The sequence below is a fragment of the Falco biarmicus genome, chromosome 4 (assembly GCF_023638135.1).
Source record: "Falco biarmicus isolate bFalBia1 chromosome 4, bFalBia1.pri, whole genome shotgun sequence".
NCBI classification, from domain to species: domain Eukaryota; kingdom Metazoa; phylum Chordata; class Aves; order Falconiformes; family Falconidae; genus Falco; species Falco biarmicus.
This window is the reverse complement of record NC_079291.1, coordinates 105,500,548-105,603,432: the sequence shown is the minus strand read 5'-3', so window position 1 is coordinate 105,603,432 and position 102,885 is coordinate 105,500,548. Positions and strand designations below refer to the sequence as shown.

Here is a 102,885-nt window from a genome sequence, read left to right as displayed (position 1 = left end):
GAAAGTTGGCCAGAGCCACCTCCAAGCTCTTACAATAATAAACCCCGCTCAGGCAAGCATTTGTCACTGGGGCCAGAGCGGCAAAGGCCCAGATATCCCAAACATCTGTGGGAGGGAGCATGAGAGGCAGAGGGCAGCCGGGGCGGTCCTGGAGGGGCTGGGCAGTGGCTGTCCTCTCCAGTGTCCTAGGATGGTGAGGGTAGAGCATGGCATGGCCGCATCAACCCTTCCAGAGGGCTCGATTCAGCCTGGAGGGACGAATCCTGCTCCATCCTCTGCAGCGGTTCCTGAGCTGGGAGCTGCTCAGGGTTACATATGAAGCTGGTATCTGAGAGCTGTGGCGTGTGGGCAGCTTGTGGGGACTGAGGGAGATGGAGGCTGTTCTTGTGGTGTTGCCAGGCTGAGCTGGGCTGGAAGCATGAGGCTGCAGCACTGCTGCCTCCACGCATCGAGCTGTGCCGTTCTCAGCAGCGAGGAGTGGAACCCCATGGCTGCTGCTCCCACCTGCCTCCTTTCCTGGCCCCTGTCTGCAGGGGAGACCTGCAGCTGGAGCTCTCCCGGGCGCTGGGGCACCCCCCAGCATCACTTCTCCCAGCGGGGTGGGAAAAGCAGTGTGCTGGGATGGGTCAGGGGAGGCCTAGCCCCTCACCCCGCAGCCCTCTGCGTCCCCTCCAGCCCTTGCATATCCCTGCCCTGCACTGCAGGTCCTCTCTTCTCACACCCTGCATCCCCCCACCCTGCACATCCCCAGCCCCTGCATCCCTCTGCCTGCATCCCCCCGCCCTGCATCCCCCAGACCCTATATCTCCCCCACCCTACATTGCCTGTACCCTGCGCCGCCTAGACCCTGCATCCCGCTGCCCTGCCCAGCCTCTGAGCCCTGTGCCCCCGTTCCCAGCCCCCAGCCGCAGCTTCCCCGGCACTGCCCCCCGCAAAGCCCTGCGGGGTGGGCAGGGGGCCCGGCAGCCGCCTGCAGCCCTGCCTCGGTCCGCCCGCTCCTGTCCTGGAGGGTGCCGGCTGCGGGCACTCTGCGGACCTGGAGGGGCCACCCCTGCCGCCCGGCCGGGCTGGGGGGCACTGGCAGCGCCGGGGGTCGCTGCTGTTCGTCGGACCTCGGGGCGCGGCCAGGGGCAGCTAGTGCCGCCCGGAGGCTGCGGGACGAGGAGCGGGACAGCAGAGGGTTAAGCAGCGCCTGGCAGGCGGGAAGGGGACGGAGAGGAGGGGGGAGAGATGGAGGAGTTTGTTTAATAGCTGGAGACAAGCTATGCAGCTGTGCAGGTCGAACAGGCCCTGCACGCCCCGACCCCTGCTGCCCCGTTCCCCGGCCTTGCCCGGGCACAGCCCCCGGGCTGCCCCGGCGTGGGCAGGCTGGCACTGGGCTGGCACTGGGCTGGCACTGGGGAGCGGCAGGAGGGTTATAAAAAGCAGGAATGCTTCCCTCAGCAGCAGGACAGCAAAGGCAATGCCTGCCAGCCCGGGGAAGGCAGCGCTGCCCGCCCAGCTGGCAGCAGGGAGCTGGCACGGAGGGGTCCCAGTGCCCAAGCCCCCAGCCCGGGGTGATGGGGCTGCTTTGGCACCAGGGATGCTTGGCACCAGGGCAAGCCCCGAAGGGCTGAGCAAGTCATCGGGTCCCTGCAGGCTACCTGGGGTGGGTGGCAGTGAGCTGGTCCCCAGGATGAGACAGAGGGGCCACCAAACCTAGTGCAGACTTTGCCCCCACCACTTGGATGGCAGCATTGCCCAGCTCCCTCCTGGCACCATCCTTCACCCCAGGGACACCCACCCACTGCCTCCTCCACCCCGGGGACACCCACTCTGGTGCCCACCAGCATCCACTTCCCATGGTGGGTGAGACAGGGACCCCTGGCCCCAAGGAGGAGGTGTGAGACAGCAGGCAGGCAGGGGACAGATGGCTGGAGTGGGAAGCTGGCATGGGCTGTGCTGAGGCATCCGGGCGCAGCCTGGGGTCTCTGGCACCGCCGTGCAGCAGGGCCATGGAGAAGGGGGGCCAGGGAGGGAAGCGGGGCAGCGGGGACAGGAATGGGGATGGGGATAGGAATTGGGACAGGAAAAGGGATAGGAATGGGGACACAGATAGGGATGAGAACAGGAATAGGGACAGGAATGGGGAAAAGGATAAGGATAAAAATAGGGGTGAGGATGCAGATAGCTATAGAGACGGGGATGGAAACAGGAACAGGGATGGGGTCAGGGACAGGGGTGGCACCTGAGACAGGAACAGGGATGAAGACAGGGATAGGGTGCTGGGTGGTGGCAAGTGCCCACCCCATGCCTGCAGGCAGGGGCTGAGACAGGCAGGGCACCTGCCCTCAGCAGTGGCATGAATGTGGCCACGTCGGTGCTTCCCATCCCTGGTGCTGGGGGCAGAGCTTGAGGCACAGGGAAGGATCCGAGGGTCAATGCATGAACAGGGGATGCAGTGACCCACCCCTCAGAGAGGCTTAGAAGCATAAAGAGGCTGAGGGCCAATTAACCTCACTGGTTAATTAGGACAGGAAGCCACAGGCTTAAACTGCAGCAGGGGAGAGGGAAGTTATGGGAAGGCTGATTTATAACGATGGGAACTTGGGAGACTCCAGCCGTTAATGGCTCAGTTCTGGGTTAATGATACACTGGGTGGGACCAGGACCCTTTCTGTGCCAGCGAGACAGGGTTCATGGGGACAGAGAGGGGACAGTAGGCACCCAGGTGCATAGCCCTGGCTCCTTTGCAAGTCTCCAGGACGCCCACACCCATTCTGGGGGACAGGTGGCCTGGGGCAGGGCTGGGCACCCCCTCTTCTGACCAGTGTTACCCCACCGCAGCTCAAGGGAGAACCTGCAGGGCCCCCCAGCACCAGGCAGGTAGTGGGGGAGTGGGGTGTGACTGAGACCAGCCTACGGCTGCGGCTGTCCCAGTTTAATGCACTGCCAAATGTGTGTCATCACCCACAGAACAGCAACCGGGGGCCAGGAGGCTGGGCTGGAGCCCAGTGGCCCTGGGATGCCGTGAGCCAGGGGAGGCCAGGTGACCTGCCATCACTGCAGCCCAGCGTGCCAAAGCGCCGGCGCAGGGGAGAGGGTGCCCCAAAGCATCGCCCAGCTCGCCAGCTGCAAGAAGAGAAAGTGAGACGAGAAATTCAGGACAGCCTTTGTGTTTGGACCAGACCACAAGCGACTGGGGCTCTGAAGCGAAAATAAAACCTCTCCTTAGAAATTCTTTTATCCCAGGAAGCTCCGGCGTATCGTGTTTCGGGCCATTTATTTGTGCTGCTGACTGAGGCCATTGCGGCTGCCCTCTCCCGCACACAGAGTGGCTGGTGATGAGAAGCCGGTGACAAACTCCTCGTTTTTCAGAGACAGCCAGAGGAGAGGCGTGAGGGCAAAGGATGGAGCCTGCTTATTTCCGAGGAGCCATCCCTGGAAAGGAGGCGGTGGCAGTGGGGCAGTCACAGCAGGGCTGGGAGCAGACACCCCTTCTGCCTCCTCCTTGAGCCCCAGTGGGTGCCAGGGTGACAAGGTGGCCCTGCCTGGCTGGAGACCCTGCCCTGCTGTGTCCCCTCCCTGTGGTGTGACTGAGGGAATCAAGGGCCACAGGGACAGAGCAGGGGGCTGTGCTCAGGGGAGGAATTGCCCCAGCAGCACCTGCTTGCAGGTATCTACTGCTCTCCATCCCGTGGCCCCTGTGCCAGGATGGCCCTGGCTCCCCCCAGCCTGGCTCCAAGGCACCGGCACCACCCTGGGGAGGGGGAATGGCCCAGGCCCACCCACCCACCCACCCACCCGATGGGTGTAAGATCAGGGCATCTTCCCTTCCAGCACTCCCTTCCGTGCTTTCTCAGCACCCTTAAGACCTCATTACTCCACATGGGAACAGGGTAGCAGAGGGAAAGGTGGCAAACCTGTGGATGGGACCGCTGAGGCCAAGGGGGAAGGTCTTGCCAAGGTGGGGGGCACGGGGCCAAGCTCGGCGGTGCTTGCAGGGGCCGTACCCATAGCAGGGGGAGGCAGCTTCTGCCTTTGCGGGCGGCACCGCAGACACCCCCAGCCCGGCGGGAGCAGAGCGGGGCACCTAGGGCACATGCCCGGCATCTGAAGGGCTCCGAGGCACCCAGCTCGGGGCAGGAGGGAGCAGGGCAGGACGCCGGGGCTCAGCTGCACGGCACCTGCCCGCCGTGCCTCGGGGGAAGCTGCTGCGGCGTGTGGGGAGCCGGGGCCGGGCGGGGAGGGGGCCGGCACATCCCGGAGCGGAGGGATGCCGGCGCCAGTGCTGGGCAGGGAGCGCCCGGGGGCTGGCAGGTCCCCGGGGCAGGGGGACTCCAGGGGACTGGAGAGGGGCAGGCATCACCTGTCTCCCCGCGGCTGAGGACCGGGGACCACCGGGGCGGGGGCGACAGCAGCAACGAGGTGGGGCCGGGGGAAGGTGCCCCTCTTCCTGCCCGAGGGGCTGCCGTGTGTGGGAGGCGGTTTCTCGCCGGAGCCGGAGCCCTCACAAAGCCGCCGGCTCGCCCGGGCTCGGCTCCCCGCTGCCTCCCGCTGCCTCCCGCTGCCTCCCGCCGCCCGCCTCGGCAGACAAAGGAGGGACGGCACTTATGTAGGCGCTTCCTTCCCGGGGCCGGCGGGAGTGGTGGGCGCCGGAGGCCAACCTTGCTGCCCGCGGCCTCACACGGCGCGGGGCTCCGCCGGCACGGAGCAACAAAAGGCCGGAGTCGGAGGTGAGCGGCGGGGGCGGCGGGGCTCGAACCCGCTGTCCCAGGAGGGGGGGAGGCGGGGCTGGGGGGCGGGGCTATGCAAACGACGCCCCCCGCGGCGCCCCGCGACAAGCGCAGGGGCTGCGGCGCCCACTCGGGGCCGGGCCGCCACCGCCCGCCGCCCCGGCCCCGCCCCGCGCCCCGCCCCGCCCCGCCGCCGCTCCACGGGCCGGGGCCGCGGCGGCAGTCGCGGCCGCGAGATGGCGGGGGGCCGCGGGTGCCCGGCGCGGCGCTGAGCCCCGCCGCCCTCCACACCCCCCCCGCCAGCCGCCGCCGCCGCCGGGACCCCCGCAGAGGTAAGGGCGGGGAGCGGGCGGCGGAGCGGGGGCGCCCCGAGAAAACTTTCCGCCGCTCGGAACTCGCGTGTGCGTGCCTGTGTCCCCCCCGCCGCAACTTGCCGGTGAAGCGGGCAGGTGGGGCGTGGGGGCGGCTTGGTGCCTGCGCACCGGGGTCGGGACCTCTGCCCCGAGCCGGCGGCGACGCCGGGCGCTTTGCAGCCCTCCCCACCGCCCCGCCTCGCAGGGGGGCCGGTACCGGGGGTGGGGTGGGGTGTCTTTGCTGGTCCCCCCACACCCGGGAGCCCGGCGCGCCCCGGTGCCGCCCGGGGCGGGGGCACGGTCCCCGGGGAGCACGGTGCGGGCAGGGGACGGGGGCTGGCAAAGAGCTCCCGGGGCAGGGGGGGCTGCGGCAGGGCTGGGCGGCGGGTGGGTGGCTGAGGAGGGGGTGCTGGGGAGGGGGGCACTCGCCAGACGCCCTCCCCCAGCCCTGTGGAGCCGGCAGCCGCCGCCAGCCCGGGGGGACCGGGAGCCCCAGCGGGGCACGGGGCGCGGGGGGGCAGAGCGCCCGGGGGCGCAGGGGACAGGGGGCTCTCCCCCGGGACTGGCCAGGCGTGCCGGAGGGCTGGCGGCGCAAAGTTGCGCAAAGTTATTTCCCGGGTGCGAGGGGCCGCGCTGGCCGGTTAACGTTATTATTTTATTTTCTTTCTTTCTTTCTTTTTTGGGTTTTTTTTTATTCCGCCCCCTTCCCACCGGTGCCACCGTGCACTCGGGCACCATGGCCGAGAGCTGGGGCGGACTCCCCTCCCGCTGCCCATCCTGCCGGTCTCTCTTTTCCCTCCCGAAGCGTTTCCTGCTCCCGGGGGTCGCTCCCGAGGCCCCAGGACCAGGCGTGCGGGCAGCCTTACCTCCGAGCCCCCCCGGCCCCCCTCGGCCCCGGGGACTCGGTCCCCCAGAGGAGTCCCTGTTCTAGCCGGGAAAACCTTTCCCCAGTCGCTTGGGCTCGGTGGCGCTGGGCTGACCGGCCTGGGAGGGGGGATAATGCCGAGCGGGATTTTGATCTTCCTGCGGCAGCACCAGCAATGGCCAAACTTTAATTGCCAACATCCCCCCCACCCCCAGCCAGCCCGGGTGCTGGGGGGAGGAGGAACGTGGCCGCTCTCCCCTGGAGTTCCCAGTTTCCCTGGAGCGCAGATGACCCTGGAAATAAAGATTTCCCGTCCAAGGTGCACTCCGATGGGCCGTTTCCCCCTTTTTGCTTCCTTGGAATTTGCCTTTCCCAGCCGGGCCTGGGTGCCCCCCGCTCGCCGCCGGCCCTTTCCCCCCTCCTCGCCCTGCGCTCGCTGCGCTCCCCTCCTCTCCCTTTTCCTTTGTTTGCCATCTCGCTCCCTGTCTCTGACGCGTACGCCGCTCCATCCAAATGCAATAGTGGGATTTGCCAGAATTATTTCCTAAAGCTGCCGGGGAGAGGGGGGGAGGCTTGGATGGAGGGGGGTTATTTAACTGCAACCAACTGGAGTTTTGGCTGGCGAAGGAACTGGGGGCTCGGGCTGTCCCGGCCCGGCGCTGATGGGAAGGGCAGAGCCTGGGAACGGGTGGGAGAAGCAGGGGGGCCAGCCTGGAAGGGGACCGAATGCCAGTACAATGGAGCAGAGCTGGGTGTGCTCAGGGGGAGAAGAGCAAATCGAAATATTTACTGACTCCAAAGGCAAGAGTGAGGAAAAAAAAAAATACTGAGCCCCCGGGGAGCGGCAGTGCCGCCGTGCTCCAGGTCTTGCCCTGCCGCCCGAGGAAGCGGCGCTGGAGGGGCTGCGGTTGGAGGGGCTGCGGTGGTGCCCGCCTGGCGGTGTCGGTGCTGCTGTCCTTGTCCCGCTCGGGGCCAGGGCTGGCACCCTGGCTTCTGTGCACCCCGGGAGGGGCTGGCCGGACCACCTGGGTGGCCTTGTGGGCAGAGCCCCGGGATGCGGGACTGCCCCCCTGGCAGCTCAGCATCTCTCTGCTGGGGTGCCCTGAAGGGGTCCTGGCCATCCACCCGCCGCCTTCCTGTGTGCCTGTCCCCTGCGGGGCTATGCAGTGGCAGCTGGCACGTCCCCATGGGGGTGGCACGATGGGAACCCCCCGGTGCAGCATGCAGGCAGGCAGTGCCCATCCTTGCGGTGCAGACACCTTTGACTGGGTGCTGCCTGGATGCCTGAGCCCACCCAGGTACCACGGCACAGCGCATCCCACCCTGGGTGTGCAGCTCCCTGGGGACGTGAGTAGCTTCCCGCCGCAGCCCTCCTCCCAAATCCTGCCTTAAGCCTCCTGGAGCCCCCTGGGAGGGTGCTGCCTTGGGAGAGGGACCTGGGCCCGAGGAGATGATCCCTCTCCCCGAGGGGCAGTGGGGCACACTGGGGGCACTGCATGCCATGCTGTGCCATGCCGTGCTGTGCCGGGGTGCGTGTGTGGCTTGCTGGAGGCAGCTTGGCGGACTCCACTCAGTGCTGGAGCCCCAGGGAGTCCAGCTGCCTGGCACACAGGCAGGGTTTTTTTTTTCTTCTTCTTTTTCCTCCTCTTTTATTTATGAAAAAAAAAATCCCCCCCCCCTTTTTTTTTTTTTTTTTGTACGTTCTTGGAATAATGAAGTCCAGATTTCCTTCATGTTGGAAAGATTTGATCCCAGCTCTGCTCACTGTGGCTTTGCTGGGGGCTGGGAGGAGAGGTGGGGCGAAGAGGGGTGGGAATGGGACCCCTCTAGGTGCTGGGGGAGAGCCATCTCAGCGCAGTGGGGATGCTGCAGGCTAGGGGGGTGAGGAGGGATGCTCCTCACCTGGGCAAGGTTCGCTGGCTTAGGTGGGGGAGCGTGCTGCAGTGGTGCTCACTGCCGTGCTCGCCTCACTCTGCATGCTTAGCTTGGCACCCTAGAAGGTGAGACTGGGCACCCCCGCCAATTCCTGCCCCCCACACCCCAGCCTGCAGAGCAGGGTTCACCTGAGCCCCCCCAGGGCTTGCTCCCAGCCCTCCCCACAGGGTGCTGTGTGCCGGCGAGTGATGAAGAGTGGCATGATGATGGGGAGGTGTGGGACTTGTACCCCACATCCCAGGGTGGGTGCAGCAAACTGATGTCCCTCCCTGCTATGCCCTCTTTGGCAGGCTCAGCTCCCCAAGTCCCGGACTCCCCTCGACATCGGTGCCCAGGTGCATGCCCACCATGCCCGTGGTCAGCGTCCTCCTCTGGGCCACCCTGCTGACTCTGGGCTGGCGGGCTGCCCATGCCAAGGACCACGGCTTTGCTACCCCGAGGGTCCAGCTCTCCTTCAAAGGTAAGAGCCTGGCAGCAGGAGTCGCGGGGTGGGGGTGGGGAGCAGGGTGGGACCCCAAGAAGGTGGAGGACATCAGGGGCACCGTGGTCCAGGCTTCCTCCTCCCTTCTCACCTGGTAGCAGGGGTATCAGTAGGCTGCACCCCCAGAAATCTCCATGGGGATCGGTGTGGCTGAGCTCCCAGTTTGCCCCCTCCCCCCCGCTCCCATTCTTGGGGGGGTTGTGGGGCTGGTAGCCTGCCCAGTCCCCCTAGTACGCTTCCCCTTGTGGGTGTGTGACTCCCTCCATCTGGCGAAGCTGGGTGCTGAGGTGCGAGAAGCCCCCCCCCAGCAGCGCCCCGAGTCCAAACAGCAGCTTGGCGCTGCCCTGGCCCCCCCAGCTGGCATTAATGCCTGGGAGCTGGCTGGGAGCCGGCTAGAGGCAGGAGGGGAGGATGCCGGGGTGGGGGAAAGGGGCTTAACCCTTTGGTACCGGGGCTGCCCGACCCACCCAGCCCACTCTAGGAGCCAGGGGAACAATCCCGGGTCAGCTTTGGGGTGCATGTTGGTGGAGGGGTTGGTCCTGAGCTCCTGCCTCGAGGATGCTGAGAGGGAGCTGGATGGGGCGATGAGGCAGTGCTCAGGGTTACAAACCTGGAGGAGCTTCCGCCAGCACAGGGTGTTTGGTACTGCCCTCGCCCCAGGCCCTGCTGGGACCAGCTGCCCTCTTGGATTCGTCCCAGCCCAGGGATGTGTGTCAGGAGGGTGACAGGCACACAGAGCCTTGTGTCTGCCTTTTCTTGGGGTCCTGGGGAACGTGAGCCATCCTGGGAGAGCCGGGGCCATGCTGCCTGCGCCCTGCCATGCTTTCCCACCGTGCCTTTGCCCTCCGGTCATGTACCGAACCGGTGAGCCCGGGATGCAGTGGCAGAGCCGATGGTGAGCACAGCAGTTCTGGTCCGGTCCAGCAGAGCCCCCTGGCAGGAGGGGCTCAGGGGGCTCGCGGCAAACAAGGCTCAGGCAGGGCGAGCCTCTGGCTTTAAAGGCTGGTCTCGGCAGGAAAAATGGCTGGTATGAAGCGGCTGGGGACAAGTCCAGGCTGGAAAGGTGTGTGCAGTTCCTCTCTGCGTGGCAGGCACCACTTTTCTCTCCAAAAGGCGGTTTCGGAGAGGTTTTGGGGGCTGCTGGGGCACTTTGGCCGCTGCTGTTTCCCACCTAGGGATGCATCCCTTATCCTGGCTCAGAGCATCTCTTCCTTGTGGCTGCAGTGGGAGGAGGCTGTGGTGAAGCCCTGGCTTGACCCGGTGCCCCCCACCCCGGCAAGGTGTGTGTTAATGCTTGTTGCCATCCCGCAGTGCCGGCATGCCCGGGAGCAGGATTAATTCCGGATAAGTGTGGTTAGGCCTGCTGTGCAGCGGGGTGGGGGCTGGTTTGGGTTTGGTTTTTGGGCCCTGGCTGGGTGGAGTGGAGTTCCCTGGCCATGACCGGGGGACCTGGTGGTGTCACCCAAGTGCCTGTGCCAGGATCTCTGGTCCTTCTCCCTCCTGCCTGGGGTGGCCTGGCATGGCTCCCCCTGCACAGAGAGGGCATTTGTGGTGTGAGAAGGGCCAGTTTGCACTGGCACATGGAGAAGAAATGCTGGTGATGTGCTGGATCCAAGCATCAGGATTGGGAAGGGATGCTGCTCACCTCCTCCCCGCCTACGCTCTTGCAGCAGTGGCAGCAGAGGAGAATTAGCCTGGGGTCTTCCTCGAGGGCCAGCCAGGAGCCGCACACCAGGCTGCCGGTAAGCAGCTTCCCTGAGTCAATAATCTGCCCGCAGCCTCCTCAAAGCCGTGGGGCTGCGAGATGTGGTGTGGTAGTGGCAATTGCTGGCTGGTCCGGCCCCTTTCTTGCTTGGGGAGCCTGGATCAGTACCCAGATCCCCTGCCCCAAATCCCTTGAGGCAGCTGCAGGCAGTGGGGCTGGGCGTGATGGGGGCTGGGCTGTGGGGCACTGGTGTGATGAGCTGGGCTGGGCTGTGCTGGCAGGGACATGGTTGTGGTACTTCAGGGGACCTGGTGCCTGTTGGTGTGGGCAGGGCTGGAGGGATGCTGCTGGGCTTGGGGTGCAGGTCCCCACCACCAGCGTCCCTCTGGCTGAAGCATCCCCATGCCAAGGTACTGCCCGGTAGGACCCAGGTGGCTGTGGCATCGCATTGGCACCTAGTGGGGTGCTGGGGAAAGATTTGTGCTGGAGGGAGCCACTGTATCCCTGTGTCCATCCGTCCCCCCCCAGTGCCTCGCCTCAGCCACGCTGCCTGGAGCCCCGCCAGCCCCGGGAGCGTCTCTGGGTTTGTTTGCCTTTGCTTGTTATCGCGCGCCGGAGGTTTGTCGCAGCTCCCCGGGGCCTGCGTCATCCTCTACGGAGCCCCGTCGTCTCTGAGTGCTTTAAAAAAAGAAAAAAAATTAAAAAATAATGAAGCAATAAGAATAGGGCAGGAGCCGAGCTCCTTCACCCCAGCGCAGGGTGATGGGCTGGGCAGGGTCATCCCGCAGTCGTCCCCCTCACCCTGCGACCCCCATGGTTGCTGTCCGTCTGTCCTCCCTCTCAAGGCTTTCCTGTCCATGTGTCGTGCAGGAGGAAGGTGACCGGCACGGAAAGAACAGCACTGGGAGCGGCTCCGGCACAGCTCCCTTTTGCCAGCAGCTCTTCCCAGATCTCAGCCCGGTGCTGGCCAGAAATAGGGTGGATATTTTTAATCATCTTCTTGCTAACAATTCCCCCCCCATCTCCTGTACACATCCTGTGGCCCCCTCTCCTCTGGGCCTTCCTCCGTGCCGGGGGCTCGGGCACCGCAGAGGTCTGTGCTTTCACCACAAGGATGCAGGAGGTGATGATGATGGTGATGGTGATTCATCCCTCTGTGTCCTGCTCCCTGTCCGGCATGGGAAAAGCATGCGGGAAGGAAGGGTGGGCTCTCACCCCGCATCGCCGCGGGAAGCCCTCGAGGTCAGGGCTCTCCATGGGGCTTCAAAGGGGGAGCCGCTGCTCCCCGTGCCCCCCCCCCCCCCCCCCCCCCCCCGCACCAACGTGGCAATGGGAACAGCCGTGCTGGCACCTCTTGGAAAAGCCGTGGCAGAGGTCCAGCCAGGGACAGCCCTGGCCAGGAGGGGCCGGGTGAGAGGCAGGGCAGTTCCTGCAGGGGGAAAAAATCACTTTAAAAAGAATAAATCAAGTGGTGGAGGCTCCTCTCGCCTCTGCTGCCAGCCCCCTGCGTGACCTTGCTTCTGGATGCCTTGTGCCTCAGTTTCCCCTCCCATCCTGCTGGCATCTCGGCTGGGGGACATCGGCACGCTTGATCCAGGCCGGGAGGTGGCAGATGGCTGGAGAGGAGCCCGGCAAGGGGGCTGTGTCCCCGGGGCCACCCAGGCGCCCTCCTAAGCTGCCGCAGCTGTGGGCACTGCCTGGCGACAGCAGGCTGGGATAAACATGGGGAGGACACGGGGGGGTGCACAGGCAGGGCCAAGGGCTCGGGGACAGCCAGCCGTGGGGATGTGCTGGGAGGGCTGGTGCTGTTGGTCCTCACCCCAGCACAGAGTGGGGGTGTGCTGGACCTCTGTGCTGCTCCTTGGACCCCTCAAAGGTAGGGGAGATGCCACGGTCCCCTCTCCTGTGCCCTGGGGGACAGGGACATGAGGGTGAGCTCTGTGACTCCCTAAAAGGATTTCTTTGGCTGGGGAGGTTGTGGGGCTGTGGCAGGGCCCCCCCACCCACCAGGACCGGCTGCTGCTGGGGCTGAGCCCCCTGGACTCCGGCTGCAAAGCTCCATAAGCTCCTTTAAACCTTCCTCCCAAAAAACCACCCTGTGCGATTTTAGCCCCCCCCCCAGCATATATCTAGTAAGCTCATTATCCCTCAAATTAACAACACTCCTGGAGCAGTGCAGCCAGCATGGCCCTTCCTGGCATCTGTGTCCCCCATCCCTGGCTCCAGTGCTGCCGGCCCCTGCCCGGAGCACCCCAGCCACTGCCTTCCCTGTTGTCTTTTTGGCACAGAGCGAATGGCCTGGAAAAGCAACTGCATTCCCACCAAGGCAACCTTGTGCTGCTTTCAGGGGCTGTGGAAGAAAATGTTAAAAAATGTATAAAAAAACGCCCCAAAGGGCGGCGGGTGGGGACCCTCAGCTCAGCTCTTTGCTTTTGGGGGCACTGAAGTGTTTTTTTCTGAAGCCAGGCTCCTTCCCGAGGGGTTTTTCCTGCTGCCGGAGTATCCCCTGGCCCAGCTCCCCAGTGGGGACCGGGGTCACCGCTGCCATGTGATGCTCGGTGGGGACAGGGCCCCCCCCTACCAGAGATGCTCGTTGGGGCACGTCCACCCGCGAGCACTTCGGGCAAGCTCGCTGGGGGATGAATCAGCGGTTTCGGCTGAAAAAATGTGGGTTTTCTTTTTTTTTTTTTTTTTTTTTTTTTTTTTGGCCTGTGCCCAATCGTCCAGGCTGCGATGGTGGGGGGGGGGGGGGAGGGGGGAAAGCACCCGGCTCACCCTGCTTTCATCCCAAGGGATTTGAGCCGGGTGGCTGTGGCACCTGTCCCCTGCTGCAGGGGCCAGTGGAGCGGGTGCCGGCACGGGGCGATGCTCCCGGGGGGCGCTGGATATGGTCGGGGGTGGAAGGCAGCAAGCGGGAGCTGGAGCCATTTCATCTCCCAAGCCCCAGCAAGGCGGCTTTGGTTTCCTCCCACCTGTGAATCGGTTAAATGGGAAAAAAGCTTGGCTGGGGGCCACGGAAACTCTCTTATTACATGTAATTAGCTTAATTACATCATAAATAACCCATCAAGGGGTAGCGGAGTGATGCTCAAACAAATAAGCAATTCTGCTTTCATCGGGTGACCCACCCAGCTCTTTGATCAGACCCAGTAACAACAAATGCTTTAAACACGGGAGGGGACACATCCAGCCCCCCATCCCTTTCCCAGCATTGCTCCCCATCCTTCCTCTTTGCCAGGTACCCAAAAAGCTGCATCCCTGATTTCAAGCAGGGGAAAAATTAGGGGGAAGCATCCTGAAAATTTGGGGCACACTTATAAATTTATGGGATAAACCGCTTTGGGATGGAGCCAGGATTTATCCCTGCTGGGCCAGGCTCCCTTGGGATCAGTGCTGGCTTCTCCATCGGCATGCGGTGTGAATTCATTCACCCCCATGCAAAGAAAGGGCTCCCAAAAGGCACTGCCTCTGCCAGCCAGGGGGAGAGCGGTTATTGAATATAAACACGCTGTGTAATTTACATGCTAATTATGTTGAATGCACTACAAGCCCATAATTAGAAACTAATTAGGTGAGAGCGCCTGTAATTGGTTTCAGGGGGGTGCAGCAATAGTGCACCTGGGGAGGTGACCAGTTCTGGTCCTATAGTGGCATTAACTCTCCATGCCGGTGCTCCGGTGGTGTTTGAGGGGGTTGGGGGTATTTGGGGCGCTGGGATGAGATGCCCTCTGGATGCTCGGTTTATCAGGGGCCCCTAAAATCTCACCCTTGCTTTGGAGATCAGTGCTGGCCTCTGTGCCAGTGGGCAGGGACCACTCATCCCTGCCCGATGGGGGACGGTGGTGGTAGCCAGCGAGGGTGGAGGTGTGGGCAGCTGCTGGAGCTGTAAATTCAGCCCGAATTTGGCATGACCGGGGGGGGCGGGGGGGGATTTGGCTTTGCAGAGCATGTAATTGGGCGGTGCTGCTTGCCATCACTGCGGGCAGAGCCAAGCAGGCAGAGCTGAGCATCACCCCTTGTTGCTGGCCAAGGGTCTGACGGTTCCTGGCCGCCAGCATCGCTCGAAGGCGCAGGGTAATTAAATCTCAATGCCTGAGGCCACCAAACGATACTAGGGAGGTGAGTCCGATGGAGGCTTGGTGGGGGCTCTGCAGGATGCTGCGAGGGGACCGTCCCCATCCCCGGGGAGGCCACCCTGGCTGTGATGCTGGGCGGCTCCTGGCTCCGGTGCTGGGCAATTAAAATGGGATTAGGCTCCTGGCCAGCCAGGGGAGCTCTGCCGGTGCTGGGGTTGGCAGCAGGGATGCGGGAGGGAATATGCTCATCAGGGCACATCGGCTAACCAGCCAGCTTCCCTAGCCCCAAGGGGGGCCCCTGCCCCGCTCTGTCCCCAGGGCCCCCCCGTGGCTGCCGGGGGCAGGTTTGGGGGCACAGTGGTGGTGGGGGATTAGGCAGGGAGGGCGGGAAGGCGGCGGTTCAGGAGGTCAGAAGTTGGGGTGGGGGCTCACCCATCCGTCCATCCCCTTTGGAGAGGGCGTCACGGGGCAGTGGGTCCGTCACCACCCTGCTTTGGGGATGCCCCCTCTGATCGCTGGGCCGTGGGGGGCTGAATGGTGCCCCCAGCGGGGGGCCAGGGCCCTTTGTGCTGCTGGCTCTGTCCCCTGACAAGTCCTGGGGCCGGCCATCCTGATGGATGTGGGATATTTGGGACTGTCACGGGACCCTGCACTGCTGGTGTCCTGGTGCTGCCCGGCTCAGCCCCAGGGTCCCAGCTGGGAGGTGAGGATGGGAGCATGCCCCTGGGGAGGTTGGACGTGGTGTCCCCAGGCCAGGCAGCGATGGCAGATGCGGGGCTGTCCCAGCATGGGGGTCTGCCTGGTTTAACCTCCATCCCCAGCTCTGCCTGCACCAGGGCTGTCCCTGCCCCAAGCAGGATGACTTGGGCGTATGGCTCTGGCAGCTGGTCCCTAGTGCTGGGGACGAGCCCTCTTGCTCTGCCTGCGTCACCCCACTGCTGAAGCCACCCTGCCCTTTCCTGGCTCCTGAGCTCCAGAGCCTCCCCGACACTAGCATACCTCTGGAGGAAGCCCCAAGAAAGTCACCCTGTGTCCCCAGGGCACTGTGTGGGGCACACACATGCACACAGACACGTGCTGTGTGAGGTACACGTGCATGCACACACACTGTGTGGGGCACACATGCACATATGTAATGGTATGGGGCACTCACCTGTACTCGCACACACACATGTACACATGCACGCACACAGTGAGGCACACACATGCACAGATGCGCTGTGTGGGGCACGCACAGTGTGGGGGGCACACACGCACAGTGTACGTGCACACACACACATGCTGCGTGGGATGCACACACATGCTGTGTGGGGCACACACGCATGCACACGTGTTGCATGCTGTACATGCATACGCACACACGCACTGCGTGGGTGAGTGGGGCAGCTGTGGGCCGTGGCACAGGCAGAGACTGGACCCAGTGCACTGTGGCACAGGCAGAGGCACTGTGGGACAGGCAGGGAGCACCATGGGACAGGCAGGGAATGCCACAAGTGGCAGGCAAGCCAGCACTGGCAACAGGGAACATCTGGAGCCCAGATGGGACAGGCAGGAGGAGTGTGCTCACCAGGTGGGTGAGCAGCCCCCCTGTCCCCCTGTCCTTTGCACCGTGGCACCCCACCCTGCCCACCAGCCCCTCCACGTGCCCACCATGCTCACCCCCTCTATCCAGCCCTGGCTGGCAGGCAGACCCCTGGGCCAGGGGGATGTTGATGTCACGTCCTGTGACAGCATTTCCCACAGCCCCAGCAGATTTGTGCCCCGTGGTGCCCGGCATGTAGCGGCCTCCCCACTGCAGCTGAGCAGTGCTGAGTGGGCTGCAGGTGCCGTGCGGCAGGGCTGGGGGCTGGGGGGCAGCGCTGCTGGCCATGGGACAGGGCGGGTTCTCCCAGTGACACCGGTGGGCACAGATCTGGCTGCTCCTGTGCACCGCTGTGCCCCCTTGGCATGGGCTCCCATGGAGACCTCCCTTTCCCCTGGCTGGCAGGAGTGTAGGTGCCCACCCTGCCCCAGAGGTGCCCACCCCCCCTGCCAGTCCGCCAGCCCAGCCCCAGAATGCCAAGCAGGGTGTCCCCAGGGCTGTGCAAGGGGGTCCCTGCCACCGCCAGGGTGCAGGGCACAGCCCCCCAGCCCTCTCAGTCCCCAAAGAGGGCAGCCCCCCATGTCTTCAGGGTGCCCAGGATGGGAAGGAGCCCTGGGGATGCCTGTGGGACATTGCCAGCCCCCCATGGGGCTGGAAGGTGAGAGGTCAGGGAGATCTGCAGGCGCTTGGCATCCTGGCTGGGAGCGGCAGCTGGCCGCTGGAGCCCTGCCCAGCCCTGCCTGGAAGCCGGCATGCTCCTTCCCGCCACCGAGCTGCAGGAACCTGCTCCACTCCCACCCGGGAAGGGGGGTCCCCGGTGCACAGGGCACACCCCGGTGTGGAGGGACAAAATGCAGGGTGGGGGGTGCTCATGGGGCCAGCATCCCGTGGCAGTCCCATGAGACCCCCATGTCTAATGGCTGAAGGGGGGAATCCAAAGGGGGTGGCATCTCCAGAGGGGGTGGCATCTGGGGCAGATTGTGTCCCATGGAGGTGGCATCTAGAGTGGCACCTCCAAAGGGGATGGCATATGGGGAAGATGATATCCCATGGGAGTGGCATCTTATGGCTGGGAGTGACATCGGATGGCTGTTGGTGGCATCCAAAGGGGTGGCACCTCCAAAGGGAGTGACATCCAGGGCAGGTGTCATCCCATGGAGGTGGCATCAGATGGCTGGGCTTGACATCGGAAGGGAGTGACACCTCCAGAGGGGGTGGCATCCAGAGTAGGTAGTGTCCCATGGGGGTAGGGTTCTGTCTTGCTCGTGTCCTGGCCCCTGCTGCGTGGTCCTTGGCACTGGCCCACATCATCTGCAGCACTTCTGCCTTCCATCTGGCTGCCTCATTGCACTTGTGAATATTCATGACCCTCATTATCCTCTTTCACTCATTGCTCCCACACTCAGGCTAAAAATAACTTCCCAAGGGGGGATGGGGTGCGTGGGGCCGGGGAGAGGTTTGTCCCCTCCCCGGGAGGGAGCTCCTTGGGGTCCCAGCTTCCCCATCGAGGAGCCAGTGGACTGGCTGAGACGTGGGGTCACAGGGCAGGAGAGGGATGATGCCGGAGATTTTGGGAGCTGCGGGCTCTTGGCTAGTGTGCCAGGGAGCCCCTGCTTCCCGCCCCATCTCAGTGGGGAGCTCCACTCCCTCCTGTGGGGTGCTGGGTCTCCTGAGCCCAGGTCCTGCTGTCCCCCTCCCCTGGCCACTCTTGGTTGTCCCAACCAGCCATGTGCATCTCTGTCATTGTCCCATGTCCTATGTAGAGGTGGCAGTATCATGGCTCTCATGGAGGGAAAGGTGGGCATCTCCTCTGGCAGGATGTCCTCCAGCTGGGACCAGCCTTGAACTCAGGGGCAGAGGTGGCACCAGGGCAGGTGGGGGTCCCTGGGGTGCTGACACCTGCCCCTTTGCCCCCACAGAGCTGAAGGCAACTGGCACAGCGCACTTCTTCAACTTCCTCCTCAACTCCAGCGACTACCGCATCTTGCTGAAAGACGAGGACCACGACCGCATGTACGTGGGCAGCAAGGACTACGTCCTCTCGCTGGACCTCCATGACATCAACCGCGAGCCCCTCATTGTAAGCTGCCATCGCAGGGTAGGGGGGGCACAGGTGGGAGGGGGGCAACTGGGCACACGAGGGGGCATTTTGGATGCTGGGGCAGGAGCTCGATGGGCGTTGCTGGCACTGGTGGGGAAGAGGTGGGGCTGGATGTGAGCCCTGGTCTCCCCTGGGCTTGTGTCTCTGCAGATCCACTGGCCCGCATCCCAGCAGAGGATCGAAGAGTGCATCCTGTCAGGCAAGAACAGCAACGTGAGTGGACACCATGAACCCCCTTCTGGCCAGCACTCAGGGGGATTTGTGTCCTCATGTCATACCCTGAAAAAGCCATCCCCCAGGTCCCCTCTAGTGCAGCAGCATCTGCAGCCATGCCGGGATGGGGTGGCATCCCATGGTGTCACAGTGTTCTCTCACCCCTTCTGTCCCAGCCCTGCAGGTCCTGGAGAGCTTCATGGGCAAGTAGGAGGCCAAGCTCCTCATGTTTCCTCCTGCCAGCCAGGGCTGGGCCTTCTAGCTTGCCAGCTCGTGGCTCATGCTAGCCCCTGACTCATGCTGTCCCATGCCCCATGCCATCCCGTGGCCCATGCCAACCCATGACCCACACCATCCCATGACCCACACCAACCCATGGTGCCAGCCCATGGCCCCACCCCAACCTATGGCCCCCTGCTGGGGTTGGCACCCCCCCTCCTCTGCTTCCCAGGGGGAGTGTGGCAACTTCATCCGCCTGATCCAGCCCTGGAACCGGACCCACCTCTACGTGTGTGGCACCGGCGCCTACAACCCCATCTGCGCCTTCATCAACCGTGGGCGCAAAGCCCAGGTAAGGGGTGGGTGGGATGGGTGGGGGCTGAGCCAGTGCCTGGACCAGTGGTGCTGGTGCAGCCACCACAGGACTGCAGCGGGGTGCAGGAGGGCAGCACGGCATGGCTTGCCTCTGCTGGTTGGTGTCAGGGGGTTTGGGGAGCAGAGGGTTGGGGGCCACAGCAGGCAGTGGGGTGACCGTGGCTAACAGTGCTGTGCTGCTGAGTGGGGCCAAGCCATCTCCACAGACAGAGGACTTCTCTTCATGCTGGAACTGGGCCACCCTGGCTGGACCTTGATGCTGGCTTCCATGTGATGTGCCCTCGCACCCTGCTGGTCGCAGCCACTGCTGGATCTCCACCGGAGCAAGAGATGTGTCACCCCCAGCTTCCCACCCACCACCAGGCTGCGGAGCCCCTTGCCGTGGATGCAGAGGATGCCTGGCACTGTGCCAGTGCTGGTGTTGCACAGGGAAAACTGTGGCAGGGGCTGTGCCAGTGCATGTGGCTGTGTCGGGGACATCCCTGTATGAATGCCACACAGCCCCAAGGACCATGGTATGCACTGAGAGGGTGGTCAAAGCCGTGTGCCACCAGGCTGGATGTGTGGCAGACAGAGGAGCAGTTTCAGAATAGTCCTGGGAGGAAGCCAGTCTCTGCAAGTAGCAACGTGGGTGTCCTGGGGGGCCCCAAGCCCTGTGAGGTGTCGATCCCCTCTGCGCTGGGGTGGCAGGTCCTGGGCTGTGTCCTCTTCTGTGGTCAGAGGGAGCTGGGTGCTGCCAGCCTGAGCTGAGGGAGGAACGCGGCGCTGGACATGGAGGATGTGTGTCTGCCCCGATGCCCCCAAGCCTGGCACAGGCACCAAGAAGGGTGGACGCTGCTTGGGCCAGTCCAGATTAGGACTGGATTGGGACCAGGCTGGGCAGCAGCAGCATTTGAGGAGGAGCAGGGGTGCTGGTGCAATTGAGGACAGCATCGTGTGTCCCCTCCAGCAGACCAGCAGCGCTGTGGCGGGGACAGGGCATTCCAGTGACCCTGTAGTGCCAGTAGCTTCCCCCATGCCGTGACTGGGCGCCGGGGGCTGGGGCATTGCTTCTCTGCTCAGGGTGCTGCCACCTGGGTGGCAGGTGCCATCTTTGTGTGCCCAGGTGTGAGCCTAACCTGGCTGGCTGCGGGCAGCTGCCTCTCCGCTCTCTCCTTCCCTGTGCCAGGGCACCCCAGTTCTGTGGGAGAGAGTAGGATCTGTCCTGGAGAAGCTCCTGCTGGAGGACGGCCCAGCCTGGAGCATCCGGAGACCCCCACCAGCACCACCCAGGGGGACCACAGCTCTGCTGCTCCATGGGCACCCATCACCCCAGCTCTTGGGGTCCCCCCACCCGCCCCTGCCCTGGGGGGTCCTTCCCCCCACGGGCGCTAACTCTCTGCCCTGCTCCTTTTCCCCAGGGGTTTCCGTCGAGCCAGCCGGGAGGCCGGGAAAGCAGATCCACCGACAGCCCCCTCAGCCCGAGACCAGCACAAAGCAAGGTGGGAACCGGTCTGGGAGCCCGCCGCAGCCGTGCCCAACTCTCCCCGGGGCGCGCCAGAGCCGCGGGCTCCTTCTCCCTCCCACCGGCATGCTTCCGACCCCTGGGCCAGGCGCCCTGTGCCGTGGGCATCCCCGGTTCCGTGGGCATCCCCGCCGTCTCCTTCCCTCTCAGCACAGCATCTTTCGGCCACCGGCCTGGCGTCTGCTCTCCTTCTCTCACTAACTCCTTCCTCCCAGGCCATGTACGGGTCCCCTGTGGGGGACACTGTCAGGGACGGTGGCTCTCCCCCCTGCCACCAGCTTTGCCCAGCTCCAGGCTTGCTGTGTCCCTTGGAAGTGGGGCCACTTGTCGGTAGAGCCACAGGGCTTGAGGTGGTTCAGGGGAGGATGCCAAGGCCATGTGCAGGAGGTGTTTTGGTAGGGTCTACAAAAACGTGACTAAGCAGCTGCTTTGCCCTGCCCCGGGGAGGGCTTGTGTCATGCCAGCGGGCAAGCAGGCTCAGGGAGGCGATGGCAGCCCCAGCTTCTGGGAACACCCAGCGTCCTGCCCACCCTGACAGTGTCACCCCCCAAGCCTCTCCCCTCCAGACTAACATGGGTCAGTGCATGGGCTGGGGAGCAGGTGGGGCGTGGGCATCCTGTGGCAGCCTGGGTCTCCCTCCTGCCTGGCCCTCTGCCCCTGCTGGCCCCTCCGCTCCAAGGATGGGTGGTAGGGGGGGCAGAGGGTGATGCTCAGCTGCGAGCATCTCACTGGCTGCGGGCAGCTCCTGCTGCTGACTTCCCCAGTGCCAGCTGGGCAAGCCCTGTTGCCATTTCAGCCCCCTCGAGCTCCCCTGGTTCCTCCCTCCCTGCCAGATCTGGCCCCAGCATCCACAGGGAGAAGCTCCCTGGTGCAGCTCCCTGTGCCCTGGGCGGGGGCTCCCTGGGGGCTGCCAGCACCTGCTTTCCCGCAACTCCGATGCATTTCAAGGCGCGTTAGCCCAGCAGTGGTGCCGGCACCGTGATGGCTCATGGGTTGCCTGACTGGGAGGGTGAGATGATGCGGCTGGGGCCAGGGCTGCACTGGAGAGCCAGGTTTTCCCTGTGATGGTTTGCTCAGCTCGGGAGCAGGGCTGTCACCAGGCAGAGGCGTTTGTGATGGTGATGGTGGCTCTGGCAGCGCAGTGCAGCAATGGGGACGGTGGAAGTGTGGCTGTGCCCATCTCTGGGGCTGAGGTGCCCCAGGAGGAGCTGGCATGAGCAAAACCTCTGGTGGGAGATGTGCTCGGTGAGCATCCCAGCTCCCCACCATATCCTGCCCTTCCTGGAGCTGGGGGCTCTGCCAGGACGCTGTTCACCTTTTGATGGAGGATGGCTGCCACCATGTCCATCACCCCTGCGTCAAAGCCAGGGCATGGGGCCAGTGGGCAGTTCCGCCACTCTGATTTGGTTGCTTGAGGTACCCCCCTGCACCCGGGCTCCTCACAAGTGCTGCCATGCTGCTGCTTCATCCCTGCTCTGATGGTCCCTATGTCAGGTGGTGCAGGGTGCCCTGGCTGGGCCAGCCTGGCCCTGCCTGCCCCCAGCTGGCACTGGCAGAGGTTTTTGTGTCTGTCTCTGGAGGCAGTGTGGGTCTTGCCTGGCTGGGGATGTGTGACAGTGCCAGGGATGGCCACAGGGGAGGCAGAGGTGGAGAGACAGCTAACAGTGTGGGGGCAAATCCCCCAGTGTGGGTGCAGCATCTCCCCATGATGCCACCTTGGCAGTGCCTGCTGGAAGATGGGTCCTGGCAAGAGGACTGCGGTGGGTCTGGCAGCCAAGCTGTGCTGAGCTGTGCCACTGGCCAAACTCTGCCTGCCAAAGCTGCTGGAGCTGAGTGACCTGGAGCCAGCCAAATGGCAACGTGCGACGCGGCCAGCTGGAGCAAAGAGGTGGCCAAAGGGAGATGTTTGCCCAGAAGTGGACCTGGGGGATGGATGCCCTGTTTCAACCCAGCAGTTCAACCAAGTCTCCAAGTGGTGGAGGGCATGGAGAAGCACCCAGCACCGTTGGAGGAGTAGCTCACGGGGACCTCAGCTTCTCAGAAGACCTGCAGACCCCTGGTGTGGTCCACCCGCATCCATCCTTGCTGCTGGCCTTCATCCTGGAGGAGCCTGCTTCTCCTGGTGGGCTTTGGAAGATGCCACAGGGATGGAGGGGTGAAAGTCTAATCAGCTCCTCCATTTGCTTCCTTCTCCAGGATTATATCTTCTACCTGGAGCCAGACAAGCTGGAGTCAGGGAAGGGGAAGTGTTCCTATGACCCCAAAGTAGACACCGTCTCTGCGTTAATAAGTGAGTTCTGTAGCTCCCTGGGGCCAGTGCTGCCTGTGTTGGGCAGAGGAAGCATGTAGGCGGGATGGGATAGCTGCTCCCACAGTCTTCCTGCATTGCCCAAATATCCCCTGGGAGTCAGGTTCCTGCCCCTGCCACCCCTGCTTGCTCCAGCGGTGGATGGCTGGGCACCCGGGATGCCCAGTCCTTGGGCAGTTGGCCCAGCAGAGGTGGAGGTCCTGGTTACAGACCAGTGGCAACCTTCTGAGCTCTCTGAGATGGCCACAGGCAGTGGCTCTTGGTGCCTTGTGGCTACTGGCTGGAGCTGGGGCTGGATGGAGCCCAGAGCAGTGGGAGAAGGTGGGTGGATGGGACTAGGTGGGGGTCCCTGGCTGATTCCTGCCCTCTGCAGATGAAGAGCTCTACGCTGGTGTCTACATCGACTTCATGGGCACAGATGCCGCCATCTTCCGCACCATGGGCAAGCAGACAGCCATGAGGACAGACCAATACAATTCACGCTGGCTCAACGGTGAGTTTGGGTGTCATTGGCTCAGGTTCCCTGGGGCCCACGCAGCTCCAGCCCTAGAGATGAAACTCATCGTGTTGTACTATGTCCTCCCAGGACAGAGACAGTAGCCAGTATGGGCAGGTGGATGGGTGGTGGAGTGGGAAGGATGGATGGATGGATGGATGGATGGATGGATGGATGGACAGCTGATGGATGGGTGGATGGATGGATGGATGGGTGGTTGACAGTTGACAGCTGATGGATGCGTGGACAGATGGGTGGACACATGATGGATGGGTGGATGATGGATGGGTGGAGGGATGTGTGATGGATGGATGGATGGATGGATGGGTGGAAATCTAGGCAGAATAGCAGAGGGACAGCTGTGTGTGGCAGTGGCAGATGTGCTGGGAGCTTTGCTGGATGGTGGGAGCAGTCAGCTGGTGAGAGATTGGGCTGGCTCTGCCAGAGTCTGTGTGTAGGTTTCTGCAGGGCTGAGATGTCAACCATGTCGCCTGCAGTCGGTGACCCTGAGCACTCATCCTGCCCCCCTCAGAGCACCCCTGCCTGCAGGGCGGCAGCTGAGTAAACAGAGCAGAGCAGATGGGATGATCCTGCCGGGCTGGGGAGCCGGCGGGGCGGTAACCTGAAGAGGGAGAGCTGTCAGCACGGCTGGGTACCGGCTGATGGATGGCAGGGAGAAGCTTCCTGAGAAGCTTCCAGTCTGCGTGGTTCCTCCCCGGGGGAAGACTGGTTCCCACCGCCCTGTTCAGAGCTGCTGGAGCTCTCCACTCTGTGGATCTCAGGGGTGCTCCCAAGGACCTCAGGGAAGCTCCAAGGCACTCCTGGAGCACTGATGACCACCAGAGAGACCGAGTTCCTCTGCTCACCTCTGCAGCTATGGTCCAGATCCAGCTGTCTCCCTGCAACCACAGCAGTGCTTTTCCAGGAGCAGAGGAAAGGGGGGCTCAGCATCCCGCTGCAGCCAGGGGCAGGCTTCTGCTGGGCTGACAGTGCCGTGCCGTGCCGTTCCAGACCCGGCCTTTGTCCGTGCCCAGCTCATACCCGACAGCAGCGAGAGGAATGACGACAAGCTCTACTTCTTCTTCCGAGAGAAGTCAGCTGATGCCCCGCTGAGCCCTGGGGTCTATTCCCGCATCGGGCGCATCTGCCTGGTAGGTGGAGCAGCAGGCAGGCAGGGGAGTGGGCAAGGGAGTGGGCAGGGCTCAGCATGGGGGTTCCTCTGTTGCAGAATGACGACGGGGGCCACTGCTGCCTCGTGAACAAGTGGAGCACCTTCCTGAAGGCCCGGCTCGTCTGCTCTGTGCCAGGACCTGATGGGATCGAAACGCACTTTGATGAGCTCCGTGAGTGGGCAAGGAGGGGGATGGAGACCTTCTCCACTCCTGCAGGCTTGGGGGGCACCCTGGGGAGAGCTGGGGACCCTCTTGCTGCCCCCCCACCTCTTGCTGTCCCATGGGGAGCTGCTCTCCCCCCTATCCTGGCATCCCTGAGTGCAAGGGTGTTCCTGCCTACCTTCCCCATGGTGACACCCCCATCTTTCTGTCCCAAGAGGATGTCTTCATCCAGCAGACTCAGGACACCAAGAACCCCGTTATCTACGCTGTGTTCTCTGCTTCGGGGTGAGTGCTGACACTCCCAGCACGGAGCAGCAGAGGATGGGCCCCTGCTGGGTGGGGGTCCCTGTGATGCCACAGTGTAGGGTGGCAGCAGGTCCTTCCTCCCAGGTCGGTCTTCAAGGGTTCTGCCGTGTGTGTCTACTCCATGGCTGACATCCGCATGGTCTTCAACGGGCCCTTCGCACACAAGGAGGGACCCAACTACCAGTGGGTGCCCTACACAGGCAAAATGCCCTACCCCCGGCCAGGCACTGTAAGTACCCCCTGGGCACACGTGGGGAGGTGAGCTGGCACCTGCCATGCAACCGGCACCCTCGGTCGCATGCCCAAATACCAGCTCACTGAGCACTGGTGATGTTTGTGCCACAGTGCCCCGGGGGAACCTTCACCCCATCCATGAAGTCGACGAAGGATTATCCTGATGAAGTGATCAACTTCATGCGTACGCACCCGCTGATGTACCACGCTGTCTATCCCACCCACCGCCAGCCGCTGGTGGTCCGCACCAACGTCAACTACCGCTTCACCACCGTGGCCGTCGACCAGGTGGATGCGGCAGACGGGCGCTATGAGGTGCTTTTCCTGGGCACAGGTACCCACGCCGCGCACCGCGGGGAACGCAGCATGCTCCGGCGCGGCCCCGGAGGGCACGGGCACCACCAGGGCTGGCCAGAGCACGGTGCCCTCCGCCACGCTGGAGCAGGGTGAGGGGCTGAGACCCCTCCCCTGAGATCCCTGCCCCTCTTTGAGGCTCCAGCCTGGTCCATCCCCTGCCCCGGTGCCCATCCCATGGACCCCCACCATCCAGCCTGGTCTTTCCCTTAGCCCAGTTCCCATCCCCAGAGCCAGCAACCCAGCATGATACCTCCCATCCTAGGGATGCCACCAGCCAGCCTGGTCCTTCCCCTGCCCTGCCCGTCCCACGGCCCCCACCGTTCAGCCTCATCCTTTCCTGACCCCAGTGCCTATCCTGCATTCTTCCCATTGCGCATCCTAAGCCCACCATCATCCAGCTTCATGCCTCCCCTGCCCAGCTGCCCATTCTAGAGGCACTAGCATCCAGCCCTGTCCTTCCCCTGCCCCAGTGCCCATCCTGCAGGCACCATCATCCAGCTCAGTGCCTCCGCTGCTCCAATGCACATCCCAGAGCCCCCATGGTCCATCCTGATCCTTTCCCAGCTGCTGTCCCCACCCTGCCCTGGGTGGCAGCAGTGCCTAGCCACAGGCAGTGTCCTGAGCTGGTACACCACGCCCCAGGCACAGCTGCCTGCTGCAGCAGGAGAGAGATGGGCATGGGCTTGGGGGAATCCTTCCTCCCCCCAGTCCCAGCAGGAACCCCCTTCCCAGGCTTGGAGGGCACAGGTGCTCAAGGGTGGCACTGAGTGCCCGGGCACCATGGTGTCTTGCAGATCGGGGCACCGTGCAGAAGGTCATCGTGCTCCCCCGGGATGACATGGAGACGGAGGAGCTCATGCTGGAGGAGATCGAGGTGTTCAAGGTAAGGGCTGGCCTGCCCTCCACGCCCTGCTGAGTGTCCTCAACCGGGCCAACCATCCCCTTGGGACACCAGCCATTCTTTGGGACACCAACCTGCCCCCTGGGACATCAGCAAGTCCCTTGGGATACCAGCCACCCATTGTCTGGCTCTGGAGGAACCCCAAGCATTGGTCCTCCTGCCTGCTGCCTTCTCGCATCTCCCCCTGCCCGCCCCTGCCTGCCCTAGCTGCCTGCAGGGGTCTGGGGCGCCCACCCCAGGGCTGCAGCATCAGGCCAGGCAGTCACCCCTCATTCTCTTTCACTTCTGCTCTCGTCTAGGTGCCAGCACCCATCAAGACAATGACCATCTCCTCCAAGAGGGTGAGTCACGGCAAATGGCAGGGTGCTGGGCAGATCCCATTACGGGCCTGGCCGCGGCACTGCCTAGTGTCACCCCAGCACCAGAAGGGGAGGCGCATGGGTAGCCCCAGGCAAGCTGGCTCGAGTGACCCCAGGTGGCCCTGGTGTCTTGGCCAGTTCCAGTACCAGGAGGCTGCAGCTCATTCTGGGTGGTCCTTGTGGGGTGGGGACAAGATAGCATCTCACTTTGTCCTCTTTGTCACCCAACAGCAACAGCTGTACGTGTCCTCGGCTGTAGGTGTGACCCACCTGGCCCTACACCGCTGCGATGTGTACGGGGAAGCCTGTGCTGACTGCTGCCTGGCCCGGGACCCGTACTGTGCCTGGGATGGCAGCGCCTGCACCCGCTACTCTGCCTCCTCCAAGAGGTACGGGGGGCCAGGGGACAGCGGCAGGGAGGGACACCCTGGCTTCAGGCTCCCCAGCTCACCTTCCACCTCCCCACAGGCGGAGCCGGCGGCAGGATGTCCGGCATGGCAACCCCATCCGCCAGTGCCGAGGCTACAACTCCAACGGTGAGCGAGGTCTGGGGCACAGCCCCACAGCATGGGGGGGCGGCTGCGGGGCGTGCTGAGGGTGGGGTGTGGGGGGTGTGTAGGCAATGACCAGAGTGGCACAGAGGTGGATGGATGCCCTGGTGGGCTGATGGTTGTGTGGGTGGGTATATGGGAAGAAGGTGAGCATGGATGGATGGATGGATGAATGGATGGATAGATGAAATAATGGGTACAATGGGGAGGAGGATGAGCCCAGATGGATGGGTTGGTGGGTAGATGGATGTGTGAATGAGTGGATACATTGGAGAGGAGGATGAATGTGGATGGTTGGGTGGATGGGTGGGTGGATACATTGGGGAGTAGGATGAACATGGATGGGTAGATGGATACATTAAGGATGGAGGATGGATAGATAGATGGATATGTTGTGGAGGAGAATGATCAGATTTGAATGGGTAGATAGAGGAAGGGATGGATGGATGGATGGATGGATGGATGAATGGATGGATGGATACGGTGGGGAGAAGGATGATTACAAATGGGTGGGTGTGTAGACGAATGAATGGGTGGATGGATGAGCGTATGGATACTTCAGAGGAAGATGAACATGGGTGGGTGGGTGGATGGATGGACAGACAGACAGACAGACACCCTTGCAGAAGCATGGCTACACTAGAGGTGAAGGAGCATACTCGCTGGGTGTCTGGGGAGCAGGCAGGCCTGTGGCTGGAGATGGACAGGACCTCTCCCTTGGAGAGTTGGTGGGCTGGGCAGGACGGCAGCGGGGCAGGGGTGCGGAGGCGTGTGACCCAGCTGCCCATGGCCCACCCCTGCAGCTAACAAGAACATGGTGGAGGCAGTGCAGTATGGGGTGGAGGGCAGCACTGCCTTCCTGGAGTGCCAGCCCCGCTCGCCCCAGGCCAGCGTCAAGTGGCTGCTGCAGAAGGACAACAGTGACCGGCGGAAAGAGGTAGGGCAGGGTGCTGCTTGGGAGGGGGTGTGGGGTGGGGGGCCAGGGACCAGCCCACTGAGCCATGCCACCTCTCCCCCTGACAGCTGCGGGTGGAAGGCCGGGTGCTGCGGACGGAGCAGGGCTTGCTGCTGCGTGCCCTCCAGCTCGCCGACAGTGGCCTCTACTCCTGCACCGCCACCGAGAACAACTTCAAGCACACGGTGACCAAGGTGCAGCTCCGTGTCCTCAGTGGCCGCGCCGTCCACGCCGTGCTGGTCCAGGCGGAGTCCCCCCCTGGCCTGCCGGGTGCCCCCACTCCTCGCTACCAGGACCTGCTGCAGCTCCTCACCCAGCCAGAAATGGGACTTCTGGACCAGTACTGCCAGGGCTACTGGCGGCACACGGCCGCTAGCCCCCCACAGCCACTAGCTGGCCTCAAAGCCAAGGAGCAGCAGGACCAGAAGAAGCCTCGAAACCGCCGGAATCACCAGCCAGAGACCTACGGGCATACATGAAACCATCATCAGGGACTTTGCTAGCACAGTGGTCTATTTTTCCCCCCTTTTAATATTAAAAATATCTATAAATAAATAAAAATATATATATATATATGTACATCCACGCACACACGCATGCAGACACACGCACTCCTCCCCTCCCACGGGAGATGGTATTTATTTGTAGGTTGTACATAGTCACTGGGGTGATGTGACTCCCACCTCCTGGCCCCAGGCAGGGGTGGGGACCCCCAAGGCAGCCGCCACCAGCACTGCTGTCTTCCCCCCCGCCCCAGGACCCCGGGATCCTGGTGTGTGGGGACTACTGGGCACTGCAGCTGCTGTCTTCCCACAGCTGGGGCATGGCCCTGCGCTGGGGGGCCAGAGGTGCTGGGTCCTGCTGTGGGAGGGGGTGATGCCCTGTGGAGGGGAACAAACCCCAGCCAAGGCAGTGGGAGAGGCAGCGCCACCAAGGTCTGCCCCTGCAAGCTGTGCGCAGCCCTCGCAGCTTCATGCCTCAGTTTCCCCACCTGGTTATTGAGGAGCAAGTGCTTTCTGTGGGGAAGCTGCAGACCACCAGGCAAGCCTAGGAGAAGGGGGCCGTGGGACCAGGGTGTGCAGCCCTGTCCCCCTCCCTGGGGGGTTGGTCAGGGGGACAGGACCCTTGTGGCAGTATCCAGGTGTCCAGGCCATGGTGGGGGCTCGGCCGGGGTCTTTGGGTGGGGAAGAGAAGGAGAAGGGGCTGTGCCTGGGGTAAAACTTCGAGCAGCCGCTGGTGCTCACTGGCACTGGCACCCACGGGCGCTGGGGCACCCAGCCCGTCAGCTGCCCCTTGGGGCACCCAGGCAGGTGCAGGGGCTTGTAAATAGTTGTACATGGGAAGCGCAGGGGTGGCAGGGGCCAAGCAAGTGCTCCCTGCCGCAGCCAGGGGCACCCCCAAATAAACACTGGCTTTGGGACAGATGTGGGCGCCTGCGTGTGCTCTGTGGGGGGCAGGGAGCGGGCAGGGAGCAGGCAGGGAGCAGGCAGGCAGGGCCTGTGCTGCTGCCTGATCCCGGGCACATAATCCCCTTAACTCTGCCCCCGAACCCTGCCAGGGGGGCAGGGGTGGGCTGGAGCCAGGCAGGCAGCGGGGGGGGGGGCCTGGAGAGGACCTGGGGGGTGGGCCCTGGTCAGGACTGGGGAGCACGGGGAGGTGGCAGTACAGGGTGTGCTGCCTGGGGGTTAGGGTTATGCTGGGGCATGCACTGGACTGGGCTAGTGGCCAGTACTGGGTGTTACCGAAGGCACTGGGAGGACTCAGAGTCAGTACTGGGAGCACTGGGGGTGGTACTGGAACACTAGGATTTGATACTGGGAGCGAGTACTTGATGGTACTGGGGGCATGGGGGGACGGCTCTACATGGAGCGCTGGGGGTTGTAAGTGGGTAATACTGGGCTGTATTGGGAGCATGTCAGTACAAGGAGCAATGGAGGTAGTACTGAGCTCCTCTGGGCAGTCCCCACAGACACTGGGGTCAGTGCTGGGAGGTCCTGGGCTATATTGGGGGCAGTACTGGGCACACTGAGGGCGGTGCAGGGCTGTACTGGGGCAGTAGTGGGTGCACTGGAAGCGGCGCAGGGCTGTACTGGGCACACTGGGTGGTGCAGGGCTGTATTGGGCAGTACTGGGCACACTGGGGGCGGTGTAAGGCTGTTACCGGGGCAATACCGGGTATACTGGTGGTGCTGTGCTGGGTCCTTTTGCCCCCTGGCGGCCGAGCGCGGCGCTGCAGGAGCCCCGCGGTGCCGTGCGGCGGGACACTGGGGACGGGGGGGTGGGACACTGGGCTCTACTGGGGGTACCTGGGGGAGTCCTGGCAGGTCCTGGGGGCACTGGAGGAAGTGGCATGGGGACACAGAGGGATTACTGGGGTGTCCCTGGGGACACTTAAGTTTTACTGAGGTGGCCACAATGGCAGTGGAGGGTGCGTGGGACACTGGAGAGGGGCCTGGGGACATTGCGGGGGTCACTTCGGTTGGCATGGGGACATTGGGGTGGCACTGGGGTGCCCCTAGATGTTGGACAGGTTTTTTTGGGAGGTATGTCCTAAGGACACGGGTTGACTGGAGTTGCTTGACAACACTGGCGGGGGGATCCTAGGATTTCTCCTTGGGATACTGGGGAGTGTTACTGGGGAGGGGCTTGGAGACCTGGGGGAGGGTACTCGGGGCATCCCTGAGGACATTGTGCAGGTGTTGCTGGAGGGGCCTGGGGACATTCTGGGGAGTGATACTGGGCTGGCCTGGTGACGCTGGGAGTGTACTGGTCGGTGGCTGGGGACACTGAGTGCACCCGGGAAGCCTGAGGACATTGACTGAGGGTCCTAGAAGGGACCCTGGGGACACAGGGTGGGGTGACTGGGGCTGGCATTCCATCACTGGAGGTACAGGGATGCCCTGGGGGCAGAGGGACCTGGAGAACTGGGATGGGATTTACCGGTGGGAGGGACTGTGGGCAGTGGTCCAGAGCTGGGGAGGGGCATGACCAGTGTAAGCTGGGGACAATGGGGACATTTCCACCCACTGCCCCCAGCCCCTGCAAACCCTGGTGGACACCTCCTCACCACCCCCACCCCCAGCTTCAACTCCCCACCCCGGGGTCCACAGCAGAGCCGGAGCTATGTGGGGGTCCCGTGTCCCCAGGGGTGGCCAGGTCACTGCCCCAGCCTCAGAGCAGGGGCAAAGCGGGGGGCTGGCTGGCCTTGCCCCCCCCGCAGAAGCGCTGACACCGGGAGCTGCAGGACTGCTGAGCTCAGCCCGCTGCAGATTTAGGGGGGTTTATCTGTGGAGGGGAGCGGGGGCCCAGCTTAAGCCACAGGTGCTGAGCACAGCACCTCACCGGGCGGCCCCCGGGGACCTTGGCCACGTCCTTGGCCCACATTGGGTGGTGGGTTGCGGCAGTGGCGGCAGGCACAGGGAGGAGTGCGCTGGAGACGGCGGGGGGCTGGAGCTCGTTGCCCATCCTGGTGCTGACCTCCAAGGAGCGGGTGAGCCAGAGGGCCGTAGGGCGGAGGATGGGCGCCGGGGCCAGCGCAGAGGAGAAGCACTCCCGTGAACTGGAGAAGAAGCTCAAGGAGGACGCTGAGAAGGATGCCAGGACCGTCAAGCTGCTGCTGCTGGGTATGGAGGGGACAATATCCTGGGCGAGATACCCATCCTTTGTGCGTCTCACCCCAACATCCCGCCCGGCATTCCTCTGACACCTCCTGGCACCCCTCAACCCAACCAGCCCACCCCAACATCCCACCCAGCGTTCCTCTGACAGCTCCTGGCACCCCTCGACCCAACCAAGCCCCCCCAACATCCCACCCAATGCTCTTCTGACACCCCCTCCAGACACACCCCCTAAACCCAAGCAGCCCAGCCCAACAAATCACCCAATGTTTCCCTGACTCCCCCAACACCCCTAAAACCAACCAGCCCACCCCAACAGTACCCCCATTCTTAGGTAGTCCTAAAACTACCCCTCCACACCTCAACAGCCCACCCAATGTTTCCCTGATGCCTCCAGCACCCCTAAACCCAGCCAGCCTACCCCAAGCATGCCCCCAACAGCCTCCTGGTCCCAGGCAACCCTAAAACCAACCAACCCACCCCAAGTACCCACCCAAAGTTTCCCTGACACCCCCCATACCCAACCAGCCCAGTCCAACAGTCAACCCAACAGCTCCCTGCTCCTAAGTACCCCTAAACCCCACCAGCCCACCCCAAACGTTCATCCAATGTTTTCCTGATCCCCTCCAGCACCCCTAAACCCAACCAGCCCACCCTAACAGTCCCTCATTCACAGGCTCCCCTAAAAGAGCTCATGTCAACAGCTTGCTCAGGACCCGCCCCCCCATCAGGCACCCCAAACCCAACAACTCAACAGCTCACCCTACGATCCCCCAGCTTCCAGGTATCGCCCAAACTCAACCAACCCACCCAACATCCCCTGACTCCCAGGCCCCCTGACCCCAACCAACCCATCTTAAGAGCTTTCACAACACCACCTACCAGCACCCTACCCCAGCAGCACCCCCAACCTCACCCCATCCTCCTAGGCACCTCCATGCAGCCCACACCATCACCCCGGTGTCTGTCCCTGAAACCCTCTGGCACTGTGGGTCCCTCCCAGTCCCTTCCAGCTGTCCTGGTGATGCCTGAGAACTGGGGTGCCCTGGACATGGTGGGGCCATGGGTGCCATTGGGTGCTGTCCTCCTGGCCCAGCCCAGGGCACGTCCCCTTGCACTGCCACAGGCTTGGGGCATTGGGTGGTGGGTGGCAGGGTTGCGATGCCACCATGTCCCTAGCCTCTCCCTGGGTCCCCAAGCACGTCCCCAGCTAAGCCACCACAGATCTCATTAGCCACGGTGGCTCAGCCCAGCCTTAATGCCCACTGGCACCAGTCTGTAATCCCCCTGCCCTGAGCCATTGACCTGGCATGACCACCAGTGCCCCCAAGCTGTGCCAGGCACTGGGGGTCTCAGGGGGCCAGTGCAGGGTGGAGCCAGGGCTGCTCATGGTGTGGGTGTCACCGTGACCCGTGCTTTGTCCCCTCAGGAGCAGGGGAGTCGGGGAAGAGCACCATCGTCAAGCAGATGAAGTAAGTGCCACTCAGATGTGCTCCACCGTGCCACGTGCCTGCCCCATGCCACAGCCATGGGGTGGCCCTGTCCCACCATGCCCACCTCTGCCCCATGCCACAGCCATGGGTTGCATCCACCCCTTAGCGCCTGGCTCAGCTCCATGGCGCCCAGCTCATCCCCATGCTGCATCCATGGGTGCCCCCCACCCCATGGTGCCCAGCTCAGCCCCACGTCTCCCTCCCTGGCCAGGATCATCCACAAAGACGGTTACTCGCTGGAGGAATGCCTGGAGTTCATCAGCATCATCTACAGCAACACGCTCCAGTCCATTCTGGCCATCGTGCGAGCCATGAACACCCTCAATATCCAGTATGGGGACGCGGCTCGCCAGGTGGGGAGCACTCCATTCTGGGCAGGAGAGGTTCCCCCAGCCCCCTGGCCCTGCTGAGCCCCTCTCCCTTGTAGGATGATGCCCGCAAGCTGATGCACCTCGCGGACACCATCGAGGAGGGCACCATGCCCAAGGAAATGTCAGACATCATCGGGCGGCTCTGGAAGGACTCAGGCATCCAAGCCTGCTTCGACCGTGCCTCTGAGTACCAGCTCAATGACTCAGCCGGCTAGTACGTGTGGTGGGGGGGTCTGGGAAGGAAGGGCGATCTGGGAGTGCTGACCTGTGTCTCATGCTCCCTGCGTGCTTGGCCAGCTACCTGTCAGACCTGGAGCGCCTGGTGACCCCTGGCTATGTCCCTACGGAGCAGGACGTGCTGCGCTCCCGTGTCAAGACCACCGGCATTATCGAGACCCAGTTCTCCTTCAAAGACCTCAATTTCAGGTGGGGGCTGAGACCTTGGCAAGGTATGGTGCCAGGGGTGGGTGGGCAGGGGGTGGGGGTGCTGATCCCACCTTGTTCTTCTCAGGATGTTTGATGTGGGTGGCCAGCGCTCGGAGCGGAAGAAATGGATCCACTGCTTCGAGGGGGTGACCTGCATCATCTTCATCGCGGCCCTCAGCGCCTACGACATGGTCCTGGTGGAGGATGACGAAGTGGTGAGGAAGGGTCACCACTCCATACCCCTTCCGCTTTGTCCCCGTCACAACGTGGGGGGTCACCATGGGGCTGCATCCCTCCACAGAACCGCATGCACGAGAGCCTGCACCTCTTCAACAGCATCTGCAACCACCGCTACTTTGCCACCACCTCCATCGTCCTCTTCCTCAACAAGAAGGACGTCTTTCTGGAGAAGATCAAGAAGGCCCACCTCAGCATCTGCTTTCCTGACTATGACGGTGAGGATGGCAGCAGCTCTCCCACCGGGTGCGGGCGGGTGGCGGTGGGGTGGTGGTGAAGGGCTGGGTGCTAGCACCCTGCAGCAGCCACCCACCAGGTGGCCCCAGCACCCCATGCAAGTGATGCTGCACCAGCCTTGTTCATGGCCCAGCGAGGTTTGCCCGCTGGGGGAGCACTGGGTGACACCGTGCCAGCACCCACGGCGGGGGGGCACACCAGCCCAAGAGGGGACCCTGCTCATTGCCATGCCACCAGGTCCCAACACCTACGATGATGCGGGCAACTACATCAAGCTGCAGTTCCTGGAGCTGAACATGCGGCGGGACGTGAAGGAGATCTACTCCCATATGACCTGCGCCACCGATACCGAGAACGTCAAGTTCGTCTTCGACGCTGTCACTGACATCATCATCAAGGAGAACCTCAAGGACTGCGGGCTCTTCTGAGTCCCAGCCCCAGCACCCCCTCCTCAGCCTGGGCCTCCCCTCCACTGGGGGCCAGCCCCACTGCTGCCCCCAACCCCATCTCCGCTTGCCCCGAACCCCCAGGATTTGACCCGTTCAGCCCCAGAGCCACCCCTGAGTGGGTGGCACAGCCTCACTCCCCCTCCCTCCCAGTCATCTTACCAGCCAGCACTGTGGGCACCCAGTGCTGCTGGGTGCTGGGGGTCCCTGGGGCTTCCAGATGCTGGGGGCCACTGGGTGACCCTGGGGTGCTGGGGCTCCCTGGCTACCCCTTGGATCTGGGGGGTACTGGGGGTCCCTTGGGCTGCTGTAAGGTGCTGGGGCTCCCTGGGTACCCCTTGGAGCTGGGGGTACCGGGGGTCCCTTGGGCTGCTGCAGGGTGCTGGGGCTCTCTGGGTACCCCTTGGAGCTGGGGGTACTGGGAGTCCCTTGGGTGGTGGGTGGTCCCAGGGGTCCTTTGGGCTGCTGCACGGTGCTGGGTGTCCCTGAGTTCCCCTTGTTGCTGACGGGTGCTGAGGAGTCCTGGGTTCCCACTGGAGGTGAGGGGTGCTGGTGGTCCCTGGATGACCCTTGGCACTGGGGAGACTGGGGTTCTTTGGGTACCCCCTGGTGCTCCGTGTCCCTTGGGGTGCTGCAGGGTGCTGGAATTCCCCAGTACCCCTTTGGAGCTGAAGGGTGCTGGGGGATCCCTTGGGTGCTGGCATTCCCTGGGTACCCCTTAGAGCTGGGTGCTGCTGGGGGGTCCCTGGGGGCTGCTGGGTGCAAGGGGTGGTAGCTCTCCCTCGGGGCCACAGGTCACAGGGTACATAGTACTGGGGGCCCCCCGAGTGCCACCGTCCCACTGCTGAAGGGCCAGGGGATAGCCATGCCCGCCCCAGCAGCAACCCCAGCTGCTGAGCCAGCACCCCCGGATGGGCTCAGCCCCCCAGCAACCACCCTCCCCAAGGGTCCCACTGCTGCCCTCACCTCCCATTCCCAGGGGATGCAGCTGAGCCCCCAGTGTGACGCCAGCCCACCCCAGGTCCCTCTCCCACCCCCAGGGGACCCCCCCAGCCCTCCCGCAGAGGTGAAGCACCCACCCCCACGAGGGCAGCAGTACATATATTTTTTTTCTTTTCTTTTTTTTTTTTTTTTTCCTTTCTACATTTTATTATTTCAAACCATGTGAACAATTCGGTAAAACATCCTGTGGGAAAAGCAAGGCCGCAGGCACCGGCTGAGGGGCCCCCCTGGGCTGGAGGGGGGACAGCAGGGGCCACTGTACAGCGGGCTCTCCTCGCCCAATGCAACAGCTAGCCCTACAAAACTAGGCTTAGAAAGAAGGCGGGGGTGGGGGTGGGGGTGGGATACAGGCAGCAGGCAGCATCCCCCTGCCCGCCAGGGGCTGCCCATCCCTCTGGACAGCAAAGCGGAGGGCAGCGAGGCGGGGTGGGGCGCAGACACCCCCCCCCCCCCAAGGCACACATTTGGGGGGTGGGCTGGCCATGGAGGACACCGCCACCACGTAGCACTTGACGCTTTTAAATAGTTTGGTAAAAAGGTTTCTTTAAAAAGCAACCTTGCCCCAGCCGGTGTGGTGTGGTTTTTTGCATGGTTTTGAGTTTGTGGTGGGGTTTTTTTTTTTCTTCCTTTTTCTTTCTTTCTTCTCTGGTCTACTAAAAGGAATGTCATCAGTCGTGTTTTTTGGCTGGGTGGGCATCCCCGAGGGGACCCCCCGTGTCCCCCCACAGCCAGCAACACTTGCAATGTAAACAGTGAGAGCGCTAGGGCTCGGGAGCGAATGACAAGGGGGGCTGGAGCGGTTCAGGGGTTAAAAACCAAGATGAAAACCTTGTTTTCCCCAGGAAGGGTGACACCGGTGAGGAGAAGAAGGATGGCGGGGGGCAAGCATGGGTGGCAGGGGGGACATGGGCCCTGCCACTGCACTGGCACCCAAAAAGTCTCTTTATGGGGTGGGGGCGGAGGGATGAATCCAAAGAGAAGCAGGAGGTGGGGAGGGCGATGTGGTCCTTCTTTTGCCGGCAGGGCCGGGGGTCCTAGGAGAGAGCAGGTGGTGAGCAGGTGGGGTCTGGGGACAGGGGACACGGGCACCTACCACAAGCCTGTGCCACAGCAGGACCCCAGGCAGCGCCCGTCCCAGCCCCAGGGGATGCTCTGTGACACCCCATTTGGGAGGCCACCAGCAGGACCACCACCCACCTGGGCAGCGCCAGCCCTCAGAAGAGCCCGCAGTCCTTCAGGTTGTTTTTGATGATGACGTCAGTAACGGCATCAAAGACAAACTGCACGTTCTTGGTGTCGGTGGCACAGGTGAAGTGAGTGTAGATCTCCTTGGTGTCCTTCCGCTTGTTCAGGTCCTCAAACTTGCTCTGGATGTAGCCAGCTGCCTCATCATACTTGTTAGCCCCTGGGGAGGAGGAGACATGGGGGTGCCCCACAGTCGCCCAGGGACACTGGCACCCCCCCGCCAAAGGGGCTTGCACTCAGCTTGGCTCCCCACGCCACTGCAGCCACCGCCCCGATGCCAAACTGATGCTCCCCAGGCACAGCAAGCCTCAGCTAAACACCCCAGGGCTGCTGCCCCTTGTCACCCCTCATCTTCCCCCATCCCCTGGGGCACCCAAACACCACCATACCCCACTTGCTGCCCCAACACATGGCTGCCTGGGCACAGGAGAGCCACCATCTCCATCCTCAGCATCTCCTGCCACGCTGCCCAGGCAAGGTGCTGCCCACTCCTCCTGCCAGGGGCATGGGGGCCTACCACGGGTCCCAGCAGTACCTGTGTACTCGGGGAAGCAAATGGTGAGGGGGCTGTGCACGATCTTCTCCTCAAAGAGGTCTTTCTTGTTGAGGAAGAGGATGATGGATGTGTCCGTGAACCACTTGTTGTTGCAGATGCTGTCAAACAGCTTCATGCTCTCGTGCATCCGGTTCTGACAGGAGAGGTGGCAGCTGAGCCAGGCAGGGACCCCCAGGCAGCACCCACCCCACTGCTGCCCAGCTCCTGCCTGTCTAGGCAGGGGATGCTGACAGCCCTGCAAGGCTTGGGCCATGCTGGCCAGGGCACTGGTGGCCACCAGAGGAGGGTGTGCTCCCCCAGCCCCCCAGGGAGGGAATGGCTTATGGTGCCGTCTCCATCCCCCTTGACTCACCATCTCCTCGTCTTCAGCCAGCACCAGATCATAGGCACTCAGGGCCACGCAGAAAATTATGGCCGTCACCCCCTCGAAGCAGTGGATCCACTTCTTCCGCTCCGAGCGCTGGCCACCCACGTCGAACATCCTGCAGCAGTGGCAGGGCCATAGGCAGCAGCTCCTGGCCCCACCCCCCATCCAGCCTCAGTTTCCCCAGCTGCCTGGAGCAGGAGTGGCACCGGGCAGGCAGAGCATGATGCCTCTGCCCCAGGGATTCTGCTGGTGCCATGGATCTGCCCCGGCACCCACTGTGCATCCCAGTGACAGGGCAGGCTCAGGCTGCCCCTCCATGGGGTGTCAGTGCAATGCTCCCTGGAGCAGTAGATGCTCCTGGAGACCCGCTCTGGATCGGGCATTGCGGGGTTTTGATGGACACCTTGGCCCAGGGGGAGCCACGGTGCTTGGACAAGTGGCTGTGGGCTCAGTGGGATCACGGGCAGCACGAGGGCTCAGGGGATGATCCCAGTGCACCAACATGCCGCTCCTGCTGCCAGCAGCAGAGGATGCCCTGCCACCATGGAGAAGGGCTGGCAGCAGCGCCATGGCTGCTGTCAACCACCCAGCTGGCAGGGAGGCTGCCTCACTGCTGTGTCCCCACCAGAACATGCTGGATCCCCCTGGACCATCCCCTCTGCCACAATGACACCCCCCAAAGCACTGCCCTAGCAATGTGTGACGAAGCGCCTCCATCCCACCAGGGTGGCACAGGGGTCCCTGCCAGCGCCCCCCGCACTCGGAGAGGACCCCAGCAGATCCTTCTGCCAGCAGCTCCGTTGCCAAGTGACTAAATCCCCAGGGATGTGTGCAATGCCAGGTTTTTGCCTCTGAAATCATTGCCCTTATGATTTCCCGTGGGTTTGCAGTGAAAAGCAGCCCCGGGGTGCCAGCAGCAGCACTGGTGCCTGACCCCAAGACTCCCAGCTCCCGCCCTGCACCCTTCCCGCTGCGGAAGCAGCGTCACCACACCCGGAGGATGCCTTCCCCCTTCTCCTCCTCACCAGGGCTGGATCCGCCCCTGGGCTGAGCCCTGTGAGGCGTTTTTGAGGCTGCTCCAGCTATTTCGGTGGTTTCCGCTCTCTCTCAGGCAGCGGCTCCCGCCATGAGCAAACCCAAGAGGGCTCAGTGCATGCAGCGTTCAAGCAGAACCCAACCCAGCATTGGGAGAAAAAGGTTTTTTTTTCCTTGGAAAAGGCAAAAGGGGAAGGGTCGGACATACTTGAAGTGCAGGTCCTTGAAAGTGAAGTGGGTCTCTACGATGCCGGTGGTCTTCACCCTAGTGCGTAGCACGTCCTGCTGGGTGGGGATGTAGTCAGCACGGGCTATCCTCTCCAGGTCATTCAGATAGCTGGGGAAGGAGCAAAAGGCGCTGTGGAAGCTGAACCATGGGGTACAACTCACCCAAATCCCATGGGGCATCCCCACATCACCCCAGGGTCCCCTGCCCACATCCCGTCATCATCCATTCTGGCTGGGCACCTGCACCCCAGAGTCACCCCGCAGCCCTGCCAGCCACGGGCAGGGCAGGACAGCCAGCTGCTGGGGTGGCGAGGGGACACACAGGAACGAGGGCTTGGCGGGGGGCAGTGCGTCAGCACTGGGGGGCTGAACAGGGGATGCAGCCCAGGCTGGGGGGCTCCCCCCATTCCCCTGGCTGTGCGCAGGGGGGAAACGGCAAGAGGAAAGTATTCACTACTATGGCAACCGACTGCAGTGCCGGCGGAAACAATCGATGGCACCGTGCCATTTATAGTCAAAAAACACAAAGGGCCAGCGTCCTGGGAGGAAGCAGGAGGCAGGCAGCCGGAGAGATGGGGAGCAGCGTGGCCAGGAGGCTGCCGTCTGCGCCCAGCCCCCCGGGGTGGCACTGCCTTCCCTGCTGCCTGTCCCAGCCCTGCCAGATCCCAGCTGCCGGCGGCGGTGGCTCGGTCCCCAGCTGCAGCACCCACTGGGACCGGCCGAGGCTTGCTGGGGTTTTGATTTCTCCAGCTCACATTGCTTTAATTGGGTTACTATAAACAGGCTCCTTTAAGCAAATTAGGCTTGTGTTAATTAAGACATTTGCAGCCCTGTAATCTGGTGAAAGCCAGATTACAACTCGTAAGGCCACAGGGATCCCTGGCTCTGACAGCAGCACAGCCGCTCGCCAGCTCCCGGGAAACCCTCTGGCGTGGCAAAGCCGGAGGCGTAGGTTCCCCGGGACCCTGCCAGGGTACGATGGCGGGGAGGCCGGCATGACGCTGCCACTGAGGCTCAAAAACAGCCGGAAACACACACGGCCTCCGGCTGACAAAAAAACAGGAAACACGGCAGCAGGGCTGTGCGCAGCGCTCGGAGCTCGCACCCAGCCCTGGGGAGATGGCGAGCGCCCGCCCAGCCACCCCGAGCTCCTGGCACCCCAAGGGGCTGCGGAGGAGGAGGCGGGGGGCTGCTGCAGAGGGCTGGAGTGCGGGTGGGCTGCCTGCCAGGTGCATCACGGGGCTCCTCATCCCCAGGGTGCCCTGTGCCAGCAGCACCGAAGGCAGAGCACCACCCCCGCGGGGATGGATGGCATATCAACCACCACATCGGCATCTCCGTGGGGCTGGAAAAAGGCTGGAGCAGCAGCTCGAGGGGGCTCCTAATTAATGCTTATCCAACCCCCGCAATGTGCCAAATGCTCCATGAACGCACTTACAGTAATACTCAATTTGCAGACACTTTGCAGATACATTTGCTCGAACTGTGCATGCGAGCTGCCAGGCACCTGCTGGGTCTCCCGTGGCTCCAAACCAGCACCCACGGCACAGCGCGGCACCACCAGGGAAATGCCAGCACCAGCTGGGGAGCAATGGGGCTGAGCAGAACAGGGGCCAGGGGGGGCAGGCGGGTGCCAGGCAGGAGGAAACAAAAGCTGCAGGCACCGGAGGAAAGCACCAGCAGGAGCTTCTCCGGGGTTAGTGCTTGCCATGAGCTTTCCTGCAACCTTTTCCACCCCGTGGCCTCAGTGCAGAAAAGGGACCCACTCACGTCAAGCAGAAGGGGACAGCTGGGCTGGCACGGGGGGGCACCGAGCAGCCCCCAGGACGGCACCAAGTCCCAAGGATGCTCAATCCCTGGCACGGCCAGCCCTGGCGGGATTTTCCTGGCACATCACGAGCTCCCCTCAGCACTGCTTTATCATGAGGGCTCTGGGCAGAGAGGGCAGAAGAGTGCTGTGCGAGCTGAACAAGGCTTCGGCTGCACCACCCTCTCCAGCAATCATACTTTAGGCAGATTAACTTATTTATTAAATCTCTTCAGGGATAAACCCAACCAGATGCAGGCAATTTACCTAAACACTAGTTTGCTGATTAATACGTTAGTGTGATGCCAAGTCCTTCCATATAAACTCAGTTAAAAAGAAGCCTCTTGTGCATGCATCTTACTCATCCTGTTCAGATACAAGGGTCCCCAGTACTTTCTTTGGGGCTTTTTCTTGCCTTCGTGGCCCGTTAAGGGCTATGAGGGTGGGCAGGACCCCCAGCTGTGCTCAGGTGGACATGGACGGGAGCCATCTCAGGGAGGCCAGGGGAGAGCAGCCCCCAGGGCAGGGCAGTGTGGACAGAGCACTGGCTGGAGGGGGACACCCTGGTGCCCACCACCCAGGGGACACGGCACCCTGCCAGAGGAGGAAACAGCTTTTGAAACATCTGCCTTCCCAGTTCTGCTCCAGCTCAGCCCCAGTGCTGGGCGGGAAGTAGCAGTACCAGCCCCCAAGCCTGGCAATGGGGAACAGCAGCCCCCAGGGGTTTTTTTCTGTTGCTCAGTAAAAGCCATGTGTCCCGCAGGGCTCGGATCCAGCCAAGATGGGGGAGAAAGGCAGGGGTACTCACTAGGCAGCGGAGTCATTCAGCTGGTACTCTCGGGAGCGGTTAAAACAAGCCTGGACCCCGTTGTCAGCCCACAGCCTCCGGATCACATTGGCCAAGTCCTCTGGCATGATGCCCTGCTCCTCGGCGGTGCAGGAGAGCGCAAACAACTGTCGAGCGTCATCCTGCAGGGAAAAACCAGGGCTCAAGCATCTGCATGGAGTTATCGAAGCTCACTCTGCCTCAAAGGACCTCACCAGACCCCACCGCATCCCACCCAGACAGCAGGACAGGAGCTCCAGCGGTGGATGGGGACAAGACCCAAAGGAAGCAGCGGGACTCCTCACCCCTGCACCCGCCAGGGGCTGTGCCAGGGCAGCCACCCATGGATTATGCTTTGGGTCCTCCCATTCTCAGCGCCAGGGACAGGAGGTCACAGCCAGCCAGGGAGCAGCAGGGCTTGTGCAGGGCCACACTTAATTCTGGTCCAGCTTCGGGAGCATCTGCTTTTGCACCCAAGAACCCCCACCCCTGCCAGGCATGGCAGGAACAGGAGGGCACCCACCGCTCTGGAAGAGTCTCCGAAGTCAATCTGTAGGTTCCCCATTGCCTTGATGATGGCCATGATGGACTGGATGGTGTTGCTGTAGACCACAGCTTTGTACTGCCGGCACTCCTCCTCTGAGTAGCCATCCTCATGGATGATCCTGGGGCAGGGGAGAAACACAGGCAAGGTCAGCCCTTGGCGGGGCACCCTGGGGTGCTGCTCCCGACCCATGCTCTGTGGCAACACTGCTGGGGAGCTTTGCCCAGCCACCACCAGTTTCAGAGCCCATGGCCGAGATCTGCGTGACACCGGCCACAGCGATGGTGCAGGGACCACTCACTTCATCTGTTTGACGATGGTGCTCTTCCCAGACTCGCCGGCACCTGGGGAGAAACGAGAAGGGGGGGTGAGCAGTGAGGTGCTGCCCTAAGCTGGGGACCCCCACCCTACTGGGACCCCCGCAGCCCAGGAAGGGAGGGCAGTGGGTGCCTCAGCCATTGGAGAAGAGCTCCCAGTGCTGCCCAGAGCAGATGCTTGGGTGGGCACTGCGAATGTCAGGGCCAAGAAAGGGGGAGGAAAAGGGAAGCCCTGGGGGACCTTGCAATAGCTCCCAAAGGGAGAAATGACACCTTCTGTGGGCCAGGAAAACAGCACCAACACACTAACATTTGCCCCACAGTCCTGGCATGCTGCAGCCAAGGTGACCGGCAGTCCCGGCTTCAGCTGAGCTTGGGGACCCCCTGCGATGGGGGGCTAAGCCCTACCCATCACTTCCCACCCCAGCTCCAGGCCCTGGTATGCCAGGGAACAGTGGGAGTGCCAGCCTCACCGTGTGTCCGTGGCTGGAGCCAGCAGCAGCCAGGACGGGGAGATGCTCGTGCCTCCAGGTACAGGCTGGGGGCCAGGCACCCAAAGCTGAGCACCCCAGGGAACTCGGGAAGAAGCTGCTGCCTCTGCCAGCCGGCTCGAGCGGCTCCCATCGGGATCAGCCACCCCCGGGTTGCTTCGTACACAGCGCGCACTCCAGCCTGCGGGTCCCTGCCCCAGCCCCGCTGCAGAGGCGGCTGCCAGCAGGGAAAGCCAACAGCTTTTTGGGTGGGTTTATTTTTCAGCATCCAAACGTGGGGTGCCAGGGGTTCAGAGGGGACAGCCAGGGCACCTAAGGCTCCCCCTCTTGCCACCCTCTCCCCCTTGGGGACATCATCCCTGCACAGGCGACACGCAGCTCCTGGCCCAGCCCTGCCTCCCTGGCCTGGGAGCGGGGAAGGAGCAAAGTCACCCCGGCTGCAAGAAAGGGGAAGCGCAAAGGGGAAGCTGAAAGGGATGGCGTATGTCCCTTGTCCCCCTAGGCAGGGAGTGCCACTGAGATGGATGAACGCCTGTCTCACCTCACCCCAGGACCTGCAGCAGGATGAGCCCCCTTTGGCCGGGGACCAGTGTGGCCCCAGCCTCTGGGTGCAAATCCCAGGGGATCCCCCCAAACCAAGTCTACACCTGCATCCTTTCCCAGCCTTCTTGGCGGGTCCCCCCACTGCTGCCCTCAGCCATGGAGCCGCCCTTACAGGGGGCCCCAAGCAGGCAGTGGCAGGGCTGTGCTGGCATGGCCACAGAGGGGGAAGAGAGATTACAGAGGAGCTTACAAAAAAAAAACAACACACCAACCAAAACCCCCAAAAAAGTAAATGGAGATTATGCTAAAATTAACTGGGAAAAACAGAGCCTGTCGTGCCAGCTGAGACATGGCAGCAGTGAGCAAATGCCTTCTGCCCGTGCCACCTAGGTGATGGGCATGTCCCCCGCAGGCACTATCACGGGCACGGCTCAGGGCATGGGCCCCCCTGACATTGGGGCCATGCAGACCCTATATTTATGGCCATGACTGCCCCACTGCACAGCTTCCATGCTCTATGTGCTGAGGGAGCAGCTTTGCCCAGCCCAGAGGTGAGCGCGGGGCACGGCAGGGGCTCTCCGGCTTCTGCCGGCGCCCTTGGGATGCTGACGCGGCACCCGGCGCAGCCCAGCCGGTGTTCGTGGTCAGTGCTGGCAACTCCTGCCCAGAGCTGGGAGCAGGGTGGGGGAAGGACTAAGCATATCCCTTCATTTTTTCCATGAAATACCTCTGGTTTCTGACAACGCCACCCCCTACGGCTGGGCTAGGCGGCCAAGGGCTGGCTGCATTCACTGTGCCCTTCCCCAGCGGGTGCCTGGACAGGGAAACTGAGGCACAGGGCAAGGCAGGACCCTGCTTATAAGCAACTCCAGGCTGAGGTGCTGGACAGCCATCCCCCAGCCTCCTGCTCTGCCTGACATTTGCTCCTTGCCCTGGAGCAAAAAACCCTGCTGGGACCTCCTGCCTGCTCCCAGCAGGGTGACAGTCACCGGCAGGGTGACAGTGGCTGGCAGCCACCACGGCCAGCCATTATCCTTGCAAACTTTCCCCGTGGCTCCCATTTTCCCCACAGCCTGCGGAAGGCAGCTGTGCCATCGCCCCTGTTTCAAGCCAGCATCCCCACATGCCGCCAGGAGCTCGCCTGGCACTGGAGCCCGTGTGCTTGCGGTGAGCAGACATTCAGGCCTGAATCAGTAACACCCACCAGCTGTCCCACCAGTGCCCCTTAAGCAGCCGGGGCAGCAGCAATTAGCATTGGCCCCCTGTTCCCACGTCCCTCTCACCTAATGGCCTTTGCCCACCGAAGGGGCCAGGTAACGGCCGGGGAAGCTGCGCGCCTTCCCTCGCCGTGCCACCCCCAGCATCTGCTGAGGGCTGGCAGGTGTCCTGGCACCAGCGACTCCCACCCAGCCGAGCATGGGGGGACCCTTCTTGCCCCCCCCAGGTGAGCACGGCAGAGCGGAAGGGTTTCCAATCCCCGGAAAACCCTGGCTGCCGTCCATTCAACCCCAAAACAATCTCCAGGCAGGGTGCCAGCTGCCACCTTCCACCCTCCTGCCCAAATCAGGCAACACCAGGGGGGCTTTGTGTCCTTCAGACCCCCTGCCCCAGCCAGGCATCGGCAGGGGACATGGAGAGAAGCCCCCCACCATGAGCTGACCCTAGGGATGGGCTTCCTCCAGACCTGCCTGCTCCCTGCCCACCCTTCCTGCCTGCCAGGACCAGGCAGTGCTCATTCCCAGTGCGGCGCCTGTCAAAAATAGGAGGAAAGCTTTCTCTTGGGCCGATTTCCTCCTTTTTTTTTTTTTTTTAATAATCTTCAAAAATTTAAAATAAGCAAGCAGCTGCCTGGCTCCAAAACACCCCATTAATCCACCAGCAAAAAATTATTTAGCCAACATATATTTTGCAGCCTATGATTTTAGATGCCTTCTGGCCAGCATATGTGTAATGCAGTATATGCAATGTATTTCTGTCCAGCATATATTTAATCCCATATATTTAAGGAGCTGGTCACAGATTTTGGGGTCCGCCTTACCCCACACTGCCAAGAGGGGATTTTCCATCTTGCCATACGGCAGCATCCTGGTTTATGCATTCAAATATTCAGGCGTGGATGGAAGCGATGCACAGCTGGAAAATTTTCATTATTACAGGGGAGAAGCTGGAATTCAATCCACCAGTGGGTCTGGAGCCATCCCCGTCCTCAGCACCCGGAGTTCCATCCCCAGCTGCTGTGCCGGCAAGTTTTCCCGGCCCCAGCAAACAGCAGCTATTATTTGAGCATGGATTTACCGATGGTTTTGACTTCTGGACAAACACACTGGATCCCCTTCCCTGCAGGACAGAGGGATGGCTGGACAGAGGGACGGCTGCAGAGCCCACCCCCCTTGGCACCTTCGTGAGCACCATCAAACAGGACTGTCAAAGGTGTGTGTTAAAAAGCAGCGTTAACCTAAAGACTCAAATAATAATAATAAAAAAGATTCCCCTCGGCATTTTCCTTCCTACCCAAAATAGATGGAAAATTGCTGTAAAAATAATCGCATTTTTTTTAAAACCCCACAGAGACACAGGGCGTTTTTCCCAAGGGCTGTCCCGTTCCGGCACAGGGCTGGCTGCTTCCCAGGAGGAACCCATGCAGCGGCAGCTGGTGGGATGCCATGTCCCCAGGCGGGACCACAAAAAGTTGGGGGACACCAGTGAGGTGCGGACCCCCCTGTCCAAGGCATCTGATGGAGATGCAACAACCCCCCGACCCCCCCAAAAAAAAAGAAAAAAAAGAAAATAGAAACAAATCAGCAGTGGGAAGGATGTTTGGAGTGCCCAGGGGAGGAGGAGGTGGGCTGGGGATGGTTTCCCGGGGGGAGTACAGCAAACGCACCCCCAGTGCCGACAATGACCACCGCTGTTCACAAACTGGACAAAACTACCCTTGTGCCAGGCTTTTTCCAGGAATTCCTGAAACTTTGCTGCTCTGTTCCTGCCCCTGCTGTGGCTGTAGCGGTCCCTCTCCCCCTCCGCTGGCACTAACTGCCTCCGTGCCCTCGCCCCCTCCCAGAGTGGCTGGGGAAGAGCCCCCCGCACGGCTCAGCGGCGAGCAGACACTTTTGGGGTCACTAGCATCAATCTGGGGGCTCACCCCTAGAAAAGGGGCTTCCTGAAGACTGTCACCCACCGTACCCCCCCAGTCACTCTAGGCACGGGGACACCACGATGCTCCCCACGCCAAACACCCGGAGCGGCTCCAGCGCAGCCCAAGCCAGAGAGCTGCCCCCGGCAGGGCCGTGTCCCCACACCTGGGTGCCATTGTCACCCTCCATCTCGCCCTGATGGGGTGGGGACTCACCCGCTGGCACAGCCAGGATGCTGCCATCACCTTGCTCCCCCCACCTAGGTTTTCTGCCAGTGGGGATGGAGAATTACTCAGCTCCCCCAGCTCTGGTGATTCAGCCGGTCTCCGGCCCGGAAACCCGCGCTCCGGCCCGGAGCAGGAAACCCAGAGGCTGTGGAGCAGCCAGGCCAGCCCTGGCTACAACAATGGCACTTGGGCACACCACAGCCCTGGCCCTGCTGGCACCACAGCCCTGGGCGGGCTCAGCCCACGGCAGACCTTCTTCTGTAAAGCCATATATATTTTTTCTTCTTAATACATATAAAAATAAATTTATATATTGCTCCATACAAAAAAGCAATACATACATACAAAAAAGCGATGCCTATACATATAAATATATAAAATACATTTCTAATGCATATATGTCAAAATATATACATACTAGCCTGCCCCCTCTCCTGGGCAAAGCCTAAGTGCTGATCTTAGAGCAGGGGACTGCTGCCTGCACCTGGGACGTCACCAGTGGGGACATCAGGGTGACCAATCCCAGCACCCAGGTGCCAGGCTCCTTCCTCCCATCCCAATCCCAACCCATCCCACACCCGGCCGCCAGTTGCAAGGGGTTGGACGTGGGGTCCTCCTGGATCTAACAGCACCAAGCTCTTCCCCGCTCCCCCCACACCATGGCACCTCCTGGTCCATGGCCAGAAACACAACCAGTGTCCCCACCGGAGGGAAAAGCCGGTCCCTTCCCATCACCCTGGGCTGGGGCAGGAGGGAAGACAAAAACAAAACCCCAAGACAGGACAAAGCGCAGCAAAACCGGTGGGTGGCTCACACGCAAGCCCTGGGCAGTGCCGGGGCTCCGAAAGTCGCAGCTGGTCCCTCCCTTCCTCTATTTTTATGCACACACACACCCCCCCAAAATAATAAAAAAAAAAAGCTGCCAAGCCCTGCCCCTGCCGTCCTCACCCCAGCTACCGGCTCGCCCAGGCAGGATCTTGTACAGGCAGCTGCCTGCACGATTTACCCTGGTGCAACCCAGCCCGGGTGGGGTGTGAGGGGAGCATCCTCGCCCCAGGGTTTGCACCTCCAGCATAGAAAACCACTGAGGATCAACACAATTACCCCACCAGCGCCTTCCCCTGCCCCAGGCACCTTCACAGCCTCTAACCTCTCCCCGAGTAGCCAAGAAAGCCTTTTGCTTTCTAATCTTCCAAAGGAAGATAAGGAACCAGGGAATGAGGTGACTGCTTGCCTGCCTCTGATCCTGCACCCCCCGGAGCACCCTGGCTCCCATGGGCAGGGAGGCGGGCTGAGCAGAACCCAACTTCCACTGCTGCCCAGCAGAAACAGTCGGTGACTTCAGAGGTTTGAGCCCTGGTGATGCCAAAGAGCCGGCAGCAGGAGCTGCTGGCTGCACTGCTGCAAGGGGCAGATGCACCAGGTGCTTTCAGGTGCCAACAGCGGCTTCTGGCCTCTCCCAGCACCAAAACCTTGGGAGATTGTTGGTTTCCAGTGGCAGAGAGTGAGGGGATTGCTTCGTTTGGGGGGCAGGGATTGCTTCATTTGGGTCTTCTCCCCATCAGAGACTGGAGCTTCAAATTACCCAGCACGCAACCTATTTGCCAGAGCCAGCAAACAGCAGAGGAAAACCTCCAGGCAGAGACAGGTGCCGCAGGCAGAGTGGTGCTGCGCCCACACCTGCAGTGCCACGTGGCATCGGGGGGGGTCCTGCATGCCCCCACCACGCCAACAGTGCACGTCCATCCCCCTCCAGCTCGCCTGCCCCGGCAGAGGGAAGGCAGAAGTGGGCTCGTGGCCACACACAGGGCACAGCACCGAGCCAAGGTGGCTTCACCAGTCAGCCCCAAGCCCTCTGCGGTGCTGGTGGTCGCCACGCTGCTACACTCCCACTGCCACATGCCGATACTGGTGCTCTCTGCTCACGCCACGTCCTGCCCGGCTGCACCAGCAGCTCCAAGCTGCAGCTGTGGGACGGCACGAGTCACCAGCAAAAGCAGCACAGTGCTCGGAAGAGGCATCTCTTTGTGCCGCAGACTGATTCGGCACAAAGGGTGAAGCTATTTTTCTCCTCATTTTTATTCCTCCCTAATTTTTCCTCCCTATTTCTGGAGGATGCTGGAGGGCTGCAGCCCCCAGGGAGGACCGCGAAGCTCTGCCTTGCTACGCGCGCCCAAGAGCCATGGTGCTCACCAAAAAGCACCTGCCTGGGCTCATGTGAGGCCACAGTTCTCCTCAAAGCTTCCTCCAACCATGGGGGAAAAAACAAGCCATAGGAAGGGCAGGCAGCAGGGACATGGGAGCATCCTCCCAGCACCACATCCCCACCTCGATGGGTTCTCATGGATGCTGCAAGCAGCAGCCCCTGGGGGGCCAACACCATTCCCACCTCCCCAGCTGCTCCCTGCCAGCTCAGGAGGATTTTCTGGCCACAGCTTGGCTTGGAAATGGACAGTAGTGACCCAAGGCTCTGGTGCTATTTACACCTGAACAGCTGTTAGGGGAAAAAATAAACATTTTTAAAAAAATATTAAAAACCGAACCATTTTGCTCTATTTTTGGCTTTAGAAACCAGCCGAGATCAGAAATGCCACTCGTAAACACCAGCCCCGTCAGAAGGGAGTGCGGCCATCCTCCTCCTCCTCCTCCTTCTGCTTCGGCACAGAGCACGCCATGGGAAAGGGAGGCCGGCCAGCCCACACCGTGGTCCTCACTGCCCAGCGAGCCCCTGGCCGCCCCTCAGTGCAGCTCAGCGCCAGCTGGCCAGGCTCCCCCAACCCCTGCACCAGCACTGGGGTGATGCTGCCCACCCCAGCCAGTCCCCAGAGCCTGCAGAAAGGAGATGCCAACCTCCCCCAGCCGGCTGCACCCCCTGGCACCGTTATGTCACCCCGGGCAGCAGTCCGAGAGGAATGAAGCCAGCAGCAAGGCCCCGCGCAGGAGCAGCTCGCGATGAAGGGGGACCACGTGTTTCCCCAACAGCCTGCAAACCCCGTGGGGTTTCACTCCACCGGCGCCCTCCCCTCCCCGGAAACAAGCAGGTCAGTGAGGTTGCACAACCAGCCAACCCCTCCCCAACATCACAGACCCCCACCCAGCCCCCCCGAGGATGGGTCTTGCCACTAAGCAGTATTCACGTCAAGGCATAAATACAACAAAAAATCAACCCGAAAAAGCCCAAGCGCTTGGTTGACCGGGCATTTCAAGGCGTTAATTACGTATTTCTCAAGGCAGGCAGGGGTTGAGCAAATAAAGGGCTGCCGGATTTCGGCGTGACTTCCTGCTGCCGGCAGCTTCCTCCGCCGACAAGCCCAAAGACATTTTCTGCCGGTGCAGCAGGCAGGGATTTCTCCTCCTGCCCCGAGCTCTGCTGCCCCACGGCGCCGTGGGAGCCCCCCGCACTCCCGCTTCACACCTGGAGCGAGGCTCTCCCTGGGAATTTCAGGAAGGGAATAAAAAGCTCAACTCTGAGTTATTAAAAAATATGAATAAATAAGAATAACTAAGCAGCTGCCTGGCCCACAGGCACAGGGCAGGTCTGTGAACGCCCACGGGAGCATCGCCGGGGTGCTTTGAAGAGTGTGAGCGGCCCGTTATCAGTGGAAAATCGGGTACCCGTGGGGCAGAGCCTGGGGGTACAGCCTGCTGCCCCAGCCCCCTGGCCTCCCACTGCCCGGGAAGGCCAGAGCGGTGTGGAGGGGCTGGGGCTTGCCCTGGCACCCAGGCAGAGGGGGGCACAGGGCGGCAGGTGCCCCTCAGCCCCATCACCTCTGCCCCAGCTGGCCCAGGGCCAGGGTGAGGGAAGCCCATGGAGGAGCCCACCACCATGGCTGGGCAGCTGGGGGTCCCAGGCAGGCAGGATGCCCCATCCCAGGCTTGCAAGGCCTTTGCCAGGGATGCTCCCACCTGCATCCCAAAGGGATGTGCCAGGGCTGGGTGTCAATGGGGTGGGAGGCACAAGGTGGGGTGGAGTGGGGCCGTGACCCCACTTCTGGGGGCCACCCCACAGCACAGGGTGGAGCTGGCACCCCATTCCTGAGGGGCACCCAAGGCTTGCTAGGGGACCAGCAACCCGCTCTGAGGGGGGGATCCCTGTGATAGGGTCAGCATCCCATTCCGGTGGTCGGGGATCCCCGGGATGGGGCCAGCACAGCATCCCACTCCGGTGGGGAAGGGGGATCCCCGGGATGGGGCCAGCACCCCACTCCGGTGGGGGAGGGGGATCCCCGGGATGGGGCCAGCACCCCACTCCGGTGGGGGAAGATCCCCGGGATGGGGCCAGCACCCCACTGAGGGGGGTGGGTGGTGCCGAGGCCTGGGCTGGGAGCAGCATCCTACTGCCGGGGATCCCCGGGGCGGGGCCGGCACCCCGCGGGCTGGTGCCCAGGGTGGCTCCGGGCAGCACGGGGCGGGGGCGGCGGCGGGGCTGCCCGGTTCCGGCAGGGCCGGGCGGGGGAGCCCCAGAGGGGGGATGGGGGGTGCCCGGGGGGCGGTCCCGGGGGGCTCACCGAGCAGCAGCAGCTTCACCTCCCTCGCCGCCTTCTCGCCGTCCTCCCGCAGGTTCTTGTCGATCATGCGGGAGCGCTCGGCGGCCGCCTTGTCCTCGGCGCTCACGGTGCAGCCCATGGCGGCGGCGGCGGCGGCTGCCTGCGCGCGCCCGCGGCTCTGCCCTGCCCGGCCCGGCCCGGCTCGCCCCGCCCACTGCGCGCCGCCGGGAGGACGGGGTCGCCGGGAGGGCGGGGCCGGGCGGAGAGGCGGGGCCGGGCGGAGGGGCGGGGCCGGGCGGAGGGGAGGGGTGGCTGCGGGCGGAGGGGCGGGGCGGCCGCTGGCGGAGGGGCGGGGCCTCATCCCCTCCCGGCGGGTGGTGAGGCACGGTGCGCCCCCGGCCGGGCGGGCAGTGGGACGCGCCGCGCCCCGGGGCGGGCAGGAGGGGGTGGGTGGAGCCTGGGTGCTGCGTTTCGGGTCTGGGGTCCTGTGGGGGCAGAGAGGTGGGTGCAGCCAGGGGTCAGCGCTGTGAGGGGATGCTGTGCCTCAAAGGCCACCTTCTGTGGCGACACGGTGTCACAGGGTTGTGGCTCAGCCCTCGGGGACCCGCATGCGACATTGCCGGAGGAGGGAGCACCTTGGCAGGTGTCAGGGTGCCCGCGGCAAGGGATGGGGCTGGGAGGGACTGCCCAAGGTGGCACCGGGCAGGGTGGGGCACCCAGTAGCTCTCTCCCAGGGCAGGGGACACCCCCAGACCTTGTGTGTCCCCCCTCCCTGGCTCCCAGGGAATTGGACACCCCACGCAGCCCGAGGAGGGTGCACGGCTGTGCCAGCTGCCCCGTGGGGCTGGCCTGTGCCGAGGAAGCCCCTGGGCCCCCCAGCCCCTCCTCACCCCCAGGCTGGCACCCCCCAAGCAAGGTGGGGGGCAGCAAGGGATGCCCTTATTTCGAAACCACCACGTCAGGGGGAAGGGGTGCAGCATCCTCAAACGCAGCCCAGCGTGGGGTCCATGAGTGGCCCTGGTGTGGAGGGGGCAGGGTTGTTCCCGTGGGAGCGGGATGCAGTGCTAATAAGGCTTTGCTAACAAGCTGGCGCCGTGCCCAGGCCTGGGGCCGGCTGGAGTGAAGCCCCGTGCCCGCGGGCAGGGGGGAAGATGGGCCCACGCCTGGGGAGGGGCCGGAGGGGTCTCACCTCCACTCCACACCGTGCTGTGGGAGAGGGCTGGGGGGCTTGGGGTCTGCCTCCGGAGGGTGCTGGGAGACACTGGGGGCACCTGCTGCCCTGGCACTAGGCGTGGGATGCCCCTAGCCCTGCTTCCGCAGCAGTCCCGCTCTCCTGGCGGTCCTGCTTCCACGAGGGTCCTGCTCACCGGGAGTCCCACTCCCCAGGGTCTGGCTGCCCGAGGTCCCATTCCCCGGGGTCCCGCTTCCCGAGGTCCGGATCCCCGGAGCCCCATTGCCCAAGGTCCCGCTTCCCGGGATCCCGATGCCCTGGTCAGTTTCCCGCGGGCGGCACCGTGCGTGGGAGCGCAGCGCCCCCTGGCGGCCGCAAAGCGCTGCCCCCCGCGTGTGCGTGTCCCCGTGTCCCCGCGCCTGTGTCCCGGCTGTCCCCTGTCTGTCTGTGTGTGTGTGTGTGTCCATCTGTCCCCGTGGGTGCGTGGGACCATCCATACGCCCACGCTGTCCCCATGTGCATCTGTGCATGCATGTGCATGGACCCTGTGCGTCCGCGTGTCCTTGCTGTCCCCACGTACACCCGTGCACCCACATGCACGTGTGTCCCTCTGTCCGTGCTGTCCTAGGACGCTGCGTGCCAGGTGCCAGCCTGCGTGCCAGCTCCTTGCACACCCAGTGACGCCCGAGACCTGGGCACGTTCACATCTTTATTCTCGCTGCCAGAGATGTTGCCGGCCGGCCTCCTGGCCAGCACGGACATCCACCCCACGGATAATTTAAAAGCGTCACCCCCCTGGCACAGCACAGGGGTGGCCAGGCTGAGGCAGGGGTGCCAGGGGCTGCTGCCACGGTGAGGGTCCACAGCAGTTCCCTTCAGTGGCAGCGGGTCACACCCCCCCCCGCCCCATATAGATATGTACATTATACAGAGCTACCCAGAGCAACACAACACGTTAAAAAAGATCTACTCTTATATACAGTATTTATAAAAAGCATCCCAGCCTCCACCACCCCAGTAAAAAAATACGTCTTTTATGTACTTTGCTGCAAGGCAGCACCACCCCCCCACCCCCCCATGCTCCCACCCTGCCAGGCTGCCCCCCCACACTGGGAGGGGAGCTGGGGGGTGGGAGAGCCACTCTCTGGGTTTTGGCGTGGCGTGGGGCATCGCAGCAGGATGGATGGATGGGCGGTTAGGAGAGGGCTGTGGAGTCTGGGTGCTGGCCTCAGGTGCCAGGCAAGCAGGGCCAGCTTGAACTGGGGTCTGCCCATCACCCTGGCATCTGGGCACACGGGTAGGGGGGTGGCTCCAGAGCCTTGAGTTGGACGCCGATGAGCGCTGCCCCCAGCATCCCCCCCCCCCCCCCCCTGCACTCCTGACCTGCACCCCTCGGCAGCGCCAGGTCCTGGGCAGCCAAACCAAAGCATGGGCAGGATGCCAGCAGGCACCAAGCCCCTGCAGGCGTGCCACCTCCCCACGGTGGTGCAGCCTGTCCCCAAGTATGGCCTGGGGGTCACCAGGGTCCCATCCACAGGCACCAGGAGCCAACTGTTCCCCAAGCAGGCTCAAAAGCAGTAGGCTGGGTACCACCAACCGTGGCAGCAGGACCACACTTGCCAGTGGGGACTGGGGTGCCCCCGTGATGCTGGGGTGGCATCTCTCTGGGGAGCAGGGCATGGCAGGAGGAGAGGATGGGTGGCTTGGGGATGGGTCCTGGCATGGGTCCCCACTGAACTCCAGCCCCTGGAGGGGCCCAGGATACTGCCCCAGTCCTCAGCCCCTGTGGTGGGCAGTGGCCCGCACCCTTGGCAGTGCCTGTTGCTGGTGGCTCTGGGTGCACAGAGATGAGCTCCACCTGACAGCCAGCTCCTGGTGAGGTAGGGCAGTGTTATTCTCCCCATTTTACAGATGGGGAAACTGAGGCGCGAAGCAGGAAGGGTACCTGCTGGAGCGGGGGTGGGGGGCACAGCACCTGCCCTGGGCTTGCTGCCCCACCCCGAGCACAGGTCTGGGGGTCCCCGTGCCTGCCATGGCTCATGCCCCCTCACCACCACCACCACGGGTGATGGCAGCGATGGCGGAAGGTCCCCAGAGAAGCCTGGTGGGGCCATGGTGTGGGAGCTGAGCCCAGGGCCGGCTCTCCCTGGGGCACCGGTAGGTGGGGGGGAGGTTGGCATGGGCACCCGGTGCTGGCTAGTGGCTGCCGCCGCTCTTCCCTCCCCCTGTGGCCCAGTCGATGATGATGAAGCTCAAACTCATGATCATGAAGATCACCCCAAGGAGGGCAAAGCAGGCAGCCTGTGGGGACAAGGAAGTGGGTCAGGGATGGCCAGGTCCACGAGGTCCCCAGTCCAGCCGTAGGACCCCCATCCCTGTCCCCATCTCTGCCCGCCCCTGCCATGCTTACCAAGATTTTGGGGGTGGAGCGCAGCGGCTCCTTGTCCTTGGGCATGATGCGGATGTAGAAGATGGCGGGGAAGATGAAGATGAGGCAGGGAGCAGAGGTGGCACCTGGAGCAGACAGGGACAGAGCGGGCAAGGGGCCCCCGTCCCGCAGCTCAGCTCTGCCAGCCCCGCTGCCAGGCCAGGTCCTGTCCCCCTCTGCCCCCCCACGCCAGCCCTGGCAAAGCCTTCCAGGAACCTGGGGACACCGTGTCCTGGCACCATCCCCACACCCCTCCCCGCAGCCAGGGCCTTGGCACCGAGCCAGGTGCTGAGCAGGGGGAGCCTGGCTTGGGGGATCAAGGGAAGTGCCCAGGAGAGAAGCAAGCAGTGGCCGGCAGTGCAGCATCACGCTGCAGGAACCAGCCTGCTGCAACAGGGATGGGGGGCACCCCATATGCCACCTGGTCCCAGCATGTTGAGAAGGGGAAACTGAAGCACGGGGGTTCAGGCAGAGCACCAGGCAGGGGTTGAGGCTGATGTGCTGCCTGCAACACGTAGCACCCAGGGCAGGACAGGAGTGGGGCACTGTCACGCACCAATCATGCCAAAGATGCCAAGGATGGAGGGGGCAAAGATGACCAAGAGGTTGATGAAGGTCAGCAGGACCACGGCGATGGTGACATGGCGGATCCAGCTAAAGTCTTTCCCTTGGAACAGCATCTGCTGGATGGCCCGGCGCACCTGGGGACAGGGACAGGGTGTCATACATCATCCTTGGAGTCAGGCCCCATCCCAACCCCTGTCCCTGCAGTCCTCATCCCCATCTCCTCTGTCCCAGCCCTGACACTGATGCCCCACTGGTCCCTGTTGTCCCTTCCCCTGCCCCAGCCCTGTCCCCATGGCTGTGCTGGTCTCTCTCACCCCTTCCCCTGCCCCAGCCCTGTCCCCATGGCACCACTGGTCCCTGTCACCCCTTCCCAGCCGTGTCCCCATGGCCCTGCTGGTCTCCATCACCCATGCCCCAGCCCTGTCCCTGACACTCACCTGGTCCTACTCCCCAATCCCTGCTGCCCCGCTGATCCCTGCTATCCTGTTCCCCGGTTTCAGCCCATCGCTGCCTCAGTTTCCCCTCTCAAAGCCTCAACCCAAAGCCCTGTGGCAGCCAGGGGTGGTGGCATCATCTGGCATCCCCACAGGGCCACTCACCGGGAAGAGGACAATGGGGACGGTGAGGGTGACAGCCGTCAGCACGGCCACCCGCACACACAGGATGAGCACATCGAAGGGGTCCACCTTGTTGTACGTGTGCAGCAGCTCTGACTCCACCCGGCCTGTGGGCACCGGCGGGGAGCCACTGGGTGAGTCCCATCACTGCCACCCCGGTGCCAGCATGCCGGTAGGGTGCCCAGCCCCCTCCCCAAGGGCTCACCATAGAACGTGAGGTATCCAAAAAGGGCAGCCAAGAAGTACATGAGGTACATGACCATGATGGAGATGTTGGAGATGCACTGCATTTTCTTCTTGGAGGGACTGCAGGAGATGGTGAGCTCAGCATGGCCCCCACAGGCCAGCCCACCCTGTGGCAACCCCTGGCACCAAGGACCCACCCATCAAGGAGGGGTGATGCCAGAGCACCCTGGGGTGCACAGGGGCTCTGTTCCCCTTCCTGGGCTGCGTGGTGGGTCAGATCACCCATCATCATCCACCCACCCTGGGTCATAACACCCACCTTCCAGGGGTGATATCACCCACTACCAGCCAGCCACCCACCCACCCCAGGCTGTATCACCCACCTCCTGGGACTGACACCACCCATCCCAGGTCCTACCACCCGCCACCCACCCAGGGTCATATCGCTCACCTCCCCATGATGCCCTGGCGCAGGTCCCACACCCAGACGGCACTGCCTTTGGGTGGGTGCCAGAAGCCCACCCCTCCCCATGGGTGCCCCCACCCAGGACTCACTCCTTCAGCTCTGTGTAGATGGGCAGGACCTCAGGGTGGCAGACGAAGGCAAAGGCCATGATGGGGATGGTGTATGCTGTCTGCATGAGAGGAGGGTGGCTGAGTGCCAGGGGCCCAGCTGGCAGGTGCTGTCAGGGCCAGGACCACCCACTTTCATAGGGTGCACAGGGTGGGGGCTCATCCGGAGCCCTAGGGGTGCATCCAAGGTCCCTACCTGGGAGTTCAGGGTGAAGAAGCTGGGGTTGCAAGTGCCCTGCTCAGGGGCCTGGAGGACAGTGTAGCCGTTCTGGTAGTCGCTGGTGCTGATGGCAGTGGCATTGAGGCTGCCCGTGAGGTTCCCCTCCTGCTCAGGGAGTGGGCAGGGGATCTGGAACTTCTTGTAGATGACCTGGGGGGAAAGATGGACATGGGGAGGGGCAGCACCAGCACCCCCCAGCACCAGCTGCCCAAGCCAACACCGCACCCGGCAGGAGGGTGCCCCTGCAGGGACCCCTCCATGGGTCACCCTTTGCCAGCAGTGCCCCACAGTGATGCTGGTCCCACAGTGATGCTGGACCCCCAGCCTGCCCCTGCAAGGGTGGGCAGCGGGGCAGAGCAGGGCAGTGGCACGTGGAGGGCCCACACACACAGTTCCCCCCAGCACCCTCTCCCTTCCCCTTTCCCCAGCGCTTGGCTTCTTCAGCCAAAAATAACCCAGCAGTGTGACAGCACCACAGCATCTCTGCAGCCCCGAGCACCCACTGTCCCTGCTGTCACCACAGCACACAGCCCAGCCACGCGCCAGCAGAGCCACGCACCCCAGCAGAAGGGATGCTTGGCACCCCAAGCTGCCAGCATGTGCCAGCAGGTGCTCACCGAGATGAGGAAGAAGACCATACAGCTGAGGGAGAAGCCACTAGCGTAGCCAAGGTAGCCTGGGGAGGGAGGAGAGCAGCTGGTGGGTCCAGGCAGGACCCTTGTGCTGGATGGGTGCCCCCTCCTTGCCCACCACCCCCAGGCTGACACCGTGACCCCACAGGAATCCCGGACTGTCAGACCCCAGGGCTGCAGGTGGCATCCCCCTGACTTACCGAGCTGCTTCATGAGAGCCAGGGGCAGGATAATGGTGACAGAAACCAGGATCACCAGGTAGTTCCCGTTCATGTACCAGTCCCTGAAAGCAGAGGGACTGCTCACTGCCCTGCTCTGCTGGGGCACAGGAGGCACAGGAAGCCATTGGTGGGGGGCTGTCTGCCATCTGTGGGGATCCCAGATCTGGCAGCCCCAGGGATGCTGGCAGCTTTGCTGTGCTAGCGTCCCTGGGGACCCCTGAGGCCAGTGTCCCTGGGGGCAATTGAGCTGGGGTCCTGCCTACCCCCATAGTAGTGCAACCCCAAGGGTTACAGCTGCTGTGGGGAAGGCTGAGAACTGCTGTTCTCAGCACATATTTGCCTGTGGGCAGCCCAGGGTACCAGCATCTGTGAGGGGACTCAGCCAGGTCCTCAACACCCCAGGTGGAGAGAGCTGCCCCTGGCTGCCCACAGGGCGGGACCCCTGCCCAGCCCTGGTCCTACATGTGGTCAAACACCTCAGAGCAGTCGGGGTTGAGCCTGGTTGGGATGCCCAGTCCAGGACTGGTGGAGGTCCCAGTGGCAGCTCTGCCCAGCTCTCACCCCCCATGGCTCTGGTGGGGATGCAGGTATGGGGTGGGGATGCGGGGACCCATTCCCAACCAGAGTTCCCATCCCCCACCCCACAGCCCTGGGCTCTACTCAAGGAGGAAAGCCTGATCCCAAGGGGATGTGAGGAGCAGGGATTGGAAGTTCAGCCCAGTTTAATCCCACCCAGGGGCTTATTCAGCACTGACAGTTATCAAAAATAGTAGTGGCTTAATGGCAGTAAATCCCTGCCATGGGCTGCACAGCTGGAGCCGAAGCTCTGGCACCTGCCCGAGGAAGGCACACAGGCAGCGTGGGCAGGAGGCACTCACGTGGTCTTCTCCTCCAGGTTGAGGAAGGTCTGGATGACAAGAGGCACTTCGGATTTGACGATGTATAGGTAGCTGGACATGGCTGTGGGGCAGAGCGAGGTCATGCTGCGTCAGCATGCTCCAGTCCCATCCCTTGTCCCCAGCCCCACTCCTCACCTCCGATGTTCTGCAGCGTGATGGCGATGGCTGCAGCCAGCTTCCCTGGCGTGCCAAAGGCTCGGTAGCCCAGCTGCTCATAGGCACGGATGCCTGCAGGACAGGGAGTGGTGGCAGGGTGAAAGTCAGGAGGGGATCCCCTGGCACAGCCCCACTGAGGACCCGACACTCACCCACGATGCCCGAGGACTTGAGCAGCAGGTGGATGGAGTAGCTGGAGAGCAGGGCCACTGCCGTCAGGAGGAAGCTGCGGGAGGACAGCGCCGTCACCAGCAAGTCACAGCACCAGGCTCGGACACAGCCGTAGGGCAAATCCCACACAGGCAGGCTCTGCCTGCAGGCAGCCATCCTGGCAGGTCACCCGGCCCCTCGCCTCGGCACCGGCTGGGTGCTCACAGGGTGGATGGGCCACAGGCCCAAGGGCAGCCGGCACCTGCGTCCTTTGGGCCACGTGGGGAAATCTGGTCTTGTATGAAGGAAGTCAAGCCTTCCTCCTCCTCCCCAGTGGGGCACAGCGCCTGGCAGGGGCAGACAGGCTCATGCTAGGGACGGGCATTGCTCAGGCAGTGGGACACCAGTCCCTGCACCACCCCAAGCCAGGGACCCCTTTTATGTCTGCACCCCTAGGACCCACCGATGCCCTTGGAGAGGCGCCCCCCAGCGCCCCTCACCCAAGCCCCCATGGGCGCACCACACTCACAGGAAGAGGATGATGCCGGTGTTGGCCATGGCGTAGGCCAGTCCCAGGATGCCGCTGCCCATGATGGCGTTGCTCAGGTTGAAGACAGACATCCCGAAAGATGTCTTCCCTTCGAACTGTGCACACAAGACACAGCAGGGATGGGACGCTCCGGTCACACCAGGAGCTACCCCCATCCCACAACCACAGTGCCCATGCTGATACTCACATCGGTGAAGTGCGTCTGCTTCTTGTCAGTGCCGTGGGGCAGGAACTCCTCCATCTCTGCTGCACTGGACTGGTTCTCCTCAAACCTGGGCACCGGAGGGGGTGGGGTGAGGCCAAAGTAGACACAAGGGCCACCATGCCCCCCCCCCTCCATGCCCAGGTATTGCAAGGGCAGGGAGCAGCTGGCAGGACCCCCCAAGCCCCTGGCACCTCCACTTATCCTGGGGCCCCTACCTGTCGCCTGCCAGCGAGGGGACAGTGGAGGCGGTGAGTGCAGTCGTGTGCTTCCCATTGGGCACCAGCTCCACCATCTCAGCCTGGAGGGGCACGTCTGTGGCATCCATGGCGAGGAGGTGGCTGGGCTCACTGCAGGCTCTCCTTGGGCTCTGCAAGAGGGGGGCAACAGGGGTCTGGAGACGGGCTGCCCTTGGGATCCACAAGTCCCGCATCCACCAGGGATGCTAGAGTCAGGCACAGCACCAGCGCTGATGCCATCGCAAGGACAGGCTGGACTTCTCCCTTCTGCTCGCTTGGCACACAACGTCCCACAGAGCTTGCCCCGGCTCCAACAGCTCCACGAGGGTCCCCAGGTGGAACTGTCCCCTCGCTCAGCCAGCCATGCCACAGCCCACCCATCCCGCAGCCCACCCCACAGAGCTGCTCCGCTCCCTTGCACGCAGCACTGCAGTAGCCCAGCCCCAAAGCCTCCATCCACAACGCCTGCCCACCTCCACTACCCTGCCTGCAGCAATCAGCTCCGTGCCTCAGTTTCCCCTCTCAGAGGTGGGTGCCGACAGGCGAGTGGGGGTGTTTGGGAGGGCAGCTGGGGACGGGGTGGGGAGCTCAGGGTCCCCCCAGCCACCACCGTTACTTAAAGCCTTGTGGTACTGCCCGGCGCAAAAGGCTCACCCGCATCCCGCCGCCCAGGGCCAGTGCTGCCAAGGTGCCAAGGCAGGGGTCTTGGGGGCACGTCAGGGCTGGACAAACGGAGCAGGAAAGAGCGCGGGGCCAGGAGACAGCTCCTTGGCAGGGGAAGGCAGCCAGGCTGCCGAGCGCGGGACGCCTTGGCACACCACACAAAGCTGCCTCTGTGCAAGCCCCAGCCCTCCCCGCCCCGCTGGGAAACGGCACAGGGTGGCTTTCTGGGGCAGGCTGGCAGCTGGGCAGGGTCACCCACCACCCTGAGGGTCTGGGGTCCTGTCCGGCTGGCTGGGGTGCTCCATACTGGGGCCATCTCTGGCCAAGGGATAATGCCACCCAGCCCAGGGTGATGGCTGGCTGGGATGCAGCGCGGTCCCCAACCCCAGGGAGGATGCTGGTGCCCTGTCACTGGATCCCTGTGGGGTTAAAAGGGGACATGCCCATCTTTCTTCTAGGGGATCAGTGGCCCTGGGGACCAGGCAAGCCTTCCTGTGGCACTGCTGGAGCACGGAGATGACGGGGACAGCAGCCCCCACAGCACGCAAGGGAAGGATGTCACAGCAGGGTGTGGGCGTCAGCACCTCCGGACTCCTGAGCTGCTGCCCTGCCTGTCCCTGCCCATTCAGGCCACAGAGGAGACCTGGCGGGGTCATCCCAGGCCACGCACTGGCTGCCAGCACTGCTGGGGAGGGGGGGGCCAAGCCCCTAAGGCTGGCCTAGGGTAGGGGGCACAAGGCTGGGCCACCCTGCCTGCGACACCCAGCCTGGTGGGGAAACTGAGGCAGGGCACAGGCCAGCGAGGACCAGAGCAGGGAGGCTCAGCTGTGCAGGGGGGAAGAGAGGGAAGCACAGGGCGGGCGCTGGGTGATGATTTATCCCCTCCACTAGGCCTCTGCTTGGGCCAGATCCAGGCATGAACATGGCTGCCAGCACGTCCAAACACCACCGTTAACTCTGCGCCTTCCCGCCACCATGGGCAGGCATTGCCAAGCCCACCACTCCCAGTGCCGGGCTGGAGGGGGACCACCAGGTCCCTGGTGCTCCATCACCTCCCTGATGCCCACCAGCACTGCTGGGCTGCCCACAGGCACAGGCTTCGCTGCCTCCCACCAGCAGCAGGCAGGAGCTGCCCCGCTCCCCCTGCCCGCTCCCCCACGGGCGCCAGGGAGGCTGGGCGCTCTCCTCTGCAGCCCCTTTCTTCTCCCAGGTTATAATTACACCTCGCCGGACGGCTCAGGAAATACCAGCTTCTTCCCCCGAGCGCCTCTCGGAATAGCAAGCGGCACGGCCAGGCTCATTCTGCATGCACCGGGCTTAGCACTGCCACCCAGACGCTTCCTCCCGCCGGGCAGCCCCGGCACAGCCCTGGCACAGCCCCGGCACAGCCCTGGCACAGCCCCGGCACCGCTCACCGCCACCTCCCCAGCCAGCCCCGGCCTTTGCCCCTCGGCCAGGGTCTCCCAGAGGCAGTGGCCAGGGAAGAGGGGGGAGATGAAAGGGGAGGGATCAGGAGACGCTTCGATCGGGCAGAGCGTGCCCTGCCTGCCGCTGTTTGCCTTGCGATAAGGCCAGGCAGAACAGCAAATACATGGAGCGGTGGACGGCCCCCGGTTGGGGGGGGGGTGGCGTGTGTCCCCCCAGGGCTAGGGGGTGGCAGGCTCACCCCTGTCCCTGTGCACCCACCTCAGCCGGGGATGCTCCACTCCAGGCAAAAAGCATCTCCCAGGGATCTCACCCCATGGTATGCGCATCCCCGCCACACAGACGGGGTGTTGCCATCCTGGCTGCCGCCTTGGGCAGCCCATGTGCTCTTCCAAGGGCTGCTCCTGCTGTCCCACTGCTCAGTGACACCAGGGCCATCATCCACCCCAACAATGCTCCGGCACAGCCAGGCAGCCCGCGCCGGGCCCCGGTGCTGTCCCGCAGCCCCCCCCGCGGGGAACGGCAAGCCGTATGCGTGGGGCGGCACGTACCCTCCCCGCCGGCCACGTCTGCGCACCAGGGGAGGCTACATTTGGTCTCTCACACCACGTCCCGGCCAGCACAGATGCCTGCTCCGCCTCACCGAGATGGGGACACGTGTATGGGGCAGCAGGGCTCCCAAATCCCTTTCCCTGGCAGGCAGCCAGGCAGCCCTGGGCTTGCCCCAGCCCCCCTGTCAGCCTTCCTCGGGGGCCAGGACACCATGGTGGGGGATGTGGTCCTGGAAGGGGCTGCATCCCTCTGCCCAGCATCTCGCTTCCACTCAGACTTTATTTCAAAGGTGGAAAAACCCAGCTGGGAGCAAGGCACAGCCAGGAACAGGGCGGGCTGGGGCAGGAGAGCTCGGTCGGCAATACCAGAGGAATGTGTCGGAGGTCCATCACACCTGGCAGCATGGTGAGGAGGGCACATATCACCCTGGGAAAGCCAGACACTCGCACTATGCTGGTTCCCCTGGTCAAGCCTCAGCACAGCACAGTCCCTGCTGGGGCACGCCATGCCGGTGGGAGTACAGCACGCTGCCTGCCAGCCCTGCCTGCGCCACACAGTGCCAGCCTGGGATGCAACGACCTGCCATGTGCCCGCAGCCCACGACTCTCACCCATGAGGGACAAAGGCACCGGGTCTCCCTGGCTGTGGGTGGGTGTTCCCCCAAGCCAGGGACCCCTGCCGGCCAGAGACCCCCCTCTCTATCTCCTCTCCCTCTGCAGATGAATCCCAGCTAATCCACCCCAGCTGGGACAGTGGGACTATTCCGGGTGGTAATCCGGCTTTAATGCCAAGCCTGCCACAGCTGCCGGCCTGCGTGCTCACAGCCAGGTACTCCACTGCCACCGGTGTATGCTGGGGGGCAGGCAGAAAGGCCCCCCTGTCGGTGCCTGCCTGCCCAGGTGGCTGTTCGGGTTTCCGCAAAGCTGGGCACACAGAGGTCTCATGTTCCCTGGGGCTTCGCTGGTGACATAGCCCTCCCAGAGGGACAGGCGGCATGGTCAAGCAGGCAGAGATGCCAGCTGTCCCCCCCCACCACTGCCATCGGCCCCCAGACCTGGGGGTACCCGCAGCACCGCTGCTGGGCACAGGGTGACCTCCAACCTGGGGTCCCTGGTGAGCCCCCAGAACCACCATAGGCACACAGGCAGGGCTGGGGCAACAGCCCAAATCTCGGGGGTCCCCGGGCATCACCTCCCCAGGGAGGCTGGCTCCAGCAGGGCAGACACACAGTGGGGACCCCCCCACACCTCTCGTTGACCCTCCACAGAGAATCCCCTCCCCGGGTGGCCCTGGGAGCCTGAGCACTGGGAGCCGAGCCAGCCCAACCCTGCAGGAGCAGGGCCTGCCCTTCCCCCCGAGCGCACGCAGGCATGGCTTTCCCCCTGACCTGCCTTCCTAAAATTAGCACCCCAAACCTGTTTTTAAATCTACGGCATTTCTCTCTCCTCCACCTCACAGCCAAGCAAAGGCAGTGCCATTGTCCCACCTCCCCGGGAGCAGTGGGCACCCAGAAGGGCAGATCTGGCTGCCCAGGGGCATGGCCAGGCACCTCACCTTTGGGGTGAGGGTTCTGAGGTGCACCCCCATGCGCATGGGGACACCATCAGCCGTGGGGAGGCTTACCTGGAGGCAATTTGCCCACTGCATGGCTGGAGAGCCCCTCTGGGTAGCCCCACTGTAGACCCTCCCCAAACAGACCTGCTGGAGACCCTCATTAGATAGCCCCACCAGAGACCTTCACCAGATAGCCTCCCAGATGATCATGCCAGTCAGCCCTGCTCATGGTCCCAGCACAAGCTGGGCAGCACGCTCACTGCTCCTGGGCTCATCTAGACCTGGGGCAACCTGGGGTTTCAGCCCCAAATACTGCACCACGACTCAGCCTCAGGCTAGGTGATGCCCATGGCACTACAGCCAGGGCAGAATTGGCAGTGGCAACAAGAAGCAAGCGGTTCTTGAAGACACTGTCCCAGCTAGCAGGGCTCCAGGGGCACCAACACCTACCCCAGCAGCTCCAGGCCATCCCTGCCATGCCATGCAGCGAGCAGCATCCACCCAGGATCTTCCTTCAAACAGCACAAGCGGCACCCATGTCCTCAGGGACAGCTCTGCCCAAGCACAGGGATGTGCCCACAGGCAGAGTGTGCCAGCAGCTGGGCTGGCTTGTGGCCACCCCAGCACCATCCCACAGCAGTGGATGTGCTTGGGTCTGGGACAGACTGGGGAGGGGAAGGCACTGCAGGGAAGGGGGTGGCAGAGCTAAACATCACAGGGGGGCCATGGGGAGGGTTTTCTAGTGCCGGAGCCATGGCACAGCTCAGCCATGGCAATCCCCTGCCAGCCATATGCCCCAGGATGGGGCCATAGGAGGATCAAGTGGCTGCAGCACAGGTGCCAGCCACCCCCATCGCACCAGGTCCTCCTGCATCCAAGCGCCAGTACCAAGGAGAGCTGGGGAGAACAGTGGGGAAACCGAGGCCAGGCAAGGGGAGCCGTGCACAGCATCGGGACAGCCCAGGCTGACACAACTCAGTGTGGAAGGAAGGGATTGAGCCCATGTGGGACAAGGTCAGGCAGCAGAGGCAGCTGGCAGCGTGGGGACAGGGTAGGCACAGCATGAGGCTAGTGGCACCCAGCGTGGCTCTGGGGGAAGCCAGGTGTAAACGGCAGCTTGAGCCCAAACAGCTGGCTCTAGGCTAAATGTTGGATTTTGCTTTAAACTTAAAGCCAATGCACTGCCCATCAGGACCTCAGGGCCACCCAGGGAGCATGGTGGCACTGTGGTGATGACCGATGGGCAGGTACTGTCTGAAAAAATGGTTGTGTTTTCTATCACAGCTCTGGAGTGTGTTTTGCCTTGGAAGTGAGACGCTTTCCAGGAGTTCCCACTCCCTAAAACACACCTGGCCTTGGTGGGATGACACTGAGGGGTCAATGGCAAAAAATCCAAACTGTCATTTGCTGCCGGCAGCACCAAGGACATCAGGAGGGACCAGCCTCAGCTGCACCCTCGTATGCCCCCGGCACCCCCAACATAGTACCCTGTCCCAGCCTGGGGCCAAGACCTGCCCAAGCCCCGTGGGACCACTGCCACCCCTGGCCTTGCAGCTCTAGCCATTGGGCCACCCCACCAGCCTGGCATCTGCTCCCCAGCCCGGGGATGGCAGGACCAGGCTGGCTGTCCCCCTGCTGGCACGGGGAACCCAGCCAGCCCCAAACCTGCGTCAGCAGCCAGGGAGGTGCGCAGTGCCCGAGACCCACACGGTGAGAGAGGCTGGGGGCATGGGGGGCCCATCCTGTCCCCAATCCACCTCTGTTTTCTCAAGGGCTGCATTTCCAAAGGAGCCCGTGGGATCCCACTCCTTCCCCCCGTCTCCACGTGCCAAGGAAAATAGGCTCTGCCGGTGCCTGTTTGTTTGCCGTGGCTGCAGCCCTGGCGTGTGATTACAGCTGCAGCGCGGTCGGGCGCTGCGGGGCCCTTTGCACCTCGGCCAGGCTCCCCCACAGCGCCAGCACCCCCCCCATGCCACCCCTGGGTGGGCCAGAGTGCCCCCACTGCCCCCCCAAGTATCACTGGCCACCAGAGCCCAGTCATGCCAGTGCTCAGTCTCCAGGGGACAGGGCAGTGTCATGGGGCATGGATGGCTTTCTGTGGGGTGCCCCCATGAAGCCAGGAGGCAAGAGCGTGCCCGTGGCCGGCAGCAGGGACCAGGCAGGTCTAATGGCTCAACTTGGGCGTGATCCAACCACCAGTGGAAAATTCCCCATCTCCTCTGTGGCAGCTCAGCGCGGCCATGCCCTCCACAGTCAGCTGCGGCTCAGCCCTGCACGGGGGCTCTGCCTTCCCTCCATCCCACCTGCTGGGGACTTGCTAGGTCCCCTGGTCACCTGTGCCACCACATAGCCAGCCCCAGCATGGAGAACCCACGGCCAGCAGCCACCTGCCATGCCTCAGGGCACTACCTTTGGGGTAGATGTCTCTCCGGCAGGACATTTGCAAGCCGCTTCAGGCAGCGCAAGCCACCACACCGCTGGCATGGGACACGCGTGGCCAGTGGGAACGCAATGTGCCGCCTGCCTTTCCACACCGCTGTCCCGGCCAGCCAGACTCTATAAATACCCCGGCCCGGGGAAGCACGGCACGCACAGCCCGGCCAAGCCCCGGCAGCACCGCGACCGCCAGCATCGCTCTCCCTGGCTGTGCCCCCCGCCGCGCTCCGCTCCTCGCCCCAGCACCCTGACACCCGATCCTGCCCGCGCACACTTCCAGCCTTAAGAAACATATGTCGTTCCCACGGGCAATTAAAAATTAAAAGTGGAAAAAAGGGACAGAAAAAGGGGGTCTGGAGGTTGGTGTTATTTTTATCAGCAAAGCAGGCGGCGATGCCGAACCCCCCCCCGGCACCGCGCCGCGGGAGGAGCTTTGCTGGGTGCTGGGGTGGAAAGGCGGCGGGGCGGGGGGGCCTCTGCCTTCCCTCTGCCCTCGCAGGATTTTTTACCCACCCGTGGGAGGCTTTAAGCAGCTGGAGAGGCAAGCGGCAGCAGAAAAGCAAAGCAAACAGCCCCCGGGCACCGCCACCTGCCAGGGCTGTCGGAGCCCCCGAGCCCTCCCAGGGCTGCCGGGGGCGGGGGGGGGGGGGCTTGCCCGCCTCCGGGAGGAGGAGGAGGGCAGCGGGGCACGGTGGGGGGAAAACGGGGCCGGGCGGGGGGTTAGGGCGGGCTGCGGGGGGGACCAAGGGGAGGCGAGGGCTCCGAAGCCCCGGCAGCCTTCAGCCACGGAGTTTCCCGAAGGAGAAGGCAAAAAGCACGGGGGTGCGTGCAACTGGGGAGACTGGGAGGGACTGGAGGGGACTTACCTGCCCCCCTCTCCGGCGGTGCCTCTGCTTCGGGCTGGGGCGAGCAGCCCCGGTAGCCGGTGCCGCGGATTAGACTATCCTACGGCCGTAATCCCGGCCGAGCCGGAGATTAAACCGGAGCCGGGCCCGCCCCCAGCGCGGCGGCTCCCAATCTCCGCGCCGCCGGGGCAGCGTCAGGGGCAGCGCCGGGGAGGGACCGGCCGGGGGGAGAGCAGCCGGCCCCCGCCCCGGCCCCGGCCCCGCCTCGCCCCGGCCCCAGCGGCTGTCACCGCCCCCGCCGGGCATCGCTCTCCCGCTGGGAATCACCGACGCACCGGGCATCAGTGTCCCACCCGGCATCGGTGTCCCACCGGGCATGGACGCCCCGCCAGGTACTGGCCCCCGCAGCACCCGGGGGCTGCTGCCGGAGCCCGGCCGCTGGCTGGGGTTTCTCCCCTCTCGGGGGGAGCAGAGTCACCCGACAGCTGGGGAGGGTCCCCCCAACACCCCCCAACCAGGCTCTCCCCCCGGCCTGTCAAGCTCAAGTCGCTACCACGTTAAGGCAGCCCGGCCCGGGGTGCCAGCTGCCCCCGCAGGGGCTGTCCGGGTACTTCAGAACACTGGGAGAAAACAATCCGTGTGGGATCATCCCAGTGTGACCCAGAGTGGGGGGGACAGTCCAGTCCCCTCCTCTCGTCTCCATCAAACTTCCCCACTTGAGCTGAAACACCTCTTTTTTCTTGGAGACACAACTTAGGCATCTATCCCCACAAAAATGCCCCAAAGAAGAAATTTCTTCTTCCAAGAGCATCTCACACACTGCAGGGAGAGCCAGCAGCTCCTGGCCAGCCATCAGCATGTCCCTGTGGGTTCCCTGCCCTTTCCCAAGGGCTGTCACCCCCAAACCACCTCCTGCTCCTCTGCCCTGCCTGGCTTTAACTTCAGAGTAAATCTCTGGGGCTCGGTGCACCCTCCTCCCCGTTAGAGCCGCAAGCCCTGCACAGCCACTGCACGTTAGCAGGACGGCTCCGCGCGTTGCTGGGAGCCTTTATTTGTGTTACGCATATCTTTCATAAATCCTTGCGAAGCCTCGGGTGGCCTGGGATGGAAATAACACCAACGGCCGGCAGTGAGCGTCGCCATCGGGCTGGGAGGAGGAAAATCTCCCCTCGGCAGCACCCTCTCGCCTGGGACGTTAAATGTTCAATGGCAGCTCTGCTCTCGCGCTCCCAGCAATCCTGCGGCTCCTGTTACTGCCGCTCTCCGTTGGCTGGAGACATCCATTAACTAATTTCTAATAACAGCAGCATGCGTAAGTTCTGAACCAGCGCTGGCTGGCATGCTGGGGGACCGGAGGCAGCCAGGTTTGGCAGCTTGGTAGGAGGGGGTGGGGGGTCAGAGGGAGGGAGTCAGAGACACCCAGGGCCATGGGCATGGCTGGGCTTCAGCCATCCACTTAACCCTTCCCCTGCCCTGGCGAAGGTGGGCGCCAGCCATGTGGCACCAGCAAGGAGATGTCCCAAGAATGGGTGGCAACCCACCTCGCCACCCATTGTAAAAGGAGTCTGAGAGCTGCCACCCTGTAAGAAAACACAGTGCGGGCAGCTGGGGATGGGGACAGGCAGGGTGGACCCATGGCATGGGGGTGCAGCATGTGCCAGCAGGGTGGTCATGCTGGGGGGCTGGGCTGTGGACAGTGACTCAGAGCCTGGCTGCTCCTTCCCAGCCCTTCCCCTTCTCCTGTTGGCACAAATGAAGCCATGACCCCTTTTTATCACCCCCTGTCTTGTCTGGCATGTGACATCCCTCTATCATTTCCCCCTTTTCAGCTGGGCAGAGGAGATATTCACACCATCCCCACCGTACCTACCTGAAGCTTTGTAGAAAATCAAAGCTATGAGAAGGAGAGGAGGAAAAGGGAGCAAAGACATCCCCAGACCTCCCAGAGCCTGTCCCAGAGGGTCCCCACATTCCACAGCCAGCATGTGGTGGCTCCAGCCCCATGCAGCCAGGCTGGCCATGCACTGGGGAGCCAGCATGGGGACCAGTCCCCTCGTCGCAGCTGGGGCTGCCTAGGAGAGGGGTGGGCTAACACCCTCCTCTCAGCCCCCTGAACCCCCTGGCTGATGGTGCCTCCCCAGCACAGCCCAGGGCCGTTTCACCACTGGCTCTGGTGGTGTCAGGCCTGTGCCTGGGCTCCAGTGCATTGCGAAACTGCAGCCGTGTGGTTTTCTCCGGCCAGCTGGAAAGTTTGACACTGGATTCCCAGATGTGAGGAGCCTTTGGGGGAGCGTGGCACGGCACGGTATGTCCTGACGGCAGCATCCTGCCTCACCAGTGGCAGGGAGCTGAGCACTGTGCCGGCTGTGCTGTGCCACAGCCCTTGCCTGCAGCCCACCCCCATGTGGTTTGCTTTCTTACGAATCCCCCCAGCCAAAAGCTGACCTATTTTTCATCCTTCAGCCACACTCAGAGATAGAGCCGATTAAAGTGAGCCCCCTTAAAACCCCTTGGCCTCGATAGCATCTTGGCATGGGACAAGGCCAGCCAGGACCCAGCCATGAAGGAGTGGGTGCCATGCACAGCCAGGGCATGCTCTCCTTGTCACGCTTGGTTTCCTTACATGGCCTCTGTGCCTGCTGCCTGGCTGCTGCCTGCCACTGCCCACTGTTCCCAGGGTCGAAATGGGAGATGGCAGGAAGATATGGCAGAGATAATGGTTAGATCTGCAGCCCAAGCAGTGCCCTGCCCCCGTCACAACCATGTCCTCTCGAGCAAGAAGCCTCCCAGAGCTTGTCCTTGCCAAGAACACACCGGCAGGTGCCTCTGGTCCCCAGCACCAGCCATCCCACAGGCATGGCCCCAGCACCTGTCAGGGGCTCTAAGACCCCACTGCCCCCCCGACCCCATCACTGGGGAGCAAGCAAGTCACAAAAGGGGCCAGAAATGCTGGTGGCAGGAGGAGAGGGATGCCTGTGGCCAGTGGCGTGGGCTGGGAGGACTCCAGGGTGACACTTCCCCAAGGCCATGCCCAGGGCAGGAGCCTTCCTCCCCCCAGCCTGTCCCTCTGCAGAAGCCCCCCAAATGCCAGCAGCATGGCACCTGGGCCCAGAGCTGGCAGGGAGCAGCCTGTGGCCCCCTCCCTCGCCCTTGACCATCACCTCCCTCGCAGCACACGCTGTCATGTGGCAGGGCACAACAACAACAAGGACTAATTGGTTAATGTGATTTCAAAACATGATTTGCAATTATAACTTGCCAGAGAGCATTCAATGATCCCGCACATCAGGAGAGTGGGTTTTTCTCCTTCGTTTGTTCCTGGAACCTCGAAACCAATTAACTTTACAGAAGCCAGAAGCAAAGCGCTGCTCAGCAGACCTGAAGGGTGGGTTATCTCTGCACTCAATCGCTTCCCTGCCAAGCGCTACACCAGGAACCAAGGACCTGAGGACAAGCCCAGGGTAACCCCACTGCTTCTCCCCACAGTCCTGTGAGGTTTGGAAGAGGGTCCTGGGACCCCCAGCTCCTGCAGCTCCCACCAGGACACCAGTCCCACACAGGCTCCTCCAGCCATCAAGCACCACAGGTGCTTGGAAGCACTTGAGGGTGGAAGAATGCCCTGAGCTCTAGGAGATGGGAAGAAACTGTTCCTCTTGGAGTAGGGGGACCATCCTCTCTGTCACCTTCAAAAGTGCTGGCAGCAGCCTGTACATCTCTGCCACTCAGGCAGGGCAGCCATGTCCCCGCTGTCCCTGCTGGCAGCACCCACAGCCTCACTGGGGCTAGGGGCTTTGCCTCCATGGGCTTGCCATCCTGCAGCAAGGGCTTAAATGCCTTTAAGGCAATTATGCAAGGACTTAGCAAGGACTTCAATACTTTTAAATGCAACTTAAATGCATTATTAAAGCCAAACAAGCCCAAGCGGCCATGATGCTCCTGAGATGTCCGGCACCCAATGCCCTGCTCTGGGCCAGCTCCTCTGAGTCTTGGCCTGTTTCCCCAGTGCCCCCAGTTACCGAGCTCTGTTGCTTCCTATATCTCACTGGAAAGCCAGGAATAGGGCTGGCAGCATTTTCCTTCAAGCAGGCAAAGAGGTGCTGGGTGGCAGCTGCTGGAGAGACAGATGCTCTGGCAGCTCTCCCTTGGGATGGTGCCAGGGTCCTGCTCTGCTGGGGGACCTGGGCTCACAGGGGGACCCACCAGCCTGCAGGGAACACTCCCATGTGCACAGGGCCTGAGGCTTTCTGGGCTGCGAGCTGCCGACCATCAGCTCCCCGAGTCCGAAGGTCCTCCATCCCACAGGGAGCTCGGCCATCCCACATTGCAGCTACCTCAGCTACCCAAGGACAGGGAGGGAGCTCAGGCAGCTCCCAGAGACTCCAAGAAGGCATGGGGGGCTCATGACAGCGCCAGGCAGCAGGGCTGGGTTGCCCTATGCCCCAAAATCCGCCTGGGCTAGGGCCAGGCCAGACCCCCAGCCAAACCCTGCTGGGACACCAGGTCCACGGCTGAGCCACAGCTGGGCTGGGTGGTTAATGTTTAGCAGAGCAGGAGCAGGGCCCTGGCATGGGGCAGCAGAAGGAAATGTGGGACAGCACTGGGTGGTCCGCAGCACCCAGGGAGGGGGGGTCTCCTGTTCAAGCTCCCCAGCAAGCTGTTACAAGCACAGAGCCGGCTGGGGGAGCCCCAGGGGGGCCGAGGCACACTGCTCAGGGCCTGGGCAGTAGGGCGGCAGATGGCTGGGGAGCTGGGGAGCAGGAAGCGGGGAAGGACCAGGGATGCCTTTTGGCCCAGGCAACTGTAGCATCCTTGTTTAAAGATATAAATAACCGGGCCAAAAATGGAGACGTGGCCACAGCCGTGTCCCTCCTCTCCCTGGGGGGCAGCGGTTGGTCCAGAGCTGACTGAGGAGAAGATAGGGCTTGTGCAGCCCCAGCAAAGCTGCTGTCTGCTCCCACTCCTGGTGGGATGTACCAGTGGGGCTGTGCTGGACCTCCACCCTTGCCAGGGTAACTGGCAGCCCTGGGGCCAGACAGCAGCACAGGGTCCTGCCAGGTGTGATCCAGCCATGAGGAGGAGAGGGGATAAAGGCCCTTTCATGGCCTGCCAGGGCAAGGGATTCAGCAGGAGAAGCACAAAAGGACATGGCAGCGCTCAGGACTGAGGCTGCTGTGTTCCCCAGCATCAGGGTACTCAGCCTCCCACAGCGGTGGAATGCAGGGGGTGCCTGCCCCAGCCAGCGTGCAGCTGGGGAGCACTAGGTTCCGGGGTCCCGGAGGGCACCCCCAGGTCCCCGCTGGCATCACCCAGCTTTGCGCTTGGGTGGGTTGAGCCTGGCACTGTTTCTGGCTGCACAGTGCTGGCATCTTGGCCCCCTCCATGGTTGGGAAAGCCCCAGAGCGGCTGCCCCTCTCCCTCCCCTCTGAGCTGGCTGACAATTGGCTGCCCGAGGGACGCCGGCCTTGATCCGCATCGCTGGCCGTCCCCATAGCTGAGCAAACAGAGAGGAAAACAGCCCCCGATGGCCCCAGCACGTGGCCAGGCACCTGGCACCCCCCCAGCACTCCCATCCTCAGGACCCCCCCCACCAAGCAGAGCTGGCAGTATCACCCTGCCCAGCGCTGCCAGGGGGGTTAACAGTACCAGCCCACCTGCCCCACAGCTGGGAAAGAGCCTGGGGGTTGTGGGTGCTGAGCTGGGAGTTGGGCTGACAGAGCAGGAGCAGGGCTAAGCACCCACCATGCTGGCACAGGAGCTGTGCCAAGGCAGTCAGCACAGCAGGTAAAGTGCTGGGGCGGCCCCGTGACTGCTGGCCCTGGGTGTGGGGCGGTCCCTCCTTGCCCAGTCCAGGGGTCAGCTTGCCCAGTTCAGAGCTGTTTGCTGTGGGGCTGGGCCAGTCCCCGCGGCCTGCGGTCCAGCCTGTTGGGGGCAGGCGGCCAGTGTGCACCAGGGGCACGTGCCCGGGCCCTGCCCAGCTGCCCCACGTGCTTCCCCCACAGCCTGATTCCCCGAAACTCTTCCCCACCAGCAGAGCGTGGTGCTTCATGGAAACCTCCCTGCCCCCTCACGTTGCTTCCCCATCGGAGGGGCACCCCACTTCTGGCAGAGGCTGGGGGGATGGCAAAGGCTGTTTCCCCATCCCATTCTCCCTCTGGACATCCCCTGCCACCCAAAGACCCTGCTGCCTGCTCCCAGGATCCACATCCTGCCTGCAGGCAGCGGCTCCCACCCATCACCAACACCAGGCTCCGCATGGGTGGAATGGGGGATGCTGCCACCAGCAGTGGTGCTCATGGCGGCACCACGGCCAGGGTAGGGCTGGGGGATACGGGCTTCCAGCTGCCCTACCCAGCCCTGTAGCTGCGGCTTGTCCTCAGGGAGGACAGGCCATGGGTGCAGGGCACAGGTGGCTGCTCCAGCTCTGCTGGCTGCGCCAGGAGCACTGCCCGCTCCTTGTCCTGCCGCCGGCAAGGTGAGTGTGCTGCTGTGGCCACAGCCGGCCAGCTGCTCCCAGTTCGCACTGGCTGAAGCGACGGGCACGGGGCTGGTGACCCTGCAGTCCGCCCACGCAGGGACACCACCATCCCATGACTGTGACGGTGTGGGTAGGGGGAACCAGCCCACGTCCTGCAGCCCCCGCAGCCCCGCTGCCAGGCAGGAGCACATGATGCAGCCGGTGATGGCTCTGCCCTGGCATGGCCGTCACTGCCGGGAGAGGGCCAGGGGCACCGGCACCAGAGGGCCCCGCCTGCCCCACAGCGGCACCCGGCTGCCCCACACGAGGCCCAGGCTGCCCCACGTCGGACCCCGGCCGCCTGACGCCACAGCCAGGCTGCGCCGCACCAGGCCCGGCCCCGCCCGGCCCGCGCTCCGGCGGCCCCGCGTCAGGCCCCGGCCGGCTCAGCCCCGCCCCGGCCCGGCCGCGCGGGCCCCGATCGCCCTCTGACGGCAGCCGGCGGCTCGGCCTGGCCTCGGCCCGCCCCGGGCCCGCCCCCTGCCCGCCCCGGGCCCGCCTCCTGCCCGCCCCGGGCCCGCCCCCTGCCCGCCCCGGGCCTGCCCCGGGCCCGCCCGCTCCCCATACCGGGCCTGCCCCGGGCCTGTGCCCTGCTGTGTCCTGCCCGCCCTGGGCCCGCGGCCTGTCTGCACCGGGCCTGCACCCTGCCCGCACTGGGCCTGCACCATGCCTGTACCCTGCCATGCCCTGCACACACCTGGCTGCACCCTGCCCATGGCCCGCCCGCCCCCTACCCTTGCCTTGCCTGCACCCTGCCCACACCTACCCTGCCCCCCGCCTGCGCCTGGCCTGCACCCTGCCTGCCCCCAGCCTGGCCCTGCTGGGGCTCCCCAGGCACCCACCACCCTGCCACACTCATGTGACCCCAGGCCTGTGTCCCCCCAAAAGCCCTCTCTCCCTGCCTGCACCTCAGCACTCTGCCTGCTCTGCCATGGGGCAGCCCCTGCCTCCCCTGGTTCCTCCCACAGGAAGGGGTGGCTGTGCCACCCCCCACCTCACCAGTGGGGCCACCCACACCCCAGGGCCCCCGACTCCCCAAAAGTGACCCACAGAGCTCAACACTGCATGGCGCCCATGGCTTTCACACGGCACCATGTGGCACGGCAAGCCCTGCAGCCGTGCTGCTGTCAGCTCTGGGGCACCATGGCCTGCAGCTGCACAGGCGAGACCCAGCTCCCCAGTGGCACTGGCATCCCAGGGTCTGGGTCCTCCCAGCCCCGCGCCTCCTGCACAGGGCACGGTGCCCCAGGGGGAGGCTGGGGCCCCCGTGCTCCCCCAGCGCAGCTCCCCTGCTCCTGTCTGGGCCCGCCCAGCTTTGCCTGTCTCCACAGCTGGAGGCTTCACAGCCTCTGGGGTAGCCATGCCAGTGCCTGGACACTGTAGCAGCAGAAAAAAAAATTTTCTTGCCTTCGGATGGAATTTCCTTCTTGGTTTATTTTTATTAAATTGGTGCCTGTTGCCTCCCATGATACTGGGCACCACAGAGCAGAGCCCAGCTCCCTCAACCTCACACCCTGCCGGCGGGCAGCTGGGCTGAGCCTTTCAGAGTCTGGGGTGGGTGTGGGTTGTGGGTCAGCCTACTGGCTCCCCACAGGGAATGGGCTTGTTCCTGTCCCAGCCTGGTGCGCTACTTGTTCTGCTCCTTCCAGCAGGTGTTGAAGTCCCCCCAGCATGCCCAGCCACAGGACAGACTTTACTCTCCTTCCTGCCCTCTGCTCGGCTCCTGCTGGGATAGACCTGCCACATCCCTGGCTCCCAGCATACCAGGTAGGCAAGAGGAACCATGCAGCTCAAACCGCCTCAGCCTGGTCAGGGGCTCGTTACACATTTACCCCGTGTTAATGAGGCGGTACGGGCTGCTCCTGGCCTTCGGACCACAGGGATGCATTACAGGCAGCCACCCAGCCCCATAGCCCCAGCAGGGCAGGGCTTTGGGGGTCCCGTGGGGTGAGTCCCCTGGGCACGGGCACTGCAGCAGCAGCCACGTCTGTCTGGGCTGGGCTTTGCAGGAGCAGATGAGGCAGGGGAACAGAAACAAGCACCTTTGCTTTGGCACCCCTCCAGGCAGGGACAGGACCAAATGGGCAGGAATGGCTCCTTGGGGGCGTCAGGATGCTCCGCAGCTAGGATCAGGGTCCCAGGGCTTGCTCATGCTTCTCCTGGCTTCCCAGTGCAGGCAGAGGGGGTGGCAGCACCCTGGAGAGCCCTGGGGTCCCAAGGGGCTGTCCCCCTGAGCTGCTGACTAGGTCGCTGGGTGCACAGGGAGGACACGGGACACAGCTGCCTTTTGTTGGTGCCGGCCCCGGGAGCGGGGACCAGGGCTTTGCGTCCCCTCCCTCCGCCCCCGCCACTGGCGGGACTGGCGCCCGGCACTGAGGATTTGGGGTTTAAAGAGCAGGCGGCAGCCACAGCCCCGGCTCACCCGCTGGGCAAGAAGACAGACAAGCTCCGGCAGATCCCACACACCATAGCAGGTGAGACAGTAGCCGTGGGGCACTGGGCTTGCCCCATCGAAGGGGGCTGCGGGGTTGGGGGGCCAGGGCCGTGGAGCTGCCCAGGGGGCTGACAGGTTCCTGTCTCCCCTCAGTGGGTGCTGCATGCCGGCATGCTTGGACATAGTCCTGAGAGGGACATGAAGGCATCGCTGGGCATGAGCCACCTGCTTGTCCCTGTCACCCCATGGCTGAGTGGGGACCCTGAAGCCCTGTCCCAGCTGGGGTGGCAGGGGCACGCACCGCCGTATTGGGGGGTTTCCCTAGCAATGCCTCATCCCTGGACACTGGTTTACGGGAAAGGGGTGTTCACCCTGTGCCTTTCCACCCATGGCTCCTGCTGCATGCTCGCCTGCTTGGCCGCAAGCAGGGTTTGTCCTGGCTGGCACCTGGGCGAGCTCCGAGCCACTCGGGGAAGAGGGGAGCCCAATGCTGGGCACAGGGCTGAGCAGGAGCAGGAGCTGGGCCAGCAGACAAGGCCCTATTGTGCCGTGCCGGGGCTGCCGGCTCGCCCATCAATAGCCGCATTATGCTCAGTGACAGCCCCCCCCAGCCTTCCCAGCCGCCGTGGCTCTGCGGGAGCACCGTGGGAGGCAATCTAAAGTGGCTGTTGTGTTGGGGGGCCAGTGTGAAAGGAGGAGGGTGGGCAGGCAGGGTGCCGGGACCCCTCTGCCACCACCTGGCTGGGTGCTGCTGGGTGCTGTGATGGTGGGATGCTGCACTCCCTGGTGCCACCAGCTTTGGGGGCAAGATGCCCAGGATGGGGAGTGGGCCGGCTCAAGGGGCACCCGGGCACCTCTCTCCCTGCTCCCCTGCCCTTGCCATCCCACAGGTGAGTGCTGTGCCCAAGGTGGCTGGGCTGCACCGCTGAGCACTGTGCCGGGGCAGGGGCAAGCAAGTGTGCAGTGAGGGGCTGACATCAGCCCCGGGTGTGGATGCAGCTGGGCCAGTGGGAGCAGATGAAAGGTTCTGCATGCTTCTTAGTGAGGCACACCCCGGCTAAAATTACGACCCTGTGGCAGGGACATCAGCCTATTTTTACAGCCTGGAGGAGGTGGATGCCACCAATTGGTGTGGCATAGGGCAGGGCCAGAGGGTCTGGGGCAGGGCAGCAGGCAGGGCTGTTCAGCCAGAATCTCTCCTGCCTTCCCACCAGGATGGGGAGAGGGGTGGGCTGATGGCAGGAGCCTGCCAAAGCTCCTGCCTCACTGGGATGGTTTTGAGGAGCTTCAAGCTTAGGGGCTTTCAGTGCATGGGATGCAGCCCCGCTGTCTGCCCTGGAGCCTGGCTGCCAGCAGCCACAAAGCCGAGGGTGGATGGTCACCGTGGGGCAGCAGCATGGGATGAAGCCCAGGATCCCTCCCTTTCCCAAAAAGCCATTGTTGCACTGGGAGGATGGATGCCTCCTTCTTCATCACCACCCCAAAGGTTCACCATGCACCTTATGGCTCGGTCCCACAGCAGGGACACCCGATGATGGCACCCCAAACATGCTCAGGCACTGGGGTGCACCCAGCACCCTGCATCCCCTGGGTGGCCTGGCTCAGCCCAGTGTGGCATGGGGACAATTAAAAAGGGATTAGCTAGGCTACACCGGCATGGCACTGCCTGGAGCCGGCACCTAATCCCAGCAGGAATGTGCCTGGGCCACGCGGGTGCCTGCTGTGGGGGTCTTGCGCCAGCATGCTATGATGGAGGTGGTGGATGTAGGGTTGGGGGGGTGTATCCATAGACGGGGTGTGATCCCTAAGCTGGTGTCACCCCAAGACACCACCACCATGCTTGCACTACAAGTATGCAGCTGGCTCAGGTGCATCTGCTCGCCACTAGCCAAGCCCTCACGCCGGCATGCTTGGGACTCCATGGGCTCCGTCCCCTGCCTGGCACATCCTCCCCTTGCACCAGGGACATGGAAGCCACTTGAGACCTGATGCTAACCTGTGGCCCAACACCACATGCCACAGGGACATGCGACCACTTCCCTGCCTTCCTGCACAGCCAAGCCAGGCATGTCAGCAAGGAGAAACCAGCATGCCCATCAAAGTGGTGATGGGAGAGCTCCCTGTGGTATTCATGGCACAGTAGGGCCCAACTCTCCCCACTGGAAAATCCACAGGCTGTGCTGGGGAGCAGGTCTTGGGATGGAGGAGCCATGCAGGCAGCTGGTGAGGAGCCCCATGCTGGGGGGACTCCCAAAGGAGTCCTAAAACCACATCTCTGGTGCTGTCGCAAACCACCAAGGGCTTTTTGGGGTGGCCAGGCCCAGGGGGGTACCAGCTTAGAGGCCATGACCGGGCCATAGGTGCAGGCTGGGGTGAGGATGCCTCTCCACCCTCTGCACACTCCCCTCCCCCCAGCAAGCTGGGAGTGTCACTGGGAGTGCAGGCAAAGGCCATCCTGCTGCACAAGTGTATCTCTTGGCTGGGGAGCATGCCAAGCCCAGGTGGCACGGGGATACCTACGGCACTGGTTGGCATGACACAGCTCACCTTGTTCCCCTGGTTTTTGGCTGGCCCCAGCCAGGATGGCTCCACCAGGGCAGAGGGATGCTCCTTAGCTCCCAGGGAGATGAGGGGCCACCCTGGAGCCCCCCCACTCTGGGTCATCCCGCAGGTCCCTGTGGCATCACCAGGACTCTCCCAGCAAGGTACTGTTCCCGTTTGGGGTGCAGGACTTGTCCCCATGCTTGTGGCTAGTGGATGCCCATCTCCCTTCATGCAGGCTCTCCAGCTGGTCCTGGTCACCCATCCGATGGCATGCATACATCCCACACCGTGCCAGCTCGCCCACCAGCACAGAAGGTGTGGGAGCTGTTGACTGCTGCCTTACCACCGTGCCACCCCCAGGAGCCCTGCGGAGGCGGAGAGGTGCCGTTTCCTTCCACAAACACCGCTGGGGGCTCGGGTGCTGCCAGCAGAGCTACCGATGCTCACTGGAGCCGGAACCGCCAGGGGAGATTTGGCCCAGGCAGCGGTCCCCGGGCACGGATCTGCTGGCAGCAGGGAAGGGATCAAAGAGCGAAGGCGCCAGCACCTGCTCGCACCGCTGGCGGTGACACCCACGCGCTGGCGGGAAGCCAGGCCACCAGCACCTGGCTGTGCGGCCGTCCCTGGGGCTGGCAGCGAGCGTGGGCATGAGGGCGGGACGCTGGTGGCGATGCTCCTTCCAGCTGGGGACCGTCACCGTGCCAGAGCCCGGCAGCTTCAGTGCTTGCCAGGATCACCCGCTGGGGCGGGAAGGGGTGGCCAGCGGGCGACGTGGCGCATCCCTCCCGCGCCGTTTTTTCCGGGATGGAAGCCCGGCCCTTCTGACGCCTGATGGTTTCTCCAGGCGGAGCTGCTGCCTGCGAGGTCCCTGCAGGGCTCCGGGGCTGGGGTGACAGTGACGTCACCTGGCCACCTCACCATGCCAAACCGAGAGCAGCACCAGCTGAAAAGGTCCCAGTTGGGTGGAGGGAAACTGAGGCAGGGTGCTGGCACAGCACAGGAAGGTGCCCACTGTGCAGGGTTAGGCATGGCATCCCTGTCCCCTGGCAGGCTGGGACAGTGGGGACAGGGATGCCGTGCCCGATCCTGTGGGGGCCACCCAGCCCAAAGTCCTGCTGCAGTGCCTGGGCAAAGTCTTACAGCAGAGTAACCCCTGCCATACCGGTGCCAGCGGCTCCGCAGCCCTCCAACCCCCTCCCCTCACTATCCCTGTCCCCCTTGCCACCCATGATGCTGGGCTGGCACTCAGCACCGTGGCACAGCCAGGAGGGGAACAAGCGCTGGCCACCAGCCTGCCAGCACGCCGGTGTGCCCAGGCTGGCAGCAGGAGGGTTACCGGCAGTGAGACGGAAGGGCATTGTCCAGGCACCCTGCCTGGCACGGCTGCTCCTGCCTGCTGCTGGCCTGCCTGTGCCTGCCTGCCACGCTCCCACTGCCTGTTGAACCCACCTGCACTTGCACCTGACCAGCCTGCACCCACTGCCGGGCTGCCGGCACCTGCTGCCACCCTGCGACTGCTGCCAGCCTGCCTGCACCCACTGCTGGCCTGCCTGCACCTGCTGCCCACCTGCCTGTGCTCACTGCCGGCCCACCTGCACCGGCTGCCTGCCTGTACCCCCTGCCTCCCCACTTACCCTGCACCTGCCTGCATCCCCTGCCTGCCTGCACCCCCTGCCTCATGCTGGACCTGCCTTCCTGGACTCCTGCACCCGCAGGTAGGGACATCCAGGGGCACGGAGGGGGGAACAAGGCCGGGGGTGGCCCCCGGGGCAGCCCATGTTCCCCCCGGCCCCCAGCCCTGCCTGCCGAGGCGCGCGTGGCCCCGCTGCCGGCAGCGCTCGGCACTTGCTATTCTTGGCAGCAGCGGCTGGAAAATGGGAGGCAGCGGAGGAATTTTGTTTGCTCCGGGCTGGGCCCGGGCCAGACATCTGGGCTGCAGCTGAGCGGGGCGCGGGACCGGCCCCCCGCCACCCCCGGCACGGCCTCCGGTGCCCCCCGGCACGGCCCCTGCACACCCCGGCGCGGCCCGTGGCACCCCACGCGCGGCCGGAGCTGACAGCTCGGGGGATGAGGCGGCCCCGCCACGCGTGTGCCGAGCCACTCGTGTGCCCAGCGTGGACGCTCGGCCCTGCCCTGGGGGCAGCGGGTGTCACCGCGGGTGTCACCCACGGGGGGTGGCAGCACGGCTCCCCGCGGGTGTGCGCGCGTGTGAGCGTGCCTGGGTGATTTTGCACGCCTGTGCCTGCGTGTGAGTGGGTGTGTGTGCACGTGTGGGTGAGTCTGAGCGTGCCCGGGTGGTTTTGCCTGTGCGTGTTTTTGCACGTCTGCACGCGCGTGCGAGTGCCCGCGAGTGTGTGCTTGCACGCGGGTGCGGGTGCCGGGCCGGCCGGGCCTCGGGTGGCACCCGCGTATGCGCTCGCACGCGCACGAGTGTGCGTACCCACGCGTGCCCACACGTGCGCGCCCGTGCCCGCGTGCCCCCCGGGCGGGCCGCGCCCGCCGCCCCGCCCCGCCCCGCCGGGGCCGCCCCGCTCCCTCCCGGCGGACGCGGAGGGCGGGGCCGGGCCGGGCCGAGCCGAGCCGGGACCCAGGTGGGTGCCGGGGGCCGGGCAGGGTGCGGGGGCTGCCGGGGCTGCTACGGGGGCTGGCCTGGGCCGGGGTCTCTGCCTTTCCGTCGGGGGACTCTGCCCGGGCGGGCAGAGGGGCGCTGGCGGTGAGGTCGGGGGCCCGGCTGGCACCGGGAGGCTGGGGGCTGGGTCTGCCCCGGCTGGCACCGAGGGGTCGCGGAGGGCTGGGTCCGTGCCGGGGCTGGCACTGGGGGGGCGGGGCCGGGGTCGGTACCGGCGGACCTGGGGGGTTGGCACCGGTGGTCTCGGTGGTGGCGTCTGTCAGTGCTGGCACCGCGGGGCTCCGGTGCTGCCGCTGCTGCCCGCCCCTCCCAACCTGCCCCCCGTGCCAGCATCGGGCCGGGGAAGCCGGCGGGGGAGGGGGGGGCGGGAGTCCGTGCCCGAGGGTCTGCCCCGGCCCTCCCGGCGGGTGCTGGCAGGTGCCGGGCAGGCGGGAGGACCCATGGTGCCCCCGCCACGGCCCTTGCTGGCTGGTGGCTGGAGGGGCTGGCAGGGCCCCGTGGGTCCCCCGCCTTATCCCAGCACCTCTGGAAATGCCATTAGCGCCTGCTGCCCTCGCGCCAGGCCAGCGGGCAGCCCAGCCCTGCGGCGCTGTGCCCGGCCGGGGCCGCTGCCCGCTGCCCACCAGGACTCACTCCCACCCTGCCAGCCCCGGAGGGGGCTGCCCCTGCCCGTAGGAGCCCAGGGCAAGCTCTGGCCAGCTGTGCTGGGCAGCAGGCAGACGTGCCCTGATCTGTGCCGGGCACCGCCATGCACGCGTGCCTTCTCTGGTCTGGCTCCCACCGTGCCTGAGCAGGACGGCAGATCCTGGGGCAGTTGCACCCACCCCGGTGGCACAGCGAGGCTTCAGTCATCACCGGTGTCCCAGCGAGGGCCTGGGGGCTGTGGCAGGGGTGAAACCCATCGGCCGTGCCAGGGGCTGGTGGCCGGCGTGGCTGAGCTTGTGCTTCGCATGTGGCACAGGGAGGTGCCGGCTGGCACGTCCCAGCTGCCTGCAGCTGCCCGGGGCTGCTGCGGCCCGGCAGGCGAGGTGGGGAGCTGCGTGTTGGCGTGGTGCTCACGATAACCATCGCCTCCTGCTCCCCAGGGCAGAGCGTGCCAGTGCTGGAGCCAGGGAAGCTCTTCCCTACCCTGTGGTGGGAGCCCATGAGGGTAGTGGGCATGCTGGCATAAGCCCCTCCAGGAGCTGTGGGCACCTGCTCAGCCAGAGCCCCCCCCAAACCCAGCTCCCGTTTGCAGGGTGGTACAAGGAGGTCCAGGGGCCAAACTGTGGGGGCTGTAGCAGTGGAGGAAACTGAGTCACAGAACCCTGCGACTCCCACAGTGGCCAGTTTGCCTGGTGCTCAGGAGTGTGCTGCCTGCCTAGAGTGCCCTGTCCGGCTGGCACCACCCAGGTGCTTGCCCTGTCCTTGTCCCCATCCCCACAGGACAGCTCTCTGCTTGCAGGCAGGAATGGGCAGAGCCCGCACCCTCCTGCTGGCAGGGCTTGAGCCGGCATGGGGAGGGCTGGGTGCTGCTTGGCTGGGCTGCCTCAGTTTCCCCATGTGCAGGAGTGGGAGGGCTGTTCCTGGAGCAACTTAGGTTCAGGGTTGGATTAATGGGGGCTTAAAAACCAGGAAGAGATGTGGCTGGCTCGTGGCCCCCCCATAATCACCAGGTCAAGTCCAGTAGGAGGGGTCCCCTCGTGCTGTGCCGGGGTTGCCCTGTGCCGGTGCTTGGGGCTCTCTGGATCCCATCAGCAGCTCCGGGGAGGGATCGTGGTCTGGGGGCTGCGGGGAGGGGGCTGTAACCCGAGCTGAGGTCTTGCTTCTCTGCCCTAGCTGTGGGGCCGCCAGCCAGACCCCAGCCATGAGCCGCACGCTGCTCCTGCTCCTGCTCCTGCTGCGCAGCACCGCCGCCGCCGGCGGTCACCCCCCGCCTGCTGCCACCCCCCGCCTCAAGCTGGCCTTCCCCGGTGAGCCTGGGACACGGGCAGGGTTGGGGGACGTGGGGTCAGGTGCCAGTGCACTGGTTCTGTGTCACCACCCAGCATCGTCCCGGGGGATGGGAGCATCTGGGTGGGTGGGTGGGGTGGGCAGCATGATGTGAGGGGTGCAAGCCCCCAGCTCTGCCACTGCACCGGCACTAGTGCTGCCTGGCACTGGCACGGGCTGCCACGTTCCTTGCCTGTTGCCAGCCCCCCAGGGCCACCTGCCTGCTCTTGGGGCCGTGCTTGCACTTGGGCCTTCACTCCTGGCCCCAGGCATGTGCCCACTCAGGTGCCTGTGCCCCTGCGGTGCACCGCGGTGGCACTCCTCAGCCACAGCTCTGCCATGCCTGGCGGGGATGCCGTGCCAGCCGTGGAGCTGTTGCTGTGCCCTGACTGGCCACCCCATGGGCTCCAGCACAGTGCGGGGGGCTTTGTCCGGCGGCAGGTCCAGGCAAGCGCTCTCCTCCCAGCCTGACAAAGGGCTGTTTGTTCCCGCCACGGTGGGATTAGCGCCACGGGGCAGGGAATGGCCCCTTCTCCCCCACCTCCTGCCGCCGGGGCAGGCGGTGCAGGGATGGGTGCTGGGCTTGTTTGAGAATGGGTGCTGGGTGGTGTAGGGATGGGTGCTGAGCTGGTTCAAGGATGGGCGCTGGGTGATGTGGGGATGGGTGCTGGGCCAACACCAGGATCGGTGCTGGGGGGTGTGGGGATGGGTGCTGGGCCAACACAGGGATGGGTGCTGGGAGATGTGGGGATGGGTGCTGGGCCAACACAGGGACGGGTGAACCTGGTCAAGCCAGTGGGACAGGTTTGGGGGAGGGGATGGCATGGCAGGGGGGCCATGGCCAGACCCAAGTCCCCCTGGGGCATGTGTCTGGGGCAGGGGAGTGTGCCAGGCAGTGGCAGGTGCCGCAGCAGGGCTGGGCTGAGCAGTGCCGGCGGGTCCCAGCAGAGCTGCAGGCTCGCCACGGGCTGCGCCTCTTCGCGCTGGAGCGCTCATGCTGCTATGAGGCCCTGCTGCTGGACGAGGAGCGTGGCCGCCTCTTCGCTGGTGCCCAGAACCACCTCCTCTCCTTGGCCCTGGATGACATCAGCCAGAGGGACAGGAAGGTAATGGGGGGGGACATGACACACGATGGCTGGGCAGCCATGGGCACACCTCAGTGCTGTGAGCATCTCCCTCTCCCCCTGCAGATCTACTGGCCGGCGCCAGTGGAGTGGAGGGAAGAGTGCAACTGGGCAGGCAAGGACATCACTGTGAGCGCCGGGGGGTGCCAAGGGGAGCCAGGGAAGTGCTGGGGGGCTGCCCTCAGCACTGCCTCCCCATGCCCTCCATCCCCAGGTTGAGTGCATGAACTTTGTGAAGATCCTGCACCCCTACAACCGGACCCACCTGTATGCCTGTGGCACCGGTGCCTTCCATCCTGTTTGTGCCTTTGTGGAGGCTGGCCAGCACGCAGAGGTGAGCCCCCTCCCAGCACCGCTGTGGCCCCTTCGCTGCCACCGCCTGCCCACCGCCTGTCCTTACCTCTCTTCAGGAGCCCGTCTTCAAGCTGGACCCCCGGCGCACTGAGGATGGCAAGGGGAAGAGCCCGTATGACCCCCGGCATACAGCTGCCTCCGTCCTCGTGGGTAAGGGGGAGCTGAGCCCAGCGCTGGGGGCCAGTGTGGCAGGGAGGTGCTGGGGGGACTCCCGTAACGCTTCCCTTGGTGCCTACCAGGCGAGGAGCTCTACTCTGGGGTGGCCACCGATCTGATGGGCCGTGACTTTACCATCTTCCGCAGCCTGGGCCGGCGTCCCTCCATCCGCACTGAGCAGCATGACTCCCGCTGGCTCAACGGTCAGTGCTGGGAAGTGGGAGGGCGGCGGGGCTGCTGGCACCCCGGCGTGGCATCGCTGCTCCCTGGAGGCATCAGGGCAATGAGTCCTCCAGGCCCGGCCGCACCCTGTCCTCTGCTGCCTGTGGAGGGTGGTTTGGGGGGTCCTCGTGCCCTCTGCAGACCCCTGGTGCCCAGTGGGGTCCCACCCTCACTCTGCCTCTGCCCTGCAGCTGGGCAGGGGGGGGACCCCGGCAGGTGCCCCAGGCTCCCTGGGGAGCAGAGCTAGCAGGGGCACTGGAGATGGCACCTCTCTGCCCCCAGAGCCCAAGTTCGTGGCCGTTTTTTGGGTGCCGGAGAGCGAGGACCCTGACGATGACAAGATCTACTTCTTCTTCCGTGAGACTGCGGTGGAGCGGCAGCAGGGGCTGGGCAAGACCAGCTTTGCCCGCATTGGCCAGATCTGCCGGGTGAGAGCATCCACAGACAGGTGGCCAGGGGGCCGGGAGTGCCCATTGGTTCCACCAGCTGCTGCTGATGCTGGTGCCCTCCTTTTCCTGACAGAATGATATGGGTGGGCAGCGCAGCCTGGTGAACAAGTGGACAACCTTCCTGAAGGCTCGGCTTGTCTGTGCTGTACCAGGACCTGACGGGGCAGACACCCACTTTGATGAGCTCCGTGAGTGCAGGGCAGGGGCAGCCCCCCAGGGTGGCTGTGGGTGTCCCTGGCACATTGGGGTGACACTGGTGCCCACCCTCCCTCCTTGCAGGGGATGTTTTCCTGCTGCAGACAAGGGACAAGCGCAACCCCCTGGTCTACGCCGTCTTCTCCACCTCCAGGTCGAGACCCCTCCCCACTGCTCCCTCTGTGCCCAGTGGTGCCCTCCTCACCCCTCACATCATCCTCTCTCTCTCCCACCAGCTCTGTTTTCCAGGGCTCTGCTGTCTGTGTTTACACCATGGCTGACATCCGCCGGGCTTTCCTGGGCCCCTTTGCTCACAAGGAAGGTCCCAACTACCAGTGGGTGTCGTACCAGGGGCGCGTGCCATACCCCCGCCCGGGCATGGTATGTGGTGCAGGGGTGTCCTGGCTGGTGCCACTGGTGGATGCTGGTACTCAGGGTGGGGGCACTGGGGAGCAAGACCCTGCTCAGCCAGCACCACCTCCCCGCAGTGCCCCAGCAAAACCTTTGGCACCTTCGGCTCCACCAAGGACTTCCCAGACGAAGTGATCCAGTTCGCCCGGCACCACCCACTGATGTACAACCCAGTGCTGCCACATGGCCAGCGTCCCCTCTTCCTGCAAGCCGCCATGCCCTACACCTTCACCCGCATCGCCGTGGACCATGTCACCGCTGCTGATGGGCACTACGATGTCCTCTTCATCGGCACAGGTACATGGTGGCCCCGGGGCTGGGGCAGGGTGGGTGGCTGGGGGATGACAGGGCTGGGATCCGCAGCCTTAGTTCTCCCTGCCTGCAGATGTGGGCACAGTGCTGAAGGTGGTCTCGGTGCCCAAGGAGAGCTGGCACCACATGGAGCCACTGCTGCTGGAGGAGCTGCAAGTCTTCCAGGTGAGGGAGGCGTTCTGCACGCCCCCCAAGTTGGACCCCCGTCACCCCATTGTGCTGCCTGTGCTCTGAGTTGTGCCGGGGCACTCCAGCTGCCAGGACATGGGAGCCGGCAAGCTGGATGCCTGGGTCCTCCTGCGCACTCTAACTCCTGCCGACGCTCTGCCTGCAGGATGCCTCCCCCATCACCAGCTTGCAGCTCTCCTCCAAGCGGGTAAGGGAGGACTCCAGCTGGGTCCCCGTGTCCCACCGTGAATTTGCCTGGCTCCATGCTGCAGTGCAGGGGTGCTCAGCTGTGCTCTGTCCCCCCAACCCCAGCAACAGCTCTATGTTGGCTCAACTACGGCGCTGGCCCAGCTGCCCCTGCACCGCTGTGGCGCCTATGGCAAAGCCTGCGCCGAGTGCTGCCTGGCCCGGGACCCGTACTGTGCCTGGGATGGCACTGCCTGCACCCGCTACGTGCCCAACACCAAGAGGTAGGTGAAGTGCCGGGCTGTGGTGCTGAGGTGGCCCACCTGCCCCGAGGCCATGGTGAGGGATGCAGGTCCTGCTGCTGCATCCCCTGCTCTTCCCCAACCTCCCCACAGGCGTTTCCGCCGGCAGGATGTCCGCAACGGTGACCCCAATGTGCTCTGCTCCGAAGGTGAGCTAGGATCTGGCTGGGGGTTGGGGGTCAGCCCTACCAGTGTGGGGGCTGACAGCCAGGCTATGTCCCCCCAGACCCCCGCCGGGGCAGCGTACCCCAGAAGCAGCTCTATGGGGTGGAGGGCAGCACCGCCTTCCTGGAGTGCATCCCCAAATCCCTGCAAGCCCGTGTCTTCTGGATGTACCAGCGCACCCCAGATGACCCCCAGCGAGAGGTAGGCTCTCCCCAGCTGGGTGCCGCTGGTAGGACCTTGCTGTGCCAAGCTGACCACCTGTCCCTGTGGGTGCTGCAGGTGCAGATGGATGAGCGGGTGGTGCGGACAGAGCGGGGTGTCCTGCTGCGCAGTGTGCAGCGTGCTGACGCCGGCCTCTACCTCTGCCACGCCACCGAGCATGGCTTCACCCAGCCCCTGCTGCGGCTCTCCCTGGAGGTGATCAGCGCCAGGCAGGCAGCAGGCATGGCACCTGACGGAGACCTCCAGCTCATCGCTGGCCCCGCTGGACGCAAGGTCTGGTACAGGGACTTCCTCCAGCTGGTGGAGCGCCCGCCGCTGGGGGCTGCGGACAGAGTCTGCCAGCGGCTCTGGAGCCGGAGAAGACCCCCCCCGCCCCCCCCGCGCCCAAGCTGGACCCCCCAGCCGTGGGCAGAGTGAGGAGCTGCGCAAAGCCCGACACCGGCGCACCCATGAGGGGCCGCGGGCCGAGCGGGGCCCCCGCAGCGCATCCCCCTGGTGACCCCGGGGCCAGCCCCGGGCACCGGGCTCTGCCTAGGAGCGGGGCCGCGGGCAGGGGCAAAGCCCCCCACTGGCCTCGGCCGCCCCACCGGCAGCACCGGAGCTGGGCGTGGCAGCGGCTGGGGGCTGCAGCTCCAGGGCCAGGAGGGCAGCCGGGCTGATCACCAACCCTGAGGGGCTGCTGGCCACCCTTGTCACCAGCTCCAGCACTGGTGGGGACACCCAGCCGGCTGCTGGCACCACAGAGCCACCAAAATATTTATTAACGGCTGTTACGGATGAATGTAAACCTGCCCCGGTGGGAGGGCAGCAGGGCCAGGCTGTGCTCCCCTGGGCATGGTGCCGAGGGGGTTGGGGCAGCAGGGCCACCCTCGGGTCCCAGAGAGCTGCAGGCAGGAACGGGACTCTGGAGGGGCAGGACAGGCGCTGGCGGGACGCTGGAGGCCCGGCAGGAGGAGGGGTGCCCAGAGCAGAGATGTGGGGGGGCACAGAGGTAGTGCCCAGTGCCCCTGGTGCAGAGCAGCAGCGCGAGGGGGCTTGTACTAATTGAGCACAATAAAGCAGAGGATTCAGCCCAGGGTCTCAAGTCTTTGCCACCCCCAGGGAGCACTCATGGGGAGGGCAGCTCAGTGCCCTACATCAGTGGCACCCACTGGCTCCTTGAGCCAAGAGGGTTGGGGAGCTCAGAAGCACCTGGGGAGCTGCAGGAGCCAAACCCTGCCAGGACATCACCAAGGTGGACAAGGGGCTCCCAGGCTCCCACTCCCCCCCACCCTTTCATTTCTGGAAGATAAAAAGTGAAACCCCAATGCCAACAGCCCAGTGCCTAAGGCAGTGCCCAGAGGGTGACTTCGGGGTCTGCTGCCTCCCACTGCTGTGGTGGCACCAGGGCACCCAGTGACATTGGCACCACCTACATCCCATTGCCTATGGTGGCACCGTGCCACCAGCCGTGTCCTAGCACTGGCTGCGAGCCAGCCCGGGCACTTGACCCCCTGGCCAGGCCCCACCCAGCCTCTGCGGTGGGACTCTGCCTCCGGCCAGCTGAGCACCCAGGGGACACCCTGAGCAGGAGCACCCTGGGGACCCAGGGCTGGGGCCACCTTAACTTCCCAATGGTGATCAGGGCAGTGGCTGGGGAAGGTTTAAAAGCTGCTGCAGGCAGGAGCAGACAGAGGATGGAACTGTTTTTTCCCTGAGGTCCTGCTGGCACTGGGCTTGCATCTCAGACCCCACTGGGCACCCTGGGTTTGGGCAGCACCACTGCTCTGCACCTATGTGTCTCTGTGCTGTCCCAGCAGCTGCTGGCATTGAGATCTGCCCTCATCCCAATGGGGTGCCCCCTTGACCACCCCCCATGCCACTTGGCACCATCCCCAGCCCAGTAAGCAGCACAGGGATCTACTAAGGCATTTATTTCTAGCATGACAGGGATGGTGCTGGAGCGTGTGGGGCAACAGTCAGGAGGGCAAGCAGGCAGGGAACTAGGAGTTCTGGGGACCTGTGCCCCCCCGGAGCCGCAGGAGCATGAAGATGGTGCTCCTGGGCTGGATATTGTAGTGCGCCAGCGTGTGTCGGTCCTCCAGCTCCCTGGAGCCATATGTCAGGCGCTGCTGGCTGGCGGGAGGCCCCCTGTGGCTGTGGATCTGTTCCTTCAGCTGCTGGACGGTGTCAGTGGGCAACACTGTGTAGGTGGTGGTCCGGTTCTTGTCATCCTTCACAAAGACTTCCATTGTCTGGGGCTCAGTTTGCAGAAGCATCAGCGTGGTGTTGTAGAAGATGCCATGGGTGGCCAGGGTATCACCATCCTCTAGGATTAGGGTGCTCCTGCCTGGTTCCTGCTGCGCCAGGCGCTGCCTGTACCGGGGGATGCCCCATGCCTGCTCGATCTCCTCCTTCAGCTGCCAGATGGTGGTGCCCGGGCTGACGGTCCTGCTCAGGCTGACACCCACCAGCTGCCTCACCTCAATCGTCACAGGCCGGGCCGGCTGTGGGGACAGAAGAGTAGGTGGGCAAGGTCGGCAGGGGCAGGGGGGCCATGACACCCGCAGGCACAGACGGCCTTACCTGCACGTCCCAGGGCTGAGCGGTATTGACACAGGGCAGTGAGCGGTGGCGGGCAGCTTCCTGTGCCAGCAGGTCCCAATCCTTGCCTTGGCCCAGGATCCCTGTGGGGTCAGCAGGGTCCAGGATGATGGGGCTGTAAACAGAGAGGGTGGGGGCTGCCATCAGTCCCAGGCAGTGCCATGGGGTGGGTGGCACAGGTCCCACCAGGCACAGTCCTCACCGGGGACTGCGTAGCAGTCTCTTGACGTGGGCACCGATCTGTCTGTGCTGGAGTGAGTAATAGATCTCCCAGTAGATGCAGATCTCCCGGTGCCGGCACAGCAGCTCCAGCACTGTACGGAAGCCCTCAGCCATAACGAAGGACTCGTGGGAGCCTGTGCCCTCCTCCCAGGCATAGATGGTCAGCAGCTCCAGGGCATACTTGGGGGGCAGGTCTGCAGTGGGGTACTGTGGCTTCAGCATCTGGGGAGAAGACAGGGATGGAGGTGAGAGCTGCCAGGGTGAGTTCCCAATGGGTGCCAGGGAAGCCTGGGCAGCCCCTCACCTCCTTGTACCAGTGCTTGACCAGGCGCAGGAGGTTCTTCAGCTTGGCAGGGTAACGCTTCACAAACTTCTTCTGCAGCTCAGTGAAGCAGGGGGAGAACTCACCAGGGCCACTGCTGGCATTCAGGAGCCCCACGTATACCTCCACGTCTGGTGGGGCATCCTTGCTCACCTGCCCTGCAGGGCAAGAAGGAGGGTGAGAGCCATCCCGGTGCTGATGCTGCAGCCCAACCCCGTGCCAGCCCACAGCTCTTACCCAAGGCATTGTAGGCAGGCAAGATGTCCACCTCGATGGACTCCAAGGTCTCCTTGGAGCAGAGAGTGAGGCTGAGGGAGCGTGGTGTATTGCCGGGACCCTTGTACCGGGGCTCGCTGATGCTCACAGTGAACATCAGGCTCTGCCTGCAGGCTTGCAGCCTACTCTTGATCAAATCCAGGATATAGGGTCTCTCCTGTTTCTGCTCCTGGTAGCTGGAGAAGCAGCTGAGGAAGAGCACCACATCGGCATCGGAGTTGTTCCGCAGGGCTGTGCCCTTGCCTGCTGAGCCGCCCTACAGAAAGACAACCTGCCTGTTCAGCACTGCTGACCCTCGGCGTGGGGACTGCCTTCTGCCATTCCTGGACCTGCCAGGGGAAACTGAGGCAGAGCAGGAATGGGAGAAGCAGAAGAGAGGGAAGGGTGAAAGCAGGGGTGCCAGCTGGTTCCCGAGCTGAGCAGTGCTCACCTTGACGGTCTTGTGAACGTGGATATTGCCCTCGAAGCAGTCCTCCTTCAGGAAGTCACAGATCTGCTTCACTGTCATCTTCACCTGCTTGCTGAAAGCCGTGCTGGGCTGCAGGGTCTCCATGATCCAGCTATCCAGCCTGTCGGCAGTCACCGTCCTCAGCCCATTCATGGATGTCACCTGCGCCACATCCATCCTGCTAGATGTGGTCAGGATCCCGCTCCTGACTTGCTGCCTGCCAGCTCCTGCCTGCAAGCCTCGCTCGCCCCGCTGGCCCTTGCCCGCCGCGGTCCCTCCGTCGGCTCCCGACCGGCAGCTTTAAACCTCCCCCGGCCGCCGCCTCTGTGGCGTCACCGCCGGGAAGTTAAGGTGGCGCCGGCCTCGGCTTCCCGGGGGGCTCCTCCCCACGGGTTCCCCGGTGCCATCGCCACGGGGGCTGGAAGGGACAGGAGGGGCAGCGCCGCACCGCCATCAGCCGGCATCCAGCTGGGGGGCGGCACTGACACCTTGGTGGGTCTGGGGTGCCGCAGGACCTCGTGGCCCGGGGGGTCCGAAGGGGCACAGGGTATCCTCTGGGTGCCCAGCTGACCGGAGGCAGTGTCCCACCACGGGGGCTGGGTGTGCCCTGCCTCCACCGGCGCCTGCCTGTGCCCATGCCGGGAGCTCGAGTGCCTGGGCTGGGGTGCAGCCAGTGCTGGGACATGGCTGGTGGCACATTGCCACCACAGGCAATGGGATGTGGCCACTGGCAGTGCCAGCAGAGGCCCTGGTGTCACCACAGACTATGGCACACAGCCAGTGCCACTGGAGGCTCTGGTGTCACCCTAGGCAATGGGGCACAGCTGGTGCTGGCATCACCAGAGGCCCTGGTATCACTACAGACAATGAGATGCAGCCAGTGCCAGTGTCACCAGTGGCTCTGGTATCACCTCAGGCAACGAGACATGGCCAGTGCCACTTAGGGGGGCCCTGGTGTCACCCACAGCAGTGGGACATGGCTGGTGCCAACAGCACCAAAGGTCCTGGTACCTGCCCTGTCAGAGGGACGCAGCTGGTGCCAGCATCACCAGGCGTCCTGGTGCCACCCGCAGCAGTGGGACACAGCCGGTGTCAGTATCATCGGGGGTCCTGCTGACCACCCTGGCAGTGGGACACAGCTGGTGCCAGCATCACAGGGGGTCCTGCTGCCACCCACAGCAGTGGGATGCAGCTGGTGCCAGTATCACTAGGAGTCCTGCTGACCCCGCTGGCATTGGGACACAGCCAGTGCCAACATCACAGGGGGTCTGGCTGACCTCCCCGGCCGCGGGAGGCAGCCGGTGCCAGCAGCACAGGGGGTGCTGGTGCCCCCCCGGGCGCGGGAGGCAGCGGGCTGTACGGGTACGGCGCTGCTGCCCGCGCTGCCTTAAGCGCCGGAGCCGGGAAACGGCAGTTTCAGTTTCTGCTCCGGTTTCGGTTTCTGCCTCAGCCGGCTGGAAACGAAAGTGAAATGGCCCCCACCGAAGTGGCCCCCACCGCGGCTCTGCCGCCCTCCCCGGCCCTCCCATCCCCCGCGCGGGGTTGTCGGTCCTGTGGGCAGCCCGGGTGCCGCGGAGTGGGTGCCCACGGGCAGCCCCGCTCGCCGGCACTGAGTCTCCCCGGGAAACAGGGAAGAGCCAAAAACATGAAACTCTGGCCTGGAAGCTCAGGGCAGGGGTGGACAGGGACAGGAGGCTGGAGGGACATGGCAGGGGCCACAGGCAGGGGCAGTGGGCAGGAGCAGGGGCAGGCAAGGACGGGAAGAGAAGGGGGATAGGGAGTAGGGGCAGGAGCAGGCTGGGGCAGGGGGTCAGGACATGGGCAGGAGACAGGCAGCGGGTAGGGGGAGGATGGGGACAGGGACAGGGCAGGGACATGGGTAAGGATGGGGATGGGTGTGGGGTGCAGTCAGGGTCAGGGACAGGCATAAGGGCACAGGCAGGGACAGGGGAAGTGGCAGAGCTGGGGGCAGCAACAGTGGCTGGCACAGGGAAAGCAGCAGCACAGGGACAGGGATACAGGCAGGAGGAGGGACAAGGACAGAAGCAGACATACAGGCAGAAGCCTCAACATGGCCAGGGCAGGGATATGGGCTGGTGCAGGGATGGGTGTCCCCTTAGTGTAGGGTGACAATGGGGGAGGGAACCAGGGCAGGAATACAGACAGGCAGGGGCAGGAATATCAGCAGGGATCTGGGCAGTTATGGGCAGGAGCAGAAACAGGGACAGGAGCAGGTGTGTGGGCAGGGACAAGGATGGAAGCAGAGATACAGGCAGGAGCAGGGAAAAGAAGAGAAGCAGGGATATGGGCAGGTATGCAGAGAGGGGCATGGATACAGACAAGGGCAGGGATGTGGGCAGGGACAGAGGAAGAGACAGGACCAGCAGCAGGTACAGGGGTACAGGCAGGGCTGTGGGCAGGGACAGATGTCACAAGCATTTCACACCTGGCCTGTGTGGCCCAAGGAGTGAGGTCAGGACGCCAAGATGAGAATGACAGAGTCATTCTCTATTCGTGCCCGTGGCAGGTCCCAGCCAAATAGGGTCACCCCAAATGTGGTTTCACATGTTGCTCTCATACCTTTCAAGTGTCGGGGTACAGCACAGTTTGATCAATTCCTATTTACACCCCCCTGCCCCCAACACCTGCTTTGCAACGCCACTGCAATTCCTTGTCCAGGTATCCCTGGAGTCAGTCTCACTACAGGTACTACCTGTGAGGCCAGGTAACAGGAGGGTCCCAGGAAGGTGTTGGAGGGGCAGGGGTGCTGGCCTTATCCTGAGAGCCCTGTGGTAGCCTTCATCCTTTGTGCTGGGCTGTCCTCTTCCTCCTTGCAAGGAGCTGGGGTCCCATAGCCATGACCATCAAACCATAACTATGCAGTATACAATGTAAATTGTATTATATATGATATACATATATAAAAAATACGTATCTTAAGAAAGTTCGTACAATTTAATACTATAAAGACTAATTGGTACAATAGTCAGGGAATGAGATTTTCCTAATAAGATGCAGGCAGGGACAGGGGTAGAAGAAGGGATGGAGGTGGGATAGTGATGGGCCAGGGGTGGAAATAGCGACAGGAGAGGGACACGGGTGCAGATTTAGAGACAGGCAAGGCAGGGATATGGGCAGGAGCAGGGACATGGCCGGGGGCAAGAGATACCTAGACACAGATATGGGCAGAAGGGCAGGGCTGGGGTACAGGGCTGGGGCACAGAGCCGGGGCACAGGGCCTGCAGCTGTGGCTGATGCTGGGGCCGGAGCATGGAGCCAGTGTCGGTGCTGGGGCACAGGGCCTGCAGCCGTTGCCAGTGATGGGGCACAGGGCCGAGGCACGGAGCCGGGGCCAGGGCACAGGACCTGCAGCCGGGGCACGGAGTCAGGGCTGGTACCGGTACCGGGGGCGCAGAGCCCGCAGCCGCGGCCGGGGCACGGAGCCGGGGCACGGAGCCGGGCCAGGAGCCGGTACCGGCGCGCAGAGCCCGCAGCCGCGGCACGGAGCCGGGGCACGGAGCCGGGCCAGGAGCCGGTACCGGTACCGGCGCGCAGAGCCCGCAGCCGCGGCACGGAGCCGGGGCACGGAGCCGGGCCAGGAGCCGGTACCGGTACCGGCGCGCAGAGCCCGCAGCCGCGGCACGGAGCCGGGCCACGGAGCCGGGCCAGGAGCCGGTACCGGTACCGGCGCGCAGAGCCCGCAGCCGCGGCCGGGGCACAGGCGGGGCCCAACGCCCCCGCGCGGTGCGTGACGGGAGCTGCCGCGGCCGGGGCACATGCGCAGGGGGCGGGGCGCGGTCCCAGGGGGCCGCGGGGCGGGGCGGGCCCGGGGGCGGGCTCGAGGGCGGGGCCTCCCGCCCGGGGAGGGGCGCGGAGTCCGCGCGCGCCGGCCATGCCGCGCTCCCGCCGAGCCGCGCGCCGTGAGTGGGGGTCCGGGCGCGGTGCAGGATGGGAAGGCGGCGGACCGCGGGGGGTGGCGGGGCCGGCGGGGTCCGAAGGGGGGTGCCGCGCCGCGGCGGGACGAGGCCACGGAGCCCGGGGGACCGCCGGGCCGGGTCTCCGTGCCCTGCCATGCCCTGCCATGCCCTGCCCTCCCTCCCGGCAGCGGGGCGCGGGGGCCTGCGTAGGCCCCGTGGGCCCCACGGGCCCCGGCCTCTGCCTCGGCGGCCGCTCCCGTACGGCCGGGGACGGGCTGACAGTGACCTGTCCCCAACGCCCGCGCAGGTGGCCCCGGCAGCGCCCGGGCAGGCTCGCCCGCCAGTGAGGAGGAGGCCGGCAGCGAGGTGCTGAGCCACTGCAGCAGCGCCAGCGAGGGGGCCAGCCCTGCCGAGGAGGCTGCAGGTGAGCCCCGGGGATGGCCCCGCGTGGGTGCTGTGTCCCCTGCCCGTGGGCCTTTGCACAGGGGCGCCTCCGTGATGTGTGTGCTGCCCCAGCAGGGAGTGAGGTGTTGGGTGAGCAAGGCCAGGAGGAGGTTGCAGAGGACAGGCTGAAGGAGCACATGGACAACCTCCTGGACAAGAGGTGAGGAGTGGCTGTCACCTGCCGTGGGCATGCCTGGCACACTGCCCGTCCCTGCTGGCGCTGCCAGCCAGGGGCAGGGATGTGCCCCGTCCCAGGCCACCCCACCCTGTGACCTCCTGTGGCCTCTTGCAGCGCCAAGACACGACAGGCGGCACTGCAGAGCCTCCACCTGGCCTTGTCCTCCAGAATCCTCTCTGAGTTCCTGCTGGAGCGCCGCCTCATGCTCACTGACTCCCTGGAGAAGTGTCTCAAGAAAGGTCAGGGTGCAGGCAGGTGCTGGGGCTATGGATGGTGGGGCTGATGACTAGTGTCTGAGGGAGGTCTCTTGTGTTGCCTGCAGGTAAAGGGGAGGAACAGGCGCTGGCAGGCACAGTCCTCACCCTCCTCTGCCTCCAGATGGGCTCTGGCTCGGAGGGTGAAGAGGTTTTTTGCAGCCTGAAGCCCCTGCTTGTCAGTGTCCTGACAGACAGCATGGCCAGCCCCGGCGCCCGGCAGAGCGTAAGGCCCAGCCCCTTTCCTCCTGGCCGTGGCGGGTACATCAGCAGTGGGGAGAGCCCAGGCGATGCCTTTGGGGGGGGGCCCTGTAGTCATGGGAGTGTGGCAGGATTGGGTGCTGTGGGGACCAGTGACATAAAGCAGGGACACCCCAACCCTGCTTCCCCTTGGCTGGGTGCTCAGTTTGGCCTGGTACTGCCTCCTCTGACTGCCTTTTCCCCATGTTTCTCACCAGTGTGCCACAGCGCTGGGCATGTGTTGCTACATTGCAGCTGCTGACCTTGAGGTAACTGCGTCTGGGTGTTGTCCTTACCCCTACCAGAGGGCACCCTGGGGGCTGTTGTGCCACCTGCCATCAGCCCACCATGCCATAGCAGCTTGGAGCTGAGCTGGGGAAGGGGCATGAGGACATCAGTGACAGCCCAGGCTCCTTGGGCAGCATGGAGCTGAGCTGGGGGGAGGGGAAGCACTCCTCACAGAGGGGGGGGGGGGGGTTGTCCTGGGTGGAGGAGAGCCTCTCCTGCCTTGGGGAGCTTCTGGTGTCCCTGGGCAGGGTGAGTCCCTTTTGGTCCCCAATGCATGGCTTCACCATGGCATCTTCTGGCAATTGTAGTCTCACAGGTGAATTTTCCCCCTCCAGGACCTGGTCTCATGCCTGTCCTGCTTGGAGGGCATCTTCAGCCCCCTCAGTGCAGGTGAGGGGGGCTCGGTGCCTGCTCAGCATGGCCCTCTGCACTGCAGTGCGCTCCAATCATGGTCCCTGCTCCTCACCATCTGCCCTCCCTCCCATATTAAGAGCATCTTGGACAAGTGAGTAAGGTGTGGGGGTGTTGGGGCTGGCATGGGGCAGCCAGCTGCAGAGGGTGCAGCCTCGGGGGTGGCACCTGGCCCCTCTGACTGCCCTTCTGCCTTCCTGTCCCAGTTGCTGGCTGAAGCTGCCCCCGCTGCTGTCCAGCAGCAGTGTTGCGCTGCGCATCCTGGCTGGGGAAACCATTGCGCTGGTCTTCGAGCTGGCCCAGGATGTGGAGGTATGGCGGGGCTCTGCGGCAGCAGAAGGCATCGGGTGGGCAGGCAGCAGAGTGGCAGGGAGCTGCTGGCACTGGCACCGTGTCCATGCCATGGCTGAGCTGGCACTGATGGCATTGGGACACTCCAGGCTGGTGTCACCAGCAGGTGCCCAGGCAGAGGGACTGGCCCCAGGGATCCCCCTGTCCTCTCTTGGCAATGGTGGTGGTAGGCAGTGCCTGGAGCTGCATCCCCTCCATGCCCCACTGGGTGTTTTTTTTTGGCAGGAGGACTTGTGCCACCGAGATACAGAGTTCCTGCGTGCCCAGCTCAAGGTCCTGGCTACTGAGAGCAACAAGTACCGAGCCAAGACGGACCGACGGAAGCAGCGGTCCATCTTCCGGGACATCCTGCGCTTCATCGAGGTACTGGAGGCTGTCAGTGCCCTTCCCTGCCAAGGCCTTGGCTGTGCGGCTGCTGCCCAGCTGCCTGGTGATTTGTCTCTGCTGAGAGCTGAGGGACGCACAGGGCTGGTGCCCAGCTTATTGCTGATGCCCCTCTCTCCGCTCAGAGCGGGGAGTACCAGGAGGAGACCATCCGATTTGGCCTGGAGTGCATGTGCCTGGACAGCTGGGCACGCCAGCGGACCTACCAAGCCTTTAAAGAGGTGCTGGGCTCTGGCATCCGCCACCACCTCCAGGTAGGGGCTGGGCAACTGCGCTGGGAGGTGTCAGGCCAGCGCTGGCAGGGATGCTGATGGGCCCCTGCTTCCACAGAACAATGAGCTGCTACGGGAGATCTTCAGCCTCGGGCCTCCCTTGGTGCTGGATGCAGCCACTCTGAAAGCCAGCAAGGTGTCTCGCTTTGAGAAGGTGGGTGCCACCACCCAGATTTGTGCTCTCAGTCCCCTCCTGTGCTGCCATGAGCTCCAGCCAAGCACCTGAGTGTGGTGAACACTGGTGGAGAGGTGGGCAGAGGGGCTCCCCTAACCCATCTCTCCTTCCCTCCCCTCCCAGCACCTCTACAATTCAGCTGCCTTCAAAGCCCGTACGAAAGCCCGGAGCCGGGTGCGGGACAAGCGGGCAGATGTGCTGTGATGGGCAGAAGGGGGCAGAGCCCCCAGCCCACCTGGACTGCAGACCCAGCACTGTGAGGGGCAGGTGCCCCTAGCCCTTGGGCTTTTATTCATGTACAGCAGAGTATTTAATGCCTGGAGCTGCCCTACCGGGGGTTGCCCCCTCTTTTATTTTTTTAACCAAAAAAAAAAAAGAAGGATAAAAGAAGAGCATGGGGGGGAGGTGGTGGGGTGCTGCTGTGTGCCTGCTCTGCAGCTGGGGCTCTGCGTGGCATGGCAGGAAGGGGTCTCGCAGGGCTCCTACAGCCCCTTTCAGAGGCTGGGCTTGTGTTCCCCCTCCTTAGTCCCACGGGGGCACGGGGGTGGCCTGGCACAGCCTGAAGGGTGGGGTGGGAGGGCAGAGCCGTGCAGGGCTGTCAGGCAGCAGGCCCTGGTATCTGTGCCTGCAACAGGAGTGCTCTGCTCTGCCATGGTGGGCACAACCGCTGCTTCTGCAGCTGCCCTGGCACTTGGGGGTGGTGGCAGAGTGGCATGGGGTGGCAGGCTCTGTGGAGCTCTGCCCAGCCCTGCCAGTTGCCTGCTCTGAGCCCTTTTCCAGCCAAATGCTTTGTGTGAAATAGTTCTCTTGTGGGAAATTAATTACAGGGGGTGACATGGTGAGCAAGTTCTGGTGCTGCCTGTGCAGCCTCGGGGGCTGCTGCCTGGGTGGGCATGAGGCCATGCCAGCTGGGAGTGTCCGTTACCCCGGGAATGTGTCTATGGCGGTGATTTTGTAAGACTTTGATTACAGGAGGTAATTAAAAGGCTAATTGGAGGGTGCCGTCTGCCTTGTTAACAGGAGCAGCTGTCGCTGGGGCGGGTGCCAGTCCTTGCAGCCCTGTCCCTTTCTCTTGCGGCCTGGGGTAGGGGTCAGGATAGCCCCTGCCACACCCTGCACCCTGTGGGGTGATGCTGCCAGGTCTGAGCGAGATGGGGATGGTGGTAGGGCTGCCCGCCCCTCCCTCCCGCTCTTCAGTGCCCCTTCCCGTGGTGGCTCGGTGCCTGTGGTGGGGCCAGGAGCAGCTCAGCGGTGCCCACTGGGCTCGGTGCTGGCATTGAGGCGAGCCCAGAGCTGCCTGCTGGCTGCTCGAAGCTGATGCACGGCGTCCTCCTGGCTCTCCAGCCACTGGGCCAGTGCCCGCACCGACTGGTTCTGCAGGACTGTGGAGAGAGGATGGGGATGTGCTGGGAATGGGCAGCCTTGCCCTCCCACAGTCCCCACTGCGCCCCCCCCGCCCCCCCCCCCCCCCCAAGTGCCACATACCACTCAGGTAGATGGCCAGTGTGGCCAGGACCAGGCTTGCCAGTGCCAGGAGCCCCAGCAGGGCCAGGAGCAGGGGGTGGCTGGGGCCGAGGCAGGGGCAGGGGCTGGTAGCAGGCATGGGGCGCAGGGTGGGCAGGAGCGGCAGGGGGCCGGGGAGCGTAGGGCGAGGCGGTGGCCGACGCAGGCTGCTGGAGGGAGCTGGGCCATTGCCTGCGCGCAGGGGAGAGAAGAAGTCAGAGCCCAGCCACCTGCACGGCCGGGGCTGGCACAGGACCCCCACCCTGCTCTCACCCTCGGCACCCTTCTGCCCGCCCGAGGCCCAGTACAGGTCGCTGATGGACTCCACAGGGCGCAGGCTGACGGCTCCAGGCTCGCTGCCCTCAGGGTCCCCAGGCTCTGCCGGTGCAGCACCCTCGGCCCTTCCCATGCTGTCTGCTGGGAGTGGAGACAGAGGGTGAGTGTGGGCCTTGGCCGCAGCCCCTGCTTGCCCTGGGCACCCCCGAGGGGACCAGACCCCTCCTGGAGGTGACCCCGGCTGTGACACCAGCCTGGTGCTGTGCCGGGGTTGGCAGCCAACGCCAGTATTCCCTTAGCGCAGCCCTGTGGCCGGGCAGTAGCTGGCTGTGTCCCCCAGCCCCAGTGCTGTCATCAGAGCAGTTAGCGGGTGCCTGGTGGCCACAGTCCCAGAGCCTTGTTAGTGGGGCTGGAATCTGGCCCTGGCTTGGGGGCAGGAACGTGCCACCCCCCGCCCTCCCCGGCCCGGGTAGCCCAGGCACTGTGGGGCAGGCTGGGGCTCCCCTGGGCCAGCTGGGAGCTGGTGGGAAGGGCAGTGCCAGCTCCAGCCTGCGGCGTGGCTTGGCTTGCCCCGTGGGCGCTGCTCATGTGCCACTTAGGGGTGCAGGGATGGAGATGTGGGGTGTGTGCTGTGCCAGGGGTCCCTGGTGCCCCCTGCCCAGGTGAGCGTGTGCTTCTCTCGGAGCGAGGGGGCTTTCTGGAAGCAGGCATAGCTCCAGCACTGTCTTGGGAAGCAAGCATGCCTACACTAGAGTAGAGGGAAAGGATTTTTTTCTGGGTGTTTCTGCATTTTTGAGCAGTGGGAAGGGCCCAGGTGCTGTGCCTGTGGTGGAACAAGGCAGGGTGGCACTGTGCCCGCTCCTGATCCCTCTCGGGGTCAGTGGCATGTCGCAGGGCAGTGTGGCGCCGTGCTGCTGCTGGAGGGGTGGTGCATGCTGCCGTGGGGTTGGTGGGTGGTGGGGCTCGGGGGCCTCAGCTAGTGTCTCTGGAGTCCCCCCAGACCCTCCCCAGACCCCTGCCTTTGGCTGAAGGCTGGCCCATGGGTACCCCCATCACCCCTGTATCCACTCCCGCTGACTGGGGGCATGGCTAGTCACATAGACTTGGTGTGGGGGGGCTGTGCCAGCCAGCTGCTTGCCCCCTCCCCAAAACCTGCAGCCCTGTGCCTGCAGCCCTCCAGGACCCCCTCCTTTCCTGGGCAGGTATCTCTGCCTGCAGCCCCTGCAGTGGAGGGCAGCATTTGGCCACTATTTCCACCCCAACCCCATAGCCCCATGCCACCCGGTCCCCTCCGGGGTGCCAGGGCCCCCGCCAGCCCCCAGCCTGCTCCCTAGCCTACCTTCTCCAGCCTCCCTGGGCATGGCTCCCTGTGCCCCGTGCCCAGGCAGCGTGAGTAGGCAGCGAGGTGGTGCGGGGCCCCTGGGAGCCGGGCACAGGGCTCCTGGTGCACCAACTGCACTGCTTAAAATAGGACAGTGAGAAACACGGTTGGGGGGGATTAAAAATAGCTGTGGGGAGGGGGGCGCGGTTGGCGCAGTCAGGGCTGCCAGCAGCATGGTGCCAGCATGGCAAAGGGAGAGCAGCCTGTGGGGGTGCCCCCTGCCTCCACAAAAGGGGCTTCCAGCTCACTGTGGAATCAGGGTAAAGCCTGTGCAGGGAAACCGAGGCACTGGTGGGCCCATCCAGAGCCTAGCTGATGTGGCTGCTGCCTCTCGGCAGCAACGGCAATTACACTCAGCTTGGGGGCATCACGGAGCCCCCCAGCTTCACCCACAAGGACCATACCAGCTGTGTCACGAGGATTTATTTAAGTTAATGGGACTATAGAAAGTGCCAGACAGCAGTGCTGCTGGGGTAGGGGACTGCCACGGTCCCCGGTCATGGTCACCAGCCCCATGTGTCCCGTGGTAGGCAGGTGTCAGAGGGTGGGAGGTTGTTGTGCCTGCAGAGGCTGTGAGCACGGGTGGGCACCAGGCAGGAGGAGACAGGGCTGGGCTTGACTCGCCGGGCACAGTCCTTGCCGGCCCAGCCACGGTAGCAGTGGCAGCGGAAGGAGCCTGGTGGGCTGGCACCAGGGCCAAGGTGCAGGAGGCTGCTCAGGTCGTGGGGCTGCCGGCGCACGCAGCGCCCGTGGCCA

General features: G+C 64.0%; 7 protein-coding genes across 12 annotated transcripts; 4 read left to right on the top strand and 3 right to left on the bottom strand.

Annotated features, from left to right (window-relative positions):
• Positions 1 to 4,884: 4,884 nt before the first annotated feature.
• LOC130148769 (semaphorin-3F-like) lies at positions 4,885 to 28,493 on the top strand. 2 transcript variants are annotated; one of them, XM_056337715.1, is made up of 19 exons: positions 4,885 to 5,046; positions 8,158 to 8,327; positions 17,631 to 17,791; positions 17,963 to 18,025; positions 18,477 to 18,596; positions 20,020 to 20,100; positions 22,320 to 22,413; positions 22,805 to 22,924; positions 23,939 to 24,078; positions 24,156 to 24,270; positions 24,477 to 24,546; positions 24,652 to 24,796; positions 24,913 to 25,135; positions 25,953 to 26,041; positions 26,359 to 26,400; positions 26,650 to 26,807; positions 26,887 to 26,954; positions 27,773 to 27,906; positions 27,993 to 28,493. In XM_056337715.1, exons 2-19 carry the CDS (start codon positions 8,207 to 8,209, stop codon positions 28,401 to 28,403), a joined length of 2,355 nt encoding a protein of 784 aa, XP_056193690.1. In that variant the 5' UTR covers positions 4,885 to 5,046; positions 8,158 to 8,206; the 3' UTR covers positions 28,404 to 28,493. The 2 variants fall into 2 exon arrangements, with proteins under 2 accessions (XP_056193690.1, XP_056193691.1); XM_056337716.1 differs by lacking the exon at positions 20,020 to 20,100.
• Positions 28,494 to 31,255: 2,762 nt separating this feature from the next.
• Positions 31,256 to 36,057, top strand: GNAT1 (G protein subunit alpha transducin 1). The gene is made up of 8 exons (XM_056336908.1): positions 31,256 to 31,547; positions 32,971 to 33,013; positions 33,246 to 33,387; positions 33,462 to 33,619; positions 33,703 to 33,831; positions 33,917 to 34,046; positions 34,133 to 34,286; positions 34,543 to 36,057. Exons 1-8 carry the CDS (start codon positions 31,442 to 31,444, stop codon positions 34,731 to 34,733), a joined length of 1,053 nt encoding a protein of 350 aa, XP_056192883.1. The 5' UTR covers positions 31,256 to 31,441; the 3' UTR covers positions 34,734 to 36,057.
• Positions 36,058 to 36,316: 259 nt separating this feature from the next.
• On the bottom strand, positions 36,317 to 51,769 carry LOC130148405 (guanine nucleotide-binding protein G(i) subunit alpha-2). Its single transcript, XM_056336906.1, has 9 exons — positions 51,582 to 51,769; positions 42,663 to 42,705; positions 42,341 to 42,482; positions 41,800 to 41,960; positions 39,165 to 39,293; positions 37,907 to 38,036; positions 37,534 to 37,687; positions 36,951 to 37,158; positions 36,317 to 36,787 (listed from the first exon to the last, which is right to left on the bottom strand). Exons 1-8 carry the CDS (start codon positions 51,697 to 51,699, stop codon positions 36,968 to 36,970), a joined length of 1,068 nt encoding a protein of 355 aa, XP_056192881.1. The 5' UTR covers positions 51,700 to 51,769; the 3' UTR covers positions 36,317 to 36,787; positions 36,951 to 36,967.
• Positions 51,770 to 53,427: 1,658 nt separating this feature from the next.
• On the bottom strand, positions 53,428 to 68,011 carry SLC38A3 (solute carrier family 38 member 3). 3 transcript variants are annotated; one of them, XM_056337268.1, is made up of 16 exons: positions 67,868 to 68,011; positions 60,351 to 60,502; positions 60,118 to 60,202; positions 59,910 to 60,025; positions 59,383 to 59,456; positions 59,210 to 59,302; positions 59,054 to 59,135; positions 58,155 to 58,237; positions 57,940 to 57,998; positions 57,299 to 57,472; positions 57,085 to 57,164; positions 56,549 to 56,649; positions 56,326 to 56,450; positions 55,716 to 55,860; positions 55,142 to 55,245; positions 53,428 to 55,032 (listed from the first exon to the last, which is right to left on the bottom strand). In XM_056337268.1, the coding sequence occupies exons 2-16, from the start codon at positions 60,458 to 60,460 to the stop codon at positions 54,928 to 54,930; spliced, it is 1,536 nt and encodes a 511-aa protein (XP_056193243.1). In that variant the 5' UTR covers positions 60,461 to 60,502; positions 67,868 to 68,011; the 3' UTR covers positions 53,428 to 54,927. The 3 variants fall into 3 exon arrangements, with proteins under 3 accessions (XP_056193243.1, XP_056193241.1, XP_056193242.1); XM_056337266.1 differs by lacking the exon at positions 67,868 to 68,011 and adding an exon at positions 62,721 to 66,497; XM_056337267.1 differs by lacking the exon at positions 67,868 to 68,011 and adding an exon at positions 61,026 to 62,668.
• An 8,301-nt stretch (positions 68,012 to 76,312) lies between these two features.
• LOC130148654 (semaphorin-3B-like) lies at positions 76,313 to 89,274 on the top strand. Its single transcript, XM_056337474.1, is given in 20 exon segments — positions 76,313 to 76,834; positions 79,574 to 79,719; positions 83,786 to 83,919; positions 84,887 to 85,044; positions 85,129 to 85,191; positions 85,277 to 85,396; positions 85,473 to 85,566; positions 85,656 to 85,775; positions 86,077 to 86,222; positions 86,317 to 86,431; positions 86,523 to 86,592; positions 86,675 to 86,819; positions 86,927 to 87,146; positions 87,235 to 87,326; positions 87,496 to 87,537; positions 87,642 to 87,799; positions 87,911 to 87,966; positions 88,044 to 88,183; positions 88,262 to 88,563; positions 88,565 to 89,274. Coding segments are annotated over 18 exon segments (2,286 nt in total). The 5' UTR covers positions 76,313 to 76,834; positions 79,574 to 79,719; positions 83,786 to 83,813; the 3' UTR covers positions 88,704 to 89,274.
• An 828-nt stretch (positions 89,275 to 90,102) lies between these two features.
• LOC130148655 (2'-5'-oligoadenylate synthase 1-like) lies at positions 90,103 to 92,354 on the bottom strand. Its single transcript, XM_056337475.1, has 6 exons — positions 92,038 to 92,354; positions 91,569 to 91,863; positions 91,314 to 91,489; positions 90,990 to 91,231; positions 90,770 to 90,902; positions 90,103 to 90,690 (listed from the first exon to the last, which is right to left on the bottom strand). Exons 1-6 carry the CDS (start codon positions 92,230 to 92,232, stop codon positions 90,187 to 90,189), a joined length of 1,545 nt encoding a protein of 514 aa, XP_056193450.1. The 5' UTR covers positions 92,233 to 92,354; the 3' UTR covers positions 90,103 to 90,186.
• A 3,535-nt stretch (positions 92,355 to 95,889) lies between these two features.
• On the top strand, positions 95,890 to 99,965 carry IFRD2 (interferon related developmental regulator 2). Of its 3 annotated transcripts, none has more exons than XM_056337477.1 (12): positions 95,890 to 95,975; positions 96,280 to 96,396; positions 96,492 to 96,576; positions 96,709 to 96,833; positions 96,917 to 97,074; positions 97,307 to 97,357; positions 97,712 to 97,881; positions 97,994 to 98,099; positions 98,364 to 98,501; positions 98,648 to 98,776; positions 98,853 to 98,948; positions 99,093 to 99,965. In XM_056337477.1, exons 1-12 carry the CDS (start codon positions 95,948 to 95,950, stop codon positions 99,171 to 99,173), a joined length of 1,284 nt encoding a protein of 427 aa, XP_056193452.1. In that variant the 5' UTR covers positions 95,890 to 95,947; the 3' UTR covers positions 99,174 to 99,965. The 3 variants fall into 3 exon arrangements, with proteins under 3 accessions (XP_056193452.1, XP_056193453.1, XP_056193451.1); XM_056337478.1 differs by having other exon boundaries at positions 96,489 to 96,576; positions 98,648 to 98,743; XM_056337476.1 differs by having other exon boundaries at positions 96,489 to 96,576.
• Positions 99,966 to 102,885: the final 2,920 nt, after the last annotated feature.

Coding starts and splice junctions, on each gene's coding strand:
- LOC130148769 (XM_056337715.1), top strand. CDS start 8,207: ATGCCCACCATGCCCGTGGTCAGCGTCCTCCTCTGGGCCACCCTGCTG. Junction 17,792..17,962: donor TCAACCGCGAGCCCCTCATT/GTAAGCTGCCAT, acceptor GTGTCTCTGCAG/ATCCACTGGCCCGCATCCCA. Junction 22,925..23,938: donor CAATTCACGCTGGCTCAACG/GTGAGTTTGGGT, acceptor GTGCCGTTCCAG/ACCCGGCCTTTGTCCGTGCC.
- LOC130148655 (XM_056337475.1), bottom strand. CDS start 92,232: ATGGATGTGGCGCAGGTGACATCCATGAATGGGCTGAGGACGGTGACT. Junction 91,232..91,313: donor TCAAGCACTGGTACAAGGAG/GTGAGGGGCTGC, acceptor TCTTCTCCCCAG/ATGCTGAAGCCACAGTACCC. Junction 90,903..90,989: donor AGACTGCTACGCAGTCCCCG/GTGAGGACTGTG, acceptor CTCTGTTTACAG/CCCCATCATCCTGGACCCTG.
- GNAT1 (XM_056336908.1), top strand. CDS start 31,442: ATGGGCGCCGGGGCCAGCGCAGAGGAGAAGCACTCCCGTGAACTGGAG. Junction 31,548..32,970: donor CGTCAAGCTGCTGCTGCTGG/GTATGGAGGGGA, acceptor TTGTCCCCTCAG/GAGCAGGGGAGTCGGGGAAG. Junction 33,388..33,461: donor ATGGGGACGCGGCTCGCCAG/GTGGGGAGCACT, acceptor TCTCCCTTGTAG/GATGATGCCCGCAAGCTGAT.
- IFRD2 (XM_056337476.1), top strand. CDS start 95,948: ATGCCGCGCTCCCGCCGAGCCGCGCGCC. Junction 98,100..98,363: donor AGCTGGCCCAGGATGTGGAG/GTATGGCGGGGC, acceptor TTTTTTTGGCAG/GAGGACTTGTGCCACCGAGA. Junction 98,502..98,647: donor ACATCCTGCGCTTCATCGAG/GTACTGGAGGCT, acceptor CTCTCCGCTCAG/AGCGGGGAGTACCAGGAGGA.
- LOC130148405 (XM_056336906.1), bottom strand. CDS start 51,699: ATGGGCTGCACCGTGAGCGCCGAGGACAAGGCGGCCGCCGAGCGCTCC. Junction 42,706..51,581: donor GGTGAAGCTGCTGCTGCTCG/GTGAGCCCCCCG, acceptor GTTTCTCCCCAG/GTGCCGGCGAGTCTGGGAAG. Junction 41,961..42,340: donor TCGGAGACTCTTCCAGAGCG/GTGGGTGCCCTC, acceptor TTTTCCCTGCAG/GATGACGCTCGACAGTTGTT.
- SLC38A3 (XM_056337266.1), bottom strand. CDS start 62,756: ATGCTTTTTGCCTGGAGTGGAGCATCCCCGGCTGAG. Junction 60,026..60,117: donor AGCAGACGCACTTCACCGAT/GTGAGTATCAGC, acceptor TTGTGTGCACAG/TTCGAAGGGAAGACATCTTT. Junction 56,451..56,548: donor TGGATACCTCACGTTCTATG/GTGAGCCCTTGG, acceptor CGGTGCCCACAG/GCCGGGTGGAGTCAGAGCTG.